The following is a 144,179-nucleotide window of genomic DNA, read 5'->3' as shown; positions in this document are numbered from 1 at the left end:
TTTTCTAATGGCTCCTGTCATAAGAGCAGTTTGAGACGATGGTGGGAAACGTCTACCAATGATTACTTAGTGAAGGAATTTAGAGCCAGAGAGGTTAAACGACTTGCCCCATAGCTACACAGCTATTAGCAGAGGCAGACTCTAGCGCAGGACCAGAAAACAGACTTTCTCCTATCCATCACCCAGAAGTGCAGGCCCACATTCTCCAAGCAGATCCTAAGCAACACGTGGTGGGAGAGAAGGAGGCACACTGTGGGAAGAAACCCTGGGTCTCCAGTGATTACCTGGGGGAGCAGTATGTGCAGTTGTTCTTTGTGGTGGCTAAAAATTATTACTATTTTTGCAGTATTGAGGTTTGAACTCAGAAACTCACACTTGCTAAACAGGCATTCTGCCATTTGAGCCAATGCCCCCAGCCCTTTTACTACTTTAGTTCATTTTTAGACAGAGGCTTATATTTGTACCCAGGGCCAGCCTAAGACTGCAGGTTTTTTTTCTACCTATGCCATCTACATTGTTGGTATTATAGTGCATACCACGATGACTAGTTTGTCGGTTGAGATGGGATCTTGTAAACTAAGCCTGACCTGACCTTGAACTCTGCTATTCTCCCCACCTCTGCCTTCTGAGTATCTGATACTATAAGCATAAATGGCTGCGCCTGCTCTCCACTGGTAATGTTTTGGTGAGGACAACCTGGGAGAAAATTCAGAAATAAATGAAACAAATAAAACCCAATGTTTTTGTTTGTCCAAAGCTGAGAGGGAGCAGAGGGAGAGCAGGCAGGGTTGTGGAAGGCATGTGTCCCTTCCAGATGGCCTTGTGGCCAAGGGGGAGGGTCTTTTTGCAGTGTTGAGAACTGTGACTGGCTCCCCAGTTCCCATCTCCAGGATGTCCCATCACCTGTGGTCATAGGAGGATTAGATTCGGTCCTCTTACCTTCCTGGACGTGAGGCCTTCTCTACCCTATACAGAAGAGCCTCTGCATGGTCAGTTCGCTGACCATTCCCTCCCTCCTGACACTCCCCTGGCCACCCCTTCCCCTCAGTGCATTCCATATACCTCCTGTCCCCCAAATCCATGTGTCCCTCTCTCCTGGGCTCCTCAGTGCACTCTGGGGCAAGGTGTGAGCTGGGCTACCCAAAAGGCAGAACAGCATTACCTAATTTCTATCTGATTTTTTTTTTGTCATTTCATTTTTTTTCCAAGCTGCCTGGCTCTGACAGTCTTCCTCTCAGACAGACAAATGAGGCTCCAGCCTTGCTCTTCCCAAACTCTGCAAAAGGCAGAGATCAGAGGCTTTCGCCTCAATACAGCAAGCAGCAAGAGCAGCAGCAGCAACAGCAGCCAGGATCCAAGACACAAAGAGCTGGGGGCAATGGATGACTTTAGCAGGCAACAAAGCTCAGGCCGCTGGCCTACTTACAGCCATGACTTTTCTTACTGGGCTGTGCTTTCTATCGAGGGGTGCCTGGGGTCAGCCTAGGGCTGGGATATGAGCTTCATCAGTAGTCTCCTGGGAGGACGAGCCCTTGTTAGAGATCCCCCACACCGCCCTCTGCTCAGACAGATGCTTCTGGGATGGGGAAGAAAAGCTAATCAGGAGACCACATGCCGCTGCCTGGCCTCATACAAGCCTGGGTGCCTAGGGCTGGGAACAGACTTCTAGGCAAGAAAGCAAAATGCAAGGCTTGTAATAAGCTGGCAGGCTTAGCTGCCAAATTCTGTTTTTGTTTTTGTAAAAATGCTTAACCTGCAGGACCACCTGCATGTGGTTCCATCCTCGTGGTTATTTTCCCTGGGCATCACCTTTAAAAGCTCAGTCCCACTGATGTTCTGGGCTGCTCTCTATCAGCCCAAAGGTGGAGAGTAGTCACCTAGCTACTAGCTCGGTTCACTGAGTGCTGGTGACTCTATTACTGGGGAGAGGGGTTAGGTCCCCCCACAATGATTGGGATATTACAAGCTGAGTCCTCTGGGCTCCAGTCCCAGGGTGGTGGGGGTCTGCTTAGGAAGGCTGAGAGCCAGCCTGACCCTGTTCAGACTGGTGGGTCATGTGGGCAGAGCAGCACCTGCTGGCCTGCTAACAGCTGAAGGGTAGCAACCATGCCCCAGGGACTTGGCATCTAGCACGGGATGGCATTTAAGGGGTGAAGAACCATGTATACTTGAAGCACGTTTACCCATTTCATCTCATTTCATCTCATCTCAGCTCCACGAGCTGCAACACACCCATTTCTCAGATGGAGAAAAGACATGCAGGGAGTTAGGGTGGTGAAGCTCTAAGTGGGAGGTCAACCTTTTGAATTGAGAGGGTTGGGCTCCAAGATCAAGCATCTTAACCACCATATTAATTTTTTAAGTGGGTAAAATTGTTGAAAGAAATCAATGGTTTGCAGAGAACACAACCCCAAAACCCTCTGTTCAAAATTATTTCCTCCAGTAAGGTCTGTTGTTGTTGTTAGGAGTTTGAGTCTCTTACGTGAGCCTAAACTCATGATTCTCCTGAGTTGCTGGGATTACAGGCATGTGCCCTCAGGCCTGGCTTCCATGATCACTTTTATAGAAAATGTGAATGTGCACTTGAAATACATCCTTTGAAAAAGAAAGAGGGTGAATAATCTTGAAATACATTGCAACTAGATATGAAAACGGCATAAAGAACTTCGTGAAAGCTGTTGATCAGAGGGGTGGGAGTGTTACTAGCCAAGAGGCTAACGAGGACCATGAAAGAAGAAGGTAGTTTAAAGTAAGTTGTTTACATGTGTGGAAGTAGAACAATGAAACCTGTTGAAATTGTTTTAGGAAGGGGAGAGGGGGAAGGGAGAGTGATTGTGGGTGTGAGAGTGATTGGAACACAATGGAATATAGGATTCTTCGCAGAGATGACCTAGCAAGCCATTGGGCTTGCTTTGTGTCCTGGGACAGCTGTTGTCTGCCTGTCTGTTGAAGGGGGACAAAAATCCCTGATTCTGAGCACACAAGAGGGAGATGTAGCTGACACTTACTGAAGATGATTCTACAGGTTCTTTCTGGTAATTGTTCAATCTGTGAGGACTACACATACTAACTGACATTTGTTGGGGGACACTCACCTGTGATGTGGGTTACTGATGAGATAAAGGCTATGTATACCTGGGGCCAAGTGCTTGATTGTTTCCCAACAATATTGTTTCCCAATAATTGTTAGGGGACTTCATTTACCAGTCCCCAAGTGCTTGTATGTGGTTGAAAATTCAGTACTTTTGCCCCTCAGGAGGCAAGAGACAACATAGCTACAGCCTGCCCCTCTTCACTTAGTTGTCCCCAAGAGTGTATATATTGTGTGTGACACAAGTGTCAAGATGGAGCTGAACCCAAGTCCATGGCCACACTGTGTCCTTAGCCTGTGGGCTAGAGGGGAGGTGGGCTTCTCTCCACAGAAGAAATTAGAAGAGGTGCTTTAAGCCCAGTGATGCCATGGAGTGTGGGCAGGCATTATATCACATTTGTCTGTTTGAGATTGATACTTTGCAGAAAGGAGCTGGTGCCTAGATCGCTCTCCTTGTGCTGGCCTGGGCTGTGTGCAGAGACAGGGTTCTGTGTGTCACTCAGACTGAGAAGAGCCAGGGGAGTCTAAGAGAACAGAGGCTTATGCAAATGAGGTAGACACATGAGACATGCTATGGAAGCAGCATGGTAAGGGGACAGATCACTAAAGACAAATGTCCTACCTTAGGAGGATGCTTCTGAAAGTTTTGAGTAAGCTTAGGGTGCGGGGGTGGGGGGGCGGCAGGAGAAATGATCTAGAATGGAACTGTCCCCATGGAAAATTACAGAACAAACTAGATAAGAGTCTTGTAACATTCCCAGGCTTTCTCTCCTTGCAAAGTTAGGCAGGAAATGTCAGTGATTTCTCCAAGTGATAGCAGCCACTATCAGTAAGAGCAGGGAGCAGTAATTGCATGCCAAGTTCTGTGTTAGCCATCTTGACATGCCTATGATGGTTCGTTTTGTGTGCCAACCTGGCTATGCTCAGACAGCTGTTTGAACATTCTAGGTGGGTTTGTTTCTGGGTATTTGAAGTCGACTGACTTCTGTGGACTGTGCTCTCTAAATGTGTGAGCCTCATCCTATCAGCTGAAGGCCTGGCATAGAACAAAACGTCAAATGAGAAAGAATTCATTGTGCTTGACTGCCTTGAAGTGGGGCATTGTCTTTTTCCAACCTTTGAACTAGAGCTTCAAGTCAAGACTCTCCTGGTTTGTAGATCTGCAGTCTGCCTCTGCAACTATGCTATCAGCTCCTTGGGGTCTCTTGAGACTTAGCAGCTTCCATCACAACACAAGGCAATTCCTTATCTGCTTGTCGGTTGGTCTACCTAGTGGTTCTGCTTCCTCTTCTTGGGGGGAAAATCTTAATATAATGCCCAATCCCACTCAGTTCTCACTAATACCAAAGTAAGGAAGTCAGGTCTGGCTGGCACCATCTTGGCCACATGGTTAAGGCAGGGTCTGGCATCTTATGGTAGAGGGAAGGTAACACCCCACTGCCTCTCAGGTGAGGGGCATGCCTGAATCCTGGGAGAGAGGGGTGGGCACTTGGCTGATAGGTTACTACACCTGTCACTCCAGTGCCTGGGACTGGGAATTTCATGTGACCCTGCCCCGGACCTGACCCTATTTAGGCCTAGAACAGCTTAGGCGCCATGACACCATACCACATAGTTCCGTGTTCTTGTCCTGTCTCCTGGCTGTGCTCCAGTCACCATGGCGTCCCAAGTCAGCTCTCCACTGGGGACCTGGATTGGCTTGTTGGTATGGTTGTGGTTCCTTCTTTTCTCTTTAGCCTGTCTCCTGTGTTAAGTGTATTTTCTGCCTGCTGGTCTTTGAGATAGGAGTCTACCATGCAGTTACTGGCCTTCTAATAAAGACTCCAAGATTCCACCTCTCAAAATGTGGCTTCTCTATATTCTCACCTTACAACAATGCACCATGAAATGTCCATCTTCTGGATGGAGAAAAAGCAGCCTGCAGTGGCAAAGCCAGGAAACAACTATTGGACCTGAGCACCTGATGCGCAAGAATGCCTACCTCTTTTGTTCAAGGACTACTTTCTAAGAGGCTACCCTGGGTCCAGCCTCAGGCAGAGCATCTCTGCCAGGGCTGTTCATGGTGATTGGAGGGGAACATTCTAGAAATACCTTTTACCACTGGCCCCTCCCAGACCCAAGGAATCCAAATCCTCCTGGGAGGTGGATGAAGGCATTCAAATGTCTCACAAGATTCAAGGATTGCTTTGGAAGTCAAGAAGGCACTGGAAGCTACATGGGGGAGGGGCAGGCCCCCTTCCTCTCTAGCCCCTCCACCCAGAGGCCTGGCAGAACGCAGAAACACAGACTCCCTGGTGCTTTCCTAACCTCACAGTGCATCCACTGCATTCCAGATGGGTAAACTAGCACAACCTCTGAGTCCAAGAGTGAATAATAATAATATAAACCAGGTTAAGACAAAAAACAATGATAGAAAATGCAAGTCGCATACTAAATCCACTAGCACAATGATGTTCATTGCAGCACTATTTACCATAGCGAAAATGTGGAACCAAGCCAGATGCTCCTCAGTTGATGACTGGATCAACAAGATGTGGTATTTAGACACAATGGAATTCTATGCTGCTGTCAGAAAGAATGATATCACCCCATTTGTAAGGAAATGGAAAGATTTAGAAAAAATCATATTAAGTGAAGTAAGCCAGACTCAAAGGAACATAGGCTCAATTGTTTCCCTCATTTGTCATAATCAGTAGAAATCTTGGGCTCTACCAGCAGGGATTTACAATAGAGCAGAACCTAGCTACATAAGGCCACATAGGATGATGCTAAATGGAAGGACCTCCAGGATATAGAAACAAAAGCCATATAATGAGTGCTTGTTTTCCTTAATGAACTATGTTATCTCTCATCTCTTTGGGCTGTCCCTTGGTTATCCTTTATTTTTTCAGTATTTTACCTTGTTATCTGATATACTATATATATCTTTGTTTATTTGAAATAGGATAGGGAGGGGGAAAACAAGATGAGGGGAGGGGTGGAGAGAGGGAAATGGGGACCATGACATGAGAAAGGGTATCAATGTATGTGAAGTAATGCACCTTCTACCTGGTGAATATAATGTAACCCTTCTATTAATTACAATAAAAATATATTAAAGAAAAAAAAAGAAAATGCAAGTCACAGTTAGACCATTGGTCATGGTTGGGAAGCAGCCTTCCTGCCTGAGCGGGGCTGGGGGCTGCAGAGAGAGCAGCAGCAATGGTACCCAGGCTCTGCCATGGCTGTGGACAGGGTCTCAGCCTTGCCTGCGGGCCACCCTGGTCCTGCTCAAGTGGAAGTGTCCCAAAGAGGGCTGCCTTCACCATGGCAGGGGCCCCTCTCAGAAATGTGAGGTGAGATGGGGGCCCAGTTTTCTGGGTCACCGCTGTGTAAGGGGTCACTGACCCTTTGGGGGCCTGGAAGGGAACAAGTGAATTTTCTGGGGATCCACTGTGGACTGGCCTGGCCAGAGTGCAGCTTCTCCTCCCTGTGGAGGTCCTCAAGGTATCCAGCCTGTCCCTCTACAGAGGGACATCCTGCAGGGTGGGAACGGAGGCCACTGAAGCAGCGGACCCAGCTCCAGAATCTCACCTGGCACTGCAGATGTCACTTTGCTCTGGAGTTGGACAGTACTCCTTTGATTCACCTCACAGCTGCAGTAGAGAGGTAGGAAAATGTCCAGAGCCTTGTCCCCACATAGTGCTGAAGGGGGAGGGGGAGTAGCCAGTGGGAGGACAAAACCTGACCTCTGAGCACAAAAGCAAGTTTCACCTCTTCCCAGGAGCTCTACTAGACCCCATTCTCACCAGGCTGCACCTAACACGGTTGTTCATTTAATTCTTCAGTTCTGTCTTGATGGCTCACTTGGGGTTTGTGGGTAGTTTGGGCTGTTTTTTTTTGGGGGGGGGTCAGGGTTATCGGGGCTTCTCTTTTAACTTTAGCTTTAAAGTTCCTGGGAGATTGAGCTCTTCCCTCCCTCCTACCCCTCCCCATCCTCTCCCTCCTTCTTTCCCTCCCTCCCTCACTTCCTTCCTTCTTCTCCCTCCCCTTTTATCTTTCTTCCTTTTTTCTCCCCCTGATCTCCTCCACATGCACTCTTTTTGTCTTGGTCCCGGGGCTTGAGAGCCAGGACACTCTCCTTTAGCTTTTTCCACTCAAGGTTGATGCCTTACCACTTGAACCATATCTCCACTTCCAGCTTTTAGCTGATTAATTGAAGATCAGAGTCTCCTGGACTTTTTCTTCCTTGGCTGGATATGATCCAAGATCTTTAGATCTCAGCCTCCTGAATAGCTAGGATTACAGGCATGAGGTGCTGGTGCAGCTGGTTTTGGGGGGATTTCTCATACCCTCACCCTCTCCCCACCCCCAGCTGCCAGTGTTGAACATGGCGGAAGGCTGGTTAAATGGCACGGAGATAAGTGGTGGGCAGGTAATTGATGGAAAAATTTGGAACTCTGAGTTTAACAGCTGGCTCTGAGCAAAGTGTGAGGAGTCTAATGAAGACATAATTGGAAGGAACTGAGTTGCTGCCATTGCTCCTTTTCATCAGAAGGAGGACGAAGGGAAGGACAGGTGGCCAACATCTGCATTCATCACCATCTGTCTTTTCACAATAGAATTGATGACCTGCCATCACCCTCACCCAGCTTGTCAGGGCCCCTCTGATTTTTAGGTCTTTCTCACTACTACTACAATATGACTATAACATTAATTTCATAGTCAAATATAGGATTGGGGATTTTGTGCCATTTGGGGTTATTAAAACTCCTGCTCTGTTCTATAATAAAGAAGAACAAGGTGTCACACAGAACATTCTGTTCAAAGAGCAAAGAGCCCCAAGGAGATATCATTTCCCTCTCTAGGTTCCAGTTCTATAAGGAAAAGAAAAAAAGCGAGACGAGTAAGTAATGTTGAAATTACCTTTTTAATATTAATTTGATCAGGGTAATAGATGTTTAAACATCAAGAAGGTATGATCAGTTTTATGGTGAAATGCAGAAATCTCTTACCCCAGCCAACTGCTTCCCACTTTCCAGAGACATTTTTCTAGTACTTTCCTCTGTAGTTGGATTTGTTGTTGTTGTTGTTGTTTTTATTTGTTTGTTTTTGTTTTTGTTTTGGCCAGGCTTGGGGCTTGAGCTCAGGGCATTTTGCTCAAGGCTAGTGCTCTGCCATTGAAGCCACAGCACCCCTTTTGACTTTTTCCTTGCGTATGTGGTACCAAGGTCTCAAATCCAGACCTTCATACATGCTAGGCAAGCACTCTACCACTAGGCTATGCTCCCTCTATAGTTTTTTTTTGTTTTGTTTTGTTTTTTTAGTCAGTCCTGGGCTTGAGCTCAGGGCCTGAGCACTGTCCTTGGACTTTCTCAAGGCTAGAGCTCTACCACTTGAGCCTCAGCACCACTTCCAGCTTTTTTTTTTTTCTATGTATGTGGTATAGGAAACCGAACCCAGGTCTTCATGCATGCTAGGCAAGCACTGTACCACTAGGCCAAACTCCTGGCCCCCCTCCTTGATAGTTTTGAGAAATGCAATTCTTGATTCTTTTAAGCATGCATTAACTTCCTCTTATGGAAGAAGAAAAGTTGGCTTCCATTTGTTTATTAATTTGTTTTTTATTGTTTCGTTTTTGCTGGTACCAGAACTTGAATTCAGTGCCTTGCATTCCTTTGGCTATCTTGTTCACGCCTCCAGCCCAGCTTTTTGCTGGTTACTTGAAAATGGAGTATCACAGACTTTCTTCCCTGACTGGCTTCAAACCTTAATCCTCCAGACCTCAGCCTTCTGAGTAATGAGGACTACAGGCATGAGCCACCAGCACTTGGTAGTTCATCTCTTTTGATCAATTAATATTCAGAAGTAGGTTAATATGCCTGTGAGTATTGTTAAATCTTGTTTAGTGGGAAGCCTCAGAGCTTACTAATTTATATTTACTTTCTTGAACAACATTTTGTTATACTTAGATATAACAATCTTTGTGTTTTTTTTTTTTGCCAGTCCTGGGCTTGGGCTCAGGGCCTGAGCACTGTCCTTGGACTTTCTCAAGGCTAGAGCTCTACCACTTGAGCCTCAGCACCACTTCCGGCTTTTTTCTATGTATGTGGTACCGAGGAATCAAACCCGGGTCTTCGTGCATGCTAGGCAAGCACTCTACCACTAGGCCAAACTCCCGGCCCCATAACAATCTTATTTATCACGTTTACTTGGATTTCTAGGTATCTCTAATTCTTTCAAATTCTCCTAAAATGAGTCTTAACAAAAATAAACACTGTGGTGCTTAAGTAACTCAGCATTACCTCTCAATGGTCACCTCATTCATAGACCATTTCATCATCTCGCATTATCATAAGAAGGGTAGAAAGCAGTACAGTATTTTGGGAGAGAAAGCACATTCACATGACATTGATTATGGCACATTGTTATAATTGTTCTACTTTGCTATTGCTGTTAATATCTTTAGGTGCCTTATTAAAATTAAAGTTACGGTGATTAAAATTAATCTTAATTTTTAATAAAATTATTCTTATAAATAAAAACAATCTTTCACTGAGGCCTTGGAATGAATCCTGCACCTATAAAAGGGGATCATTATATTCATTTCTGCTATGAACATTTTTTAAAGACTATTAGGAATTGAACTTAGGACCTTGAGCTTGTTGGTCAGATGCTCTACCACTTGGTCCATGCCCCCATTCTTTTGGCTTTCATTAATTTTTCACCTAGAATCTCAAGCTATCAGCCCAAGGCCAGCCCTCAAACTAATATTCCCTGCTTCTGCCTCCTAAGTAGCTTGTATTATGGATTTAATCTCTAACACATGTTTTCTTGTTGTTTGAGTTCTCATTTTTAGCTTTGTCCTGTACTTGAGTCATGGATGCAATGATTGTCTTGCTCTTCAGGGTTTTGGGGTTTAGTTTATTCAAAGCATTCTTCTTTTGGTCTTATTTCCACTTTGGTATATTCTGGGAGGTTCTGTTTGCCTTTTTTTTTAATCCCTGGCATTAGAGGCTTTCCATAATCAGTGACAAGCCTGCAAAGCTGGTTGGGTATTCTGGCTAGGTATTTACCATCATTCTTAGGAATCTGTTGATTCTTCTGTGGCCCTTTGGACATGTGGCCTGCCCTCTGGAAATCTGGCAGGACAGAGGTGGTGCTAACAGCATAGGCAGGGCCAAGACACGGAAAGCAGGCACTCAGGTGCCAAGACTGCACTAGGGCGACCCAAAAGATGCTGTCTCCTTAGATGTTGCACCCCAGGTGTGCTTCCCTTAGTTCCAGCTCCCTAACAACTCCACATGACAATTCTGAGTCCACCAGGACACTAGTACATGGCCCCAAACTGGCATATGATCATTACTCTACAAACAGAAAGCAGACATATATTTGATGCTGGGACTATACAATAAAATGGTTACAAAAGGGAGAACATACAGAAAGGAAAGGAAAGATAAGATAGAGGAAATACAAGGAAGAGCCACCAGAATCTAACAAAGAACAGCAAACCTGAGAGACAGGAAACTGGCCGCTGTGGCCTGAAGGGTTTTGCTGGAGGAACACCGTCATCAAAATGATAAGACAGGCCTGGAAGCCCTCTCTCCCAGGCAAAACAGCCATGATTGATTCTTGAAGGCCTGTCTGCAGGGAGAGAAGCAACCTTATGCCAAAAGTGAATGATTTTTCATTATTTTTGTCCTCTTTCATTTAATCCATTCTGGCCATGGCTGCTGCTGCTCTGAATTTTAATCTTGTGTTCTGAGTTCGTGCCTCAAGGTGACTGGAACCAGGAGTGGGACAAGGTTATAGGCTTGAGACACAGGTAAACAAATCCTAGAGATGCCTGCCATCCTTCAGTTGATAGGAGATAAAGTCATAATGAGGAAGAAAAGACAGTCCCTCAGCCCAGAATGATGTGAAAAGCTAGGAGTTGAGAACAATAGAAAAGGCTCGTCCTTGTCCTTCTCAGTGGAAGAGCTCTGAGTGGCTGGGCTTGCTTTACTTTATGAGCACAAAACGATATTCAGCATGCTATCAGGTTGTCCCATCCTCATTTTCCCTTTGGGCCTAAGGGTTTTACCTTCCTGAAACAGCAGCAGGGAGCTGAAAGCCAGCCAGGCTGAGGCCCAGAGGGGGAGAGGAGGGGGGAAGGGAAGTCATGTGCCACCCCTGCCCAGCCTCACAGAGAGCCCAGGAGAAGTCACCTGCTCAGAATAATTGCGGCCCAAATGTGGAGCTAACCCTTGTTCAACGAACCTCTTACCTTCCAGGATCCCGTTATGTCTCTCTGTATTTTGGTGACATTTATGGAAGTAATTGAAAAATCAAGCTGTTTGAAAGTACAAGGAAGGCTGTTCAAGAAGTGGGACCTGGTACTGGAATCCTGACTGCAAACCTCGGGCATGCTAGAGACCCTGTGGCCTCAGGGGTTGGATGCTGAATGAGGTATGCCCTTTCTGGAGTAGCAGATGACCTCCTGCGGTACCACAAACAGTGGCATAAACTTGTGATTTTGGCCTGAGCATCTTGCCTTCTTGAGGTTATGACAAGAACCAAGACTGTGGACAAGACTGCTTCTGTGTCCAGGGCTGGAAGGGAGGTTGCTCTTGTGTGGGTTTTTGTTGTTGTTTTGTTGTTTGCTTGTACTGGACTTTGTTAAAATGAGGTCAGATCCTGGATTTTAGGTCACAATCCAGTGACACAATAGTGGGAGCTGGAAGGAGTGAGCAGAGCTGAAGAGTGAGGAGGAGGAGTGAGGCAGTGAGGAAGGTTTTTCAGTTCTTGGAGGGTGTGGGCTGGGGAGGGGGAGAAAAAGAGGCGATGGCAGGGATGAGAGACCAGGTGTTAAGAGGACCATCTCCACGGGCACTGACACAGTCAGGACAGCAGGGATGGTGGCAGGGAGGCAGGCACTCAGTCCTGAAGAATTAGAAGAGTGAGGCTGCCCCCACGGGGTCTCAGGCCCAGACCACCCAGCTCCCCCCTCCAGCACCACAATCCCAGGATGGTGTGCTGCCAGCCTGCCTCAGAGGGCGGACGGGGAGGCAAAAGCAGGCTCCTGCTGCAAAAACGCATGCAGCAGTCTATTCGCACCCACTGTGCCTGCCTAGATTCTCTGCTTTAAATTATACTTTTTGGCTTTCAGTAATACACACTATTTAACACAATAAAGACATACTTTTTTTCCCTCCGTGTGGTAGGGTTTTGATTGTGTGAATGCATCATACTTTTCACTCGTGCATCATACTTTTCACTCAAGCATCCAACAAAAGATACATTTGACTGGAAAAAAACCAACACCTGTCAGCATGCTGACAAGTTATAGCCATGAGTCAAACAGATGAGAAGGCCTCCTCCACCCTCCTCTCTCCTTCCTCCTCCCTCTTCCTTCCTCCCTCTCTCCCTCTTCCCTCTTCCTCTCCCCCTTTCTGGCCCATAGAGTTGGGTCTATGCTCATCACACGCGCGCGCGCACACACACACACACACACACACACCTCCCCTCAACTAGATTTGGAGCCTCGGTCTGACTTTGCACAAATCTCACACTCATCCTAGCTGCAAGCCTGGAAGTGAAGAACAATACAGCAATGTGATTGAGCATCAGAGGTGGCAGGTCCTGCAAGCCAAGGAAACCTCACCTGATCACATGGCCTATGTTCCCAGGTCAGTGGTCAGCCATTATCAAATGATTTTCCTAATTCCCAAGCTTCCGAGGCCCTTCTACTGGGTGCTGACCTCAGATGTAGCCAGCGTTATCAGTGACAGGAGGAGAATGCTTATCATCATGGTGTTGGAACAGTGTCTGATAATCGTTACCACAGTAGCACCATTCTGTGTAGACTTGTTGCAGCAAGATGCCTCTGGAGAGATCCCGAAGGAAGTGACTGTTTGGAAGACAGTAGCTCCCATAGATCAAGGGAAGTCCGGGCCACTTCTGGCCTAACCATGAAAATAAAACATTTTGCAATGATGGGTTGTAAAACAAGATATTAAAAACCCAAACGAGCATGGTGGAGCACATCTACCACCTCTGTGCTTGGGAGGCGGAGGCAGGAGAAAAGAGTCTGAGGCCAATCTGGGCTACATAGGAGCAGAAAGATCAAGCCAGGCTGGTGCCTGGATCACATCTATAATCCTAGCTACTCAGAGGGCTGAGATCTGAGGATTGTGATTCAAAGCCAGCCAAGAGTAGGGAAGTGTGAGACTCCAATTAAGCAGCCAAAAACCAGATGTGGAGCTGTAGCTCAAGTGGTAGAGTGCTAGCCTTGAGGGAAAACAGGGACAACATCCAGGCCCTGAGTTCAAGCCCCAAGACCAGCACAAAGAGGGGGAGAGACAGACAGACAAGACAGACCGACAGAAAGGCAGAGAGATCCACAGGCAGAAGAAAGATCCCAAGATCCCAGTGGTTTTTGAGATTTTTTTAAAATAGAAATGTTGATTTATGAGAAAACCTTTTTAACAGATACTCACCAAAGACCTACTATATGCTCAACATTCATTTAAGGGCTATGGGAGAAGTAGAGAATTTATATTCAGAAACACAGATAAACTCAGCAGCCAATGAGCAGATGGCTTCTAAACAAGCAATTTGGACAACTTAACTCTCTGTGTAGACCCATGTGACCTTGTTATTTGGTCACTTTCTAGTAAAAAATACTTCTTGTGTATAGCAGTCGTCAATTTAAGCGGAAAACCCCAGTGTTCACCGATTCCTGAAGACAAGAGTAATGAATGAATGGAAGGCAAAAATGTCTCTCCTTTGTGCAGAGTTGTATCAGTCAGCTTTGTATCACTATAACATATGTGATATGAAAAAGTTATAAAGTGCAAAGGTTCCTTTAGGCTCACGGTTCTGAAGGTTCTAGTCTATGATCACTTGGTCCTGTGGCATTAGGCAGCATCACAGTGTGAGCACGTGGTAGAGCTGAGCTGCTCACCTCATGAGCCAGGGCCAGAAGGCAAGGAAAGGGAAGGGTCCCCACAATCCCCTTTTAGGGCCTGATCTCAAGACACGAGGATGTTCATGAGAACCTTCCCTCTCCCTCAGCACCACCCTGGGGGCCCAGCTCTAACACCAACGTGGCATCTGGACAGGTGCACAACTCAGGTACCTACAAGAGACCTGGCCATGATGACAGTCTCCAGGTGCCTCACTAAGAACTGCTGCAGCTGTCACACAGAATCCATGCTGTCTCCCCCGGGTGGCCCAGCCAAGGGCAGAGCCCAGTGTTGGTGGTGGGGATACACTGAAGCAGGACTGGGTCTGCCTGACGCAAAGCTCCCATAGCAGGCACTCGGTTCCGCAGCTATTTCTCATGCATGCACCGTGGTCTCTACCCAGAGTTCTCTCCCTCCTCTCTCTTGCCCCCTGTCCCTTTAACCCACAGTGGTTTTTCTCCCCATTAAGCCTTTGGTATTCCTAATTCTACCCTGGAGTCTGCTTCCTGGAGGATACAAGGTGACACACAAGGAAACACACACATGCATTCACACACACACGCTGTATTTACACAGATGGCATGTACACTGTGCATGTGGTTCTGAATTTTGCTTTAAAAATTGACATATCGGGGGCCGGGAGTCTGGCCTAGTGGTAGAGTGCTTGCCTAGCATGCACGAAGACCCAGGTTCGATTCCTCGGTACCCCACATACATAGCAAAAAGCCGGAAGTGGTGCTGAGGCTCAAGTGGTAGAGTGCTAGCCTTGAGAAAGTCCAAGGACAGTGCTCAAGCCCTGAGCCCAAGCCCAGGACTGGCAAAAAAAAAAAAATTGACATATCACAAAGACCCATCCCCACCAGTGCATAGAGGACCTTTTCAATAGCTACGGGTATGCAGCAACACATTCTGTAGACAGCCATGTTTTCCTTATCTAAACCTTTGTTGATATTGTGTTTAATCCTTTATGATATTTGGGTATTTATCAGTCTTTTGTAATGATAAACAATGCTACTTTGTATAAAATGATTTTTTGGGAGGGGGGGTCATGGGGCTTGAACTTGGCCTGGGCGCTGTCCCTGAGCTCTTCAGCTCAAGGCTACCACCCTACCCTTGAGCCAAGCCCCACTTCCCGTTTCTCAGAGGTTAACTGGAGATAAAAGTCTCAGGTCCTTTTGTGCCCTGCCTGGTTTTGAACCTTGATCCTCAGATCTCAGCCTCCTGAGTAGCTAGGATTACAGATGTGAGCCACCACACCCGACTTTTATAAAATGATTTTGAAATCTATAGGATAAACTTATGGAAGAAAAAACTGGAACAAAGGGTCTGCGTATTTTTTTATTCTGATAAATATTGTCACATTTTATTGTAATTTCCGTCTTCACCAAAATACTAATCTTCTATTTTCCACACCTTTGCTAACACCATATGTTTTCAAGGTAACCTTGGCCCTGGGAAAGTGGGAAGTAAATAATTGTTGTATGTATGTTGTGTTTTTTTTATTTTTTTATTTTTTAATATGTTTTATTTTATTTATTTATTTATTTATTGCCAGTCCTGGGCTTGAGCTCAGGGCCTGAGCACTGTCCTTGGACTTTCTCAAGGCTAGAGCTCTACCACTTGAGCCTCAGCACCACTTCTGGCTTTTTTCTATGTATGTGGTACCAAGGAATCGAACCCGGGTCTTCATGCATGCTAGGCAAGCACTTTAACCACTAGGCCAAGTTCCTGGCCCCCGTATGTTGTGTTTTTAAAATATATTTTTATTGATAAGGACTCCAGCTCAGCTATGTTCATCTCTGCACTATTCACAATAGCCAGGTGATGGAAACAATCCAGATGCCCTACTGCAGATGAATAGATACAGAGAATATGAGATATATATGTATATATACACATACATACAATGGAATTCTACATAGCCAACAGACAAGATAACAGAATGGCATTTGTAGGGAAGTGGATGAATCTAGAGTGAATCATGTTGAGTGAGACATGTCAAGAAAAAGGAACAAAAGGCACATGGTATCCTTAATATGTTGGCTATTAGATCCAAACAGTACAAGAGCGAGGACTCAATATTTGTGTACCCAATGCTATGGACATGGTACTGGAAATATAAACGCAACTACATAGACATAAAAATCTATGACTCTATAGGCATAATGTTTGTTACATAGATTAATATGTATATATGACATACAAACCCTCAGCCTAATTTTAATTATGTTCTAAAATCTAAGTGCCAGTGATTGTATATAGAGATTCCCTTCTTGAATACTTGTTTGTTAAATACATCATTTAAAATGATATAAAAATCAATGTTAATATATTCTTTAATAAAATATATATATTATTATCTTTAAGTAGTTGTACAAAGGATTTGCCAATCAACAATACAGTGCCTCTTGATCAATGCCACCCTTTCTTTTGTTTTGTATTTCAGTACTGAGGCTTGAACTCAGGACTTCATACTACTCTCGTAGCTTTTTTCCATTCAAGTCTGGTAGCCCTCTATCACTTGAATCACAGCTCCACTTCTGGCTTCTTTCTGGTTAATTATAGATATGTGTCTCTTGGATTTATCTGACTGGGATAGCTATGAGCCAAGATCTTCAGATCTCAGCCTCCTGAGTAGCTAAGATTATAGGCCATCAGTCCTTACAGTGAATGATTGTGGATTTTCTTTTTTCTTTTTTTTTTTTTTGCCAGTCCTGGGCTTGAGCTCAGGGCCTGAGCCCTGTCCTTGGGATTTCTCAAGGCTAGAGCTCTACCACTTGAGCCTCAGCACCACTTTCAGCTTTTTTCTATGTATGTGGTACCGAGGAATCGAACCCCGGTCTTTGTGCATGCTAGGCAGGCACTCTACCAGTAGGCCAACTCCCGGCCCCTTTTTTTTTGTTTGTTTTAAATCAAATCATATCACTCTCTTTCCTTCTTAAGACTCATTAGTAGCTTTTCAGCAGAAATACCTTGTGTTTGTCTACTGTACCCTAAACCAGGCCCTCCTGCCTCTTCCACTGAACACTTATTCTTCTACCTTAAACAAACCAAGGCCACTCCCATTGCCCAGAGTCTTTGAACCAACTATTCCTGCCACTTGTTTGAACCCTTTGGGTCTCAGTTTCAAAGCTACCCCATTAGAGAGGGCTACATAACTCCATTTACTGCTGATACCTTCATGGATCCCTATGATTGATTACAGACTGTTGTTTACATTCAGGTCATTGGCCTGTCAGAAATTGCTCGCATTTTTTGACTTTGAATCCTATTAGATTTTAAGTTTCCCAGTGCCTGGCTCCTCTTGGGTACTTAGTAAGAACTTTCTCAAGGAATGTGAGAAAAAAATGACTGATACTTCTCCCCACACTTCTAATGACGTCGACTTTTCCCATATTCTCTCAGATCCATAAATACCATGGGGCTCTAAAGCTGGAAAGCACCCCATTCCCCAAGTAGCTGCATTCTCATGGTTTTGGTTAGCCAATATATTTTGGGCTACTCTAAAGGCAAAAAGTGACTCATAAGTAGGTCACACCTGACACAGGTGTGTGCATGGAAGCAGACTAGAGGCTGGTCAAATATATTCCATAGTTGCCAAAGCAGATATCAGGCTGGGGCATGCTGTGTCAGAGAAACTCACAGGTCCTCTGGCTCATCCAGACTGATTAGAGTTTTCAAGAGAATTCATTGCACTGCATTCTCCTCCTCCTCCTCCTCCTCTTCCTCCTTCTTCCTCCTCCTCCTCCTCCTCCTCCTCCTCCTCCTCCTCCTCCTCCTCCTCCTCCTCCTCCTCCTCCTCTTCTTCTTCTTCTTCTTCTTCTTCTTCTTCTTCTTCTTCTTCTTCTTCTTCTTCTTCTTCTTCTTCTTCTGTCTTGCCAGTGTTGGGGCTTGAACTCAGGGCCTTGTATTTTGACTTAGCTTTTTCTCTCAAGGTTGGTGCTCTACTACTTGATTTTTTTTGGTGATTAATTGGAAATAATCATCTCATAGACTTTTCTGCCTGTGATGGCTTCAAACCATAATTCTCAGATCATAGCTTCCTGAATAGATAGGATTACGGGCATGAGTCAGTCCCTGCTCCAAGACTTTTGTGATTTTCTTAGTCTTTGTTCTCCTATTGTCCTTTGTTTTACTTTCAGGGTCATTTCTTTATCTTCTAACACTGCCACAAATTGATGAAATTTTATCCATGTTTTTTTAAACTTATAAGCACTCTTTCTTGCTCTGCTTCTTCCTTTTTTTGGTCACATCCCATGAATGCATTATCTCAGAATCCTCTAAAAATATGAGATTGTATTGTTTGCCTTCACAAATCCTCTTGTTTTCCCAGTGATTTTTGTTGTTTGCCACGTTGGACATTTTCCACTGTGAAAATCTTTGCCTCTCTAACTTGAGAATAAGACCTTGAAGCCAGGCCTGGGCATTGATCTCCGGGATCTCAGCAGTCAGGAGTCAGGGGCAGGAAGATTCTAACTTTAGCTCATAACCAGTCTGAACTACAAAGTAAGAGTTTGTCTCAAAAATTGAAAAACCCAAACTAGAAAAAAGAAAGAAAGAAAGAGGAAGGAGGGGAGGAGAGAAAGATAGATAGTTTTTATTTTCCTGGAATGTATCAGATTCTGTAGAAAAGAATCCACAGTCCCATGCTTCTTGTTGTTCTGAGGCCAACCTAGGGAAGGAACAGGAGAGAAGATTCTACTGTGTACAAACTGTCACCCTTCCAAACCTCCCTCTGCATCTGGTCTCATTAACACCAAGTCTCTGTGGTCGTTTCTCAAGAAAAAAAAATACATCCTCTTCTGAAGGAGGGGAGTAAGGTTTCGGGGACCCTGCAAGTCTCTCTGCCTGTTGTAAATCCTTTGGAATAACCTTACTGTTTTCAGGGCCCCCTTGGCTGCCTTTGATAGCAGGAGTGCCCCACCCTCAAGACTTACCCAGATTCTTTAGCCCTTAACAGTTTGACTGGTACAGGCCCTCAGTTTTGACCTTTCTCCTCCTTTGGAATTCCTTTATCTTTTCACTATCTCCATAGATCGGGCCTTGGAGTTACAACATATGTGTGATTGAGACTCCACACCAGGATGAAAGCCATTCTGTCTACCATCTTGAAGTCCACAGTCAGCTGAGGAAACTGTCTGGTGCATGATCCCACATTAGCAAACACTTGTGGGACATCTCAAAGGACCCAGAACTCTAACAATAGCCACAAAACACATTTCTTAGCACCTGCTGTGTGCCAAACAGTCATATAAAGTATCTTTAATCCTCACCATACTCTGTAAAATAGTTTTCTTGTCCTTGTGTTCAGATGAGGGAAACTGAAGCTCGGCAAGGATAGTTATGTGATGGGTCCTGCTCCATCCCTTTAATAATAGAGGCAGAATTTGAGTCTAGATCTATAGGCCTCACGCTGCCTGTGATATAACCAAACCCTTGCAAAATCACCCATTGATTGTCCTTTACTGAATGTGGGTGAATCAGTCACATTTTGCACACTGTTATGATTGGGGCTTAGAAATGGGGTACATCCTCTGGTGGTGTGAACCAGCCCCTCTTGGCATGCATGCTATACTGATTAGTGACCCTTGTCTTGTTTGGTAAAGGTGAGCTCTCAGGGGAGGGGCAAGGCCTGGACCCTGCAGTGTGTAGCCAGGAGCTGATTTTCAAAGAACCTCGTGCAAGAGGAAAACTAATGAGACCAGCCTCCCTCCCACTCCTCTGACTCCTGCTGATTGTGGAGCCTAAGCAAGAGCAAGCTGTAGCCATGGTGATGGTGGCAGTCTGCTGACAGCCAGAGAGGAAGAGGGAGAGAGAAGGAGGGAGGTGGGGAGAGGGAGAGCAAGCCAGTACAGGCAGAGACCTGCTGCAGGGGATGGGCAAAGGGATCTCTGGGGACAAGTTGGTGGGAAGGAGTGGGGGGGGGGGAACAGAAGGGCCGTTCCCCGCACCAAGAAGCTAGGTGCCTAGTTGTGCTACCCAACGCCTGCCCAGCCCCCTCTCCTGACTCACACACAGGAAGGTGACTCACTACACCTGGGGTATAGCAGGGCAGAAGCCTCTTGCTGGGGTACTCTGCCTTGGTGGGCCTAGAGGGGATGTGGAGTCTTGGGGAAGACAGGTGACAAGGATGGTGGATATTGGGGGACTTGTCCCTCCTGCCTCTGTCCCTGACTCTCATCCCCAACCCTACTCGATGGCTGAGCTGGGGACCTGTTTATGGACACTAGTTGGCTTGAAGGTCTTGATGTCCATCTTGTGGCCCTGAAGGTCACTTCAACTCATATCTCTCCATGTGTTGCCTGCCATTCACAGCACAGAGTCATGGCAGCACGGTGGGTCCATGAGTCACGCCTGTGCAGAATTCTTCCCTCTGCTAAGAGGCCTCACTCCCTGCCTCACTTCTGCCCCTGCAGGAATCAGTGGAAGCATCATTTATTCAAAGAAGCCTGGCTTGGCCTTCCAGGCCACCACGTCACCCCCCACCCCATGACCCCAGTGACCTCTGCTAGGTAGTCTTCCTCACAGCAGCCCTGTCTGGGCAGAGTGCCTCTTTCTGTCACTGCACGTAGATTCCCCATTCTTTGCACAATGCCAGGAGATTCTCATCCAATAGTAAGGGAGGAAGGGACAGAGGTAGGGAGGGAAGAAGGGAGGGAGGAAGGGAGGAAAGGAGGGAGGGAAAGACAGAGGGAGAGAAAGCGGGAGAGTCTCTGCTTTCACAAGGAGACAGAAACCAATGCACCTTTCCCCTTGGTTTCCGCTCTTCTGTCTGACTGAGGCCAGGATGATGGTGCAAATATTATGACGATGAAGGACTTTGGGTTCCTCAAATCAAATGGAATTTATCCTAGGCTCACAAGTGTGTTTCTTAAAGATGGAATCGGGCAATATTCCTAAGATAAAAGAACTATTCTTGAATCCCCTGCCTCAGCATGGATGATCTGTCATCTGACTTATATTAAATCAGAATAGTTGCTCATTCCTGGAAATACCAGCCCCTTTCTGCCCCCCAGCTATCTGACTTCCTTGGAGCGATGTGCCCCGAAAAGTCACCTGTAAGGGTGGAGCCTTGGATCTGAGTTCTCCTTAAGGCCAATGGCTGAGCTTCTAACTGAGGAGAGCTGGGTAAAATTATAGTAAGTCTAACTGTCCACAAGGGGTGAGAGACCAGTCCTGCTCATCCCTGCAGCCCTGGCCCTGCTCTTGCAAAGGCCTATGGGAATAAGTTCCCCCGGGTAAGGCAGCCAGGATAAGATAGAAGAAAGGTTGTGTACATACTGGCCCTTCTATACCAGCTAGAGATTCTGTTGTGGAGCTCAAAGAACATCCTTAGAAAGGAAGTCCTTTGAGAAACCAGAGGAAAGGCAGAGTGCCCCATCTGTTTCCAGCTTACATTTCCCTGAGCTGATCTTGAAAGAGCTCTGAACCAGTCCTCTGAGCCAGCTGAGTGAATGGGCCAAAGGTGTCTACATGCATAGTGCAAACCAAATGCTTTCTCTAGCTGCAGACCTGAGTAAATCATTTCAGTGCTTTTGCTTGATAAAGCACCTGAAAGCCAATTCTGATGATTGATTGAGGTCCGTTTAACTCTTACAGTTGTTTGTAGAATTAATATATAATGTATTGTTTCTCGTGAACTTGGGTCAAAAAGTTGAGTCCTTGTGTGTGTGTGTGTGTGTGTGTGTGTGTGTGTGTGTGTGTGTGTGTACGCGCGCGCTAATACTGGAGTTTGAACTCAGGGCCTCTTGCCCTCTTGCATTTGCTTGGCTTTTTTGCTCTAAGCTTGTTTCTCTACCACTTGAGCCACATCTCTACTTCGGCCTTTTGTTAGTTGTTTGGAGATAAGAGTCTCATAGATTTGCTAGCCTGCACTGGCTTGGAACCACACTCCTCAGATCTCAACCTCTTGAGTAGCTAGGATTACAGGTGTGAGCCACTGATTCTTGACTCTAGCCTTTTCCTGACTTCCCATCTGTGAAGTGAAGCGGACACATAGGGTCATGAAGTGGGGCCTGATTCCTGGAAGGGGAGCTGGGAGGAAGGCAGTTTCTCACCGCTTCTTCCCCCTCTGCCAATGGGGGATGGAACAACTGTCTGCAGTGCTTAGAGACCAGTGTGCCATGCTTCTGGAAGGGACTTTAGGAAGCCAGAAGAGCCCCTGTGCTCTGGGAGCACTGTCTCAGGCTTCCATTCACGGAGCACTTCCATTGACACCTCTTCAGATAAATCAGTCCCAGTCAAGAAGATGGATGGAGACATGTGGATGTGGAAAGAGGAAAAGGAAAGAAAATGGGGGTGTGCCTAACTCTGTGGCTAGCTCTAAAACAATGTCTAAGTCTTGGCAACTTCAAGAGTTGAAGTTAGAAGGGATTCTGGGGAGCCCTGATCCAGTCCCCTGCTTTAACTAACATGCACACCACACCCCCCTGGCCAGGTGAACCTCCCAAGATCCTCTAGTCAGTGGGCAGTGTGTGTGAGGGCTGGGACCAGAGTCCAGCCCTCCCTATGCCAGCAGGAAAGGCGTGTCATTGAACTTGACTCACCTATTGTAAGTCCCATCTATGCCTTAGGTCACTGCTCCTTCCTGCCAAGGGTTAACAGAGAACTGAAGGGCAAAGGACATTCTGTTAAGGTTCTGTTTAATTAGTGTGTTTCTTTGTTTTTCATTTTCATCTATCGACTTCTAGAGACAGCCAGCGTGTCCAAGGTCCAGATCTGAGATTGCCAGTAGGTGATGTGTGCTGGGAAGGAAGGCCAAACCCCCTTGTATGGATCAGAAAGCAATCCTTGTGTGTGCCCCACCCTTCACCCCTTGAAAAGATCCAAGGAGAGACTATCACACAAGATCAAAGAGCCGTGAGGCAAGTTTCGGTCTCCCAGGCATGCCCTGAAACCAGCCACTTCCAATGAGGTTGTGCAGGAAGGAGGGGAAAGCTGGGTAGCCTTTCTACTTCCTTATCAAAAAACTAGGGAAGAACCTCAGGTTTCTCCATTGAAAATATTTGGTCTGGTGTGATGCACACATCTATAACCCCAGATTCTCAGAAGAAAGAGACACGAGGGTCAAGGTTAGAGGCTATCCCAGGAAAAAAGTTAGCAGAACCCCATCCTCAAAACAAGTAGAGCATGATGGTCCATGCCTATGGGAGGAGGAAGGGGTAGTGGGATCACAGTCTGAGACTACCTGAGTGAAAAACACAGAACCCTGTCTGAAAAGTAAACAGCCAAACAGGACCGGCAGTGCAGCTCAAATGGCGGGAGACCTTGTGTTTAAGCATCAATACTACTAGAAAAAAAATACTTGGGAAACTGTCATACATATGAAATACTTACCATAGTGTCTGCCATATTAGGTTAAGTGCTTGTATTAGTTATCTATTGCTGTGTAATAAGTTATCCCCCATTATTAAAACAATTATTATCCCATAGTTTCTGTCCGTCAAAAAAGTGGGCATAGCCTAGCTGGATGCTTCAGTATCTCTCACGAGAGGGGGGAGGGCAGAGAAGGGGGAGCAGGGGGGAAGGAGGGATGGAGAGGGAAGGAGGGAGGGAAGAAATGCAGCCTATGGGTAAGGAGAGCAAGAGGCAGAGATTATTGGAGGCCATTTTACAGAATGTGTAAAACAGTGTTTAATCGTCATCCACGATTATGATGATTATTACTATTTTGTATTTTATTCCCTGAACTAGTCTTCATTTGTGCCCCTCTCAGTTTGCCCTCGGTTTCATGACTGCTGCTCCTCTGCCAGGAACACTTCCTCAGATATTTACATGTCCCCCCTCCTACCCATGCTTTAGGGCCAGATTCAACTGAAGCCTTTGCATGTCATCCCCTACAGGAAGTGTTCATTTCCTTCTCCCGTGTCCAAGAAGGACGAGTGGACAAAGAGGCATCCCAGATCACCAAGACAGCAGCTCTGTTAGTGCAGGAACGCAGTCATGTCTGCTTGTGTTGGGCTGGTAAGGACTTAGCCTGGAAGGGCCATGTGATCTGAGCCCTGCAGAAAGGATGGGCTATTCCAGAGGCACAAAAGGACACACTAGGTAAATACAGCTGCAGGAGCAAAACTCAACCAGAAAACCCCAGAGATCCCTCCGAATCACGGAAAACATCATGTCAATCACTGGAGCCTGCATTTGTGACTCTGACATCTCTGTAAAGGCCACTTCCTGCCTTTCCTCATCTGGTTCCATTCTCTGTGCCTGTCTCTTCCTGCCTCTTGTTATCTCTCCCTCTCTCTCTCTCTCTCTCTCTTCCCTCCCTCCTCTCTCTCTCTTTCTTACACGCACGCACACACACACACACACACACACACACACACACACCCCTTTTTAAATGAAGTCCCTGACACAGGTTTGCTTTCAGGCCAGAAGCTACCTTCTTGGAGGTCCAGCCCAGGAGACTCACACCTTTATTAACACACCTTGTTTTCCTCTTCTTTTTTCTCCTTGGAAACAGCAGCTTAAGAAGAAATTACCTCATCCCCCTCAGCAGGTGGGTTCCAACTGTAAAAACAGGCCTTTGACAGATACTTCCCTGCCAGCTCTCCTGCTTCACATAGCTTTATAACTCAGCCTGGGACCCAGGAAGAAAGGGAAGATATTCCCATTTCTATCTAATTTGTGGACAGAATCAAAAGTGGGGACCCTTCAGAGGACATCTTCATGTTTAGCAGGATTATTACAGGCAGAATATATTATTCTCCATGTTTATCCTGGAGACTCAAGGCAAGGCTCCTGTTTTTTTCCTGCTGTGAATGGTGTCCAGGTGTGGGGAAAGCATCTGAGTCAGGCACCTGTGATTCATACCTGTGATACAAACTACTCAGGAGACTGAGAAAGGTGGGTCATGGTTCAAAGACAGTCCAAGTAGAAAAGTCCCTGAGACTTTATATCCAAAATAACTAGCAAAATGCTGGTCTAAATGGTAAAGAATCAGCCAAGAACAAGCAACTGAGAGCATGAGGCTCTGAGTTCAAGCTCTGGTGCAGGCAAAAGAAGGGGAGAGAGAGAGAGAGAGAGAGAGAGACAGAGAGAGAGAGAGACAGAGAGAGAGAGAGAGAGACAGAGACAGAGACAGAGACACAGAGAGAGACAGAGAGAGACAGAGAGGGAGGGAGGGAGGGAGGGAGGGAGGGAGGGAGGAGGGAGAGGAAGAGGGAGAGGGAGAGGAAGGGGGAAGGAAGGAAATGGGGAGAAAGAAAGGAAGAAGATGATGAAGAAGAAGGAAGGAAAGACATTTGAGGCTATAAAACAAAGTACTCCAAGCCAGGGGCCTCTGCCCTCCTGTTGGGTGTTCCCCCACAGCCCACAGAGAGCCAAGAGGATGGGCAGGGATTCCCGACACTGGGCTGCACTCACAGAGCTCATTGTGGTTCCGAGTGCAGAGACATGTCACAGGAATGCCCGGGATGTGCTGTCAGAGCAAACTGAACAACAGAACGCACGAATCCTCCACTTTCATTCGTCAGATCTCTAACCAGCAAAGTCCCTGTGTTGCCTATTCTCCCTTTATTTTCCGTGAGGACTAGAGCCCTGTTGGAGATGAATTGTGCCAAATCTCAATGTAGCATGAGGAGCATCGTCACAGGCTCAGTCTCTCTCCATCAACTGTCTCCATGTCCCCCTTTTCTTGACCACTCAGCTCAGTCCAAGCCAGCTCCCAAATTATGGCACTGAGGGCTGAGTACTGTGTGAATCAGGGCGCCTGTCTGCGCCTTCACTGGGAGACGGATCACCTGGGACTTGGAGAAATAAAATCTAATTTGATTGAAAAGTGTATTCATGGAATCTCAGCATGGAGAACCTCAGATGGCATCATGGTTGGGCCCAGCATCCTCCATGAGCGCCCCAAAATCCTCAGCTGATGCTTCCCTTCACATAGCAACATAACCCTTCCGTGAATGAAACCTAGAAAAGTCTCTCTACTGGGCATCTTGGCTCCATAATCTCAGCTACTCAGGAGGTGTAGGTAAAAGGATTGTGGTTCAAGGTCCTCTCGACTGGGGGTGGGAGCGGGACTGTAAGAGTCAATCTGCAAAATAAAGTCTGGCTCCAGTGGTGGAGCACTTGACTAGCAAGCACAAAACCTTGAGTACAAACCTTTGTAAAACGGGGGGTGAGGGGGGAGAGAACAAGGGAATTCTTTTTAAAGATATTCTTATTTCCTTTGAGTAGTTGTACAAAGGAGTTGCCATTAATAAAGCAGTTTATGGATACAGTGCATCTTGATCAATATGACCCCTCACAACATTCTCACCTATCCCCCAACCCACCCTTCCTTTGTTTTTTTAATTTTGTAAAGTATGTATCTTTTTCCTTTTTTTGGCCATTTAACAAAGCAGTTATGTACATAGTGCATCTTGATCTGCGTCGCCTCTTTCAACATTTTCACCTCCTCCTTCCACCCACTAATCACCAGGAAGTGGGTAACTGGAGCGCGGGATGGAGCCAAAGAGAAAGGGTTAGATGAAGGGAGTGAGGAAGGAGAGAGAATTCATTGTACATATCATAAGATTAAGCAAATGCTTTTGTAGACAAAATGGCCATGTGCTTTCGTAACAGTGTCCACTCATAGATACCAAAGCAGGGCGTATGTGGCTTTCAGGTGAATGTCTACTACCACCTGGTTGCCTGGGAGAACGAAGGATTAAGTAGAGTCAATTGGGAAAAGAGAAAATGGAGGGAGAGGAAGGAATGCAGTGGGCTGCTGGGAGGAATGCTTGGAATGCTTGCAGGATGTTTGCCTTGCATTTGGGGGAATGGGCCGCGGGCCTGATTGCTCCAGCAAACATGTTCATTTCTAGCACTGCATATGCAAATCAGCAAGCAACAGCAAAAAGCCAACCATCTAGTTTTGAAGTAAATTAGATTTGACAAATAAAGGCATTTGTGAGATTCATCAAATGATTTTTAATTAGTAGCGAGGCTGCTGAAGGTAAGTATCACCTGTTCTCTCTCTTAGTCACACACACACACACACACACGCACGCGCACACACACACGCACACACACATGCACAAACTCGCACACGCACACACACGCGCGCGCACACACACGCACACACACACGCACGCACACACACACATGCACGCACACACGCACACACACACGCACACACCAGTGCCTATAAACCATTGTTTCCAAATCCCTCCGAGTGAGTAAACAAGCTGAAGCAGCCTAAGACTAGGTGTGCTCTCACCTAAGCACCTTTGTACTCTGCCTCTCACTCCAGACCAGTCACCTCCCAGCCAACTATGAAGCCAACCAGCCCTGCCTGCATCTGTCTGTCCCTGTCCATGCCCACACACCCCTCCGTGGCTCCACATTGGCAGGGCTGCTTGGCAAGCGAGTACAGGCACCCCCTCCTGGATAGCAGACAGTCAGACAAACAGGCTGTGGGAGGGCGAGGGACAATTCCCAGGGTGAAGCTGCAAGCACTCCCTTACATCTCAGTGTAAGGATGGAGATGTGAGAATCGTGATATCAAAGGGGCCACGCTAGTGTTCTACACATTGTCTCTGTAAGCAGATGTTTCCTTTCCCTCTATCTTTCCTACCCCCTCACATACCCTAGGAAGCGCTCCCTGCCGGGAGGCAGCGCTGCACCCTCCCTCCCCATCTGTCTTCTGAGTGGAAGCTCATCCCCCACGTGGCCCTATTCCTGTCTCAGGTGGAACACCAGCAAAGGTTCTCCATCCCCATCAACGGGTGTCTCCCCTGGGCCCCTAATTTCCCCTCCGTCTCTATTGTCTTGGGCAGATATGCTGTGGCTACCAGCTGAGGCAGATTTTGGAAACAATACCCTGCTCTTAGGCAGCAAGGACTGGCAACCAGGTCCTGCCAGGCTTCACTGAGCATGGGCTTTTCTTGGCTTTTTGCCCTCCATGTTGCAGATGGCTGTAGCGATCCCTGATAAAGCATCCACCCCCTTTTCTTGCTATTTCCATATCTAGACCCGATGTTCTTAAGATAGAAAGGAGCCTGGATGCAACTCGGGGTTTGTGGGATTCCTCCCGTAGACCTGACCTTCTTCTAGAAGCCTTGCCTCCATTTATCAAACCCCCAAGGCCTTTGCCATCCCCATGAATCTGAACTTATCATTTTTCACCTGCCCTCCCTCAGCTCTTAGCTGGATCGAATATACTGGGGCCTTTATTATGGTTCTTGTTTCTGTGCTTATTGGAGGGTCTGTGTGCTCCTCGGTGAGGGCAAATCACAGTCCTCTTGAGGCCCTCCCTGACCTTAACATAGACCCTTACAGCGGAGAGATGCTTCACCAAGAAGCACAGTAGTGAGGGTGCTGAGGATGAGAATGTCCCCCTCCATCCCCCACTGCATTAGGAAGGAACAATTCATTCTTATCAGAAGTGGCCCGGCCTTGCCTTGGCCGGGTTTCCTGTGCAGGTAGGTTTTACTCAAGTCAAATAAGACACAGAGATGAGAATTAGGCATATTTCATAGACCTGTGTGGCTCCAAAGCCAGTGCTCCGTTTCTTGGAGTCAGTTCCAGTAATGCTGAACTGAGCTAGAACCAGTAATGAGCTAGAGCTGGCGCTTAGCAGTGAGAGCCCAAGAATATCCAGGAATTTTGCAAGCCAACTGACGTTACATCATTTGCATCACGTAGGCCGTGTCGGCAGAATTTACACCATAGAAACTGGTGGATAATTTGAAATCAGGGCTTTTTTTTGTTTTCCATGCAGAGAGACAGTTGATACATGAGCATGTTTTTGACATTCATTTCAGAGTTCAAAGTTCACCATAGAGTTCCAAGAGGATGGTTGAGATGACAAGAGATTCATAGAGCTACTAGGGGCGGGGGGCGGCGGGGAGCGAACCCTCTGCCTTTGCTCTTACCTGGGTCAGCCCTGCTCAAGCCCAACTGATTCACCAAGGAAAAGAAAGAAAGGCTTTAAGAGGAACACATATGCATAATGCCTATGTGTCTCTGATCATATAAACTAATCTATATCAAAATGAACTCCAAGAAATGGAAACAAGAGGGCTTTTCTTTGTTGTTGTTTTTGGTTTATTTTCTTTTTGTCTCGTTTGTTTGCTTATCTATCTTCGAGAAGATGAGGGGGACACAGAAAGAATGGGACAAATGCAGCAGCGGTACTCACTCGACACAATGTAAAAAGAAGAAATGTACTCATTACCTCACTTATGTGACATAACCCTTCTGCCTACACCTGTATAATAACAATAAAAAATAAAAACAAAAGAAGGGCTTTAGGGAGCTCAAACTATCACGCTCCATTTTTTGGGAGGGTGGAGTCTATTCCCCTAGGATGGGTAATAAGCCAAGGGAATGCACATGAGCACCCATTCTGCATGTGTCCTCAGGTCTCTAGGACAAAGGCAGCTATTTCCTTCTTCCTTCCCTGCCTTCCTTCCTTCTCTCCCTCATTTTCCTTTTTTTCCCCTCTTTCCCTTTATTTGTTAGCAGTGCTGGGGATTGAACCGAGGGCCTCATATAGGTGCTTCATGCACTGAGCAATCTCCCTGGCTAAGAGCATGATCAAAACAAACATACTCACTTATTCAAAGCAGCATAGAAGCATGGAAATGTAACTCCTACACTTGTGGTTTTGTTTGTTGTTTTTTTTTCCAGAAGTTGAAGAGTGTTTTGGAAAAGCAAAACTGGAGACTCTTTTGGGCTTCAACTAGAAATGAAGACAAAATCAGGTCAAAGGGTCACTGAGGTCCCCAAGCCAAGCGCCCAGGCCCTGAATTGACCTCCCCAGACCATGGGGTTCGTGTAGAAGGAGCAGTTTCCAAAACCAGCAATGTTCCCCAAGCGCCTGCCTCATAGCATGGCCCAATTCCAACTCAAAATTGCATCTGAAAATTTGAAGACAACTTGTTTTACCTCAAACTGAAAATGAGTGGCCTTGCACTAACATCTTTAGCCCATAGGGATGATTGAAATGCATGCGTTATTATTGACGTTCAATCTTCTACAAGGGCCCAAGAGACCAAAATAACTCCTTTCAACTTTCCTTAGCCTCTTGCCCTGCTAGAACCTTCCAGAACTGAGTATTTGAGACTAAAAATGATAGTTAACCCCTGCTCATTATCCCCCATAAAGTGCCACCTACCAAAGCCAAACCCTGCCTCCAATCCTCTGTCCTGTCCTCTGTACATCATATTAAGGTAGCAGAGGCTGTGAGCCCCTCACATGATTAAAAATTAGAATAATAGTCAAGTGTTACTCTACCTTTGACTCAGTTAGTGCTCTCTGAATTCTGCAAACACCTCCAAGTATGTCCTGTGTGTGAAAAGCCCTTTCCAAAGTGGGCTGAGTGGCAGCTCTGGGTCCCACTTTGACTACAGCTTTCCAGCTTGGAAACAGCACGTTGGAGACTTAATTTTCCCTCTCTATCCACAAACCAGACACTTGTGGAGATTCCATTCAGGGTCTCACACTTGCTAAGCAAGCACCACTTGAGCTAAGCCCCCAGTCTTTTTGCTTTTTCATTTGTTTTTCAGATAGAACTTGTCTATTTGCTAGGCCATCCTCAAAAATCAGCCTGCCTCTGCTTCCACCTCCAAAATAACTGGGATTATAGGCATGAATCACCACATTGAGCTACATTTTTTGAGGAATGTTATTGAAAACTCTTGGGCTTTTGAAATAAAAACCTCTTACCAAGATAATTCTTTTTTTCCTGTGGAAAACTATTATTTTTTCCTTCTCATCAATTTGAAAATGCAACACTCTAGTTTTACTATAAACTTGTACTTCTGTGCAATATATATGTATTTACTGTAATATAAGTTTCTGTCTCTGTTGGATCTTTAAAAACTCAAATCAAGCAGTTTACTATTTACAGTATGTTTACGCTGTATAGTAGAAGATATATCAAAGAAAAAATAATTCATGTTCTGGAATGCTAATCATGTGAAAGAATGTAAACTCTTATTAAGAGAATTTTTACAAAATAATGTTGAATGCACACTAGATCGATGCAATACATACACCATCATCCCAACTATGGGTTTGTAACCCCAGAATCTCAGGACAAATTCCCACCACAGAGCTAGCCTGACTTCCAGAATGGGTGGCAGCCAGATTTTTCAACCTGCAACTATTTCGTAAGCAGAACTGGAATGACTTCCAGCAAGACAAGTAAAAAACCACCTATAAAGATCCTTGAGGAAGACATTAACTGATCCTTCTACCAGACTCCACTCTGAGAGGTCCTGTTTTGGCCTCTGAATTTCTAGAATAAGGTGGAGAATACCAACTCATCTGGCTCATGGGAAAATGTGAGGGTTTCACTCATCTGTGTCCCCTGCCCCACAGCAGTAAGGCTCTGGACAGCTCTCACTAGGTCAGAGGAATTCGCATGACCAAAGCTTGCATGAGTCATAAGAAGGTGTCAACTCCTACTCCCATCTCAACACCATTACAATCCACATCTCCCAATAGCCAACACCTACCTCATCAGGGGAAAGGGAAAAGCAGACTTAGCCTCTGGTTTAACCTTGGAGGTTGTTTTCCTAAGAAGATTCAACATTTTTGGTCACAAAGATGTTGGCCCAGAGCCTCAGAGATGTAAAAATGGACCTGGGTTGACTTGATATGGCATTTTGGCTGCATGGATCAATTGTTTTACAGATTCACTTGGTATTGTTCTGTAATCATATCTAATCAATTAAATCCCAATTTTGTACCTTCAATTTGTATAAGCCAGGGGGAAAAAATTAAAGCTTTTATGATGAAAGTGAAGGCATGTCATCATCGTACAGTATAGACAATAAAATTTAGGGTATCTGGTATGAGGGAGTAAAGTAATTTTGAGTTATTTCAAAACTTCATTTCTGAGTGAAAGGTCCAGAGGAAGTTCAATTTCCACTGGAGAGTGGAAAGGGGGTATGAACCAGCAGGAGAAGAGAAAAAGGGAAGGAAAGGGCAATAAATATGATCAGACTTTTTTACATCCATAAGAAACCAACTAAAGTGTTTTAAGGGGGGTAAGAAGAGTAATCGAAGGGGTCAATTTGATCATAATACATTATATGCATGTGTAGCAATGTCACAATAATACTCTTTTTAAATTATTGTATGCTCATAAAAATGGCTACCAAGCAATTTCTTGGGACAGTATTCCCAGCCTGCAGGAAATCAAAGCATAAGGGTCATAAGTTCTAGGTAGCCTGACCTATGTAACAATACTCTGTCTCAAAACAAGCTAAAAAACACAGATGTGCATCAGCATCACAGGATTATCATTAAAAGCAATAACGAAATTTTGTATTAAACCTCTCAGTTGTTAGGGTAAGAACTTGTCTACTTGGAACAGGAGAAAACACACAAGCAATACATTTGATGTTGAAAACCGTGACCAAAAACTGTTTCCATTGGAAGCCAACTTCAACTGATTGAGTCATTCACTGACTCGATCAACTGTCTACTGAGCCATCCAGCAGTAGTACCAGAGCCTGAACAATTTGGGCCATATTGTGTTTTGGTATTGTTTCCTTCATCATTACAATGGAGCTATGGGTATTAGATTCTCTTGCCTTTAAAATAGGAAGTTCTGGCCAGGCACGGTGTCTCAGGCCTGTAATCCTAGCTACTCAGGAGGCTGAGATCTGAGGATCAAGGTTCAAAGCCCAGGCACTAAAGTCCATGAGATTCTTATTTCTAATTAACCATCAGAAAACGGAAGTGGCGCTGTGGCTCAAGCGGTAGGGTGGTAGCCTTGAGCTGAAGAGTCAGGAACAATGCTCAGGCCCATAGTTCAAGTCCCACGACTGACAAATAATAATAATAATTAATCAATAAAATAAAAACAAATCTAAAGCTCTCAGAAACTATGCAGTAGAGGTAGCCTTGCTCTTAAATGTTCGTTAATTGGGAAATGATTTCTGCAAGTATTGGTTTTTAGCATCCTGAGAAATGTAGTCACACATCACTGGATGCATCAGAACCCTCCTAATGGCCAAGGTGACATGCTCCCTCCAGTGTCTAGTCATCGCTGACAAAGGGGATCTTTGTAGCAATGAATACCTCTGAAACAAGCGAGATGGAAACCACAGGACTTTCAGATTTAGTCAAATGGGATTTGAAGAAACAAAGCCTGCATGACAAGTGATACTAAACTCACATACTGTCTGCTCATTCTTCTGGCTATGATGAAGTACCTGGACTTCAGTTGTTCTCTAAAGCTATGGAAGAGGTGGTTGGAGGATCAGTCAGGAGAGAGTGAAGTAAGCCTCAAGCCAGAGCCACCCCTGCGCTTCTTGGAGCCCCTGAAGGCAGCATTGTTTGTGTAACTGCTGACCAGAGCTTCTCCTGAGTACTATGTACAGTAAGGGCTTCACACACCCTGCCTGCTGGGCCTTGGGGTGTGTTGGATGTGTTGAAACAACTCTAAGCTCCAGAAGATAGCTCATCCCTAACAGAAAACTACGCCCAGGCACTGCCCTGAGCTTCCAGCACCTCAAAAGTCCTGCTGTGGCAGGAACCCAGAGCTGCAGTCTTTCTGTCCTCCAAATTAGAGGTGGCAAGCAGGCTGGTACTCCTTAGGAGACATGTGGCATTGCCTTTGCCTGTATCCCTGGCAACTCGGTGGGCTCTGTTTTAATCATCTGGCACCACTAGGACAATCATGATTTGCTCTCTGTGCATTTTCTCACTCAGAAAGCAAAGGAAAAGAGACTCGATTCATCACGAACATGGCTTACTTTGACTGGGAGTCTCTGGCCTATCCGTGTAATGAAGGACAATGTCACCTATAGGATCCCATTCGCACAAATGCTTCCACTCTGGCTGGCCAGTCTCCCACTTGAGACGATGGATCCTCAGTCACCTGCGTGACAAAGCAGTCTGCTCTCCTCCACCGGCAGCAGTGGGTGTAACCAGATAGACTGACTGCAGGACTCAAGTGTTTGGCACGAAAGTTGCCGCTGGTGGATGGCCATGAGAATGCAGCCCCCGCCTCCTGAGGATGGCATTGTTCCCACAGGTTCTCTGGACCCATGCATGTGCTTAATGACTCCCCACCTGACACACCCCTGCAGGGGCGTGAACAGCAGGTCTGGTCTGGGCTGCAGTCAGCCCTCACAGTAGGCATATTGGGTAGGGTGCCTCCCCCAGTCTCGCCAAAGAGCACCTGCTCTGAGAAATGACTCAGCCAGTGCCTCTCAGCCCTGACTTTGGGCACGCCTGCTGGCGGGGGCTCAGAGCAGTTGCAGGGGGTGGCTCTTGAGTGAGTCATCAGCGGAGAGGCTGAGTATTTGCACTCCTCAGGGGTGCAAGCCTTTCTCAGAAAAAAAAAAAAAGGAGTGGGGGAGCCAAGTTCTATTCATTCTCCTTCCTCTGGCCAGTGGTGATCATGGGAAGGGCTGATAGGCTGTCTCCCTGCTTCTAAAACTCTACTGGAAAGTTTCTGGTGTACATAAGTGTAATTCAGGGCCTGGACATGCTAGAGAAGTGTTCTGCCACTTGGGCCAAGACACTAGTCTAACTTCTGGACTTTCTAATGGATCAGCATCGGAAGGTTACAAACTTTATCACTAGTAAATAATCAGACCATAAGTTCACATCATCCAGTATGGTAGACACTAACTATATGTTCCATTAAAATGTGTTCTTTAATTTAGTTCCCCAATTGTTCTAGTCCCACCTTAACTGGCCAGGCACCATTTGTGCCTAGCGGTCGCAGTGTTAGATGGCTGCAGCGTTGAGCAACACACCTCTAGACTTCCGCATCATCACAGAAATTTCCAATGGACAGAAATGATCTGAAACTTTCATGAGAAGCTGGGTGCTGGTGGCTCAAGCCTGCTATCCTAACTTCTCAGGAGGCTCAGATCTACTGATTGTTGTTCAAAGACAGCCTAGGCAAGAAAGTCCAGAAGACTCTGACCTCTCATTAACTAACAAAAAGCCAGAAATGAAACTGTGGCTGTAGCAGTAGAGCACTAGCTTGGAGTGGAAAAAGCTAAAGGACAATGCCCTGGCTGGTACACAATAAACAAACTAATTAAATTCCACATAGTATTAAGGATCTACTCATTCATTCATTCATTCATTCATTCAGTAGATAAAGGATCAGCTATGCATTGGTGATGATAGCATGAACATTAATGGTAAAGAACGAGGACGCATGCAATGCAGGGTGCAAACCTTTTTCTTCCTGGAAATAAAGTGTCCCATAACCACGTGAACAGAACTCTAACAAAAGATGAGTGTTAGGAAAAAGAGTAGAAAGAGCAAGTCCATCTTGTTGGACTTAAGCTTATCGATTAACTTGTCAATCTCTATCCACATGTGTCTTCATGCAGATGAAGTGTAGGTATGGAAGCTTGCATGAGTGTGGATGCTACCAACAGAGCAATGAGGCCAAAAGGGAATCTCAAATCCAAGACCTTTTAGGAGGATTTCGTTTGTTTGTTTGTCATCATTTTAATGACAACTTCTTCACCTGTACCAACCCCCCCACACACACCTTTTAGGAGGATTTCTGACCATGTCTGCGAAAGAGCACAACATGTGAAGACAGCTGGAAGTGGGGAGAACCATTACCCCAAGCACTCATATCCCACCCAAGGGGCTTACGGAGGTAAATGCTACCATTCGCCTCCTGGATCTCCCCAACGCTCTCTTCCCACCATGCTTCAGAGGCCATGGTAAGCAGTGGGCAGGCTTTCTCTCCAGCATAGCTGATCCTTGGTAGAATTGTCACCAAGTAATTTAAAATGCTTTTATAAGGTGTTCAATTAACTGAACAGGTGCTTGCTCCTGGGCATGAAGTGCAGAGTCTGGGAAAGTGATCTGAAAGAATGACTGAGTGGTGGGAGTTTGGTCTAGTGGTAGAGCGCTTGTCTAGCATGCATGAAGACCTAGGTTCGATTCCTTGGTACCACATACACAGAAAAAAAAAAGCCAGAAGTGGTGCTATGGCTCAAGTAGTGGAGCTCTATCTAGCCTTGAGAAAACCCAAGGACAATGCTCAGGCCCTGAGCCCAAGCCCAGGACTGGAAGAGAAAAAAAAAAAAGACTGGATTTTAGAAAAAGTACTTCTTAGCCAGATCATCTTAGGAAGTAAATCCCAAGGGAGAGAAGACAGACACTGGCTTTCATCAGTAGAGACACCATCCGAAAAGCGATTTCCTTGGAAAGCTGCACGTGGGAAAATTTGAGAACCATAGTGCTAGATGAAGTGTTTTCATTCAGCCCGCTGGGAGTTGTGATGTAAGCTGCCTTCCCAAAAGTTTGAGGTGATTTTGCTGTTGTTTTGTGTGTGCCAATCCTGGGACTTGAACTCAGGGCCCTGGACATTTTTGCTCAAAGCTAGTGCTCTACTACATGAACTACAGTTCCAATTCCAGCTTTTTTCTAATAGTTCATTGGAGATAAGAGTCTCATGGGCTTTTCTTCCTGGATTGGCTTTGAACCATGATCTTTAGATCTCAGCTTTCCGAGTAGCTAGGATTATAGGTATGACCTACCAGTGCCTAACATGATGTAAAATGTCTATTTTTTTTAACACTTTAAGATCACTAGAGATGGTTTGTAAGTCATAGAACCAGTAGCTGAGCTCCATTGGATAGACAGGCTATGGAAGGACTATTCTGAAAAAGACTGAGAACATGGTTTTTGTTGTTGTTTTTTTCTAATCAGTTGTGGGACTTGAACTCTGGACCTGGATGTTGTCTCTAAGCTCTTCAGCTCAAGGTTACCCCTCATTTCCGGTTCTCTGGTGATTAATTGGAGATAGGAGTCTCACAGAACTTTTAATGCAGGGGCTGGCTTTGAACTACGATCCTCAGATCTCAGCCTCCTGAGTAGCTAAGATTACATATGTGAGCCATTGTGCTCAGCAAGATATCTCTGTTTTCAGTGAATTTTTGTTTCTTCTTTTTTGTTTGTTTGGGCCAGTCCCGGGGCTTGAACTCAGGACCTGGGTACTGTCCCTGAGCCTCTCTGTGCTCAAGGTTAACACTTTCCCACTTGAACCACAGCACCACTTCTGGTCTTTCTGTTTATGTGGTACTGAGGAGTCAAACCAAGTGCATGCTAAGCACTCTACCACTAAGCCATCTTCTCAGCTCTAATGAAATGTTTTAATAGGATAACATATTCTCATGATTCAACATCTAATGAAATAAGCCAGGCATAGTGGTACACACATGTGATCTCAGTCGAAGTAGAAAGATTTCAAGTTTGAGGCAAGTCCGGGCTACATCAAGAGATGTTGTGTCAAAACAAAAACAAAATAAAACCAAGGACACATGAAGAGGTTCACAGTAGAAAGTGTTCTTCCCACTCACTCATGCCTGATTGCTGCAAACACTCAAGCTCCTTCATACCCAGGCTAAGTTCCTTTCAAGTTTCACAAGAAAATGCATATTCTCTGTTCTCCATCTTGTTTTATACAAACAAAAGCAGACAGTATCTCCTACTCGGCATGCTTAATGACGACTCACAGATATCTCAGAATTCTTGATACAGAATGTATAACTTCATTCTCTTTCACAGTTGCATGATACTCCACTGGATAGTCCCAACACATCTAGTTAATAGTATTCTACAGATGATGTTTACCATTAAAACAATCATGATTAACATGTACATTCTTTCACATGGGCACTTCTGTCTGTGCAAAAGTAAAACAGTAGAATTTTTTACCAGAAGGTATGAACCTTTACAAGTTGAACTTTTCAATTTGGCAATATTCTTTCCATTGGAATTGTGCTAATTTACACCCCTAATGTAACCTACAACGGTGCCAGCAAACATGCTATCAAATTCTTGCAACTTTGCCAATATAACAGCTGCAAGGGATGGGTCATTAGAAAGTTAATTAGCAATTCTCTTATTGAGTGAGGTCAAACATTTCAGATAGATTTGTCAGTTGTATTTCCTTTCCTGTGATCTTCTGATCATCTCTTTTGCTCATTTTTCTACAGGGCTATCAGCTACTTAAGAAATCAATCTTAATTTTTTCAGCTTTCTTATAAATTAGTCCTTGGTGATCTGTGAAACAATTAATATAAACACTCTCTTGTCTCCTTTTAGTGATTAGCCATACGTTCTTCTCAAAGCAAAGCTTTCCATTCTCCATGCCCCTGCCCTGTTCTGTGACCTTAGTTCGTACCAGGTTTTAGGTGCTTTTTAATTTTTTTTCTTCCTTGGGATCTTTGTACCCGCTGCTTCCTCCTCTTGGAAGAAGGCTTTCCCTTTGTCTTCCTGGAAAAATTCCTACTCACTGTCTAAAGACCGGTGACATCTTATCCTTGGAAAGATCACATAGGGAAAGAGCAAAGTGACTGTTGAAACTATGAGCCCAATTCCTAGCCACCGTGCACAGAAGAACCCCAGGCTGGGCACTTAGCTGAGAAGCATTGCAAGGTAGTTCCGGTGGGTGGTGCTGAGCTTTCTCAGGCAGAGATCCTGATCTGAAGTCCAGGTGAGGGTGTGACTCAGCTTGGAGCCCTCTACAGGCTGAGGACTGAGGAGGGTGGAAGAGGCTGTGAGGCCTGAACACTGGATAGACTGCTCATTGGGCACAACCTCCAGAAGAGAGGATGGAGAACAAGAGGGCACAGCATAAATATGAGTGACGAGACAGGACCTTATAAAATGAGGAGTTTGAAACTGGGACTCTAAAGCCCTGACTGAAAAGTGCCCTGATCTTGGGAGTGGAGGAGGGGGGAGAAAAACCAACAACAAAGATCAGGGTAAAGATGATGGAGGAGGAGGAAGAGGAGGGAGTGGGGGAGAAAACAAAGCCCAGGAAGCTAGCTTTAGAGCAACCAGAGATGGTGAGAGCAATAGACAAACCAAGAAGAGACACCTGAAATGACTTCGCCTTATAACACACGCTAGAACTCAAAGTGGACTGTGTGCCCACCACTCGCTTCAAAGGACTTTGTAGCCAGATTCATCACACTACAAGGAAGAATTTTATGTCTTTGAAACTGGCCTCCTGCCTATGTTATGCTCCAGGGCAGACTAATAGGGAGATTGGTGGGCAATCACTTGGAAAGGGATGGAAGGGAATAGAGTGGCGAAGGAGGGGAAGAATGAAAACAAAAGGAAAGGAAGAGAAGGGAAAGGAGAGGTCAAGGGTTTCACCTTCCTTTGCAAAAGTAGCACCCTACCTAATCTCCTGGGCAGTGCCAGCAGTTAGCCTGGAGAAAAAGAATGAAAACTCGGAGGAGGCTTGAGGGTACAGTTCAGTGGCCACACGAATCTCTATATGCCATCCCTGGGGTGGGGCGGGGTGAGGGTGGAGAAGAATGCAGAGGAATCTTCTAGGTAGAAGGCTTCTCCTGGAGCCTGCTCTACCTGACCCACTCGGAGAATCCCAGCACATTCCTCCCTGCATTCATTCAGTCCGTGTTGGGTAAGCGCTCACCACATGCTGGGCATTGTGTAAGGAATGAAGGTGCAGTTAAGTAAGGACGGGAGCCTGATCAGCCACTCAGGACCCGAGGACCAGAGGTGAAAATATATCCAACCACTGTTGTATATCCTTCTATGGGAGTGAATGTTGGGCTTGTGGGGGTACAGAGAGAGGGTCTTAACCTAGGTTGTAGATATTGGGGAAGGCTTCCTAGTCAATAGAAATGACTTCTATGCCCACCAAGGTCTTTCAGAAGATGATTACTTATCCATGAAAGGCCCCTGAGAACATTTGTTGCAGGAACAAAGCACAGGACTCTGCTGCAGTATGGATAGCTAGAAAAGACTCAGAGGCTCAAGTCAATATCCTGTGTTCGTAAACTTCAGGAAACCAAAACAAGAGATGAGTGCTTTGATCTTGCTAGTTATTCCAACCCAGATAGTCAGTTCCCAATATATACATATATATATATATATTAGGTTTTTATTATTTTATCATCAGTGTAATGTATAGAGGGTTACAGTTACATTTGTAAGGTAGCGAGTATATTACTTCTTGAACATTGTTACCCCTTCCCACCTTCCCATGTTTGTCTCCCACTTTTCCTCCTCCCCTCCCCCTCCTACGTTGTAGAGTACATTTCCAGCATATTTTTCCTGTGAATATCGCTGTTACACTGGTTCATCCTTTGTCCTTTGTCTCATCACCTTGTTTTTCCCCTTCCCTTTCCTGATTCAAATAGACAAAGAAATGTACAAAATACACCAGGTACCAAAGGCAGATACAGCAACAATACTGGGTAGACCTTAAGAGAAAGAGGTGAAAAAAAGAAAAACATTTAAAATACAAAAAAAGAGTAAAGAAATAACTTCACATAATACATTAAAAACAACAACCACAAGAATAAATCTTGTTTTCCTGTTCTGGAGTTCATTTCGCTTAGTCTCATCTTATATGGCCATAGGCACATAGCTCTTGAGCTATTGTGATCCTCTGCTAGGAAAATCCTAGATGCACACTAATCATTACATATGAGGAAAACCATGGAGCCTATGTTCCTTTGGGTCTGGCTTACTTCACTTAATATGATTTTTTTTCTCAGTTTTTCCATTTACTTACAAATGGGGCAATGCCATTCTTTCTGATAGCTGCATAGAATTCCATTGCGTATAAATAGCACATCTTCATAATCTACTCATCCACTGAGGGGCATCTGGGTTTGCTACATATCTGAGCTACAATATATGTTTTGTTTTGTTTTTTTACAATATATGGGGTTTTTTTTTGTTTTTTTTTTTTGTTTTTGCCAGTCCTGGGCTTGAGCTCAGGGCCTGAGCACTGTCCTTGGACTTTCTCAAGGCTAGAGCTCTACCACTTGAGCCTCAGCACCACTTCTGGCTTTTTTCTATGTATGTGGTACCGAGGAATCGAACCCGGGTCTTCATGCATGCTAGGCAAGCACTTTAATCACTAGGCCAAACTCCCGGCCCTACAATATATGTTTTTAAGGCAATGTTTGTACAAACTCCAAGACACTCTTGGGAGGAATCGTTGTCATCCTTTGCTTGCTGATTTCCACTTTCGCTCTTAGGTAAGACGCAGCATTTTCTGATATCTTCTTCTGCATGCAGCTCCTCCTCCTCTCCTCAATTCCTTTAAGAGTTTCTAATCTTCCCAGCAGTCTTATTCAATATTTATGTGATCTGGACACAGCAAGCCTGCTTTGATCTGCAGTAAGGACTGGAGATCTTCAGAAGTTGGCTTCTGCCAACTTTGTCTTGACTGCTGTTTCCTAAGGGTGCTGTGGAGTTAGTTCTAAAGAGTAATGGCCTTTTTTTGCAGAGGCATTGATAAAGACTGTCAGAAATCCCCTTCACATCCCACCACACCCTCAAGCAGCAGAAAGGTCTGCAACATGCTTCTGCAAATTCTCTTTTAAACCCCACAGATTCTGCCTTGCTTTTTCTCTTGTGACCAGCTAGCAGGAGCAAGACATTACCAAGCCATCAATGGACAGCCTGCCTCCGCAAGCCTGGCCTAAGCCACGGGAAAGGGGATATGCATTGGGACTGTTCTTTTATCCACTGCAATTTAAAATTCCCAAGGTCAGGCTACCTGTCTCCTTTCATCAGAGAGGCGATGAGATGGCGGGACCCATGTGGCTCATTCTCTTGTACAAGTGCACGCCTCAATCAGGATGCTAAATAATGAAAGGAACCTTAGACTTGCTGCTAAGACTTTCAATGAGAAGTGAAGGCCAGTTCAGACACCTGCATTGATTTGCCTCCAGCACTGAGGGCCTGCAGAAGTATTGAGCCAACTCTTTTGCTGCAATCTATCTCTTCTCAGCCCTAGCTACAAGGTGAGTGCCCCCACCATGGCTCCATCCATAGCAGTGGCCAGCAAGGTAGAAACTGAGCCTCCTGGAAGGATGGGAAGACTTTCAGCCACACAAAGTGTGTTTGCCTAGCATCTTGGAGAAGTAATATGGTTATACCAAAGGCACAGGTGAAGGTTGCTAAATATACAGGGCTCTACTTACTTTTAGGTTCTCCATTCATCGTTTAAAGAAGATCACTAATAAATGGTAATCTTTTTCTATTTTCCTCATGAAAATATGTGCCACTCTGGGAGCCACAGTTGTTGACAAAGGTCTCTGGGCTGCTGAGGAAGTAGAGAAGAATAATTGAGCTCCTTTGTGAAAAGGACCAATCCTCTGGTTGTCAGAATTTGAGAATCCTTTATTGGCATTTTCATAGTTAGGCATCTATGCTGAATTCATTTCTCCTCATGGTAGAAGAAGCACAAGAAGCTGCTGGGTTAGTGGGCGAATAATTATTGGCCAGAGCATGGTGGGCCCGGAAGGGGACAGTTTCACAATCCAAGAAGGGCCTACATGACTGCAATTGAGCAACATCAGAGGTGGGAATGCAGTTGGCCTGTCATTATCCCAGAGCTGACGTCAATCTCCAGGACCTCAGCAACTAAAAACCCAAAGAACAGGAAGAGCATGCCCTGAGGTCTTTTGGGTGACTTTTGGTACTCAGAAAGAATGGCGTAAACAGTGGTCCTCTGTTTACCTCTTACAAGTCATTCCATGTGTTTATTCACCAGTTAACCAATATTTTGACAGAAACCCATCTTGGGCTAGGTGCTAGCACTTAAATGTAGAAGAATAAATGAGGATTCCCACTCATGAATTTCACCAGCTTTCCTCCTGCTTCTCAGGCATTTGTTGCTACAAGAAGATAAAGAGCAGTGAAATGCAGACAAAATGTTCTTAAGATTCATCAGTCAGGTTGGGCTTCTTGATCGTTAGGTCAAAAGTAAAGATGACTTCTTGGGGTTATGGATCTAAAACTTTGGTGCTTTATTGTGTGAGCATTATTACCTTTGAGGAAAATAAACATAACATGAAGTGGAAAAGTGACAGATAACTAGGTATAGTATGATGCTATTATGCAAATGGTTGTCACAATAGATTAAATTCTTTTAAGTACTTAAACAAGTTATAATAGAACAAGGGTCTTTAGGAGACAGATGGGCACAATCTTATATATAAGTCATTATTTCCAGGGAGCAGAGGCAAGTGGGGGTATTTGGCACTATCTACAGTAATTAATTTTATTTTTTAAAACAGAATGATCTAAGGCAAATATGAGTATATGTTAATATGTTTGATCTCAATGATAAATACAAAGGTATCATTTTCTTGTTTTTCTGTATTAGAATAGTTTATCATTTTAAGCTAGGCACAGCTGTCTTTTATAAAATCTACAGCTAGTCTGGGCTCCATAGTGAGACTGTCTGTCTGTCTACCTGTCTATCTCTTCAAATGGCTGTGTGTTTTATATGTTCATTTACATATACAATACGTCTTGTCAGTCACCCCATCATTCTTCTCTCTTACCTGCTCTTTCCTTCACCAGTTTTCTACTTCCATTTTCATATTTGTACATTAAGTGTTACAACACTACTTGTCCATTATTCTTTTTTTCACTCATCCCACTCTTTAGTTTCCATCCCATTCAAGACATGCTTTGGCTTCCTGTTAAACTGTCTATTATCTGTTCAAAGGGGTTAGTTACATCATGGGATTGCCTTCCTGTGCATGCCATACTTTTAGTCAGTGTGACCCTGTATATACATAGGTAGGTGCCCCTGTGTGCGTTTACATACACGTTTATAAGCTGGGTCTAAGATGCACATGTGAAAAAGTTTGCTCCTTGTCTTCCTGGGCCTAGCTTACTTCACTCACTATGACTTCTTTTTCTTTCAGAACAATCCATTTTCCTGCAAATGATATAACTGAATACTTCCTGATGGATGAATAAAATGAATGGTGTATATAAACTACATTTTTCCTTTCCTTCTGTCCTTCCTTTTTTGGTGCAGCACCCTTTTCTCCATGACAGCCGCATCTCCAGGCCCTCCCTGAGTCCTAGCTTTCACTGAGCTGCCATCCCTCCTTCCCCTCTCCCGACAGGGGGGGGGGTACCCCCCTCCCCGGTGAGGTGCCCCTCCCTTAGAGCAGCACCACCCTGCCAAGAGAACTGAGTTGGCCCAAAGCTGCACAAGGAGGAGGACAGGAGACCGGAGCCCCTCCTCCACAAACACAGCCTGTATTCAGTAGTAGCAGCTTGAGCTGGACAGCTTTATTTGCCCACAGGATTTAGAGTTAAGGGACCCACAGACTAGATTGTGCTGCAGGAAGTGACATATGCAAATGAGTCACATGACTGCCTGCTGAGACCAGACTGACAGCTTTATTGCTCAGCACCCTGCCTCTCTCAGGACCTGTTTATGAAGAGGTCTGGAATCTTCTCTTGTCTTTTGGCAACTCTCCGGCCTGCCCAGGCATGACAGCACAGAAATTGGCTTTGCCTTTTAAAAGGGTCATTGTGACCGTAACTCTGCAGCCAAGGCAGATTCTGCTGAATGATTGAATGGTGCCGGATGTTTGCCTTTCTCCATCAGAGCCTTTCTTCTCATTGGCAAATCATTTTAAATATGCAGCAGCGCCAGGCTCCGTGCTCACCCAGCAAACGCTGAGCCAGATTCCAGGCATGCTTGAACAGCTGCCAAGGCATCTGAGCATCAGGCCTGGCTCCAAGCTCTTGGGGACCGTGGCTTCTGAGTCCATGGATAGCTTGATGACCTCGCAGTTATTGTTCTGAAGGCAGCCAATCTTAAGGCACCTAAACCCCAAATCATCAATTAACCCCCAGCCAGCTTGGTCCTTTTATTTATTTATTGCTAATGATACTACCATCTTAGCTTAACAGAGACCCTGTCTTGGCCACACCCTAATCTCTCCACCGACCAATGGTCTCCCAGGTTTGTGCTTTGTGTTTTTTCACTCTCAAGATCTCAAAGACATTCATTGCTCCCTCTTCTCACCACCCCTGACTTACTTGTTGGATCTGTTATCATCTAGGGTTTTGCTGTTGCTGCTGATCATTTAATTACTTACTTGCTTTTCTAACTACAAACCTAGGACTTTGTGTGCTCTAAGCAAATGTTCTACCACTGAGCTCTACCCACCCTCGCCCCCCAGCCCCCAGCCCCATCCTCTCCTTTAGATTCTCATAGAGATCTTTCAGGTAGGCTACTTTCTTTAGTCCTTTGGCTACAACAATCTCATCATATTATTGTTCAGCATTCATTTCTTCTTACTAATTATGATGAAGCTCACATGTTAATTAGAGGCTAACTGGCTAAAGTCAATGAGTCTCCAAGTGAGTCTTCTATCCCAATAGCATTATCTGCATTTAACAGGCACCCAACACTGGTAGGGGCAAGGAATGAGGAGCTGAGTGAAGGCTTTAAAACCTAGGTTTGTCAATACGATGTGGTTCTGCAAGTAATCACATCACCAAAAAAAAAAGCCATACTTTGAGACTGGAAACAACCATCTCAGCTGGCTCTGGTGGGTATATAAACATTTCCAAGCATGTTGATTCCAGTCTTTTTAGATGGCTGCTTTGCATGGCCATTTCCCTCCAATGTTTAAACACACACAAATAACATTAATCATATCACAATATTAACCACAGTACCTGACAATATCACCAACTCCTTTCCTATGAATGGCATAAAAATAATCACAATGTCAAACTCACATCCAAACCTGAGAAGCTTGTTTTGCAGTGTCTGGTAGAGTCAATATCTGATTAAGCTGTAAAAGCAACCAAACTGCCTCTTGAATCAAGTAGGAATCCAAAATCTAATAAGACACATCTTACTTTTTTCTTAACAGTGCAGGCCACAATGAATCTAGAGCTTTGAACATGGAAGCTAATGAACAGAATGAATACCTAGCCCTAATTCTCCATTCTGCACCTTCCTTTGGTAAACAAAGGCTATAAGAAATCAAGATTGCTTTCAGATGGATAATTGATTCACTTGACCTCTTATTTCTTTCTCTTTCCCTCTTTAGCAGGAACTAACACATGTCTTGAGCTTTAATTAAACAAATTACCCAGAGGGTATTAACTCCCTCCTCTCCTGCTGAGAATACAGGGATGCTGATGCTAGATGGAATTTGTTTTGTGCTGTTGGAGAACTGAGGAAGAGGAATAATGATGAGAAAAGGAAAAGAAGGGAAAACCAAGCAGACAACAGCTCTTCTGATAACAGGAGGGTTCCCACAGGGCTCCTTCCTAAGCTATAATGACAAAGCCAGGCAGAAAGGTACCAGCTCTTTTCTCCTTCTGATTTGTCTTTTTCTGTGCTCAGTCTGGCAAAAATTGCCCTGAATTCTCTCCTGTGTTCTTTGTGACAATATAACATCTCTCCAAAGTCCCCTAAGCCTGACCCTGGGGTTGTTTGTACAAAGGAAGCCTGAGGAGTGTAGTCAGGCTAAACAGAAGCATTTCTTCTATGAGAGAAACACTGCAACACACACTCACTCATACATGTACCACACACACGCGTGCGTGTGCACACGCACGCGCGCGCACACACACACACACACACACACACACACACTGTAGGGTTATTCAGCTATACTCCCTCCCTTGACTCCCACATGGCAGAGCTGACATGAAGATGATTTTCAGCACTGGAGACTCATGGTAGCAGGCTTTTCTGCTAAACAGAAGCCAGCTGTCTCTCTTCCCATCTCCTTTCTGGACCTGTCTGATCCCCTCGTCATTCACACTGCCCTCCAGGTATCTCCTCTTCCTTTTTCTTAGGAACCACAGTGTCATCACATCCTAGGGGCCCACCTATGGCAGAGGCAGAAAGGAAACAAGAACATCTCTGGAAGGAGGGACTGGAATGGCAGCTGGTAACAGAGCAGGGGTGAGGTTGACAGATGTTGAATACGGATAGAAAAGCTTATTCTTTCCCCACTTCTCCACACTGTCTTTCCCCTGGCTTCTCTGTTCTTCCATTCCTCCAAACTAGGGATCTAAAAAGACTGCTGTAACTTGGCTAAGTCTCAGAATGATTGCATGGCCCACATATCTGATAAGTGTAAGACTTGCTATGGCAGAAGGACCACAGTCAAGTTGAAGTCTGAAGAGCTCTGTTAGATCTGATGTTGATTAGAAATATGGATACCAAAATTCTCCAACTGCCTGATCTTCTTGGGCTGAATTTGAGGATGATGGGAGCTACTACACTAACTGAAATTCTTATGCTGGGAGCCGGGAGTTCATGTCTATAATCCTAGCTATTGTGGAGGGTGAAATCTAAGGCTCATGATTCAAAGCCAACCTGAGCAGGAAAGCCCATGAGACTCTTATCTCCAATTAACTAGCAAAAAGATGAAAGTGGAGCTGTGGCTCAAGTGGTAGAACACCTGCCTTGAGCAAAAAGGCTAAAGGACACCTCCCTGGTCTGGAGTGTAAGCCCCAGTACCAGATCCTCTTGCTCCCACAGAAAGTTACTCTGACATCTATCTGTTAAGCTCTTTTGTAAATTATTTCATGCAACCATACAATGACTCTGGGTCTATCATGCTCCATAACTAAGTACAAGACTCAGAGTTTAGAGAATCTATCCATCGAAGTAACATATGAATCCCTGACAGAGGCAAGATTTGAACACAGGCCCATCTAGCTTCCAGCTGGATGCCAGATATCTTACAGGAAGAAGAAAGTGATTTCATTTGCATTTGCTTTCAAGAGAGGGTACAAACTATTCAGTTGCTGCATGTTAGAACTTGATCATTGTTAGAACCTGGTCCTTTTCCCGCATGCTACCTTTTCTCTTATAGTCCCATTTTGCTTGTTATAGAGATAGCCATCCCCATAGAAAACCCAGGTGACCCACTAAAATGCTCTTATGAAAATTGCCTCTGGCCAGACCAATAGGAACCAAGTTGAGGAAGCAGGCCTCAGCCTCTGGCGGCTGGCTTCACAGCCTGGTGGTGTTGGGACAGGTACAGATGTTATTAGGCGAAGCCACAGAAATAACAAACCAAATTAAGCTTTAATTTCTAAACCATTGTGAAGATAATGAGTATGTTTTATAATAATTGCCAGAAGTAAGAGCAAGGAAGAAAACATTGGAAAAGGCCAGGCTTCAGTATCTTCATTTGCAAACCAGAGATTATGAAGCTAGCCAAGCCCTTAGAGGCTAGAAGAACAATGCTTCACAATTAGTGAGCTGTGAACAGATTTAGAGCCAGGACTGCTTCGCAGTGGACTGCCAGCCTTCCACTCATTACTGGCAGTGAGCAAAATGACTAGTAGAGAGCCAAGTCCTGCCTTAGGCAGGTACTTAGAACAATTTGCCTGAGGCTGGAAGCCCATTGCCCAGAGGCCTCTCCTCTGTGGGTAAGTCTGAGTCCACATTTTCAGCACCCCTCAGTGGAAAGTCACTGCTTCAGCAAGCAGAAGCCCAACAAAGATCTATTCAGCAAGCTGAGATCCAAGAAGTCAGTCAGAAAAGACACTGAGACTCTTAAGCAAAAATAAATAAATAAATAAATCCAGAAGTGGAGAAATGGCACAAGTGGTAGAGCAACAGCCTAGAGTCACTCAGATAGAGTATAGTTCTGGTGGGGCAGGTTGTTGTTGGCGGAGGAAGTGATCTGGTAATTCCAGAATGATGTAAGGCAAAATGCTTTACACTGCTAGTGTTACTGTAGTCATTTCATAAAGCACACCCGTCCTTAAAAATCTCTTTCCTGAGTAGTCTCACGGTGTTCACTGCCCAATTCTCTGGGGGTACTTTTTACAGGTTCTTTTTCCAAGGGAGAACCACTGTGTACACTGGAGGAAGGGGGAGGCATCTCCAGGCACGTCAGTCTTCCCAGTGTTCAGGGGAAAATGTTTCTACTTGTCTGCAAGGTTTGGTCCTATTCTGTGTATACATCAAGCCTCTTCTGTATAATCTCTTTTTTTTTTTTTTTTTTTTTGCCAGTCCTGGGCTTGAGCTCAGGGCCTGAGCACTGTCCTTGGGCTTTCTCAAGGCTAATGCTCTACCACTTGAACCACAGCACCACTTCCAGCTTTTTTCTATGTATGTGGTACCAAGGAATTGAACCCGGGTCTTCATGCATGCTAGGCAAGCACTCTACCACTAGGCCAAACTCCCAGCCCCTCTTTTGTATAATCTTAATAGAGGTTCCTGTATTTGTTTGCTGCAGAAGAGTTTAGATAAGATGATCCTTTTCAAGAGTGGTTGAGCTCAAAACCTAATTTTTTTGTTTCTAGTTTTCTTATTAAAGTATTAACCTTGATTTTTACATCATATTTCAAATGTCATGTTTAACAAACAAGTATTCAAGAAGGAAATATCTATATATAATCACTGGCACATAGATTTCAGAACATAATTAAAATTGAGGGTTTCTATGTTAATATGATACATATTAATATATGTAATAAAACATTATGTCTGTAGAGTGTATATCCTATCATAGATTTCTATGTCTATATAGTTATGTTTATATCTCCAAGACCATGTCCATAATCTTGGCTACCCAAATATTGAGTCCCTGCTCTTGTACTGTTTGGATCTAATATCCACATATTAAGGATACCACGTGCCTTTTGATCCTTAGGTCTTGACTTATCTCACTCAACATGATTCTCTCTAATTTCATCCACTTCCCTGCAAATACCATTATTTTATCTTGTCTGTTGGCTATGTAGAATTCCATTGTGTATATATACCACATTTTCTGTATCCATTCATTGCAGTAGGATATCTGGATTGTTTCCATTGCCTGGCTATTGTGAATAGTGCAGAGATGAACATGGCTGAGCAGCCGTCTTTATCATATCTTGTGTTATGATGCTCAGCATAGATGCCCAGGTTTGGTATGGTGGGATCGTAGGGAAGGTCTATTTTCAGTTTCAAAAGGTAATTTTTGAAAAAAATAAAAATCAGGATTGGGACTGTGGCTTAGTGGCAGAGGGCTCGCCTAGCATGCAAGAGGCCCTGGCTTCAATTCCCTGGTACCACATAAACAAAAAATTTAAAAATTTAACAATAAGATAAAAATCATTACTTTTATAGAGATATAAGATGATCCATGTCCAAGGCTTACTTAAGTCAGGAATTCCAAAGAGAACTCACAATTACATACATTTATTCATTATGTGGGTACTGAGGCTTGAATTCAAGGCCTCATACACTTGCTTAGCTCTTTTGCTAAAAGCCAGCACTCCACCACTTGAATCACATTTCCATTTCTCTTTTTGTTGTTGTTTTGGTTTGGTTTGGGTTTTTTGCTGGATAACTGGAGATAAAAGTCTCTTGGATTTGTCACCGTGGGCCAGCTTCCTTTGAATAAGCTTCCCTGAATAGCTAAGATTACAAATGAGAGCCACTGGTGCCCAGAAAAATTGCATACACTTATTATCTGATTAAGAATTCAGTAAACTGACATACTGATGCTGGCAAATCTACTCAGTGCCCACAGGATGGTGGTCAGTTATAGCCCACAGAGCAAAGCGTCTGTTTCTTGGGACATTTTTCTCTGTCTCTGGCTCTCTCTGTCTCTGGCTCTCTCTGTCTCTGGCTCTGTCTGCCTGTCTTTCTGTCTCTCTCCCTCCCTCCACCCCCTTTTCTGATGGTACTGGGCATGCTTGCCAGGCAGATGTTCTACTACTGGGATACCTCCACCAATCCTGTTGTATTGATTATTTTTTTAGATAGGTTTCACTTTGTACCTGAGTGGTGCTGCACTGTGATTCTCCTATTTGTGCCTCCTCCAGAGGAGACAGCTTCAGAACCCTCCCTCTTTCCTCCACTTAGCTGAGGCTGTCCTCCAGCTGTGATCCTCTGATCTCCTATGAAGTACTAAGGATTACAATCGTGAACCAGGACAGGGATTGTTACCCTATGTTTCCTACAAGCAACCATCTTTCTCATCTTGTAAAATGGCCTAATCAAAGATAAAGACAGATGGGCAAGCCAACCAAAACACTCACGAATTTCAAAATTGGTCATAAGTTTCTGCTGCATTTCTAAAGTCCAGGTGCATTCTGTCAGGCATGAGCATGCTTGGTGTTGAGACCCCTTTCAGGATCATAGAGGAGAGAACCACAGATCACTGTCGGCTAGAGAGATGGTTCTTTCATTTTCCTAGATTGAGCTCTCAGAGGTCTTACTTTTCAGCAGTTGATGTACAGGGTTGCTATCAGTAACTGCTGCTATATAAAACTTACAAGAACCCATTGGTGGGCCGGGAGTTTGGCCTAGTGGTTAAAGTGCTTGCCTAGCATGCATGAAGACCTGGGTTCGATTCCTTGGTACCACATACATAGAAAAAAGCCGGAAGTGGTGCTGAGGCTCAAGTGGTAGAGCTCTAGCCTTGAGAAAGTCCAAGGACATTGCTCAGGTCCTGAGCTCAAGCCCAGGACTGGCAAAAAAGAAAAAAAAAAAAAAAAGAACCCGTTGGTTTGGGCTGAGTTCCTAAACTAGGCCCAACTGCCCAGACTGAAATGGAGTCATTTAGGCTAACGTCCATGTCACCAAGCTAAACCCAAATTGTTTAACCATCTATATAATCAAGAGGGAGGAAAAAAACAGGTACATTTCCCAACACGCCAATTCCAGCTGGCCTGATAGGCAAGTTTTAATCACTACAAAAAGTACTGTAACTCTGAAGATCCAGTTTTCTTTGGTTCTCTATTTGTGCTTTCTTCCCTCGTCTGTTTCCTATCTGTGGAATCAGCCTCCTTAGCCCACCCAACAGGCTCTTCCTATTTTACAGAATAGCTGTTGCCTGGTTAGATTGCAAATCCATTATGATTTTTGTTGTATTTTTGTCTTGACACTTTGCTTTGTCAATCAAGTTTGTCAGGCCCACTCCTCCTATCTTAGGAAATAGTTAGGAAAGCGTTTTCTGCATTTCTTTGCCTGTTTTCTTCACTATCAAATGGATACAGGGTTACTCAGTTTCAATAGAGTTGCTTAGTGTCTTCTTTTCAGCCAGGGCTCAATAAAGACAAGTGCTTTTCTTACTTGTTCTTTCTTCCTCCGGAAGCTAGGGAATTTCTGGTCTAACTTGGGATCTCTAGAATGAGCCAGGAAGAGAATGAACCAAGAAAGGCTTCTTGGAGAGCATTTGAGTACAAATGACCAGTGGATAGAACGGTAGGGAAAGCAAGTAGGTAGAGAAGGCACCAGAAAGGAAAGAAGCTCCTGGTCTGGCTAGAGAGTGGGCCTTCCTAGATTTTAAGGCAAAGAAATGGTGACAGCAGGGAGGGAGTTGGGATCCGTCCCTCTGTCCCTCCTCCCCAGCCCCCTGCTGAGAAACAGTTTCTTATACACTGTGGTTGAGCTATGGGAATTAGCCATGTACATTATGATAACCTTTTCCTGTGGCCCCTGCTTCCTCCTACATATTGGAGGACAATGAGAACTGGACTTTTAGATGCTCCTACTTCTCCCTTTCCTAAGTCCAGAGTTTTAGCTCATTAAAAGTAATTCTTGAAGCTGGGTGCTGGTGGCTCACTCCTGTAATCCTAGCTATTCAGAAGGATGAATTCTGAGGATGCTGGCTTGAAGCCAGTCCAGGCAGGAAACGTCCATGGAACTCTGATTTCCAATAAACTACGCAGAAAAGGCCAGAAGTGGTTCCGTGGCGCAAGTGGTAGAATGCTAGCCTTGAACACAGAGAGGCTCAGGAACAGGGTGCAGACCCTGAACTTAAGTCCAGAAGGGCAAGGAAAAAAGAAGTGATACTTTATACTCAAGTGTGTGTGTGTGTGTGTGTGTGTGTGTGTGTGTGTGTGTGTGTGTGTTCATAGCAGCATTATTCGCTATAGCCAAAAAAGAGACAAGTATCCATCAACTCATGGTTGCTTGTACTACTACCAATGAAAGAATCGAGAGTCTGAAAAATGTCAATTTTACCCTTTCTTCCCCAAGTCTAGTTCTAAGGTTTTTGCTTATTGCCGGGGGTGAGGGGGCAGGTGGGCATGGGTGGGGAAGCTGAAAATTGGAGCCAGTAGAAGGAGTTGTCCTTTAGTGAGGATTATTCATCATTTCATAGAAGGATTCCTTCTTTCGTGAGGATTACTTTGAAAAGAGTCAACCAAAGAGCCAGGTCAGGTGATCTGCAAAAGCTGTATTTAATTTCCAAAGCAATTTTGTTCTAACTTATCTTTCTTGCATTCAATTAAAGCTTCCATTCCAGAAATATTAGTGCTTTTAATACCTCCTCCACACCAACTGTACAAGCTCACGGCAGCTTTCTGGATTTGCAACAAGCTCCTGATTCCTTCAGAATTTGGTTGGCCCAAATCTTGATTGTCCCATCCTGACATATGGAGAGAAAACCTCTCTTCCCACTGCTGTACCCATTCTCTAAAAGGTCTTCCCAAATGATACTCCTAATAGCAATTATGCAAATATGTGGGGAAGGTGAGGTTACATTGCAGGATCTATTTCTACTTCAAATGGAACAAATGTCATACTCTCCAATTCAATCATTTGCCTAGGAGTAAACAGTTATTTAACTTCCTCTTCACCCAGGAAGATTATCCTTATCCACAAACTTCAAGGTGGCTCCAAACCACACCCACACTCAGATCTACAGGAGAAAGAAAGGAGAAGTGGCCAAGGAAAAAGCCACTTCCCTTAAACAAGTGAATGTGCAAGTTTCACACATCACTTTTACTTATCTTCCATTAACCAGAATCTAGTTATACTGTTATCTAGCTGCAAGGGAGGCTGGCAGCATGCCCAACTCCAGCTTCGATGTCTTTATAAACTGGTGAGAATGGGTATTAGAAAATAAAACTGAGACTCATAGCCCCATTAATATTACTTCTCTTGCCATGAGCCTCCACTTGCCCTCTTCCCTAACATAGAATGTCCCAGCTGCGTGCACATCCACACAGCCATTACTAACCTCTCATGTTTTTCCTCAATGTCCCCCCCACAAACCCACTCACAAAGCCTTCCCATCACATTTCTTAATACTGATGTTTTTGTTCTATTCTTCTATGTAGCTACATCTGTTTTTTTTTAAATTTCAGTACTGGAGTTTCAACTTAGGACCTTGTGTTTCCTGGGCTCATTACTCTGTAGACCACTCTTCCAGACCTGTTTTGTGTTAGTTATTTTAGGAGAGGGTCTTTCTTTTCTCTTTCTCACACATGCATGAGTCATGATCTACCCGTTTCATGCTTTTTGTAGCTGCTGGGATTACAGGTATCCACTACTGTATCCAACTTCCATACCTGGAGATGGGTCTCAGGGAAATATCTACTCAGGCTGATCTGAAACTCCTGTCCTCTCAATCTCAGTCTCTAATGTAGCTTGAGAGAGCATGTACATACCAGTGCATTCTCAGGCTCCCAAGGAACTAGAATTATAGGCATGGGTTACTTGTACCCTGCTAATTCTTGATTTCAAAACTGCACAGCAGGCTTCTAATATCCCCATGACCTCTGACCCGCTGCTGAGCACACATTCAACTTTCAAGTGAACTGAATTTGATTGGAATAGTATGCTGAGGATAGAGAATAATATTCTTATTCCCCTTTAATTATGGTATTTTTCACCAAAATTATCTTATTCTTTCCTATCTCACTTACACACACATTTCACATATCAAGAAATGGATTTTGTCCTTTTTTATTATTCAGTTATTGACTGGACAACTTAACATCACTATTGTGTGCACTGTTTTTAAAGTTCAATAAAAGAGTCACAACCTAAGCATTTAATGTAGGACCTGGCACACAGCCATTACTATATAAATGTTAAGAGAAAAAAGGCAAGGGCAAAGTAGAAGTGCAAGGTGAGTTAAAATGTTTAACAACTCACTGCAGTGGGAAGAGTAAAGATTCTGGGTATTAGATTTTCTGGTTTGAACTATGTTTCTTCTGCCTACAATTCACACCATTGCAGAATGTGAACTGAGTTGACTAGTATGTGCTCGAAGTTATATATTGCCTCTCAGCTCTGTGCACAGTATTCTGTACTTGTATTCTGTATTCTGTATTTGTAATGTTGGGGGCTTAGAGTCTGCAAACTATATCCCCCACATTCCCTTGAAAGTCAGTTTGGAGTAAGGGCTTGTAATTTGGAAGGCTGACTGGGAGATTGGAAAGTAGACAGAAAGGACTCTCTCCCATCTTCTACTTTCTTTTATATAGTTCTAAGTCTAGCATCTTTTGGTATTTTTAGCTTCACATTCAAGCCACACAGTACTGTCTTGGTGGTCCCAGTACTGAATTCTGATGGCCTTATTGCAGCCCAGCTTCTAAGATAGGGTACCTTCCTCTACATTCTTGGGTTCTGATTACCTATCCTCTTACCTTTTGTCTTCCTGCCCAAAGGATTTCTTTCCTAATCTCACTGTTTCTTTTGAATATCTCAATGCCTGTGGCTTCCACATATTATGTTAAATCTCCCTAGATGATATATCTACTATAATTTGTTTTTCTGTCTAGATGTTGCATGACACGATGTGCACGATGCTAAATATATTTAGCTGCCTAACAAATATGAATTCTTCCCCCAGGGGATAGCATTTTGTTGTATCAAAAAAGAATATTCTAGCTATTGATATGGGTTCTCTGGTGGGCAGACCTGGAGTGAGGCTCTGCCTCAGCTGTGTCACCTTGAGCAGATCAATGTACTGAATTTATCAGTTCACTGGAGATAAAAATAATACTTACTGTGTCAGGGAGTCATGCTTCCCTAATAGGAAAATAGATACCAAGTGCTTAGCATGCCTTTGGTAGAAAGCAAATGTTCAATAAATAATGACTATAAGAAATAGAACTATTATCACCAGCAAGCATAGTCAGAAAGAAACTTTGATTTCCTTATCATGATGGCATAAACTGTCCCTGTTAGTGGGCCTTTATTTCTATTTGCTAAATAAGGTTGACAGAAAGCCTTCTTTATTGTTTCTACCAGAATCTGGCCTCTTAGATAAGAGAATCTAAACCACAGGAGAACTTGAAATGTCCTGCCAAAAACCAAGCTAACCATTTTCATGAAGGTCCAGTTTTTTGTTTTTTTTTTTTTTGTTTTACTATAGCCTAAATGGCTACTATTGGGGTCCTTCATCCCCAGTTCCTCTTGAGGAGGGATGGGAAAAACACACCCCAACCAGTCCAAGCCACGAGAGGAGAGGGCCCACTGTCCTCCCGCACTCAGCCTTGCTTCCCCGGAGCACAAACAGAAACGCCACGCAGCTTCATCAAGGCAGGAATCTTTTTCTCTCTAAAACTCCCCTCCTTATATTGGGTGCGGGAGCCTATCAGCACAACAGGTGGGCAGGATAGAGGTCCACTTGTTTACCCCTACTACAGGTCTCAGCAGAAAGTTATTAAACATGGCGTTACTCGGCCCCCAACAGGCTACCCCTGAGCAGCCATATCAGCACATCTATAAGACATACTGGCATATACCAAGAGCAAGAATGGATTTCAGGGATCTGCCTCTCTCAGATGTCTCTGAAAGCCTTAACTAGTTATTTATGGACTGTAAAAACCAGAAGTCCCCAGAGCCCTCTCATCTGGGACCATTGATGGCACTAAATAGACATGTGCTAAAGGAGTGGATTGCATGAGCACACAAAAGCCTGCACAGTTCTCCAAGAGGCTATTTTCTATCTGAGTATCCTGTAGGGGGTTAATTAACATCCTCAGTGGTGCACTATTCTGATTGTGTCACCTCTAGGGGATACAATTTAAGGTCACTCTGAAGTTAAATGAACACAACAACAACAGCTGCAGCCTCTGTTGCTTACGGATTGGAAGCTCTGGAGCCAGCCCAGCCCAGCACTTCATTAAGTGCAAGCACCATTAATAAACCAGCAATGGGCCCTTGAATCAGTGGACATGCAAATGGTTTCACGGAGCATGTACTACTGCTGGAGCTTTTGTATCAACTTCATGGCTCACACATGCTTGCCTCCAGAATGGCATTCCCAAGTCCCAAGAGAGAGTGCTAGATTGGGAATGTGACGGTTTTTGTTAATATCTCCAGGCCGGTTGTTTCTGCACCAAATCTATATTCCCTATTTCCAATCAGAAACTGCAACTCATTTTATATGGCACTGGTGTTTTAAAAGGCTACGCAACTTTGGACTTATATCTATTCTTTATTACTACATAACAAAACACAAGGATTAACACAGTACTAAGTATTTCTTCTCTTCCCAGTGTTCGTAGATCAGGAATCGGAAATGCCATACATGGATATAGACGTCAGTTAGGGATTATGATCATCTGGAGAACTGCTTCCAAAGTGGCTCCTTTGGATGAGGGGCGAGGTAGCCTTCCCACGTGGACTACAACCAAGTGAGCAAATAGTCCAGGACAGAGTGACTAGAAGAAAGTTGTGTTGATGGATCTTTCATGACTCAGCCTCTTAAGTCACCTAGGATTGTTTCCACCATGTTCTATTCATTCAAGAAAATTATTCAGTTATACTCACGTTAGTGAGAGGGAATTTGTGTGTGTGTGTGTGTGTGTGTGTGTGTGTGTGTGTGTGTGTGTGTGTGTGTGTGTGTGTTACTGAAAATTGAGCTCAGGGATTCATGCATGCCAGATAAGTGCTCTTATACCTAACTACATTCCTAGCCCAGATCGACTTTTAAAGAAAGCAATGTCAGTACCTGTGAACACATTTTACAACCATCACAGACATTTATCCATTGAATACTTCTTGGACACCTACTCTGCCAGGTTGTTCTAGGTATTTAGAATAGACATACTGTGAATAACAAAAACAAAAGTTCCTGCTTGCTCTTGTGGAGCTAAATTCTAGCAGACAGAGATAGATAATAAACATCATGCATAATTAGACACTTCACTTGTTGCAGAGTTAAGCTGAGGGAGGCTCCTGGGTGGAGGACTCAGGAGTCCTAGAGTCAGGTTATGCCTGTTTTTTTTTTGTTGGTCATGAGACTTGAACTCTGGGCCTGGGCATTGTCCCTGAGCCCTAACCCTTGAGCCACAATGTCACTTCAGTTTTCTGGTGGTTAATTGAAGATGAGACTCTCACGGACTTTCGTGCCCCGGCTGGCTTTGAATCTGGCTTTGCAGATCTCAGCCTCCTGAGTAGCTAGGATTACAGGCATGAGCCACCAGCACTCGACAGATTATGCCTTAAGTAGAGGGAATAGGCAAACGTATCCCCTGAAGAAGGTAGGACAATAGCAGAAGATGGTTTGGGCAGTGATGGGGTCATGTTGTATTCTTCCTGGCTTTGTAGTCTACAGAATGGCTTCCAACTATGCAAAGAGTACTGTGGAGCTGAGGGGTTCCCTCTGGACCTCGTTGCTCTTCACCGAGAAATCATGTTTAGAGGAAGAGCTTTTGTTTTCAACACTGGCTGTATAATTTAGTATTGAAAGTCAAACACGGAGTTTCATGTTCAGGTCTAGGGAATGGTGGGATGTAAAGATCTCTGAATTGTGAAAGGGAGGGAGGTTGAAGACAGCCCAGGACTGGATATGTCCTAAGGAATCAGCTCACTGCTGCACATGTAGAGTCTTTCAAGAACCCCTTGCTGAAGCTGATTGAAGTCTTGGGGAGCCAGGATGAAGCAGTGCAGTATAGAATGGGTTCCCGGGTTAGAGTTAGAGGCGGCGCCTAATTCAGATTCAGCAGCTACTCAAGAAGCTTAGGGTAGATGCTTGTGTGAACCTTACGAAAGAAGCAGAAATAGCCTAGAGAAAGAGGTGACTGTGACTCCTGGGGCACCTGGGACTCTTCTCCATATAGTGTATCGGATGGAGATGGGCCCCATCACAAGGCGAGAGGAAGTAGAGGTGCCCGGAGACCTAGGCAGTGGCTGAGGGCCTCGAGGAAGTCTGTGAATCAAGCAAGAGGTACGGTCCTGCTGTGGTCATGCTGGTTTAGGCAAAGATGGCAGCAATGAAAGAATAAATGGGAAGGCTTTATCCTTGAAGGTGAACAGAGGCTGCCCAACAGCCACCAGGAAGACTGGCAAGGCCAGAAGGAGCCCCCTGAGCGTCAGGGCAAGGACCCTGGGTGTGTGAAGACGCTAGAGTGGGAAGGTAGGTGGTACACACTCAGGAGCTTGGCTTCTTCCTCACAGGAATGCACTACCTGAGTATCTAGGGTCAGAGGCCAGGTTGCTCGGCCATATTCAGGTTGGTATCCCAGCGATATCACCGAGAGTAATTTCTTATGTCTTACAGAAGCCTTTGCCCTCTCTCCTGAGGCTCAGTTTCCTCATCTGTGCTGGTAAGAAGGTCACTGAGAAAAAAATATTTAACACAGTTCCTGGCCTCTAGGAAATAGAAAACAGTTGCTATTTTTATTGTTACTATTTTAATAAAAATTATAACAGCTGCTGCCAGGCTTTGTTTGGTTCTGTTGCCCAGCATTCTTTCCTTGGAGAAAATGCACCCCTACCCCCCAGCCACATGGTCCCTGGTGTTCTGCTAATCCAAGGACAGGGACAGCTGCTGACAGGGAACAGGCAAGGGACAGAGCCACCTTCTCTCCCAGGATTGGAGTGGTGAACACAGAGGCACCGGAAGTTGCCTGGTGCTGAGTCATCCTGGGACAGGGAATTCCATGCTGATTTCCCAGGCTCTTCCTGCTGTCATCTCTCCCAGGGTCTGGGAGACACCTCAGGGACAGAGTCAGGTCAGAAGCCCCTGAATGATCCCTCCAAGAGCTTCAGTGAGTCAGAGTTGCGTTATTGCCTGCAGCCAAGTATCCTTGCCTGACAAAAACAGCCGTGGCTGTAACACTGCTACAAGGCAAGACTATGTGGCCCTCAAGGGGACACAGAGGCTGGGGAAGAGGATATGGCCTTCTCACCTCCCCCTTTCTCCCATCACCACCTCAGCCCATCAGAAAGCCTTTTCCGGAGCATTGTTTTTCACTTGATTTCTTTTAAAAATCATGATAATGTATGTATTGTGACTGTCAAATGGTGAATAAATAAAGTTGAGACAACTGGGTAGCCATCTGGAAAAAGATGAAAGTAGGCCAATATGGGAGGATATATTCTAAATTGATAAAGCATTTAAATAGAGAAAATGAGGATTGGGGAATTATAGCTCCATGGTAGAGCATTTGCCTAAGAGCTACCAGGCCAGGGCTAGGAGTTTGGCCTAGTGGTAGAGTGCTTGCCCAGCATGCACAAAAAACCTGGGTTCAATTCCTCAGTACCACATACATAGAAAAAAGCCGGGAGTGGCTCAAGTGGTAGAGCTCTAGCCTTGAGAAAGTCTAAGGAGAGTGTTCAGGCCCTGAGCCCAAGCCCAGGACTGGCAAAAAAAAAAAGAAGTACCAGGCCTTGGGTTCAATATCCACCACTACAAAAATGAACAAATAAAACAAGTTCTTAAATTCAACAAAAGAAATTATCAATGAATTAGTTTATAACTTTTGAGTAAGAAGGATCTTTCTAATCATAACCCAGAATTTATAAAAGAAAATATTATGAGTATGATTCCAAAAAGCTGAGCAGAAAATAATAGCAAAAACAAAGGACACACACACAATTGCAACACAAAGGACTAATTTCCTCAAAATAGAAAGTACTCTTTAAGTATCAACAAAAAATAATTTTAAAAATCAGTAGGACTGTGTAAAGTTATTTCTTTTTTTCCACTTATGATTATTCTCATGTGGCTACTGTATCTGACTTTGTTACCTAGTATACTGTAGATACACTTATTTATTTGAAATAGTGAAGGGAAGGGAGAAAACAAGATGATTAGGAGGGGATGAGGGAGGGAAAGGGGGAAAAAAAACATGAGGAGTATCAAGGTTTGAGAAGTAATGTACTCATTACTTGACGAATATAACTGTAACCCCTCTATATATTATCCCAACAATAAAATACAATAAAAAATCAGTAGGAATATGGGGAAAGGATATAGCATGCCAAGGAAAAGAAATTAGTGATTGTTAAGAATGTGAGGGATTCTTTATCTCCCTTGTCATGAGGTCAGAAGAAGCCCTTTCCTTACCTCCACATTCACAATACTCAAGATTTGACAATACATACTTCTGATAGGCTGTGGGAAAATATAATCACTGTCACACAACTCTGGTGGTAGAATAGTATATGAGCCCTTCAGAAAACAAGTAAGCAATATCTATCAAAAGTACAAATATATTTGCCCTCTGGAAATTTACTCTTACTACTATATTCATGCACAAATGAAACAATCTGTATATGTACAAAGTTATGTTTCAGAATTGTTGGTATTAGTCAAAACTCTAGAACACCTATTAGAGATTCTTTTAATTTTTAACTATCAAAAGACTTGTTAAAAATATTTAAAAATATATGCCTTACTTCACCCTTCCCTGATTCTCGCTACTTGATTTAAGCATTCTTCATTGAATTTCTACTCCAAACAAGAAGTACTTCGTCGTGTTATGTATCTACTGTTTGTGCATTCAAGAGATGTCCACGCTCATCACATTTTGTTAAATTGTACCCAATATGTTGAGTGTATTGACTGTTCTACTAGTGTTTACAATTGAGTCATAATAAAACTCAGATGAAATTTCTTCCTTAAAGAATTTTGGTTTTTTATGTAGTTAATAATTGGGTTGGTTTTTGCTTGACAATTTAAGATGTTTTTATTAATGATGATGCACTCTGTAGTTCATGCATGTCACTTTATCTATCAATTGTTTTTCCCTAAAGAGAACATTGTAATAACCCCTCATGCTCTTGATCTACTGTGCATTAGCTTTTTTCTAAACTTGTTGCCTAGCTGCTGCCTTACAAAAGTACACTATCATTCTGAAAATTTTCTGTGCCCACTCCATCTCATATGTTGAATTCACTATTATCTAAATCCCTAGGGCTTTTTTTTTATTTATTCATTCATTTAAAAAAATACCCCCTGGTAGCTTCTAAAGAAATAAAAATTCCAAAAAAATTGAGATTCTGAATGTCTGAAAACATTTTCATCATGTCCTTACATGGGATGTTAATTTAGTTTGACTATGTATATGTATACCAGTCTGAAAATACAGTTTCCAAATGTTCCATTTCCTTCCAACATCCAGTGTTTTTCTTGAGTAGTCTGATGTCATTTTATTTCCATTCTTTCATTGTGGCTTATTTGTTCTTGCAGGAATCAGCTCTCAATTGCTGGAGTTCAAAACTTTCACTATGATGTGCCTTTATTTTATTATAAGTTATTGTGTTTGAGAAATATACTGGATTTTGTTCATGTTGACTTTCTGTCCTTTATTTGTAGAACTGGTTCTTGAATTATTTCTTTTATAATTTCTTCCCTTTGGTTTCCTGCCTTTTTAAATACACTATAAACTAGCTGGGCACAGGTGCTTACGCCTATAATCTTAGCTACTCAGGAGACTGAGATCTGAGGATTGTGGTTCAAAGCCAGCCTGGACACTAAAATCCAGAAGACTCTTATCTTCAATTGACCACTAGAAAACAGTAAGTGGCACTATTGCTTAATGGGTAGGGCAGTAGCCTTGAGCTCAGGGACAACACCCAGGCCCAGAGTTCAAGCCCTACGACTGACAAATAAATAAATAAATAAATGCTGTCTTTTATTTGCTAGTTCCTATGAGATTTTATCCTCTTTTGAATGTTATTATTTATGTTAGTGTACTTTTACTATAAGATTTCTTTCTTGCTCCCTGATTTTATAATATCATGTTCATACTTCATAAATTGATTATCTTCAACTTTTCCTGCCTATTCCAAGTACCTTCTTGAAAAAATATTCTAAATCCAGTCTTTGTTGGAATTTCAAATTGTTGATTTTTTAAAATAATTACAAAAGTGATACATAAATGTGTTCTTATTGCCAGAGTCAAACAATAGAAAAGCATACTGAAAAAATGTAAAAGTCCCCACTCCCATTCCTGTTCTCAAAAGTCACCACTGACCTCAGTGTGGTGTGTGCTCAAATAACTTTGTGCCACACAGACCAATTCCTTCTAAGTTAATGCAGAGATAGTAAATTGCCTGTCACATGTGAGTTTTAATTTGCTCATTTGGCCCAAAGAAATAAATACCTGAACTGAATACCCAATATTTGAACATTAGGAAATTACATTCAAATCCAAATATCCAAATTGCCATTAAATACTTTGGAAGTCTGGCAATCTGGGACCCATATACCCACATCATAAAGGGCATATTGCTAAATTTCTGCTGCTCACTTTGCTTGTGCTCTCTCCTGTAAGAATTGGAGAGGATCCTACCTAGGTTGCTCATATGTTCTGGAGATTATAACTTATTCATACACTAATTCAGGTGGTAAGAATGTCTTCTAGACAGGAACACAAAAAGAAGAAACATGGAAAACAGTGGGCTTGAGTAGACTGGATTCTGAGTCCGTGAGAGGGCTAGACATAGGAGATAGGATGACCTCATTGATTACAGATCGAAAACTCACTGAGGAATGTTTCTTCCACTGATTTTCCCCAACATAGAGTTCACAGCATCAGAACGTATTTCCTGCTTTTCAAGATGAACAAGTAGAAGGATATACCAGGATGCTAGCCTGCTACAGGGAAAAGACACTCAGTGTGAACTGTTGCCATCTAAACTACTATCCCTTGCATAGCTGGTTACCAAGGTCAACTCCATTCTCCACAGCCAGAAACAGGATCCAGTGTGGCTATTTGTGCCTAAGCAGTGTCCCTTGATCATCAAATGCATGTGGAGCTTGCATCACTCAGCTTGCTATACATAAGTTCTATCTTATTTAACTGGGCAAATGAGCACAACCTACTTTCCCAAGGCACATTATCACTTAATCACAGACAAATGCTCAAAAACACAGATTTGATAAACTTCAATACTGAATAATGAATATCTGATAAAAAAATCTATTCACATGGACAGATCCTCAGTTGTAAGTAAAGATCTGGTTAGGCCCAGTGGCTCGCACCTCTAATCCTAGCTATTCCAGAGGCAGAGTTTAGGGGACAGGAATTTGAACACAGCCCAGATAAAAAGTTATAAACTTCTATTCAACAAACATTGCAGGCATGTTGGCTTGTGATCCCCCAACTATGTGAGAGCATAGGTAGAAGAATTTCAGTCAAAACTAGTTCCAGGCAAAATCATGGCATTCTATCTAGAAAAATAAAATCTGAAAAAGTCTGGAGGTATGGCTCAAGTAGTAGAGCACCTACCCATGAAGCATGAAGCCTTCCATTTGAACCCCAGTAGTGCCAACTGATGATGATGTGTTTGTTACAGAGAGAGAATATTTCTGACTCATTTTAATTTGTGATCATACTGATATTTTAGTGTTCTTAAATAATATTCTTCCTTTTTACGCAGGGAGTGATTTTGGAAGAAAGTGGTCTGTCTGTGTTCAACGTTTGTTCAGGTTCCTGGAGAGCACTGAGCAAAGGGCCTAAATCCCTGCCAGTGTCCATTCTCATAAAGTTCTTCTGAGGCATTTTTCCCACAAGAGTCATGTGCCTCCGGTTGGGGTCACCATCTTCTCCTTACTCTGCCTCCAACCTTTTCCCGCTACCTCAGTCCCAAGGGCGCTATAGCTACTCCCCAGTTGGTCCTCAGCTCTGAAACCTGTACAGAGATCATAGAGACAATATTGTGGCTACAGTTAGTGCTTATTTCACTCCTGAGACATCAGCCTTTCCTCTGCTAAAATGCTTCAGTAAATTGTACTTGATTACCTTTGGTCAGACTTTTATCCTGTGCAGAAAGGAAATGGGCATTTAGTGGAGGATGCAGGAGGGAAGGATCTAGACCCTTTCTATAGATGTTATCTGGAGATGTAGGCAAGGAGAAATGGAGGAGGGGAGTGCTGAGAGAAATTGTGATATTGTGTGATGTTCCTTTCTTCAACTCAGATTTGTTCCCCTCTTTACATGTGTGTGTGTGGGGGTATGTGTGTACATGCTGGTACTAGGGCATGAATTCAAGGCCTGGGCACTGTCCCTGAGCTGTTTTGCTTCAGGCTAGCACTCTACTTGTTGAGCCCTAGTTCCACATCTGGCTTTTTGGTGGTTAATTGAAGATAAGAGTCTCATAGACTTTCCTGCTCTGGCTGGTAGGATCCAACTGTGATCTTCAGATCTCAGTGTCCTGTGTAGTTAAGATTGAAGGCACAAGTCACCAGCGCCCAGGTTTTGCCTTTTTTATTTAGTGTTGCCATTATAGTTCCACTTGTTAACTTCTAAATGTTGTGTAGAAAAAATAAAATTCTGCACTATTACTGAGTCTAAATCATAAAAATCATTTCAGATATACTGGGACATCTAGCAAAAAGTAATACGTTTCTCCAAATATGACCTAATTATAACTGCCCTTTTAAGTTGTATTTCCCACAGGGACCAAATGTCTGCAGTTAAAAATAATTCTTGAAACGGGTCCATGCTGCCACAAAACTTTTCGGAGTCATTTAAATATTATCCATCTTCTCAATGTATTTTTCCTTCTTTTCCTGGGTGATAAAAACCAGACAGCCAGGAGAGACAGAAAGCCAAAGCCACACTGCTGCAGGAACAGGCTGGCCACGCCACACCCCCCACCTGACGTGGCCAGGAGCCAGACACTTGCTTCATGGTGCTCAGTACTAGTGATCTCTATCACTCTCTCAGCCCCCTCTTAAACTTTGGGGAGTTCCAGGGCCATTACTGTGCCCTGCTCTCCTACACCCCCACGAACACCAGGCCAATGGGGAGGGCTGGGCGCTAGGAAAACCTTGGTACTGCCCCAAGATGCAGAGACATCATTCCCTTCTATCTCTGTGGCTCAGAATATTCACTCCCTCTTCTAATGTGCCTTGCTGGAAATCTCCTTTTAAAGGCAACCCTAGTTTTCTGAACAGAAAAAGCCCACTCATTGTCAGGCCAGCATCCCTTGCTTAATTTTCACTGACTTAGCCAGGCCTTGCTCCTAACTATGTGGTTCTCTAAGGACACCTTCAGACACTTCTTCATTTAACCATTACTTTAAAAGAGCAAAAGACAGAGGTTCTGCTGATCAAAGACCACGTGCCCCGAAGGTCGTGTTCAGAATGGCTTCGTGTGTTCTGAGGTCAGATGAATGCTGGCTCTACCAGGCTTGATTTCCTTATCTGTAAAATGGGGACTATAAAGAAGTAACTTTATAAGGTTGCCCTGAGGATTAAAATGGAGATAAAGAATGCCAAGCACTTAGGACAGAATCTGGCACGTGGAAAGCACTCAGTAAGTCATGGGCTATTATTACTAAAGCATTTGAATAAATGACTCCTTCAGCCATTAGTACAGATAGAAGATGCTATTTCTGCTGATCTGAGGATGCCAGAAGGATTCAAGCCAAAGATGGCCAGAAACTAACCTGCCTTACTCCTCTGGATGTTCTTCCCTTCTGGTTCCAACCCATAAGAGAAGCAAACAGCTAAGAAAAGAGGGAATCTCTAGTCAGGATCTGAGAGGCCCTGCTGGGACTCTAGGAGCAAAATCATGCCATTTCCAGGGCTTTCTCCAGCCTGAAGAGATGAATTTTTAAAAGAGTAGACACATTTTAAACTTAATTTTAGATATGTACACTTATTTTGTGCCTAAGAAGGATACTGATGAACCCTCCCTGGGAATGGGGGTGAATCGGTTCACTCATGTTCCAAGTTGGACTTGAGATGCCCAGACAGATGCTGAGAGCTTTACAGAATGATCTAGATAGTACCAGAGAGCTCCCTACCCAGCCATGCCAAAAAGCACTGCAGGCTTCCACCCAGAGAGATAGAAGAAAAGAGACGAGAAAAGAACATTGCTGGCTGGGAGCAACAGAGAACAGACTTATAGAAATGAAAGGGGATATTGCTTGGCAATGACTGTGATGGAGACCACGAGGCTGGGAGGAGAAGCCAGGAAGGGGAGAGATGAACTGAACAGCACATTTTTATTGTGATCCTGCTTTTTTCTTATCCTGTGCTAGAGTTGGAGGCAAGCCAGTTTCCACACAGAGCATCTGCCAGCATTTCCAGCATAGTCTACGGGAAGATGGTTGATTTCATGAATCATTATAGAGCTTATGTGTAAGACGAATATAATAGGAATGTGAGAAACTCCCACTAACGTTAATAAACAGAAAGGCACCAAATACCTTTGCAAAGGACCCCTAGGAAAATATATTACAGCAAATAATATTCTAAAGAAAGAAGGTTAATATTGTCCTAAGTGCACACAGAAGGAGCCACCCATCACACTCTTTCAAAGTGTAGACATGAGTTGATCAAATCTTGAAGTCCATAATCAAATCTAATGCACTGATCTAGTTATTTGTTTTGGACATCAAAACAGATTAGTCTCTAGCATCATTTCCCTTCCTATACCTGTGTATATATGAGGGCTTTTTAGCTAATTATCATAAAGCCCAGGGAAAGGGAAAGATGTGCTGTCCAGTTTGACTCCAGAGCTTTGACCCAGGGAAGAGTTCTGCAGCCTGCACTGGGACAGGAATCTTGGCTATCCACAGCACAAAATAACTCCCAAGCAGTGAGGATGGAATTGGAGAACACCCAGTTTCCTTTCCTCTTCTGACAGCTTCTCAGAAGTTCCTAGGGCAGATGTGGCACTCTTTACTTTTGTTTCTGCTTTCTCTTTCTGCATCTCACTTGCTCCCCCACATCACTTCCTGGCCTTACCAGCTGCATTCTTTCCTAGGGCTGAACAATGAACAATTGGACAGCTTAAAACAATAAAATTTATCTTCTCCCAGTTCTACAGAGCAGAAGACTACAACCAAGACGTGAGCAGGGCTGGGCTCATGCAGCCGTATCCAGGGAACTACCCTTCTTCCTCTCCTCTTCTAATTTCTGCAGTTCCAGGCTTCCTTGCATTGTGGTGGCCTCTTTCCAGTCTCTCATTCCATCTCCATACCCCTCTTCCTCTTCCCATGTGTCTTCCTGGATTCGGGGCCCACCTGATAATTCTTGAAAATGTCACCTTGAGATCTTTAACTTAATTACATCTGAGAAGACTCTTTCTGAGTAATGTTACATTCATGAGTTGTGAGGGTTAGAACACAAACGTTTTTGGGAGGGCCACCGTTTAACTTACTATACCTGCCAAATAAACAATGTCCTCCAAATTCTGGTCCAAGAGTTTGCTTTTAGTAAAATTAATCAAAGTAGCAGCAAAAGAAATGCAGTTGAGGCCCGAAGTATGGCCTGTTGGTGGAGCGCTTGCCTCGTATACATGAAGCCCTGGGTTCAATTCCTTGGTACCATATACACAGAAAAAAAGAAAAGAAAAAACAAAACAAAACAGAAATGCAGTTTATCCAGGGTATCCTCCTACTACCTTACACAGAAAACAACATACACATACACATACACTTACACACACACACACTCATTTCAAAACTCATGTCTCCTCTTTGGGTTGGAGAAAGCTCTGGAAATAACATGTTTTTGCTCATAGATTCCTATCAGGGCCTCCCAGATCCTGGGTGTCACACCCAAGTACCTGTGTGATTCAGTACTCTCTTCCCAAGGGCAAGCACACAGTGACTGGGTCAGAATAAGGGCTCAAAAAATAAGATTGGTGGGCTGGGAGTTTGGCCTAGTGGTAGAGTGCTTGCCTAGCATGCACAAAGACCTGGGTTCAATTCCTCAGTACCACATATATAGAAAAAAGCTGAAAGTGGTGCTGAGGCTCAAGTGGTAGAGCCTCCTTGAGAAAGTCCAAGGACAGTGCTCAGGCGCTGAGCTCAAGCCCAGGACTGGCAAAAAAAAAAAATTGGTTAAATGAAATCTGACCATCAGATTCCTAGGAGGGGGAATCAACCTTGATATTGCTTCCTACCCGCTGCCTACCATCCCACCATGTGAACTGGACCTCATGTATACCAGGCAAGCTCTCCTCCACTGGGGCCAATTTTGTTTCATATTTTGCTTTTAAGAGAATCTTGCTTAACTTTGCCCAGACTGGCCTCAATTTTGATATCCTCCAGCCTATGCCTCCTGAGAATCTGGTATTTCAGGGATTAAAAAAATAGATTTATTAGCTCGGTACCAGTGGCTCACACCTGTAATCCTAGCTACTCCAGAGGCTGATATCTGAGGACCAAGGTTTGAAGCCAGCCCGAGCAGCAAAGTCTGAGAGACTCTTTATTTCCAATTAACCCCCAGAAAACTGGAAGTGGCAGAGTGCTAGCCTTGAGTACAAACACCCAAGCCCTAAGTTTAAGTCCTATGACCTACAAAGAGAGAGAAAGAGAGAGAGAGAGAGAGAGAGAGAGAGAGAGAGAGAGAGAGAGAGAGAGAGAGAGAGAGGAAACTTATTGAGGCATCCCTTGCATGCAATAAAATTTACCCATGTTGAGTGTCAAATACAATGATTTTTAGTATATTTGTAGAGCTATATCATTTTAGAACATTTCCAGCATCCCCCAAATTCCTTCATGTGTCCTTGCAAATCCATTTCACATTTCTGTACTTTCTGTCTTTCTAAATTAAGCCTCATTGGTTCCCCATTTCTTTCATGACTATGTCTCACACAGTCATTCCTTTTTGCTGAGTTATAGTTCTTGAATGAATGAGCGGTGTTTTGTTTATCCATTCACAATTGATGGGACATTTGGATGGGTTCCAGTCTGGAATGATTGGTTATAATGTTGCAATAAACATCCACATAGAAGCTTATGTGTTTGTCATATGGTCTTACTTCTTTTGAATAGGTACCTAAGAGCACAATCCAACTTTTTAATCATAAAAAGTCATAAAAAGTTTTAAACAATAGAAAAACTAAAGGGATTGATACATTGTAAATCTTTAAACTCTGTTTCTCAATTGGTAACATACTGCCATATTTGTTTTACTGTGCTGGCTCTAAAAAATATCTGTGAACTATTTAAAAGCAAGTTTCTGAATATGACATATCAAAATTTTCAAAACTACAGAAAAGTGGAAAGCATAATCCACTAAGTGAAACCCTGGCCTCCCTGTGATTTTTCCATACTACTGCTGTTTGCTTTCTTTCTCAAATCCTTTCACTATTACTACTTTTTTTTTGGGGGGGGGGCTTGAACTCAGCTTGGGCTCTATCCCTGAACTCTTCAGCTCGAGGCTAGCACTCTACCACTTGAGCCACAGCACCACTTCCCATTTTCTGGTGGTTAATGGGAGATAAGAGTCTCATGGGTGTTGTAGTGCGCAGGCTGGTTTTGAACTGCAATCCTCAGATTTCAGCCTCCTGAGTAGCTAGGATTACAGGTGTGAGCCACTGCTCCCTGCTTGTCACTACTTTTAGAATATTCCTGTTAGACCTTTGTTGGCAACAGCCATAGGATGCTCCTGATTCGGCTTTCCATCCTTCTCTCTGGTGCATTACTCTGGCATTTTCAGCACTGGTCTTGCAAGATTCCAAAAAGCCTCTAGTGTCTTGTCCTGAGGAATATTTCAAAATTCTCAAAATTAGCCGGGCATGGTGGCTCATACCTGTAATCCTGGCTACTCAGAAGGCTGAGATCTGAGGATCAAGGTTCGAAGTCAGCCCGAACACAAAAGGACCTGAGACTCTTATCTCCAGTTAACCTCTAGAAAACGGGAAGTGGGACTTGGCTCAAGGGCAGGGTGGTAGCTTTGAGCTGAAGAGCTAAAGCCCCATGACCCTCAAATTTTCCCTCCCTTCCATCAACTTCTCAGTGACACTTGCCCTTCCCACAGGATTAAATATTTCTACTTACCCTGAAAATATTTTTTTTTTTTTGCCAGTCCTGGGCTTGAGCTCAGGGCCTGAGCACTGTCCTTGGACTTTCTCAAAGCTAGAGCTCTACCACTTGAGCCTCAGCACCACTTCCGGCTTTTTTCTATGTATGTGGTACCGAGGAATCGAACCCAGGTCTTTGTGCATGCTAGGCAAGCACTTTAACCACTAGGCCAAACTCCCGGCCCTTACCCTGAAAATATTACAGAAAGGAACAGCAAACACTAGGGCTCCTTGACACAGGTCAAAACTTAATAAAGACCCAGAAACACAACAAATCAAAGAAAGGTTGGATAAATGGTATTGCATCACACTGCAGAGCTCCTGAATGACAAAGGACATAGCTGGCAAGGTAAATAAAAAGCCACAGAGTGGGAGAAGCTCTTCATTAGCCATATAACAAACAGGGGGCTCAAGTGGCAAAACACTAGCCTTGAGCAAAAGTGTCCAAGGACCAGTGCCCAGGCCCTGAGTTCAAGCCCCAGGACTGGCAAAAGTGAATAAATAAATAAATAAAAATTACCTTACTTACATGACTGTAACATCCTGCTAATCCCCTTTTAAATAAAGATAAAAATAAATAAATTAACTAATTAAAATTAATCTTTAAAAATAAGCTGGGATGCAAATCAGTGGCAAAGCACTTGCCACTGCAAGTGCAATATCCTGGGTTTGATTCTCCAGTACCAAGAAAAAAAAATGTAAAAATAAATAAAACAATTTAAAATAAAAATTTCTGCCACTGGGTGCTGGTAGCTCCCACTCATAGTCTAGCTATTTGGGAGCTTAGAATCTGAGGATATCGGAAAGACAGATCTATAAAAATCTCATCTCCAATTAACCATCAAAAGCCAGACGTGGGGGTGTGTCTTAAGTGGTCACACTCTAGTCTTCAGCAAAAAAAAAACTAAGCAAGAGTATGATACCATAAATTCAAGTCCCAGGGTCAGCACGCTAAATTAATTAATTAATCCTGCTATCTCCTTCCCCTCACCTGTATTTTCTACCCCTTATTTTGCTTACCAACATCTGACATATTGTATGATTCACATATGTGTGGTGTTTACTAATTATTTTCCCTGTTTACATTAGCTCTCTGAAGGTGGGTAGAAATGGCTCACAGCTGTATCCCCAGGCCCAAGAATTATATTGACATGTAAAAGGTTCAATATAGCTAGTAGATGACTAGTAGAAAAGATAAATAAATAATGTATCCATGGGTGTGGGGGCGTTGTACAGTCCTTCAGGAGAATTTTATAGATAGGCTGACCATAAGATGACCCTGGAGGAACATCAAGGATTTAGTTTTAGGCTCCTTCATGCCAGTAACACAGACTAGAAATTTCCAAATAGAAACTCTCTCCCAGTACTTTTTGGAAAAAAGATACTTTTTTTTTCCTCAAGTAACTCTCCAAGGACCACAAAAGCCTGGATCTCAGCCAACCCTGGATTTTCTGGAAGAGGCAGGAACCATACTGCCCAGATTCCTAAAAGGTCCCTCTCAGAAGGGAGACCTGCTCTTTTGGTGGTCGCCTTATGCCATGTAGTCCATCCTGCACTGCGGGCTCCTGGGGTCTGGAAAGATGGGGCTACTCCTGCCAGTCTACAGGGTCACCTCACTCAATACAGGCAAATATTAAGAACAAATCTTAAGGGGTTTCATGACCACCGCCTCCACCCTTCAGCTAGTGGTTGCACACCTAGCATCCTATCTCCTTTCAACTCCTGGATTCCATTCTCCACATGAGAAATTCCATGTATCCAAGCTAAAATTGCTGAAGGACAGAGTCCAGAGTCTGAGTCCAAGCCCAGTACACAATACACCCACCCTATCTGCCTGTAAAATTCAGACTTCTTAATAGCTCTTCCTTTGTCTATACCATTCAGATGTCTCTCATTAGATGTTGTTTGCAATGGTACTGTCAATGCCTGTCTTGTTTTCAGAGGTTCATCCTGTTTGGGTCAAATCCCATTGAGTAAATCCAAGGATTAAGAGAATCTATTCCCCTGCCCTGCTCTTTACAGCAGAAGATGATCTCTAATGAGCATTTTAACTGCATTCTTCCAGCATGCCATCATCCTCGAGAACTGTGCTTTCAGGTTACAGCTTGTTTTCATCTCAAACACCAGAGACAGAAAGGGGGAAAAAATCAAGAGATGAAACATCAAGATGAAACATCGCTAGCTGGACTACAGCTTGCGATTGTTTCAGGTTCCAAAAACCATATGTCCTTAAGTGTCTACCATGTGGGTCAGTTGCTAGTACCATCAAGTTTAGTCACACTGCATGCACGCATGCACACACACTGCATTGACAAGGCAGCCTGGAGGTCCTCAAAGAGATCTGGAACAAGAGGGAGCCTTTTATTGGCCTCCCTCTGAAATTTTCTTCCTATCCCTTTTCCCTCCTCCTCACACTTTTGTGCCTTTTCTTCAATGTTCCTCCCAGTGGCACATCTTAAGCTCTAACCATGGGAATACATGGTATTGAGTGTCCTGGAGATCAAACCATGAAGGAGACATATACACAGTCACATAAAACAGACACAGGACACAGTTCAGGGGCTTTATGTCCTAGTAAGCAAGACTGCTAAGTGAAGCATCAGTGAGTCCCTTCCATTATAATTGTGATGTAGGCGTTAATCAAGATGTATTGTACTTATAAACTGGTTTGTTGAATTGTAACCACTTTGTACAATGCTTAGAGGTCATTAAAAATATTAAAATTAAATTAAATTTTAACAACAATATTCACAAGACAATACCTTGGAGATGAACTTTACAACTTGGGATGGGGAAGGGGGAGAGGTAACAGTGTTAGAGAAGTAAGGTACTCACTACCTTACGAATGTAACTGTAACCCGCTCTATACATCACCTTGACAGTAAAATTTAAAAAAAAATAGAAATGACTATAAACAACATAAAAAAAGACAAGAGAAAGCAAAATAGGAATTTCCTTGACAAAATCATGTCAAGGCCCAAAGGAGGAGTAAGGCAGAGAATGGCAAAGAGAGGAATGTTTTCTTGCTCCTTGCCTGTACTACCAGCCCAGTTCACAGTTTGCACACAGAGTGCCCCTGCTCCAACTTAGCACCTCCCATGCTGACACCATACTGACCTTGAGTGATGCCTGTGCTGACAACTCCGCAGCCCAAGCTGGGAGATGTACCTCTGCTCTTGTTTCTGGTTGAACCATACCAGGGTCACATTGTGACCCACTTTTCCCCTGCTGGTGTTGATAGCCACCCCCACATCCCCCACACACACATACCCAGGACATGTAGCCATGTGGATTTCCTTTTTACTAGAAAGTATTTTCTTTCCCAGTAGAATTATGTTTGCTCGGAGGACCAGGACAATTACTCAGGCTCCATGCAGGGGGTTATGCTTAGGGTGTGGTCAGTGCTTCTGCAAGAGACCATTTCATGCCCAACAGAATTCTATCTTCCCTATTGCCCAGGACCTGCTAGGTCCTGATGATGAGGCCAGCAGAACCATGCTTCCCTGGTCAGGGCAGGTTATATCTTGCTGGTGCCCTTACCACAGCCAGAGTGAGGAGCCGGAGTGAGGGCTGTTTCCCACAGCCTTCCATCCAGGTTAATTCCTCTCTCATTCCAAATAAAGCCAGCGGCTTCGTTAGCTGGACTACAGCTTTCTTTCTTCAGAACATCTCAAGGGTATTTTGGGATTTCTGCTGTGAACAGGTGCTGCAGGAAGCATGATTCATCTGTTTATTAGGATGTTAGCTTATGTTTTGAGAAACACTTTGAAAAGGAAAAATGGCCTGAGCAAAGCCTCTTGCATTTCCCATCAGGCCCTGTGCTATGAACAACTGCTCTTACCTTTAGTTTACAGACTCCCCATCTGGTTAGGTACTTTGATTTATGTTGGCTCTAATCCAGAATGGCTGATTTGGTTTATTTTAAGGAGTTTTATTTTAAGAAACTTTTGACATTTAAGAATTTAATTGGAACAATCTGTACCCAGAAAAATTTTTAATGCAGTCTAGGATTAAAAGATGTTCTTCAGAGTATATAAGGCTTTAGAAAAAGACAATAAAAGTCAGAAAAGCAGGGCTTTCCACTCCCGAGCCAGTCTTTTTGTTTTGTGTGTTCATTCAAGATATAGTACAAAAAACCTAGGGCCGACCACCCAACCATTATGAGAATGGACAGAAGGGCTGTTGTTATAAAGTGGACTCTTCTAGCCCTCAGACCCACTCCTCATATTTTGTTGGGTGCACTGCTTACTCCAGGCTAGCCACGGGGCTTGAAGGTACATCATTATATTATTCAGCCATAGATGGTAGCAACTGGCCTCATACCTTCACCAAAGGCAAAATGGACCCTAAAGTCAGGCAGACTGAAAGAAACAGAAGAGGCTCATGCCTACTGAGGCCTGGGTACTGATTTACGACTTTCCAAAGTTCCACATTCATGTCCACAAATTTCTCCATGTGTTATACACCAGTGTTCAGCCTGGAATACTTCTATCGTCCATCTCTGCAAGTAGCTCTGCCATCCTCCTGAGAATAATGATCATTATTCACCTCATTTTACAGCCATAAACAATAATTTCATTTGTTGTTTCTTAATGTCTCTAATCCTGTCATCTACCATCTTCTTTCTTTCTTTCCTTCCCTCCTTCCTTCCTTCCTTCCTTTTATTTTATTTAATTTTTTGAGATGACAGGATATTGCTATGTAGTTCTGGCTCAAAATCATGGTTTCCTCATCTCAGACTCCTGAATCCTGGCCTTACAGGCAGGCACTAGTACATATGACTCATCAGATTTTCTTTCTTTCTTCTTCTTCTTTTTTTTTTTAAAATCTACTTTGGGCCAGGAGTTTGGCCTAGTGGTAGAATGCTTGCCTAGCATGCATGAATACCCCGGTTTGATTCCTCGACACCACATATACATAGAAAAAGCTCAAGCCTTGAGAAAGTCCAAGGACAGTTCTCAGGCTCTGAGCTCAACCGAGGACTGGCAAAAAAAAAAAATAATAATAAATAATCTACTTCATAGAGCTTTGTAGAGAACCCTTGATGGAAAGGATTTAGAGAAGTGGATTGATGGAAAAGGTATTAACTTTAAATTCACATTGAAGACTTAGATTTAACAACCCCTCCCTCAGCTTTGCAATTGTAATTATTATTCTCCTTCTTATATCTTACTACAAACTAGACTATGTGCTCTTACTTGAACAAGCCTGAACCTTCTCAACTCCTTGTCTTTGCTCACATCCATCATTCTACCCAGTGTATCTCATTCCCAGCCTCTCTACATATCTGGTAAGGTCCACTGGTGTTATCTGGAAATAGCAAAGCACAATTCTCTATCAGAAATGATTATGATTTTTGGTGTCTCACAATATTCATTGTATAATTATTCCTACTATAATCAATTTCAAGCTAACAAATTGACATCAACTGGCTTGGGAAATTTCCTAAAATTTAGTTATTATTTTTCAGAGACCAGCATGAGGTGGCTGTAGCATCCCATTGAGGTTCAAGTGTCCCCGCTTTACAACTCCCAATGGATAGCATGCCTCTGTCCTTTGAACTCTGTTGGTAATCTGCACTCTCTCCCACAAGTATTCCACATTGTATTGCAGGTATAATGAATCTTAGTTATCATCTCATCTTAGATGATTAGCGTGTCAAGGGCATGACCTGCCTTACTCACCTGGATAGTCAAGTGGTGTCTAGAACAATGTTCATGTGTAATTAATATATGCTGCCATAAACTGATGGTGAAGATTATCACCAGGGCTTGACATCAGTGGTGGTAAGGATCCAGTGACATCATATAGGTAAAGAGAGCTAGTACCCAATTAGTGAGAGCTAATTGTACCATCCTCAGTGGCTTTGGGAACCAAGGAAACACACATTTAACATTGTAACAGGAATTCTCAAACAATTCCATCCACCTCAGTTGACATTTTTCACCTGGAAATTTGTAAAAATCCCAATGCCCAGCAAAATATTTGTTTTTTCAATCTCTCTAATTGATTCTATTGTGTAGCAAGACTGAGTACTACTATAAATTCCATAATGTTTCCTATCCTCTCTTTGACTGAAGAGTCAAGAGTGTCAAAAAAGGAAATGATATCCAAATAAAACCAGCTACTTCTTTTAAGATCCCGGTTCATAAACAATTCCAGTAAACTGGAGAAGGTTCCCTTTCAGGATTGCCTTATTTGGTGATCATATTGGGTGGAGTCACCTGGGAGGAGAAGGCTAGGGATGAGTAATTCAGTCTTCTGCAAGGGCAGGAGAAAAATACCTTGTCAGCAAACTCTTGTATGTAAAGTTATTCACGCTGGTAGAATTTCTACCTCACATTCACATCTCATGTAAAAGAGTCTTGGCCCTTGTGGTGATTTGATACAGATCAATTGTAAGTAAGTTTTCTCTCCGGGAGTATCATCATGTTTGTTTCCATTCTTTGGTTCCACCAGAGTTTTGGTATAGTAAAAAAAAAAAAAAATTGAGCTGCCAGGTCTCATTTACCTTCATAAAACATTCCCAGGCATGAGAATATGTTGCCTCTCAATCAAGATGGTAACGAATTGGTATATTTGAGAATCAAGTGTTGCTTTCCATCAGGTGTTGTGAAACTACAGCAATATGAGATCGGACTTGCCCAAAGTGACACAGAGTGGTACCAAATACAAAGCAAAAGTTTCTTGTCCTTATAACCCCGTGGTGTACTTCTTCTTTTGTGACTTAAGACACGTGTACCTTCTATTAAAGGCATTCACTGGAAAGAAATCCTCCTAAAAGAATTAGATCCAAAAACTAAATTAATCACTTAATAGTCTGTTTTTCTTGAATTGTAAACTGGTAGTTCCTTTTAATGGAGAGAAAGGAAGGTCTGGACATGTCCTTCAGTGACAGAGAATGTGCCTAGCATGCATGGGCAGCAGAGGAGGGGAAGGGAAGGTGAGAAGAGGGAGGGGAGGGAAGGAAGAAGAGGGGAAGGGAAGGAAAGAAGGACGGGAGAGAAGGAAGGAAGAAGGGAGTAAAAGTAAGCGTGCGAGAGAGACACAGAGCCAAAGAGAAACAGGGAGGAAGGTGCATGCCTATTTTCTAGCATTCAAGGAGTTGAGACAAAAGGATCATGAATTAAAGGCCAGCCTTGGAGAGGAAAGAGAGGAAGAGAGGGGAGAGGAGAAAGGAGAGAGAAGAGAGGAGGGGAGAGAGGAGATGGGAGACAGAAGATTGCCAAAGCCATGACAGGCAAGTCAAGTACCTGCCTAGCAAGCTTGGATCTTCAGTTCAAACCCAAGTACCACCAAAAAGAATAACATGCTACAATCAAATTTAGAGATTCAGGGGTCTGATGGCAGGAAAGCCTGCATAAACTTTCTGGCTTCGTGTGAGTTTGCAGACATCTGATGAGTGTCTGAAAGGACCTAAAGAGACATAGCACCTCTGCCCTCTGCTTTGCTGCCTTCACCTTGCAGCCACAGTGCAGTCCACCCCCGGGTGCACACATGATGAAAGTGGAGCTGCTCTTCTGCCTCCATTCTTTCAGCTGTGGTAGCAGCTTAAGCATCTGACATCTTTCTGCTTCTTTTCCACTCTCAGGCTTTTAAGCACCCGAAGTCCTTCAGGATGAGGATGACCATCTTTAGCCCATGTCAACAAGTCAGGAAAAGCCTGCTCTCCCTTTTGCTTGGGGGAGCAGCCTGCCTGGTCTGTCTGTTTGGCTCCATTCCATTCATAAGCTGCAGCCCTGGAACGGCCCTGCCTGCAGTCTCAGTTAGCTCTATCTCTTTCCTATTATTTTGTGACTAAGATCTCCAAGTCTCTGGTAAGAGACTAACTTCCCTTATGCAGGTTTGATATACTTGACTATTGAAATAAACTGACAATAGACAGATTAAGGAGAAAGGACATCCAAATGTATTATACCTGCAAGGCCACCACTAGAGTAGAGTACTCAATAGCAAAGCAAGATTTAAAAGCTTATACACACTCTTCATTGGGGCGGGGGGGGGGGGGGAGGGAGCAAGCAGAGAATGGAAGGCATTCTTAGGAATGGATAAATGATTTTTAGGGGAGATGAACAAACCTTAAGATCAGATAGCAGCCTGTCTGGGACAAAGTTCATTTGGCATCTAGGTGTAGAGTCAACACACTGGTCTTCTCTCCTGTTTAACTAGATTATAGGGAGAGGCCTCATGACAATTGCAGTTTCTCTGAAAGAACTTCCCTTGTTTAGATAAGGGAACTTCAGAGAGAACCCTTTCCTGTGTTTTGGAGAGACAGAAGGCTGGTGGGATGAAGGTCGGAGAGATCTGAGCCTGTTTTGACAAAGTGCTTTAGAGTTTTATTTTCTGAATCCCAACATTAGTCTATGCTAACCTTTTTTAATATCTTGTTATAAAAAAAGTCTTTAATAGGGGCCATGAGCTTGGCCTAGTGGTAGAGTGCTTGCCTAGCATACACGAAGACCTGGGTTCGATTCCTCAGTCCCACATACATAGAAAAAAGCCAGAAGTGGTGCTGAGGCTCAAGTGGTAGAGCTCTAGGCTTGAGAAAGTCGAAGGACAGTGTTCAGGCCCTGAGCTCAAGCCCCAGTACTGGCAAAAACAAAAAAGTCTTTAATAAATTATGTTAGTGTGTGTGTGTGTGTGTGTGTGTGTGTGTGTGTGTGTGTGTGTTGCAGTGTTAAAGAAAATGTGACTGGAGGTGAGATATAGCTTATGACATTCAGTAGCTCTCCTGCTTCTGCATGGACATATTTATTCAACAGGGAATTCTCTTCTAGAGACTGTAATGTCTTTGACATAAATTTTTTTTAGCTTTGGATGCCTTTTCTTCTATGGTATATGTGTGGCATATCACTAAAATACATGGATTTTTAAAAATGCCAAATTGGTATAAATTTTAAAGAAAGTTCTTGGCAGGACCCTGGATTCTAGATCAAGGCTCTCTAATGCCATGAATCTTCTAGCTATATGTTACCATCAGAACTCTCATTCCTACGTGGCTCACAGCCTCAAAGCCATGATTCAACTTTTTCATATCTTTCCTTGGGTTTTGTTTTACAAATTTATAGAAGACATACCTATGTGGTAGCAACTGGAAATATATCCAGTTTATTCCCAGTGATTATTATCAAGAGGGCTCAATGGCTACCACTGTATGTAGAGCCCACAGATAGCTGTCAAAATGTCTCTGTCTCAGTCAGGGGATACAACTCGATGGCAGAGCTCTTGTCTAGCACAGACTTCAGGCTTTTGTATTTGTTTCCATTTGTTGGCAGTACAGGGACTTGAACTTAGGGCTCTGCACTTGCTAAGCAAGCATTCTCCTACTTGAGCCATGCCTCCAGCCCTTTCTGCTCTACTTATTTTTCAGTGTCTTGATTTTTGTTCAAGCTAAACCAGCTTATGATATTCCTGTTTCCCACCGTGGATGGGATAACAGGTGTGTGCAACCACATCTAAGTTCTTCTGTTAGGGTGAGAACTTACAAACATTCTTTTTTTTTTTTTTTGCCAATCCTGGGCTTGGGCTCAGGGCTTGAGCACTGTCCTTGGACTTTCTCAAGGATAGCACTCTACCACTTGAGCCTTAGCACCATTTCCAGCTTTTTGCTATGTATGTGGTACCGAGGAATCGAACCCGGGTCTTCGTGCATGCTAGGCAAGCACTCTACCACTAGGCCAAACTCCCGGCCCCACAAACATTTTTTTGCCTGGAATGTGATCCTCGATATCTCAGCCTCCTATATGGCTGATATGACAAGTATATACCACCACACCCACTCATTAGTAAGTTAGAGTCTCAAAAAGCTGCAGTTGGGCTTGTCACCTGGTGACTCCTTCTAAGTAGCTAAAATTATAGGCATGAGCCTTTGGCACCCAGTAAAGCTCTAGATTTGATTTCCAGTATCACACACACACGCAGCTATAATCTATTATCTTCAAACATTATAGTGTTTTTTTAGTCACCAGAGAGAGACTGGCCATAGAATCAAAAAACTAGCCAGACCAGATCTAGCAGATTCCACTTGTTATTGCATATCTAAAGAGACAGTAGCAGTAGAAACAAAATTCCATCTTTGTGTCTTATGCCTCAATCTTGGCTCTTTACACAAGGACTCTGAAATAATCTTTCAGTCAGATAGATGGATTATATGAAGACACTTAGAGCAACTCAGGCTCCCTTGTTTTGAGAAAAGAAAGAAAGATTTTACAAGTTCCTGAGTTCTCTGAAATCCTGGCTTTGCCCAGAATCATGACCATCTAAAGCCTTGTTATGTTGTACTAAGTACATAATGAAGGAAAAACCAAAGTTCAGTGTAACTTTAGTAGAGTGAATTGAGGCTAAAGAAGAGAGAATAATTACTGAAACTGCTGAAGTTGTCTATAAGAGAAAAGAGCTACAGATGAATCCATTTCTACCAAAGCCTGAATCATTTTCTACCCCTCTTCTGAACTGTATCTTACTAAGGAAAAAGGCACAGAATACACAAAAAGGACAAATACCATATGTTAACCCTGGTAAAAGCTACGCAAGTACTAAACCAAGTGGGGGTATTCATCTATTATGAATGATGTTAAAATGCAAACATTTTAACTTCACAGGAGCTGGTATCCTGTCAGTATTAGAGAAAATAAAATGCCTATGAGAGAAAGACCAGACTTACTGAGATTGGCGCTAGGCTCAATGGCTTATACTTAAAATCTCAGTAATGTAAACAGTAGAGATTTGGAGGATCAAACCTGGAACAAAATTAAAAAATTACCTGGGACAAAAATAAAAAATAGTGAGACCCCCTCTCATATCAACAAAACAAGCCAAACATAGTGGCTTACATCTATAATCTGGCTATATAGGAAGTGTAGGTAGATGATTGTGGCTCAAGGCTTGCCCTGGACAAAAACCATAAAACAAGAAAGATTGAGTTCAACTATATACAATAAATAATATTGACTTACATGAGGCAGCAAATTTTCTCTCTGAATATGGCTTCAGACTCACATCCTTGGCACATGGTTTCCATTTCATAGCTCAAAGTAGCTGTCTTAACTTCACCTAAGAGAAAAGATGAAGGGACCAAAAGAAGTAGAGAAGCTTGGCTATTGTTTTGTTTTCCAGAAACTCATTTCCACTCATACTGTATTGGACATAATTGAATCCAACTAATCATATATATATATGATATATATATATATATGGAAAGGAGCTTAGAAAATATACTTATAGAAGCTGGTGGTTGACCCAGGGGAAGTTCAGCAACTCTCTTATAAGCAAGGAGAAAACAATATTGAGGTAGAGATCCACAGGTGTGTACCACAGCCTGCTGGTCATCAATGGCGAGGCTCAGGGTTGAGACACCAGCAGAGCTGTGTCAAAGTCAGGGGGCTTGATCCTAGTCTTATTTCTACCCAAGTGACCTTGGTCATCTCATGGGTGAAACAGGTGTCCTATCTAAAAATTAAATGTTGTGACCTGCAACTATTATAATAGCCCGAAATTAGTGAGCTGAATTGTGAATTTCCCAGTCACAGGTGGATTATATTCCAATCACCTGTTGATTCTATTATCTGCTAAGTTAATTACCTGATCTAACTTATGAAATCTAAACACACCCACAGGAAAAAGAGAATAGCTAAGGGACATAGAAGGATGTCTACTCCAACCTGTTTCCTAATATAGGAATTTCTGCCTCAGTAACCCCAACAGATGGTCTCCTGCCTTGTGCTTAAGCACTCCTACAGTGTGCTATTTTGCCTTCCTCTTGATGGACAGCTCCAATTGTCAGATAATTCATCTGGATAGATTTCTAAAAACTCCCGCCCTCGGACCCCCCACCCCCACCCCATCTCCTGAAACAACAGAGAACACAGTCATTCTCTCCTCTTCATGACAGTCCTTCAACTAATGGAAGGGAACTCATGTGTCATCTCCAAGTTCTGCCTTCAAGCTAAATGTTTCTGGAGTTGTAATTGTCACCATCTGGGTATCTTTCTCTACATTAGTTGAGACTTGGCTGGCTAGGATCCAAAGAAAGAATTTGGTTTTGTATATGATCTGTATTCATGTGACTACAAGACATTCATGCAACTATAAGTTTCACAGAAACATAATTGAACTCCTCACTGTTATAAAATCATGTGTCTTTCCATTTAACTCTGTTCTGTACTGTGGTCTTTTCCTACTCCTGCCCTTAATCATTTGGTTTAATGCTGGTTGGTCTTATGAGATTTTTACACTCATTCATGAATGGCAATCCATAGTTCAAAAATCACTTTTCTAGATGCATTCTAGCCTGTACAAGTTCTTAAAAGAAGGTCCCTAGATGCTTCAGGCTGAGCTGAGTAAGCAAAAAGTGTTTCTAATTCCTGAGGACAGTACTTCATTTTTTAAAAATTAGTCTCCATGCATAACATTTTAAAGCCACACCATAATACTGAATACTGTTGACTGAGTATTTGAGTCAAGTCAGTCTACATTACTGTTTCCATCTGAGCAGTCTCTCTGCCTGTTTTTCCTTACCCTATGGGTATGCAACTGATTTTTATTTTTATTTTTGCCAGCCTTGGGGCTTAAACTCAGGGGCTGGGTACTATCCCTGAAATTCTTTTTGCTCAAGGCTAGTGCTCTACCATTGAGCTACAGCATCACTTCTGGCTTTTTTCTATGTATGTGGTACTGAGGAACAGAATCCAGGGCTTTGTACATGCTAGGAAAGCACTCTACCAAACTCCTGGTCCTGCAGTTGATTTTTAAATCCAATTTAAAGCTTCATTTTACTCCTGATAAACATTGTCTCCATTAGTTTCAACTTTTTCAATGTTTCAAATGCTTTTTTTCGGGGGGGGGGGGGGGGGGGATAATTATTTTTGTCATTGATCTTTCTGACTTCATTGCATATACATGTTTTATAAGTATTACTTTCACTAAGTACTTTTTATGGTATGGTTCTCAAAATATGGTTGTTTAGCTGAGAGTATAGCTCCATTAGTGATAAAGAACTTACATGTGATCCCAACACTGAAAAAAAGACTACCTAAAACCCTTGTTCGTGTGTGTGTGTGTGTGTGTGTGTGTGTGTGTGTGTGTGTGTATAGGAACAGAGGAACAGAGCTTGGCCAGAAAATAAACATTTTAGAAGATAGATTTAAGTTTATTTTTTCATAAAAGGTTTTTCTCAAACTCCATCAAGTTGATGCCCGTGGCATATTTGTTGACCATTCTACTAGGGCCCAAGGAAACTTTGTCCCCTAAAAGCTTGAAAAGGCAGGACCCTGGTTGTTGTACAACCTCTTCCAGCTAAGAAGTAAGGTAGGGCAAGTAGACAAGATTTGCTTATTCTTCTATTCAAGATTTTCTTCACTTACTTTTCTATTCATTCTACAAGCATTTGTTGTATCTAACACTAAACATCTAACATGCTGTGGAGATATAAGAACATAGGAAATGCAAAGCAGGGAGGGCTTCCTCTATCTTTTACTCTCAAAGACTCTCCTGCTCCAGGAGGAAGTGGCCAGTTTTGTCCATCACTGAGACTCCAGAGTTGGTAAGAATTAGCAGAATAAGTGGAAATCCATGTACTAGAGGCCCAGAGGTGAGAAAAACACAGGTACTTTGTGAGGAATACACTATAGAGCTTTAAGAAGTATACCCATTGATGAAATATTATTTCCTTCTTTATGTTCAGGATAAGGCTGTGAGGAGCAAACCCAGGGAGGTGACCTCTGTACATGCAATGTAAATGAATCCCAGCGTCTACTGAGGATCTTTCAGGGTTTAGAGGCAGCTTGAGAGTGCTCGGTAACCTTGTACTTAAAATATTATGCAAGGCTGGGAGTTTGGCCTAGCGGTAGAGTGCTTGCCTAGCATGCACAAAGACCCAGGTTCGATTCCTCAGTACCACATACATAGAAAAAGCCAGAAGTGGTGCCATGGCGCAAGTGGTAGGATTCTAGCCTTGAGAAAACCCAAGGATAGTGCTCAAGCCCTGAGCTCAAGCCCAGGACTGGTAGGAAAAAAAATTATGCAAGCTTGGAACTCCAGAAAACTACACATAACTCTGAATGCAACCTTCAGAAATATTAACAATCTGTACTGACAACAGGGCCATCTAATTCTCTCTTTTATGCTACCAGATTGATGTGGAAACTCAGGAAGGCATGTTCAAGCTAAAATGAATAGAAGGAACATTATAAATGAGTAAAAGGGTAATTAAAGTATGAAACAGCCTTCCACAGCTCAAGATAATGGTATAGTGTTAGCTAATTAATTGGCTGAGAACAATGTGCCTCGGTGACTCTCTTACATTTGAATATGTAATACTCCTTGCTTTGCCAGAAATTGAGAATGGAATTATCATGGAGCTTATAAAAACAAATAGCTTTTGGCCACCAGAAATGTAATTACAAATCAGGAAACCAAAAATGAATTAGCCCTGCAGAGACAATTTCTCACTCCATGCTATAGATTTGTTGAGAGTCTCAGAGAGTAAATCTTCCACTGGAACATTTCCTCATCAAAACAATTTTACTGCATGAGAAAAATGTTGCATTACATTTTGGACCTAACATGCTCTCAACTAAAAAATAATGTCACCCAGGTTGAGCGATCATTCTCCTCATTCAGCCAATCTGACCCCTGATGACTTTTGGCAATTTGTAATTCTCAAATTTGCTCTCAAAGCAGAGAACTTGTCAATCTGACAATGCACAAAAACAAAAAAGCTAGAAGCTCAGGAAGTAATTCTCCCAGAGGAATTCCAGGAACATTGTGAGCGAAGAGCTATTATAGGGAAATAAATGGTGGGCACCCGTGGCTCACACCCATAATCCTAACCACTCAGGAAGCTGAGATCTAAGGCTCATGGTTCAAAACCAGCCTGTGCATGAAAGTCCGTGAGACTCTTATCTCCAATTAACAACCAGAAAACCAGAAATGGCACTGTGGCTCAAGGGATGGAGCCCTCGCCTTGAGCTAAAGAGCACAGGGACAGCAGCCAAGCCCAGAGTTCAAGCCCCATGACTGACTAAATAAATAAAATAATAATAATTTCTAGAAACAAATATGGAAGGAAATATTTGGATGGATTGAACCACAGGGGGATTTATCTTCTAAGTCCTTTAAAGTTTATTTTCTGTTTTCCATTGTGGTTGTATAATAGGCTGTTAATCTAGAGCAAAGTTTAAAACTGAGAACATTGTTTTCCTGTGTGGATATATGTTTCTCTCATGAGGTTGCATATCATCCTTGGTAATTTTGAACTGATCCAAGTTCTAATTTATTGTTGTCAAGAATACTTTCTTAAAAGGACTAAAATCCCCAGTGAAAAATAGAACTTAAAATACAAAACACCTTTTGAAATGAATTCAATCTTTGTTTAGTCAAAAGGACCCCAACAAGGCCGGGAGTTTGGCCTAGTGGTAGAGTGCTTGCCTAGCATGCACAAAGACCCGGGTTCAATTCCTCGGTATCACATACATAGAAAAAAGCCGGAAGTGGTGCTGAGGCTCAAGTGGTAGAGCTCTAGCTTTGAGAAAACCCAAGAACAGTGCTCAGGCCCTGAGCTCAAGCCCAGGACTGGCAAAAAAAAAAAAAGGCCCCCAACAGTTTTCTGTTTCTCTGTAGGAGTTGGGCTCCTCTGTCTCTTCCCCAGTCTCCTCTCCCTGACCCTCACCCAAGTTTGGTCTTTCCCTTTTAGATCTCAAAATGGCCAGGCTCAGTGGCTCACACCTGTAATCATACCTAATCAAGAGGCTGAGAACTGAGGACCAAGGTTCAAAGCCAGCCCGGGCACAAAAGGACCTGAGACTCTTATTAACCTCTAGAAAATGGAAAGTAGGGTTTGGCTCTAGGGTAGGGTGATTATCTTGAGCTGAAAAGCTCAGGGATAGCTCTCAAGCTGAGTTCAAGTCCCACAATCCCCTCCCCCAAACACACACACACACACACACACACACACACACACACACACACACACACATCTCAAAATATCCTCCTGCCTTTACCCAGGAAAATAATTTAACCAATCCTGCCAGCTAGTCAAGCCTTCATAGAATTTAGCAGAGTTCTTCCTTTCCTTTTGGAGACTGTTTCATGGGAGATTGAGGAAACTCCTTCCAGAGGTCATCTTTATTGGTGGGTTCGACACCAGCCAGGATGATACTTAGCTCCTCAACAGTCCTGGAAGAGGAGGAAAAGATTCCACAACCAGGTAAAAATGTATCTGGTTTTCTATCTATGTGCATCCCCACCTACTGTGTGTAAAAGAATCTCCTGGCTCCCATTACCCTTCCCCAAATCTAGACACTCAGCATAGTGATGTGACCTTAAGACCCAGTGATCATGAGAAATGTATGTTCCAATTCTTTTTTTTGCCAGTCGTGAGGCTTAAACGCAGAGCCTGAGTATTGTCATTGGACTTTTCTCAAGGCTAGAGCTCTACCACTTGAACCACAGCACCACTTCCAGCTTTTTTTCTATGTTTGTGGTACCAAGGAATCAAACCTGGGTCTTCGTACATGCTAGGCAAGCACTCTACCACTAGGCCAAACTCCCAGCCCCACTGTGTTCCAATGGGAAAGGACTTTTAAGTGCATAGTCCTCAAGTTATCAAAAAGGCTATGATTCCAACCTGTCCTAGTATCCTTCAGTGGGTATGAGTTCTCATGGGAGCTTCATTAGTTTAAAAAAAAAAAAAAGAATTGTTCATTTCCAGGTCTATTGTGGTTTTTATCTGAGGATTGTGAACTGTGGAAGAATTCACCTGTCTTTTGCAATGAAGCTTAGCAGCAATTTGTGGCCTCCCTCTAGCAATTCTTCAGGGCTTTCTCTGACATTTCTCTACAACCGAACTTGCCTTTGTCTTTTTTTTTTTTTTTTTTTTTTTTTTTTGTATTTCTCTTCCTTGTTCCATCTTGCCCTCTTGAAGCTTCTTGACATCTTTTGGAGAACAAAAAGAAACACAAATAAAGTCAAATCGATTTTCAAAATACATAATTAGCAATGTTCGGTTGTCTTGTCTTTTTTTTTTTTTTAACAGCTTTCCCTGAAACACAAATGTAGATTCCAAGCTTCACCATTCTAATTATGCAATACCTTCAACTACACAAATCTAGTCTAATTAAATGCTACATTTCAAGAAAGAGAGAGAGAGAATAAAGGCTGGTACAAGCTAATGAAGCTATGTAGGTGGGAAGAGACCTGGGCCTAGGAACTTCTTTCCAGAGCCACGCAGTGTGACCTTGGATAGGGCCCTTCTCTCTGGAGCTCAGCTTGTTTATAAAATGAAGGGGTTGGATCAGGTCACTTCTGAAATCCATTGACTCTGAGACACATAGTGAGTGCCTAATAAATAACCAGTGTACTTCTGCAGAAACTCAGGAATGGCTTGAATTTGGACACTTCAATGAGTAATATTTACTTGGTTTTCACCTGGAATGTGGCAATGACAGAGAGACAACCAAGCCCCTCTGGGTCCTGTAGGGACCCAGTGTCTCCATTGCAGAAGAGTGTCAAGTTTTTACAAATCACTAGGAGCTAAAACTTCTGACTACATAAAAGGAGCCAAAGCACAAAAAAAAGGGAGTTAATCTTGCCTTAACGGAAATAAATTTCCTAAAGGAAGGAATCCAAAAATACTAAAGCTAGTGTTAAAATTTAACACTCTGCAAATAAAAAGTAACCTGTTTAAGAATATAGATGAGGCTGGGGGCTGGTGATTCATCCCTGTAATCCTAGCTACTCAGGAGGCTGAGACCTGAGGATTGAGGTTCAAAGTCAGCCTGGCCACAAAAGTCCATAAGACTCATCTCCAATTAACCACCAGAAAACTGGAAATGGCGCTGTGGTTCAAGTGATAGAGCACTAGCCTTGAGTTGAAAAGCTCAGGGAGAACACCCTGGCACAGAGTTCAAGCCCCGTGACAGTCAAAAACAAAAAAGAAAATAAATGAGGCTGAGCACCAGTGGCTCAGGACTGTAATCTTAGCTACTCAGGAGGCAGACATCTGAGGATTGTGGTTTGAAACCAACCTGGGCAAAAAATCTGAGAGATTCTTATCTCCAATTAACCAGAAAAAAAATAAAGCTGGAAGTTGAGTGCTGGAGCGTAGAATGCCAGCTTTGAGTGACAAAGCTAAATGAGAGCACAAGGCCCTGAGTTCAAGCCCCAGTACTGGCATTAAAAAAAAAAAAAAAAAGGATGAGGGACTGGAATATATTAAGTAGTGGATTCTGTGCAAGGTCTAGAATTCAATCTCTGGCACCAAACAACACTCATACATACACATACACAAAACACACACCCCAACACACACAGACACACACACAGATGCTGTGTGTAATTTCATTTCACCATCAAATTATAGGGTCTGAGCTTAGTGTATTTCCTTTTATTCATTGGGATAGCTCAGTCGTAGATCACTTACTTGCCTAGCATTCAAGAGGCATTGAGTTCAGTTCCTAGAACCACAAAAAGAAAAAACAATAAAATCAAACTTCTTTAGTAACAAGATTGCTAATTAATTTTCTTCTGGATTGTTTGCATGTTTTCACACAAATGGTATTCTATGTTGCCGATAGCATCCTTCAGAGTTTGCTAATTTATAAAGAATGGAGCCAAGTCAGTAATAAGCTAACAGTACTATTAATAGTCAAAATATGCAAGATGCTCAAAAGACTAAACCACAAAGGAACTAACCACACAGATAATAATGGGCAAATGAATTGAAAAGTATAAATGGCCAATAAATACATAAAGAAATGAGCAACATCCCTGCCCAGACAGGAAATTCAAGTCAAGATGACACCAAGACTTCATCTTACCCCAGTCAGAATGACCAGCATCAAACACAGAAAAACAAATGCTAGGGAGGATGGTGATAGGATTCCTTATATGCTGTTTGTGGACATGTAAACAGTATAGCCACTATAGAAATCTGTATGAATGTTCCTGATTTAACTAAAACTAGAACTTAACCACTTTGGGGCCTGTACCTGAAAGAATGTAAGTCAGGACACAGTGGAGACACTTGCAGCACTATTCACAGTAACCAAGCTATGGAATAAGTACAGATGCCCTATAAAAACAATGAAATTATGTTATTGGCAGAAAAAAATGGATGAAACTGGAGGTTATCATGTTAAAGGAAATGAGCCAAGATTAGGATTAAGGTCACGTTTTATATAGAGAATCTTAAAAAAAATACACACACACAGAGGTAAAAAATGATTGTAATTGTGGGACTACTTAGAGGGGTGAAGAAGGAAATTAAAGGGAAAAGACTAATGGGCATAAATAATATCAAAATATCTGGTAGCTATGTATTATTTTTAAAATTTATTTTATTTTAATGTATAGAGAAGTTATAGTTATATTCGCCAGATAGAATGTGCATTATTTCTCACACATTAAGAAATAATGTTTTTGTCCCCATTTCCCTTTCCCCAACCCCTCCCCTAAACTTTTTCCCCTCTTATTTCAAATAAACAAATAAACATATACATAATATATCAGGTAACAAAGTTAGATACTGTACCAATATGAGATTAACCAAAGGGCAGCACAAGAGAAGAGAAAAAGAAACATAGTACATTAAGAACAACAGTCACTCATAATTAAGCTCTTGTTTCCGTGTCCTTGAGGGTAGCAATGTATTATGATGGCATAACAAAACACATTGAAATCTGTTGAAAAATAATGAAGAAAGTAGTGTCCAGAATATCCAAGTGTAAAACAACAGTGAAAACTGTCATGTACAATGAATGTACACTAATAAAAATGTGTGTTTTCCTTAAGCATCTCAAAGGTACAAGAAGTACAGACTCATTCTCAGAAGCAGACAGGAAGGAGGAAGGGAAGGAGGGAGGGAAGGAAGGAAGGAGGAAAGGCAAAGGGGCCTTCTTAAATACAATTTTTCTCTTAACTTTTTCACATCCCTTATTTATCTGAACTACTCAAGGAAGAATCTGTCTACCAGTCACTTCATTTCAGTCATCTCAGAGAACCTTGAACATTGCTCTTGGGACATGTAACTACCTTTTCAGGACTAAATGGTTTGTCCTTCCTCATAGCGTGGACAGAGGTTGGCTCCTGGGTGTACTTTACACTGAAAGTGAAGGTGTCAGAGGCTGAGCTGTGCCACGTCATCTGCCCAAACTTCTACTTTATATCTCCTACATCAGTGGTCAAATGTGGTTTGTGATTCCAATCAACTCAGGACACCACCATAATTTCTTTCTTTTGGTCGTGGTGCTTGAACTATGGGCCTTGTACTGTCCCCGAGCTCTTCAGCTCAAGGCTAGGACTCTACCACTTGAGCCACAGCGACATTTCTGGTTTTCCGGTGATTAATTGGAGATAAGAATCTTAAGACTTTTGTGCCGGGGCTGACTTTGAACCTCAAATCTCAGCCTCCTGAGTAGCTAGGATTACAGGTGTGCACTACCAGTGCCCGGCTGTTATTGCTTTTGAATCTTAGAGTTTGTACCACTGTGACAAAAACTTGTTTTTGTTATTTGGGACTTTTTTTGTGGGGGGGAGGGAGGAGATGTTTTACTTTGAATTTGAGATATGTAGCCCAGGCTGGTTTCAAACATCTGACCCTCTTGCCTCTGACTCCCAAGTGCTGAGATTACAGATGGGCACTAGAAAGCCTGGCTTTTCTGCTTCTTAATAAGCATTTTGATTTGCTTCCTTCCCTCCCTGCCAAGTGAAAATGAAGTCTAAAAATAAAATTTTATTCATTAAGGTCATTATGTGAGAGATGGCTGGCAAGGGGCACTTGAACTTTTCGACTGAATCATCAAGAGGTTACAGGAGGAGAGAGTTCTTTCCAACAGATAAAATGGAAGAGCTCTACTTTTTAAATAATAACCCAAATGGGTAGACTTCTAAATTTTGTTGTTAAATGCATATTTTTAACCAGTCAAAAATTTTAATGTTTATATATTCATTGTTATGATGCAGTATAATGAGGTTTGGTGATTGTGGAAAAGTTTAGTCAATAACACAATTCTTGGTCCTCAGCAAAATGCCTATGGGTATGGATCAGGTGATAGAGGGCTTGCCTAGCAAATCCAAAGCCCTAATTCAATCCAAAGTAGCCAAAACAAGAAAGGAGGGCGGGAGAGAAAGAGGGAGGGAGGGCGGGAGGGAGGGAGGGAGGGAGGGATGTTGTCTGTAAGTGGTCCCAGAGATTTCAAAACTAGTTTCATGCCATCAGCTAAAGGGAGGTGTGGCAGTGACTGGAGCCTCTAGTCTATATTTAAGAGCTTCACCTTTAACTTCAGATGAAACTAAACATAAAATGGGATTCAAATAACAAAACCTTCATACAACTTTGATTTACCAAAAAAAAAAAAAAAAACCTCACAAGAGACAGGTTTGTGTCACCATGTCTGGTCTTCACAGTTTATTTTTTCTTTTTTGCCAGTCCTAGAGTTTGAACTCAGGGCCTAGGCACTCTCCTTGGGCTTTCTCAAGGCTGCCGCTCAACCACTTGAGTCACAGCCACTTGAGCCACAGCACCAGTTTTGGCTTTTTCTGTGTATGTGGTACTGAGGAATGGACCCCAGGGCTTCTTGCAAACACTCTATTACTAGGCTACACTTCCAGCCCCCTCACAGTTTTCTTTCTTTCTTTCTTTCTTTCCTCCCTCCCTCCCTCCCTCCCTTCCCTCCCTCCTTTCTTCCTTTCTTTGCCAGTCCTGGGCTTGAGCTCAGGGCCTGACCACCATCCTTGGACTTTTTCAAGGCTAGAGCTCTACCACTTGAGCCTCAGCACCACTTTCGGCTTTTTTCTATGTATGTGGTACCGAGGAATCGAACCCGGGTCTTCTGCATGCTAGGCAAGCACTTTAACCACTAGGCCAAACTCCCGGCCCCCTCACAGTTTCTTAATAAGACTGTATTTGTCAACTCATCATAACAAATACCTTTCAGAGTTTTCAGTTCAAGATCTCCAGCATCCGGTGTTTGGGGCTTGAAGCAAGACAGAATATTATTGCCAGGAAGGCAGGGTGGGGAAGGGGGTCTACCTAGTTTCTTCCTTCAGCTTTTGTTCTGTCCAGGGTCCCAGCCCCTTGGACATTGCTATCCACATTCATGGGACTGTCCTCCTTTGTTACTATCCTATATGTCAATCACCTCTGGAAACGTCCTCACAGAAAAATCCAGAAATGTAATTTACTAATCTAACCATCCAATCAGACTGACAATCAAGATTAAGGATCACAGACTTCTTGGTATTTCTTTTAAAGAAAGCTATACAGAAAAAAAAGAAAGAAAGCCATACAGAGAGGATCCTACCTTCATTCTAAATTTACTAGGGTTTTAAGTGACATCACTTGATCTGGTCTCCTGTGAAGAATTTTTATATTCTTTGTTCCAATTTTGGACCTGTGAAGCTCCAGAGAGCAACTACCTTGAATGTTGGTGGAGAAAGCTGAGAAAGGCATCTCAGTGGCAGCAATCAAGCTCTCATCCTAATGGTTTCCCTTGCTGGATCCCTGTTTCCTGCATGGTCAGCAAAGCCCATGAATCTCTCCTGTCTTTCATGGGCTTTCCACACAGATGACTGATATCTTCTCCACAAAACAGCTAACTAAAACCTCACTAGATGTTTGTGTGGCATAAACCACGACCCCTCTGTTGATTCATCCATGAGTGTTTTGAAAAGTAAGGGACTGGTAAATTGTTCTTGGAGCAGATTCCCTTCCAGTCCTACTCTGGCTATAGAAAAGGCTTTCTCAGTCTGTCTGGAGGGTAAATGCTATGCTGATCTTAATAATTAAAATGCTTCCTGCCAGAATGCATTTTCAGTTAGCTTTAAGTGTTCCAGAAAATGTAGATTGTTTTACTCACAACCCCTCCCATCTTCTGGAGGTAGGGAGAGTTTCTATTTCATAGCTTTGAAAATTTGATTTCTGTGGCTAGTGATTAAATGTTCCTTGCAATGATGATATTTTTTAAAGTAACCAGCAACAGGAATTCTGAATCAAGTACATATGGAAAAAAAATATTTGGACCACCGCAAGAATCTTATAATCACATTAAAATTTCGTGTAGTTAGAGATGTAGTGGAAATGCTTTGTAAATTTCTTCCTTTCTTTATTCCATGGTGCCAGTACTGGGGTCTCTTGCACTTGCTTTGCTTTTTAAACTTGCCTGGTGCTCTACCCTTGAACCACAGCTCCACTTCCAGCTTTTTGCTGGTTAATTGGAGATAAGAGTCTCACAGACTTTTCTTCCCCTGCTGACTTAGTAACAGTGATCCTCAGATTTCAGATTCCTGCATAGCTAGGATTACAGGCATGAGGCTCTGGCCTTTTGATATTTTTGGAAAAAATATCTTATGGAAATATATTCCTTGGGAATCTACTAAAATTTCACATTATTTGTTTCTGCTTTCCACTAATAATTTTCACTAAAAGGGACTTGTGTTGGCTTTGCTTCAAGCCCCTGACCATGGATACTTTCTGGCTCCATCCATAGCTTAAAAGATTTAGCTCACAAGTAAGATAGTACATCTCTGTAATCCCAGTGTTTGGGAGGTTGGGGAAAGAGGTTCAGAATTTCAAGGTCAGCCAACTTGAGCAACCAACATAGAGACAACTGTCTCTAAGAATAAAAGCTATGGATATAGCTCCGTTTAACGTGCTTGCCTAACATGCATAAGGCCCTTAAAATCTCAACAACAACAACAAAAAGTGGGCTTGTTTTTTTTTTTAATCATGGAACTTAAACTCTGGGACTGGGCGTTGTCCCTAAGCTCTTCAGCTCAAGGCTACTGCCCTATCCTTTGAGCCACAGAGTCACTTCAGGTTTTCTGGTGGTTAATTGAAGATAAGATTTCTCATGGAGTTTAGTGCCTGGGCTGGCTTTGAACCAAGATCCTTAGATCTCAGCCTCCTGAGTAGCTAGGATTACATGCATGAACCACCAAGCCCAGCTTGATTGTGTGTGGGGGGGGGAGGGGAGACTGGTTATGGAGCTTGAACTCTGGCCCGGGCACTGTCCTTGAGCTCTTTGAGCAATAGTACCACTTCCAGTTTTCTGGTAGTTAATTGGAGATAAAAGTCTCATGGACTTTCCTGCTAGGGCTGGCTTTGAACATGATCCTTAGATCTTAGCCTCCTGAGTAGCAAGGGCTATAGATATGATCCATCAGCACCCAGATTTTTTTTTCTGTGGGTTATGGGGCTTGAACTCTAGGCTTGGGCACTGCCCCTGAGCTCTTCTGCTCAAAACTACCACCCTACCCCTGGGCCTGGGCATTGTCCCTGAGCACTTCAGCTCCAAGCTATTGCCCTACCCCTGAGCCACAGGGCCACTTCCTGTTTTCTAGTGATTAATTGGAGGTAAGGGTCTCATGATCTTTGGTGCACAGGCTGGCTTGGAACCTCTATCCTCAGATCTCAGCCTCCTGAGTAGCTAGGATTACAGACGTGAGACACTGTGCCTGGCAAGCAGCCAAGAACATGAAGATTCGTTAGGGTAGATGTGCTAGTGGGAGACTTGCAGCATTTGTTACAGTTTGTTGAAAATTGAATCCCTTGAGGTGGATTCATTTGTGCTCCTTCCTCTCCACCATCCTCCCTCCAGTTCTTGGTGCCTCTTTAGACTTTAAGCCCTGTGAGGTTCTCTTGCCTTTGGCATTTTCTGTCAACTCATTCTCTTTACATTTGACCCTTGCTATTTCTTCCTGCTTTCCTTCCATTGCTTCTTATCTCCTTTTCTGACATGAACATTATTTCCCCCCTTTAATTTCCCATTTCTTATTTCTTCTCTTCCATTAAAGGAATAAGTCTCATCACTGCTGACTGAGTCTGTCTATCTTTTGTTCTCCGGGCTCATGCTCATGCTGAAAACTTGCCTGGGGAATACTGGGCCCTGATAATGCTATACAAAGCAAAGAACTCACCCCCAAAATAAACAGCCACTTCCTCTTGGAAGGGCCATTAGTAATACAAAGAACAACTTCTTTTGTCAGAAGCTTGGAAAAGCAAATGAATTCTACAACCATGAGCTCAAGGAAACTGGTGTATGTTCAATCAGTAAATACATTTTGGACCCAGTGTGAAAGGTGACAAGTTTCAGAAACTATGACTGGCTTAGTGGCTGTCCTGGAGAAGACAAAGCAAATAAAAGATCCCTCTGTGCCACCCCTCCTCCTCCTTCCTCACCTTCTTGTTCTCCCTGTCACTCACTACTCTCTGGACTCCATTAATATTTTACCCTCTATTCCAACATGGTCTTGTCCCAGAGAGGGTACAAGCTCCACGGGGAGGAGGGGACTTCTGTCTTAATAGCAGCTGAATTCCTGGGAACTGAGCATTGCCAGACACATAGAGGCCAAGCAGGAGTGACACTGCACCTCATGAATGCCTACAGAATGGGGACCAAGTGTTAAGGAATTATAGGAATCCATAAGGGTGTGTGTGTGTGTGTGTGTGTGTGTGTGTGAATTCAATTCAAAGAAATGTTTAACACTTTTGGACTGAAGATAAAATAGTTACCTGATACTGTGGGGGGCAGGTTTGCAGCAGAAGGGAAATCTTATTTCAACCTTTATCACAGTTTACAACATTGCTTGTTCCTTCAGGGAGCTGTAGCTGTAATGTTGCTTTTCATTCAAAAGGGAGGAAACAGGGAGTATTCCCAACATCTCCTTAGAATCTGAAAGAAGCCTGGGTAAAGCGGCTAGAGGCAGATAGGTACAACTTACCAATGAACCTAATGTGGGTTTCTTTTCTGGCTCTGCTGGGTGAGCTTCAGCATATAACCTTACATCTCTTGAGTTCTGATTCCTCAAAGGATAACAGATCTGAAGGGTGCCCCAATGCATGAAGTGACAAAATGAATGCAGAGTATTTGATACAGCATCTGCCTACCGAGCCTGAAATTTAAAAGGCTATTCTGTCCCTCTCTCTCTATCTCTCTGTCTCTGTTTCTCTCTGTCTCTCGCTTGTGCTCACGCTCACTTTTGCTTTTTTTGTCTGCTGAACTCGGATTTGAGCTCAGGGCCTGGTGTTCTTTCTTTCTTGGCTTTTTCCATTCAAGGCTAGTATTCTATTACCCTCACCTTCCAGGTTTTTGCTGATTAACTATAGATAAGTCTCTTGGATTTATCTACCTGGGCTGGCTTTGAATCTTATTTCTCATATCTTAGCCTACTAAATAGTAGCTAGAATTACAGGCATAAGCTATGAGTACAGCACTAAGACAGCTATTCTTATAGAAAGTCACAAAGGTACCAATCAGAGCTGTCACCTTGTGCTGCTAGATAGCTGAGGATGAAACCCCATATACTATCAAGGGTACATTTGTAGTTTTTCCCCAAAGCAGCACTGAATTTAACACACATGCCAATTGAAAGCAGTATGGCAATTCCTCAGAAGACTACACATAGAGCTCCCCATGACCCAGCAGTTCTACTCTTGGACATTTGCCCAAATGTCCAGAAACAAGGACATAACAAGGATATACTAAAGCTACTAGCACAATGATATTCATTGCAGCACTATTTACCATAGCGAAGATATGGAACCAACCCAGATGCCCCTCAGTAGATGATTGGTACTTAAACATAATGGAATTCTATGCTGCCATCAGAAAGAATGACATCACCCCATTTGTAAGGAAATGGAAAGACAGAAAAAAATCATACTAGTGAAGTAAAGCCAGACCCATAGGAACACAAGCTCAATGGTTTCCCTCATTTGTAATAATTAGTACACATCTAGGACTCTCCTAGCAGAGGATCACAATAGCTCGAAACCTAGGTACATAAGGTCATATAGGATGAGACTAAATGAAAGGATCTCTAGGATATGGAAACAAGAGCTTTATCATGTATGATTACTGTTCTTAATGCACTATGTTAGTTCTCTTCTCTTTTGTTGCTCTTTGGTTAATCTCATATTGTTACTGTATCTGACTTTGTTGCCTGGTATATTGTATATACGTTTATTTGTTTATTTCAAATAGGAAAGGGAAGGGGAGAAAACAAGATGATTGGGAGAGGGTGGGAGGAGGGAAATGGGGACAAAAACACGAGAAGGGGTATCATGTGTGAGAAGTAATACACCTACTACCTGGCAAATGTAACTGTAACCCCTCTATACATTACCCCAGCAATAAAAAATTTTTTTGAAAGAAAGACAAGTGCAATAATTAATACTCCCCCCTTGCATTTCAGCTTTTCCACAGCTCCTCAAGAATGCAGAGGCAGGAGAGCCCGTGTCCTTCCCCCTGCTATGAGGAGCCCTGACGATTTCCTCCCTTGGAACATGGTTACCTGGGTGACTAAGCCATTATCTGTTCTGCACTTCTTTCCCACACCCCCATTATTTTGCCTGAAAAAAAAAAAAGCTTTTAGCAGAAAAAAATACTTCATCTACAAGCTGCTCCATCTACTTGTTTTTCTTTCCTGAATACATACAAACATATCTTGAAGACATGGGAGGAAACTAGTTTTTGTCCAGGGTGCAGAAAGGGGGAACAAAAAGGCGTGTATCTACTAAAGAAAAAAAAAAGTATCTAGAATCAGTGAAGTCTGGAGCTGTATTCCTTCCTGGGGCTGGTGACCACAGTAGGAAACCGTTTCCTACAGCCATACTTGCCTCTGAGTTAGGACTTGCCTGACTTGGCTAAATGAACACTATAATGAAATGTGGAACAGTAGTGATAAACCTGGGGGGTCTTTCTGTATCTGTTTACTTGGGTTCTTGATGTTTTCCTAGATAAACCTGGAGCTGACCTTGCCGTTTCTAGTAAAAATTAGGTATGTAACTTACCACTTGGCTTTGGGAATTTAGATCTATGGAGATAGCCAATACCAACCCAGATCAAGGAAGGGAGCAATTTTTTTTCCCCTTGCAGTGCTGGGGATCCAATCCAGGGCTTTGAGCATGCTAGGTTAGCACCAATCCAAGATAATCAACATTACTCTGTGTCAGTACTGGAGCGTGAACTCAAGGCCATGAACTACCCTTTACCATTTTCACTCAGAGCTGCCACTCTACCACACCTCTATTTCTGACATCTTTTTATTCTAGTTAATTAGAAATAAGAGTCTTGGGGACGTTAGTGCTCCAACTGGCTTTGAATCAGTATTCCCAGACCTCAGGTTCCTGAGTAATTAGGATTACAAGTGTGAGCTACCACTTCCCAGTTATATTGGACTTTTTACTTTCTCCATATTATGTCTGGGAGATCCATGTAAGTTGCTGTATGTAGAAGTAGCATGTTCTCTTTCATTACTGTGTAGAATTTCATGGTATAATATATCCTATTTTATCTATTCTTAATTGTTGACTTTTGGGAGGATTCCAGCCCAGGACTATTATAAACAAAGCTGCTTTGACCAGTTGTCTAATTATCTTTAGGTAGACTTATGAATGTATATCTCTTGTCATTGGGGGAATTCCTACATTCACAAAGGAAACACACATAGTTCCTTCATTTACAAAGGAATCACACATAATCATCTTTTAGTAGTTACTGCTGAACAAATTTCTGAGCTGTTTGGAGTAGCTTATAGTCCTATCATTATATTAGCTCCTGCCTTAAAATGGTGTGTGGGGGGGAACTTGTAGTTATGAAACAAAACATATCCTTTGAGTGGCGCTATATTTTTAGCCCCCATTTGAAAAATCAAAGTTCCTCCAGTTACTACTATCAATAATTTCTACCTGTTTTTCTCTTTGCCTAGAACACTGGGGCACGAGCTATTCCCATAGCCAGTTCCTTCTTAACATTCAGGTCTCAGCCATATCTCTCCTAAGCATCTATATTAGCAGCTTTCCCCAGTTCTCACTCACTTTTGCATCACCTTTCTTTGTGGGGGTTTTTTTGGTTTATTTATTTTAATATTTTTTATTGTAATTAATAAAAGGGTTACATGATATTTGCCAGATAGAAGGTGCATTAATTCACATATATTGATACCCTTTCACATGTCTTGGTCCCCATCACCCTCCCCTTGTGGGTTTTTTTTTTTCTGCCACTTACCAGTTCATTCATCAGTTTAGCTATTATCTCCCACTAGGAGGGAACTGCATAGAACTGGGTCTTTACCTATCATTGAGTTCACTACTGCATCTATCATCAATATCTAGAATAGTGTCTGTACACAGTGCATGGTAGCCCCTGGAAAATGGCCTCTACTTCTAATTTTTGACTTTGATATTCATATTCTTGCAAAAAGTCCTATACTATAAAACTAGTAAAATATTGCAGGAATGGCTGTGTGACACCTGAGATTAGATAATAAAAATGTATGGCTCTGACCTTCTGAGTGTGGATCAGCTACTATGAAGAAAGGCCAAGGGTAAGGACATCTGAGCAGCTTTAGAAAGTGGCATGTGGCAAGGAATGAACCACCTGCAGTATAAGGAGTCTCCTGGCAAAGTACACTATACTTACAACAATCCTTTCTTATAGGCAAATGGCCAGATTAACAACCATTGCTATGGGAAGAAAGACCACATCATACCAACCTAAGGTTAGCCTTTGGGTTTAAATAAAATGTGGAGAACATTCTCTCTCCTATGACTCTTTCTTTGGAAAAAGAACAGAAGCTACTCTGACAATGAAGCATCCAAGAATGAGTCTGCCTAGAACGCAGTTGTTTCCTGTTCCTTCACCCAAAAGCTTTCCCAGGAGATCCATATGGCTTGTTTTCTTACTTTGTTAAGGTATCTCCTTAAATATCTCCTCATCAGGGAGGCTTCCCAAGATCAACCTTTAAAAATAGCACTTTTGCCAGGTGGTGGCTCCCACCTATAATCCTAGCTACGCAAGAGGCTGAGATCCGAGGTTCAGGGTTCAAAGCCAGTCCAGGCACTAAAAACTGTGAGTCTCTTATCTCCAATTAACCTCTGGAAAACTGGAAGTGATGCTTAGACTCAAGGGGTAGGGCTGTAGCCTTTAGCTAAAGAGCTCGGGGACACTGCCCAGGCCCAGAGTCTAAGTTCCACAACTGATTTAAAAAAAAAAAAGCACCCTTGGGGCCGGGAGTTTGGCCTAGTGGTTAAAGTGCTTGCCTAGCATGCATGAAGACCCGGGTTCGATTCCTTGGTACCACATACATAGGAAAAAGCCGGAAGTGGTGCTGAGGCTCAAGTGGTAGAGCTCTAGCCTTGAGAAAGTCCAAGGACAGTGCTCAGGCCCTGAGCTCAAGCCCAGGACTGGAAAAAAAAAAAAAAAAAAAAAAAAAAAAGCACCCTTGTCAGGAACTAGTGACTACACCTGTAATCCTTGATATTGGGATGATATCGGTTCAAAGTCAGCCTGAACAAAAAGTTTAAGAAAGTCCACTTCAACCAGTAGCTGGACATGGTGGTATATACCTACTGTCTTAAAGGATGGTAACGCCAGGCCTGAACAAAAAGTTTAAGAAAGTCCACTTCAACCAGTAGCTGGACATGGTGGTATATACCTACTGTCTTAAAGGATGGTAACGCCAGGCCAACTTGGCAGAAAAGTCCAAGACTTCATTTCAGTCAAAGCTGTGTATGGTGGCATGTTCCTGTCTTCCCAGTTATGGCAGGAAGTAAAAAATAGGAGGGTCTTAATTCAGGAAACTCTGGGTATGGCTACTGGTGACCTCTCATCATGCTTGGTTCTGTAGAAAACTATCAAATTGTCTTAGAGATGAGTATAATATTCTTACCAGCATTGGATGAAAGTTCTTGGCTTAGTCAAGATGTGAGCTCTCTTTCTGCGCGTGTGTGTGTGTATGTTGGTCAGTGCTGGTCAGGCAGATGCTCTACCACTGAGCTACACTTCCAGCCCTATGGGGCGTCTTTTCATATGTCTACTTGCCATCTGTATACTATCTTTGAAGAAATATATGTTGATGTCTTTGACCCATTTTCAAATCAGTTTGTTTTCTCCTGGTCTATTTTAAGAACTTTTCTATACATTTTAGCTAACAGGCCTTTAGCTCATGTTTTTGCATATTTGTTCTCAATCTGTGGCTTATTTTTTCATTGTATTATATTGTAGCTCAGACCTATAATCCTAGCTACTCAGTCTTTCATGCTGACACCTGGAAGATTGGAGTTCAAAGTCATCCCAGGCAGAAAAGCCTGAGAGATTCCATTTACAATTAACTAGCAAAATGTTTCCATTTACAATTAACAAATAAAATGTTAATTAATTAGCAAAATGTTGAGCTGGAAGTATGGCTTAAGTGCCAGGTAAAGCTGATTGAGAGCTTGAGGCCTTCATATATACATAAAAAGAATACTTTTTATTTTAATGACACCCAAGTTATTCTTTTGTGCTTTTGACACTGTGTTTAAAAGGTCATTGCCAAATGTAAGATCATCTGTATTGTCTCCTATGTTCTCTTCTAAGAGGTCTGTAGTTTTATTTTATATTTAGGGTTATGGTCCCTTTTGAGTGAAATTTTGTAAAACATACAAGGTCTGTGTGTTTAGATTCAGGTTTCTTACATGTGGTTATATGATTTTTCAAGTGCTCTGCTTTGTTGATAAGATACTTTCTTTCCATTCCAATGCCTCTTTTCTTTGTAAAAAGTCATTGACTGTTTTTATGTGGGCTACTTCTATTTTACTGTATGTTGTATTATACCTTTTGAGTTTTGAGTCATATGAAAATAATAGCTAAATAAAACTAATTAAAAACTAATTAAAAAGTGACAGTTTTGGCCAATCTCCTTCCCTAGAGTCAAGAAACACCCGCTTCACTATCTCAATGTGACTGTACACGACGATCATAGTCAAAGGTATTTTCACTATGTTTCATTTATCTTGAGTGTCAAGTGAACTTTCACTGTTAATATTGTGTGACACAAAATGACAGAGGCTTTGGATCCTCCTCCCTCATTTTCAGAGTTACTTGGCCTTCAGTTTTTAAAAGTATTGGGAGATATATGCAGTAGAGCCACAGAGCCATCCCATCTGCAGTTTCACTTTCCCACATTTCTGTTACTTTCTGTCAACAATATTCTGAGGGAGGAAAGGGGAACAGTAGCCAGTTTCTTCAGGATCCAACCTGAGTTCATGCTTCAACCTCTCTTAAGAGTGTGTCTTCCAAAAAGACTAAGAGTTGTTTTGTTCCTATTCAAAAGAGGATAGTTTCACAGGAAGGCACTTCTAGCTCACATATGGGGGTGTCTGCCCCTTCACCACCTCATTGGTTGCCACTGAGGGTGGATGGTCACTGAACATAGAGGGCACAGGTCATGACAACATGTACAAAAGCTAATGAAGTTGCTTTCCATAAAAGGCAGTAGAGGCAGGGTGGGAAGAGGTAACCCTCAGTGCAGCCACATTGGTAATGGCACTATTCTCCTAGTTACAGGGCTTATCTTGACCTTCCCTTTGGTACATCTGTCCAATACCAAGACGTGTTAAGACTTCTCTAAAATCTCTCAGCTTCCTCCCTTTTTCCCCCTTGGGGAAAACAGTCATGCATTGCTCAGAGCCTCTTCAAGAAACAACCTGCTGCCCCACTGCAGGAATGCTGCTGCCAACAGCTTGGAGCTGGCAGTGTCCCCAGGCTCCACCGCAACTCTCAAGCCAAGGTCACTGTCTTAGTCAATTCCCTGCTGTTACAACTTAATTCCACAGACTGGGTAATTTTATAAAGAATAAAAGTTTCTTCTACTCATCATTCCAGAGTCTGGATGGTCCAGGACAAAGGACCACATCTGGTGAGGGGATTCTTGCTGGTAGGGGCTCTCCCCAGAGTCCTGGTGCCAGCACAGGATATTACAATGGCGTCAGGATGCCTATAAGACAGACCCAAATTGCCTTTTCTATTGGAGATTGTCCATTAATTTATAACCCATAACCTTTATAACCTCCTTACCTCTTAAAGGCCCCACTCAATCCTTTCTCGTACTTAAACATGGGCTTTAGTAGGGACATTCAAACCATAGCAGATAGGCCTTCCTGATCACGGCAGCTTTCCACTCCCACTTAGCTCATGACTTCCTTAGGATCTTGGGGCGGATTTTGTTTCAACATCAGAATGTTTCTCTTTTAATTCTGTCCTTAAAAAAAAAAATAGGGCGAATTCAATAGTAGAAATATTTACAAAGATAATACTCAAACTTTAGCCTTGGAGAGGGTAGGGCTAAAGAGAATAAAAAATAATGTGCTCAGAATCAAAATAACCATCACAGGAGAAAATGAAGATGACAAACCTCCAGATTCTGTTCCAACCTCAGAATGTTTCTCTTTTGTTTCTCTTTTTAAAAGTGAACAATTGGAAGAGTTCAACAGAAATAGTAGTTACTGCTTAAGTTAGAGAACTCTATCAGCTGAAAACCTGATTTCACTGAATGAGCATTTATGAAGTTGCAGGTTCTATGATTCTTTTGAGAATTTTTCCTTTTTTTAAATTTTGCCAGTCCTGGGCTTGGGCTCAGGGTCTGAGCACTCTTTTGGGGTTTTCTCAAGGCTATAGCTCTCCCACTTGAACCACAGCACCACTTCTGGCTTTTTTTCTATGTATGTGGTACGGAGGAATTGAACCTGGGTCTTCCTGCATGCTAGGCAAGCACTCTACCACTAGGCCAAATTCCCAGCCCCAAGAATTTTTCCCTTCTTTAATTGATGCACTGTTACAAAGAAAAAAAATTGTCTTTGAGTCAAATAGAATAATAGAATAAAAGAATAATAGAATTAGCAAGACTCCATTTCAAGCAGAACTTACTGAAAGTACAATAAAACCTTAAAATGCAATCTCAATACTTTATCAAGATCAAATCCATCTTGACACATGAAGCTTTCCAATATATGTAAAAACTAGAATTAAATAAATATATATGGACACAAGTCAGAATACAAAAGCTTTTGTTCCTACCACCCACTCTCTCTGATATCAACTTAGAATAGCTAGAAATCTTAGACCCTCATGGATTAAAAATCATTTTTCTTTCAGATTTTATTCAGGTAGAAGCGAGATTAAGACAGGCTAGTAAGTGTGTTGCAAGAAATTTTAATTTTTGAAATAGTCATGAAAAGTTTCATTGTAAAATTTAAACTTTAAAAGGTTCAAGGTAAAGAAGAAAAGTTACAAAGATGATAGTCAGACTTACTCACTGCTTCTCATTATTTTAATTAAAAATAAGAGTTTAGGGTTTGGCCTAGTGGTAGAGTGATTTTCAGGCATGAACAAAGACCAGGGTTTGATTCCTTGATACCACATACATAGAAAAAGCCAGAAGTGGTGCTGTGGCTCAAGTGCTAGAGCTCTAGCCTTGAGAAAATCCAAGGTGCTCAGGCCCTGAGTTTAAGCCCCAGGACTGGCCAAAAAACAAAAACAAAACAAAACAAAACAAAAATAAGAGTTTATTAACAAATACCAACATTCATTTTTATGCTAATAATTAGGAAATTTTTGGAATTTTTAACTAAATGGAATCTTATAGATGAAGTCAGCTCCTTAGATTTTGGAACCTGTATGGGGAGAAAATTTAGATACAAAAATAGATTATATATTGTTCAAGTTTATGCTGTTCAATGCTTTAGATTAGCAATATCTGCAAACACAGCTGAAGGTAAGTGAGGTTAAATCTAAGTAAGGTAAAGGCTAGAATGTGAAGGTGGAGGTATTATAAAACGTAATAGCAGAGCCAGGCACAGTGGCTCATGCCTGTAATCCTAGCTACTCAGGAGGCTGAGATCTGAGGATCAAGATTCAAAGCCAGCCCGGGCACAAAATGACCTGAGACTCTTTTTTTTTTTCTTTTTTTTGCTAGTCCTGGGCTTGAGCTCAGGGACTGAGCACTGTCCTTGGACTTTCTCAAGGCTAGAGGTCTACCATTGGAACCTTAGCACCACTTGAGGCTTTTTTCTATGTATGTGGTACCGAGGAATCGAACCCAGGTCTTCGTGCATGCTAGGCAAGCACACTACCACTAGGCCAAACTCCCAGCCCAGGACCTGAAACTCTTATCTCCAACTATTCCCTAGAAAATGGGAGGTGAGGCTTGGCTCAAGAGTAGGGTGGTAGCCTTGAGCTGAAAAGCTCAGGGACAGTGCCCAGGCTGAGTTCAAGCCCGGTAACCCACAAAAAAAAAAAAAAAAAAAAAAAAAAGAACATAATGGCAAAGTCTGGCTGTGGCTTGAACTACTGCTTTGATACTTACAAACTCAAGAAAATTGAGTAAATTATTTCACCTTTGTGTGAGTGTATGTGTGTGTTTTCTCTCAAATAAGGTGAAGGAAAACCACCTTAGTGATTTTATATGTACAACATTTGACACATAGCCTGGAAAATAATGTCTGCTTATTGTGTTAATCTATAACACAATATCATACCAAAATAAAATTCGCAGCACAATTGGCACATTTCTGATTTTAAGTGGTTAAGTTGTAGACTAGGAAAACTGAAAGCTGAGAATAGTAATTATTATTCACAGACCTTATGGTGAACCAAACATATTGCCAGCTGTGTCATTACTAACTTCCACATTGTATCTGGTGTCATTAGCTCTCTTCTACAGATAAAGAAATAAAGGCTCAGAGGTCAGAGAGGTGCCAATGACTCAATAGCCTTGTGTCCATTCATCCTGCCACGTTGCTTCTAAGGGTTGTGATGTGGCCTAGCTCAACTGTAAATAAAACTAAAATGTTTTAAACCATGTCACTAACTTCCTCACTTCTGTACCATTGCTGTCAGAGGTCCTGAAACTCCTGTTTGAATCTGCTCCCAGATGGGCATCTCCCTCTCTGCAGCAGCACATGTTACTGCCAACCTGCTGAAGGCTGCTACAGCTCTCCTTCACTTACATAAAATGTGTTTTCATGTTGAGGACAGCAATAAAAAAGGAATCACTTTTTGTTGTTTCAGTAAGATTTGTTTCACAATGGAATTAACTTAATTTCCTTACATCTCAGGTCTTAAGAGAAACTTAGGAACCCTGATCTGAAAGTATCCACTGGATTGAATGAAATCAAGGCAGAAGACACCACCACTCCCCATGCCCTGTGATATCACAGATATCCCAGAGGACCACACAGAGACGGTACAGAAGGGCAATTATAAAGTGGTTTATTGGATGGGCTGGGAATTTGGCCTAGTGGTTAAAGTGCTTGCCTAGCATGCATGAAGACCCGGGTTCGATTCCTTGGTACCACATACATAGACAAAAGCTGGAAGTGGTGCTGAGGCTCAAGTGGTAGAGCTCTAGCCTTGAGAAAGTCCAAGGACAGTGCTCAGGCCCTGAGCTCAAGCCCAGGACTGGCTAAAAAAAAAAAAAAAAAGTGGTTTATTGGTGAGGCCATGTTCCCCACTGGAGAGGGAGAAACATGGCCTCGGTTCCCATCCAGGTGGATCCTAGTGGTGGGAGGTACTCTGCTAGGTGTGGGTGGAGAGTAGGAGTGCCCACCTATATTGAAGGGAGTAGACAGAGTGGAGTTCAGGTCTGGGTGGGAGCCTGGGCTGATGCAGGTAGGGACTTCAGGCTGTCCTAGGAAACGTTGTGGGAGGGGCTGAGAACCTGAGGTGGGAGAATGCTAACAATCACAACCTTTCTAGTTTAGAGGTACTGCAATTCCTCAATAAGTGTGTCACAAGATATAGAGGAGCATTTTGGCATTAGAGGAATGGATGAAGACTTCAGAGAAAGGTCAGGAAAATTAAGAAGAGTTACTCACTAAAATGATAATATCGTAGTTTGAAGAAGTTACTTGGCTTATTTTGGATAAAGCAATATAAATAACCAAAATATCATGCTCACTTTAAGTCACCAAAGTATGCTTTAAAAAAAACTAATGCTATATACATGAACATCCATATATATGTGTATATATGTATGTATATATACATATATAAATAGCCAGGACTCTCTCTCACACACACATATGCATATACACACTTACACATATACACAGAGTATGTTAACTTTGTTAAATAACAAAGATCCTTTGAGTCCAGGAAGAATTGTGTCAGGGTTCTTTTCTAAGTAATGTACCTCACAGCATTGGTTTAATGTTTTTAAAACACAACTACAATAAAACAAAACCAAAAAAGTTCAATTAAAAATACCATTCATGGCCAGGAGTTTGACCTAGTGGTAAGTGCTTGCCTTGCATGCATGAAGACCTGGGTTCGATTCCTCTGTACCACATACATAGAAAAAAGCTGGAAATGATGCTGAGGCTCAAGTGGTAGAGCTCTAGCCTTGAGAAAGTCCAAGGACAGTGCTCAGGCCCTGAGTTCAAGGCCCAGGACTGGCAAAAAAAAATACCATTCATTAGGGAAATACATTTTAAAAACAGAATATCACTGCATACCCATTATGGTGGATATAATTTTTAAAATATAGGTAATACTAAATATTGATAATGATACAGAACTGATCCTTCATATATTGTTGATAAGAATGCAAAATATAGCATCACTCTGGGAAATAATTTGTAACTTCCTTATAAAGTTCAACATATAATTACATGACCCTTCTTCACTATCACTTTCTTAACCAAGAAAAATGAAAGTACATGTTCATATAAAAATGAGTAGATGTTAGAGACAATATTTTCATACCAGCCCCAAACTAGAAATGACCAAATGTTCAACAATGAGTAGATACATTGTAGTTTTTCCATACAAGGGAATACTACTCAGTAAATGTGTGTGTGTGTGTGTGTGTGTGTGCATGCACGTGTACACATGCATGTTAAAGGAATGAACTGAATAGCTTCACACACATAGGCACCAGTGATGTTAACAAAGGTAAATAAGCAATTGTCTGAAGTGAAAGAGATTGGTTTTCTTCACAAATAGTGCTGAAACAATTAGAAATCTACAAGAGTGACAAGAATTAGGAGAGGGAGGGGAGGAGAAGGGGCTGGGAAGAGAAAAGAGAGGGGGAGGAGAAGGGGAGAAGAGAGGGGAGGAGTAGAGGAGAAGAGAAGGGAGGAGAGAGAAGGGGAGGAAACTTCAAGTGAGGAAGTCTGGGGAAGGAATTAAAGGATGGGAAAGGGAGGGAAAGGGTGTGGAGGGGAGGGAACTTCAAACAAAGCATAGTACCACATGCCAGCACTAGGGAGACTGACGTCAGAGGAACAAGAGTTTGAGGTCAGCCTGTGCTACACAGTGAAGTTAAGGACAGGATACATGAGACCCTATTTCAAACACACACACACACACACACACACACACACACACACACACACACGAAAATAAAAACAATGAAACTCACATAGACTTAAACAGAAACTACACAAGTTTAAAATACAAAACACATAGGAGGATCACGACACAGGCCAGTTAAGCCAAAAGCATGATACCCTACTTAAAAAATAACAAAATCAATGACTAGAGTAATGTTTGGAGTAGGAGTGCTTGCCCTGGGATTCAAATCCAAGTACAAAAAGCAAAAGAAGAAAAAAGACAGAGCTAGAATGGTTGGGAGTAGAGGAAGAAGGAAAAAGAGGAAGAAAGAGAGGAAGGCGGGGGGGGGGGGGGGGGGGGGGGGGGGGGGGGGGAGAAAGCCGGAAGAAGAAGGAGGAGGAGGAGGAGGAGGAGGAGGAGGAGGAGGAGAGAGAACTCACATTTCTGTGGCCATCTCTTACCTGGTATACCTAGCTGGACAGAAAGCTGGGAAGTGTGCTTATACCAAAAAGACATGTGTGCTAGGCTGAATATCTTGCTTTCTGTAGATACTTAAAAATATATTCAAAACCCTTCCAAATTCATTCAAAGGCCATACATTTGTTTCATCAAAGACTCTCAATCTCTATCTTCTGAACAAGAACTTTGACTCATCTACAAAAAAATCTAAAACATAACACACATGAATTGATTTGCATTCATTCAATAATCATAATGGCTATATTTTTACAGAAAATTGTGGTAAGTTTTAAATGATTAAGACAAAGGGGAAACCCATATTATTAATAACACATAATAAGCCTACACGTTTTTCTGTAAAAGTGATCTGCTCAGTAAACATTTACATTTTGGCTTATAAAAATATTAGATTGTTGGCCAGGAGTTTGGCCTAGTAGTAGAGGGCTAGATGCATGAAGACTTGGGTTCGATTCCTTAGTACCACATATATAGAAAAAAGCCAGAAGTGGTGCTGAGGCTCAAGTGGTAGAGCTTTAGCTTTGAGAAAGCTCAGGACTAGCAGAAAAAAAATTAGATTGTTAACTTATAAACCCTTTATATGGACACATTTCAGAGTTGAAGATATTTGAATTTTAATTGCCTCTTTCAAATTGATATGTCTGTACCTTGAATTGAGTAAATATTTAACAAGACACAATGCCTCATTGTTAGTATTTATCCATAATTGGATTAACCAAGTTTTGTTTCTCCTCTTCCTTTAAACCTACTCTCATTTCATCCCTAACCAAATAAAATTTACTCTTTTTCCTAATAAAAAGTATTTCCTACAGTTTCTGGGCTCAGGATGTGTTTGTCAGTGAATTTCATGTATCCCTACTACCCATATGTAGTAGGATTAGTAATTGCGCAAATGTTATTTTTTTAATCCACTTAATCCACTTTATTATTTTTCCATCAAATCAATGTTTATCAATGATCTGCAATTCTATTTGTTTCCCTTCCCAAATGTGACCCTACTGTACCTCAGCAGTGTCTCTTTCCTTCTCATCCTTCCAGGACAAGCACTTGCTATATGTTATTTAAATCACTTCAAGAATAAAAGAATGAATTTGACCTTTCCCAAGCCTAAATCCATTGGCATTGTGTTTTTCTAAAGACAAGGACTACAATGGATGGTAGCATTGAAAATTTTCCTGACATTCTAGACTCCCGATCCTGATGTTATTTACTTACCCTTCAGGAAAGGCCCTGGAGATGTTTCCTCAAACAGTAGAATGTCCTAACCCAGGCCCCAACCTGGAAGGGGTAGTCTATCGTCTGTGCAACCAGAAGGATTTGATGTCCTTTATTCTCAGGCCAAATCTGACAATCCCTTTTCCTCCCAGCCCTCTGACCCTCAATTTACTCAGCATAATAATCTTCTTTGTCAGCAGCTAAGAGTTAATTTTTCTTTCCAAAGCTTAACCTTCACTCTGTTGTCAGCCCTTAGTCTTTCCTCTGCTTAACTTTATTTAACTCGTTTCTGCCACTTGTGTGCATAAGCTACAGATTCTCAGGAGTGAAAAGTCACAAAAGCAAGGGAACCTCTTCTTATAAATTGTTTAGCTAGATCCTTTGACAAGTCATGGTTTAGCATCTTTTCTGCTGATCACTTATCAATGAATATGTTCCTGCTGTTTTTTTTTTAATTCTTTAAGCCTGAAGCTCACCAACAGTATCAGCCTGACTGAAAACAACATTTAATAAATGAGCAAGGCACCAACTATGTGAAAGTGAATCTTGTCAAAAACACATGTGATGTGCCCAGAACCCAGAAAATAATGAGTTTTGTTTATATTTTCTATCAAGCCACTGAAATATCAAAATATTTAAGGAATGTCTGAGGATTTCATGGCTAAGAGTGGAACTCTTTCCAAAAAATATTTTCCTGTTCCCAAAGAACACTTGAATGCTGAAATTCTGCTCTGAGGTGAAGGAAATTTTTTTTTAACATGGTCTTAGGGAAACTACCAGACATTGTGCTTGATTCCTACCCTTTCCACATGACTGTTTTTCTAGAAAGAGGGAAAATGAAATGTTTTCTTTTATATTTGTGTGTGTGTTCAAGTGGAACCGTGCTTTCCCAGTAAATACAAGACCCCGAGTTCCACCATCATCATCAATACACACACACACACACACACACACACACAATCTAGTGAAAAATATCATTGTCTAAGGACTTAAAGATTATGATGTTAAAATTATGCCACTAGGTTCATTGTTCCTTTGCTTTTTCTTTTTGAATATCATATGGGTTTCTGAAAAATTAAGAGCCAATCATTTGCAAGACCTTGGGATGCATCTCCATGGATTAAATTATTAGAGCAGGGCAAATCAAGAAATTTTATCATGGATAGTTTGTACTTAGAAAAATAAGAGCAATGTTGAACTTTCAAGTCCCAGACACTTGAGGGTGAGAAGAAATTATTACTTAAGCCCAAGAGATAGAGACGAGCCTAAGTAACATTGTGAGACCCCATTTAAAAGAAAATAAAGTTTGTTTTCAAACTACTACTCAATTGAAAATTTTAAATCTCAGAAGTCACAATATAAGTAATAAGGCCTGGAAGACAACCAGTTATAAAATGTGATGGATAGTTCTTACTATCAAGAGCTGCAGATAAGATTGCATTCAGACACATGCTGACAGCCAACACTGTTGGAAGTTGTGGATTTTCCATTTATCAAAGCTGATTAAAACCACCAGAGATAGCCTCTGATTCTTCACAACATAAATTCCTTCCTACACACAAGAGGACAATTGGGTCAGAGGGAAGATCTTATCCTGTTGGCCACTTAGTAGGTGATGAATGGAATCTCAGAATATGGGCAAGGGAGTATGTATTTGCTAACTCTTACAACTGTAGATTGATGCAACCTTCAAGGGGAGAGTAAAGAGGCAGAGGAAATGTCATTATTTCAGGGACTCCTCATTGACAATATAGTAGGCAAACAATTACCCATAGCTGAGAGCTATCAAAAGTTCTATAGTACAGCAAGCAGAATACATAAGTTTAAAAACTCCAAGCATAAGCATATATGACAAACACATTTACTATGGGAAAAGAAAATCTTAAAAACCTCTATGTCCTTAAGAGGAATGAGAAGAGTGTAAAAAACAAAAAAACAATTAACTGTAAAGTGTTATATTGGAGGCAGGAAAGCAAAAGTGACTCCAGTGATAAACGAAATCAGTAATTTATAAGATGAATATTATGGTTTGGGGTTTTTTTTTAGGGAGACTTCTTCACTTTTCCATGAAGATTTAGGACTCAGAGTAGAGATTTCTGAAAACAATTCACTTTTATTAGCTCTTCACTATCCTGTATTATTAATTGTAATTATTGTCTGGCATTGCCCCTAGACTTACTCATTACTGTAGTCTGGATCTAAAATGCCCCCCCCCCCAAAGGCCCATGTATGAAGGCTTTGTCTCCAAAGCATGGCACTATTCAGTGGTAACAGAACCTTTCCTACATGGGGCCTGCTGAAAGGTGGTCATGGAGGAGGTATCAGGGACCACAACCCTGCCTTCTTTTTCTCCTTGGATTATAATATGAAACCTCTTAAACTTTGAGCTAAAGTAAACCTTCCTTCCTTTTAAGCTTATCATCTCAGGTATTTTTTATAGCAATGAAAAACTGATGAACATAACCATTTTTTTCCCAGTCCTGGGGCTTGAACTCAGGGCCTGAATACTGTTCTTGGGCTTTCTAAAGTCTAGAGCTCTACCACTTTAGCCACAGCACCTCTTTTGGCTTTTCTATGTATATGGCACCAAAGAATCAAACCCGGGTCTTTGTGCAGGCTAGGCAAGCACTCTACCACTAGGCCAAATTCCCGGCTGGAATATAACTATTCTTATCCTTAGTTCTATTCATAGTCTCTGATTAGTAAGCACTTTCCTATTTTTCACTAGTTTGGATTTGTCACTTATAGGATGGCATGCTAGTACTATTTGTTATGAGAGAAACCTTAAATTCCAGTGGCTTTGTAACAGAAGTTACACAACAAACTGGATGAGATTGAAGATCCTCTTAAACTTTCAAGGTTACCCAGGCTGTTTTCCTGTTAGGACCCACCCACCTCTAATGCCTGAGACTGCTTTCCATTCAGCTGGCAAAATGGATTGAATAGAAACTGGAACAGCAAGGACTTATGGAACAGACCCATAAGCAGAGCAGGTTAGTCAATCTCAGAGCCACAGCTATGTGGGAGAGTAAGCAGTGGAGTCCAACTATGGCAATTATAGAATATCTAGCCTGTGTCAATAATTCTAGCAATGGATAACCAGGATCTACAGCATTATATGTAGTCCTCTCCTTTTCACTTTACTTTTGCTCTAATCTGATGGCATTAAGATTCACTATCCCATTTAGTAACCTAAAGTCACATATTTCTCAATGACAAGTCAAGATCGGGCTCATGGAATGCAAAGTCCTCTACACCATGCTATAGTCTTCAACTAAAATTACGCTGAAGTGAAATGATAGCCTGATTGAATTGTGATTTCACGTAATCACATGATTGTATATCATCAATGGAGAGAACTTTTCACTTTTGTGTGGGCTGGTCCTGAGGCTTAAACTCAGGGCTTGGACAGTGTCCCTGACCTTTTTTGTTGAGGTGTTCTACCATGTGAGCCACAGCTCCACTTCTGGCCTTTGGGTGGTTAACTGGACATTGTTGCAGACTTTCCTGCCTGGGCTGGCTTTGAACTGCCATCCTCAGGTCTCAGTCTCCTGAGTAGCTAGGATTACAGCGGTAAGCCACCAGCACCTGGCAAAGCTTTCAGTTTTAAAAGATATTTTTAAAAGTTTCATTATTTTTATTATTCTTTAGGCAGTGGGGACATCCATCAGATATATCCACTTATGAAAAAGATCCCTACATGTTTATGCAAAGAACAGTGCTAAGAAATATACCCATATACACACCAGCAGGCAATTGCCCTTGCTAGAGCTAAGTGTTCTGATGATCAATATTTTATTGCTGTGGGTATCAAGTCAGAGAGGTCAGTCAATTGGATGAGGTAAGAGTTGAGCAGTGAAAAAAATAAAACAAGTGAGGCTGCTAGTCGAAGTTTCCAGTAGTTTTCCCAGAGTTCAAGTCCATAGGTTCTACTCATTGCTTTGTTTTTGCCAAGGGTAATTCCTTATTCCTCAAAAACACTCTTTTACTTGGGGATTTTGTGTTAAACCTTATTGTAGCTTTCTTGCAGCTTCTTTACACCTTATCCTGATATAAGTGTGAAAAACTTACCAATGCTTAGTTTCAATTGGTTTTTAAATGCTTTACTATGTAAAGCGAAAAATTCCTAGTCTGTTTCCCAAAGCAAACTTGTGATTTATGCAGTGAAATTCCTTAACTTCCTCTAAAACAGAAGGCATCTATATAGATATCTAGGCATTAGAGAAACACCAATTTCTGTGGTTTTTTTTTTAATCAAGAAAATTTCACCTGGTATCTTCTATCAAACTTCTAGTGCCTACTACAAAACTTAAAAAAAAAAAGTAGCTTTTGTTATACTAGTCATTTTAAGTGAGTCACCCCCTTAAAGAATTTACTTGGAAGTCAAAGCAAGTTGACTTTAACATGTCAGAAATAAAACCTCGGTCCATTTATTCATCCATTTGGCCTAATGTGAATCAGTGCTGAGATGGAACCAGGGGGGAGGGGGACAAATGCTGAAAATGGAAGTTCTGGGCCTACAGTATGTAGCCAGTTGTCATTATAGGCCAAAAATAAGGGGTGGGGGGGAGACTTGTCAGAATAGTCTTGAGGTTCGCACAGTGCGTCCATCATGTGCTACCGCGACACTGGATCTTGTGGGGAACCGAGGCTGACTTTCTGGGGCTCTTTTTGTCGCCCCCCGTCCCCAGCAGGTGCACAGTGAAGACGTGTTGGGAAGAAGATCCGGGGGTTTACACAACACAGGCACTGAGAGCTGCCAGTGGGTTTTGCAGGTCGCCCGAGCACATCGGAAAGGGCAGGTGCTCCTCACTGAGTGCCCCTCCCCCTCCTCCTCCCGGTCCTGGCCGCCGCCCCCAGCCCCGCTGGGCCCTGGGGTGTGTGTGGGGGGGGGGGGGGTCGACGAGATCCCTCGAACCTGGCTCCGGGAGACCAAACGCTCCTGGTTTTGGTGTGTCAGGTCGCGGCAGTGTGAGGTCAACGGGGAACGCTCCGAGTCCCGGCCCGTCCCTCCGCCTCCCCGCCCGCTACGGCTCACACCGCCCAGCTCGCCCCACGGGAGCCACTTTCTTTCCGCGAGCCGCCTCCTCTCCTTCCGGGCCACACCTCACCTCCCGCCGGCTCCGCCCGGCCCGCGTCGCCCCCGCCGCGGCGCCCACCCATTGCCCCCTCGCGGCTGTCACCCAGCGCGCGGATCGCGAGCTCCTGATTGGACAGCCTCCGTGTCACTCAGCCGCGCTCGGAGGGAGGGGGGCGGGCGCCTCGTTCGCGGCTCCGAACCTTAAAAGGTCTAAGGCCGTTCCCCCTCCCCTCCCCCGAGCCCGCAGGTAAAGTCGGACGGAGGGAGGGCGGGGGTGGAGGACACGCGCCAAGGTCGCCCCGCCCGGTGTGGGGTGCGGCCGACGGGCTGCAGCCCGGGGAGGCGCCGCGCCGTGGTCCCCACCCCAGGCCTGCTCATAATGCCCAGGCGGCGGAGCCGCTAGTCACCCGGCCCGGGCCGCCCAGGGGCGCAGTTGCCACCGCGGAGGGCGGGGCGGCCAGGCGGCGGGGACGGGGTGGGGTGATGTGAAAGGTCCCGGATGTGGCGGACCCAGAGCCCCTTCCAGAGGGAGTGACTGGCGCCGGCGCAGAACTGAACGAAAGTGAAGGTGGGGGTAGGGAAGGGCTTCGTCCCCTCTGTCCGAAAAGAAGCGAGAGCCTGGCGAGGTTGCCGGGGATGGGGGCGTTGAGGGGAGAGGGCGTGGAGGATACGAGGGGAAAGCGGAGGACTGGGGTCGTGGCGGGGAGGAACACAAAGCAGCCTCCTGCGCTGGCGCACCAGGGACCCGAGAAGTTGGGAGGTTAGCGGGGCGGGGCGTCGGTGGCGAGCGGGGACGCGCGCTCCTCCGCTCGCCCTCTAGCGCGGGCGGGCGGGCGGGCCGGCGGGCCGGGCGCGCGCGCTGGGGAGCGGCGGTTGCACTGGGCCCCGAGAGCTGTGGGCACCAATCAACGGTTGCCATAGCAGCGCTTGACGTCATCGTGCGTGTGGTGCCCCTGCTGCCGGAGCTGGTGATTGGAGGAAACCCCGTGTCTGCGGAGCCGCTGTAGCCTGTGAGCTGCGAGATCCAGGGACAGAGTCTCAGCCTCGCCGCCGCTGCCGCCGCCGCCGCCCAGAGACCGCTGAACCCCCGTCCGTCCTCCGCCACCCACTCGGGACGCAGGTATGGAACCCGGCCGCCGCCGCCGCCGCCGCCTCACCCCGCTCCCTCCTGCCCCAAGCCAGCCTTCCGAGGACCCCGCTCCGCGTTCCGCCTCAGCCCGGTCGTCCGCCGCAGCGGTGCGGAGCCGAGGCGGAGTCTCCTCAGGCGGACACGGGCGGCGGCTCCTCTTCCGCTGGGCTCGGGCGGGCGCCCGTGGCCGCCTCCGGCTGTAAGCTTCCGGACCTCCGACGCCCCGGCCCGAATCGGCGCCGGGTGCCGAGTCCCTCTCCTTAGGGATGGAGACGGCGCCCACGCGCGAGGGTCCCGAGGGTGGACGGGGCTCGGCCGGCCGCGATCGTCGCCCTCCCCCCCCCCCACGCGCTCGCCCCCCGCTTCCGCCCGAGATAATGGCTGGTCGGCGGCGGGCGCTGCGGTGGCGCAGGTGAGGCCGCCCCCTCCTCGCGGCGCCCCGGCTCGCTCGCCTCCCCTCCCCCCTCCGCGGCGCGGCCTCCGCGCCCGCGCTGCGGCGGGGCCGCCCTCCCCCACCCGGGGCGCCGCGGGGCCCCGGCGCGGGCCCGGCCGGCGGCGCGGCCAGGTAGAGGCGTGGGGTGGGGCTCGTCGGGGACTTGGGGAGCCGTGCTTCTGGGTCCGTCGCGCGAGGGGAGACTTGAGTGTCCCCGGCGGGGCGGGGGCCGCGGTCGGGAAGGGAGAGTAGTACCGCGGCGGGCGCCGCGCCCTCCGGGTGCTCGGCTCGGAGACGCCCATCCCGGGGTTCGCGGAGGTGAGCGAGACCCGCGCGGCCGCGGGAGGCCCCGCCGGGCTGGGTGTGGCCCGCCCCTCCCCCGCTGGCTGCAGTTGTCGCGGCCCGGTTCGGATGGACACCCCGCGGTGGGAGAACGGGTGTGCGCCGCGGGCCTGGCGGCGGCGGGGCTTGTGCGGGAGGTGCTGGCGTCTCTGCCCCTGGGCGGGCGCCCCCCCCCTTCGGACTAGGGCGGGGGCGCGGGCGGCTCCTCCCTCCTCCCGCGAGGCGGTGGGGGGGGCGTTTAACACTCAGCTGTAGGTTGGGCTCCTTGACACAGTTCCGCCATGACAAAGGGAGTTGGGGACTGGTGCGGAGGCACAAGTCTGGGCGGAGCCTACGAAGGGAGGTGGTTGCGGAGTGTGCGGACCCAGGGGTTTGCGCTTGAAAGTCACAGTCGGTGGGTGTTCGGTTCATCCCCACAAAGGCCTTCAGTCAGTTAAGGGTTAAGTGGGTGCGGTGAGAGTCTTCCTGCAAAGTGGAGGGAGACTGGGAAGCTCTAATTCTGTGAGAAACCGAATCCACTTCCCCTTTCTACCCTAGAGGTTGGCGAGGGAAACCTTTGTACTGGTTTATAATGCTTAACATCATTTTTCAGCAGAAGCGACATTAACTAGAGAGCGTTCTTTAGTTCCTGGAGAGAAAAATTTGTAATTTCCAGACCCAGAATGACCTACTCCATCATTCAATTTAAGTTTATGCACTCATTTGCTTTTCTGGGAAGATAAAAGGGATGCTTACAGCCGAGAAATCAGTTCCCACGGTGGGTCGCTGTGGCTCTCACCTTTTAATTTAAGTAGTGCCCTGTAGGATACATATTTCAATATCTTCTATGTGTCATCATTATGGTTTAGGAACTATTTGCACTTTTCAGAAGGTAAAATCTAGGGAACTTTTAGATAAGGAAAAGTGAATTAAGTGTGAAAACAGGAAAGGAGAACTTGTGTTGTCCTCAAATAAGTTGTGACTGTTTAAGAGACAAAGTGATTTATGTTTAAACTGGAATGACATAATAAATACTGGTGGGTGCTTCCAGTGTGACATATATTTTAATATACATAGTTAAGAGTTGAAGTTCTAGGATACATTTAAGCAAGTATGCATGTAACAAAAGACATAAACGTAGATCCTGGTGCTTGGTGATTTTATATTCAAAATTCTAAGCAATTTGATTGTTTTGTCAAGAAAATTATGCTATGCCTAGCTGGCAAAACTGGCCAGAGCTCTGGTAGATTTAGGATGGGTGTGGAGGGCAATACCATTTGTAATTTAGTGACCCCTGACGAGAAGTTGATGAATGTTAAAAGACATGAAATCCACCAAACTGACAAGTCTTAAAATCCTGGAAGTGTGGTAAGGATTTGAATATTCTTTACAGGCGTTGTTTTTGCTGAAGGAAGGAAGGATGCTTAAGTTTGGGTCACTTGGTGATACTGGAAACAGGTAGTTCATTTGTCCAAAAGCGATTTGAACAGTTAGGGTCTTTTAAACAAATGAGGTAATGCAGTTTTAGATTTGCTAAACAAAGTTAATGGTTATACATATACCTCTGTATGCTATTTCGGTTTTTTTATTTTGATATCCTTTTGGGAGGCTGCATTTTCTTCAAGTGACTGCTTCACAGGTAACTTACCAAGTCAATATTGACATAGCTAATTTACAACAAGTATGATTTTAAGTACATGTGTTTTTATGAGAAAATTTTTCTAAATATTCCTCTTTTTTTTTTTTTTTTTTTTTTTGCTCCTTGCAGAACATCCAGTCATGGATAAAAATGAGCTGGTGCAGAAGGCCAAACTGGCCGAGCAGGCTGAGCGATACGATGACATGGCAGCTTGCATGAAGTCTGTAACTGAGCAAGGAGGTGAATTATCTAATGAGGAAAGAAATCTTCTCTCAGTTGCTTACAAAAATGTTGTAGGAGCCCGTAGGTCATCTTGGAGGGTCGTTTCAAGTATTGAGCAAAAGACGGAAGGTGCTGAGAAAAAGCAGCAGATGGCCCGAGAATACAGAGAGAAAATTGAGACCGAGCTAAGAGATATCTGCAATGATGTACTGGTGAGAATCATTTGGTCTTGCATCATTATAACATAGGGTTCCTATAATGACTATCAGTTACATCACTCACTTTCTGGCTTTTTCTTCTAAAACAGGTATTACTTGAAGTTATTGAAATAATTGTAGGTAATTTCCTCAAAATAAGTGAAGTAATGATTATCAAACAATTTGGTTTTGTTAAAAAAGAATACAGTAGACATTAGAATATAAATAGTGTGAATCAAAAAGATAAACCTGAATATATTCCCATTGCAGTCATTAGAATTATCTGTAGTACTGAGCTAAGGTGTAAGGATCTCTAGTAGGAAGCTCGTAAACTCCTTCTCCAGTTAGCCATTATAGGGTTAATGCAGTGAGTCAGTAAACCTTTTGTGGTAAACCTTGGTTTCATAGTTCTTTCTCTTTTTGCATTTGGCAGTTAACATTGTCAACCAGAGTGAAAGGTTGATTATGAATAATTCAAACTTGATTTTTCCAGGTTCAGCAGGAATTTTAAGTATTTACCTATTGTTGAGGTATTATGCTTTCCCCCAAAGCTTAAAAGAATTATGTTTGGTTAGCATTTATCTCTTCTTACAAATTAGAGCCTTTTGATGCAGAAAAATTCAAGTATAATCCAGTAGAAAATTTTAACCAATTAATATCTTATCTTTATGAACATGAATATTCCCCCTTTTTAATGAACCAGGAGTTGGTAGATTAATGAGATTTTGCTGAGTGATTACATTTACTTACTGTAACGCTTTGGGCTGCACATTGGGTCGGTATATTATGGGACTTGTATACAAAACTGGTGCTCATTTTTCTAGATAGCGTTCTGATTCTGGAACTCACTATGCAAGTCAAGGTGCAATATTTAATACTTAAACTTTGTTCATGGAAGACCTAATACAGAACAATTTCTAATGTGATTGTATTTTTTTTGGTGATGGTCTTGGGTCTTGAACTCAAGACAGTGGCATTATCCCTACCCCCAGGTTTAAGCTCTGTTGCTTGATCCAGAGTCTCACAAACTTTTACTGCCCAGGCTGAATTTGAACTGCAGTCCTCAAATCTCAGCCTCCAAAGTAGCTAGGATTGCAGGCATGAGCCACCAGTGCTTGGCTTTGAAGGTGATTTTAAAGTTGGACTCCACACAAAATGTTAGTAAATGGAAAAGTAATGTCTTTTTTTATCCTAATTAAAATGGACTGGAAATTGCAAGATCTTAAATGGCATATTTCATATTTTTCCCTCCTTCAGTTGTGGGGCTTGAACTCTAGGCCTGGGTCTTGTCCCTGAGCTCTTCAGCTCAAGGCTATATGGCTCTACCTCCCTACTCCTTGAGCCACAGCCCCACTTCTGGTTTTCTAGTGGTTAATTGGACATGAGTTTCATGGACTTTAGTGCCCAGGCTGGCTTTGAACAGAGAACCACAGATCTCAGCCTCCTGAGTAGCTAGGATTATAGGTGTTAAGCTACGGTGCCCAGCATGGATGCATTTTGTTATTGTTGTTTGCTTATTTGAAATTTTTATTATAGCTGTTCTTAGGTATTGTGCCTTATTGAAACTAAATGATATACTTATCATGTTAGCTGAAACAGTTAACACTTAAAATTTGAACATTCTTTTAATAAATGCTGGCCTTTTTGTTTCCTTACTAACCAATATCTAAGTATTTAGTTGATGTTCCCCCCCAAATACTGATTATTTTGGTTTCAAAGAGCATATTACAAATTATAATTACCCATAGACAAATCAGTTTTAGAAATAAGGGGCTGTGGTAACATTTACTTACCTTCTACTAACAAGTTTATTTACAATGCCAGGTAGGTATTTGCATGCTCTACCTCACACAGAGTATACAAAAACGGCTGCCTATTTGTTAAAAGTTTTTCTAGAGGAAAGTATTAATTATGCCTCTCCTTGGTTTCCTAATTTAAAAAAAAGCCGTACTGCATAAAAGCAATAAATGAAAAGGATGAGAACTGTTATATGTATCTTTCAATCATTTTAAGATTGTGTCTTTATACTTGTCACTGCCTTGTTTTCTTCACTTTGTCTTTTTGCAAAGTCTGAGTAAAATTTTCATTTCATCTTTTGATATATAAGTGACTTTTAAGAATTCTAAACAAGCTTTTCTTTCCAGCTTATGTTTTTCCAAGAGCAAGTGTAACCTTTGCATGGTTCTAACATTGTGTATGCGAAGTATTTGACTTAATATAATTAGGTCAGTAGTACTACAGGGCTTTCAACTTGAGAATCAACTCAATGTTTATGTAGCTTGATGTTTTACATATGGGCTTCTCTACCATGTTTTGCAGAGATACTGACTCGGAAATATTGTGCATAATATTCCTTTTCCTCTTTCTAGTAATATTCGGTAGAACTAATAATGGTTATATTTTTTAAATTATTGAACCATTGTATTTGATGGCTTTTTTTTTTTTTTTTTTTTTTTTTGCCAGTCCTGGGCTTGAGCTCAGGGCCTGAGCACTGTCCTTGGACTTTCTCAAGGCTAGAGCTCTACCACTTGAGCCTCAGCACCACTTCTGGCTTTTTTCTATGTATGTGGTACCGAGGAATCGAACCCGGGTCTTCATGCATGCTAGGCAAGCACTTTAACCACTAGGCCAAACTCCCGGCCTGATGGCTTTTTTTTTTTAGAGGAAATAGCAGGTAATTCTTTTGTAGACTTAGTTATTGATTGGGAGCATTGATGATGAATCCCAAACACTTAACCATTGCATTATCATAGCTGAGAAAATGTTTATTTTTAAAAAGCAGCATAATTGCCAGAATTCTTTGTTTTCCTGACAAGCTCTTTGGTAACTCATTCTGATTGTTTTTTATCAAATGTTTTATTTTTTCCCCATTTAAGAAGCAGACAAAAGAAGCATTGTTACTTTATAGGTGTTACAGACTATTATTGTGATAATACTGATGGGGGCATACTCTTCCCAGTATGAACTTTTTCCCTATGTGAAAGGACTTGAGGCTCTTGTCTTTATTAATTTGAAATAGTATATGAACTGATGCAGTGTATGTTTCCTGCCGAGTATTTACAGCAAACTTACTAACTGTAGTGATAACTAAAAGTTACACATGATCCAAAATGTGCAGCCAAGAATGGGGTGAGTTTTGTCTTGCAAGTGACAATGAATTGAAAACCAAATAGTAGAACATTGAATAGTAACTTAAAGTTGTTCACTGTAGTGTAAAAAGAACTCAGTATTTTGAGACAAATCACAATTTTATGTTGTTGAAATTACTCATTTCCTCCCAGAAAATGGATCATATTTAAATAAGAATAATGCCCTACCCTTAGAGCTGTTTAAGAAAATGAGAATCAAGTACTGTTTTGGTTTGGTTTGGTTTGGTTTGTTTTTTTGCCAATCCTGGGCTTGAGCTCACTGCCTGAGCACTGTCCTTGGACGTTTTCAAAGCTAGAGCTCTACCCCCTGAGCCTCAGCACCACTTGCGGTTTTTTCTATGTATATGGTATCGAGGAATCGAACCCAGGTCTTCGTGCATGCTGGGCAAGCACTCTACCACTAAGCCACATTCCTTTCAAGTACTGTTTTGAAAGAAGTTGTTAACCCTCCAGGATACTCTTTAGAGTATTGTGCATTTGTGTGTTTCAGTGGTGCAGAGTTCATGCCATCAGATTTTCAAATGTTACAAAATTTGAAAAACATGTCTAATAAAGCAAAGAATGGCTTACTTTCCTTATAGAGGCCTCAGAGACAGGAAGCAGTAAAATTATATATTTAACATTTGTAACAGTTGGTAGCAGCAGTTGTGCAATCAACTACTGTACTGGTGATTCAGTTAACTTAACCAAGTTGTATTTGATTATGCTGTTCTACATTTTATTTGCCTGGAACAGTTTAAGATGTGGTTACTGGGCACTGATTTTATCTCTGGCCCACAGTGCTCCTATTAGGCAGGAACAGGAGCAAGACAAGAACCCAGGCATCTTTTGGGCCTTTCTTGGTTTTGACATTGTTACAAATATGTTCCTTGAGCTCTTAAAAACTGCAGTATAGAGTTAATTTTTTAATCTGTCAATTGCTAGGCAGCTCATTTATTGGAATAGGGCTTCTTAAAAGAATTCTGTGTTGAAAGGAGTGACATGTCAAGATGCATTGCTTTGATAAACAGCTTTGTTAAGTGGCATCTCCTTTGTTGCAATTACCTAAAGTTTTCTTAAATGGCTTTATTTTTTTGCCAGTCCTGGGGCTTGAAGTCAGGGCCTGGGCACTGTCCTTGAGCTTTCTCAAGGCTAGCGCTCTGCCACTTGAGCAACAGCACTACTCCCTGCTTTTTCTGGGATGTGGTACCAAGGAATCGAACCCAGGACTTCTTGCATGCTAGGTGAGCACTGTACAACTAGGCTACACTCCTTTAAAGATTTTTTTTTAATGGTAGAAGGGAAAGTATTCTGCAGTGCCAGATAAATATTTACATGTCTCTTGTCGTTTATGGCTTTTGATATGTCATTAATGCCTAAGAACTTAGTTGGCCTTAGTAGATCGCTACAGTGCCTTCTAGTAATGATTAAGTAGAACATTTTTTTTTGTAACATTTAAGTATTGCCATTCAGTGAGGTATGTTATACAGTGGGGAAGTCTGAAGTATAAGAAGTAAGCTGAATGGGAAGGTAGAAGTTTCTTGTTGGCAGGATGGAGAATAATCACCAGTAACTTGATCAAGAGCAGCAGGTTACCTATCGTTTTTCAGTAAGCAATACTTAAATAAGAACCGAGCGCTAGATAGGACTTAGGTGAGAGATGGTTGACATGAAGATGTTTTGTGATGAGAGGTAAGTTACAAAATTAGAGTGAACTAAGGAAAAATCAAAGAACTTGAGTGTGAAATTAAAGTGAAACATCTACAAAAGTATAGGAAGAATATAAATACTTAGGAAATAATGTTTATTTATCTAAGAGAAGAAAAACTTGATTATACCTTTGAATTAGAAGAGTGAGAAATATATTATCTTGGGGTTATTAATAACTTTTCATCAGTAAGGCTTATTTTCTTTCTTAATTTTTTTTTTTGCCGGACTTGAACACAGGGCCTGAGCACAGTTCCTGAGCCTCTTTGTGCTCAAGGTTAGTGCTCTACCGCTTGAGCCACAGGGCCATTGCTGGTTTTTGAGTGGTTAATTGGAGATGAGAGTCTCATGGGGATCTTTTTGCCCTGGCTGGCTTTGAACCACAATCCTCAGATCTTAGCATCCTGAGTAACTAGGATTATAAGTGTGAGCCACCAGTGCCCTGCTCTTTCTTGACATTTTTAAGGACAGTATATCATTAAAGAAATAATGGGGGGCCGGGAGTTTGGCCTAGTGGTAGAGTGCTTGCCTAGCATGCACGAAGACCCGGGTTCAATTCCTCGGTACTATATACATAGAAAAAAGCCAGAAATGGTGCTAAGGCTCAAGTGGTAGGGCTCTAGCCTTGAGAAAGTCCAAGGACAGTGCTCAGGCCCTGAGCTCAAGCCCACGACTGGCAAAAAAAAAAAAGAAATAATGGTGGCACCTCAAACATGATAAAGTATAGCAGCTTCCTAATGAAAATAGCTAATTGAAAAAGTTACTTAGCTTAAAACATTTATTTTCAAATTAAAATATAGGTGTGAGCCAGATATGCTCTTGTCTCATACCTGAAATCTTAGCTACTTAGGACACTGAGCTCAATATGGTGGTGATTTGAGGCTTGTTTGGGCAGTAAAGTTGAAAAAGACCCTTTCTTAGCCAGTGGTAGTTATGGAAGCACATACCTATCATCCTAGCTGTGTGGAAAGCAAATATTGAGAAGATCATAGTTTAAGGAAGAAAAATCTCAGAGATTCAGCCTCACTGGAAAAAGCTGGATATGGTGGCACAAACCTGTTATTCCAGCTATGACAGTAGCTTGCCTAAAATAGGCAAGTTCCGGTCCCAGGGCAGGGCTTGGGCAGGAAGCAAGACCCTATCTCAAAAACAGTGCAAAAAGTGGTGGAGGCCTGGCTTAATGATAAGAATACCTAATTAACAAGTTGGAAATTCTGGATTCACACTTGTACTGCCAAAACACACATGTATATTCAGTTTACCTTTTTCTTGTGGTGGTTCAGATCTTTGAGTATATGTATACATCTTCAGTTTGGAAATCTTTTCTCCTTATCCTTGCATGACACCCTTCTATATTTATCCTTATTAATGTAGTTTGGAAGTAAGAACTTGAAAGTTTGTTTGGATGTTTTGTCTTTAGTTGTAATTCATTAACATTTCCATAGTTGCATTTCAATAGGTAACTTAACATTTAAGTAATTAAAGCCAGTATCATGGTATAATTGTCATAATTTTGGAAATAAATGGTAGGTTCTGGTAAGCATATAGTAGGTTTAATAAACTGAGCGACAGTTAACTAAGAATTTGGTAAGATTGTGAAATAAAGTGGAGTTTCTGTAATAAATACATTCTTGGTCATTTTGTCAGCATTAGGAATAGGACAATTAAAGGCCTTTCTCTTTTTTTTTTTTTTTTTTGGTCAGTTGTGGGACTTGAACTCTGGGCCTGAGTGCTGTCCCTGAACCGTTTTCTGGTAGTTAATTGGAGATAAGAGTCTCATGGACTTTAGTGCCTGCGATGGCTTTGAACCTCGATCCTCAGATCTCAGCCTCCTGAGTAGCTAGGATTACAGGTGTGAGCCACCATGCCCAGCCTTTTTCAACAATTTTCTAAGAGATGAAACTAAATGAGAGGTCATATAAATGACTCAATTTAAAGATTAGGTTCAAAGTTCATGGAAAAGACTGCAAAGAAAACCCCAAGTATTAGGTCAGAAAGGTGAAAACACTTTTATAAGGAAATACAGAGAGTCTTATTAATCATTAGTGCTTTAGTCATGGTTAATATCCACTGTTGCCTTACAGAATTGGGTTTCATCTTTTAAAGTCTTCTTTTTTTGGCAGATAAAGGAAGGCTAGTATAGAAAATAGCTCTACCCTTAAAGAGTTTTTCTAAAATTTCTGGAATATCCATTGTGGTTTCATTCTGGTCCTATACCCTTTGCTGTACTAACAGCTCTATATTGAAGAAAAGTAATGGTCAAGATTTTAGGGACTGAAGAGTTGCTGTAAGTTTTAATAAGCTCAAAGCTTGCTTTCTTTTAGAATTGAACTGTCCTACTTTTTTCCCTCATTACAAATTGTTACTGTTCCTTACTGTAGTCTTTGTGAAACATTGCTTTCATTCTGAAAGCCCCATTTTTGTCAAAACCTTACATAAAGCCTGTTGCTCATGCATACCACTGTTAATTCTTATCTTTATATGATCTGAAGGTTTTTGCTACATTAGCTGTTAGACATTAACTTCATCTTGATAGCAAAGTCATTCTCAGCTTTAGAAGATTGGTTCTATTATTTCATTCTTGGAAACAGGACCATTGACATTTACATTAACTTAAAAAGTACACTGGAGAAACAAGATTGCACAAATATGGAATTTTCCAGCCTTTCACTTCTTACTAGGTGTATCTGTACAAAGGGGTCATTCTCCACTATTCTTTCTTCACTAATTTCTCCTATCACATTTAATTGTGAGTAAGGACTCAGATTTAGTTTGGTGCTAGTACTGGGACTCAACTTAGGGCTGTGCTTGCACTTGACTTTTTATACTCAAGACTGGAAATTTAACCACTCGTGCCCCACTTTTACTTCTTTTTTTCTAGTTAGAGATAAGAGTTTCAGTACTTTCTGTTCAGGCTGGCTTTGAACTGGAATCTTCAGATTTCAGCCTCCTGAGTAACTTAGATTACAGTTATAAGCCACCAGTGCCTGGCTTTAACCTTTTTTTTTAAGTCTGATAAAATGTTAGTCACAGTAGGGAATTTGTATATAAAATGCATGTTAAGAAACATGGAAGTGCCGGGCCCAGGTGACTCATGGCTGTAATCCTAGCTACTCAGGAGGCTGAGATCTGAGGATCACAGTTCAAAGCCAGGCCAGGCACTGAAGTCCATGAGACTCTTATGTCGCGTTAACCACCAGAGCTGTGGCTCAGGCTCAGAGACAGTGCCCAGGCTCTGACTTCAAGCCCCACGACCCACATAAATAAGAAATGGGCAGAGAGTTTGGCCTAGTGGTAGAGTACTTGCCTAGAATGCACGAAGACCAGGGCTCAATTCCTCAGTGCCACATAGCCAGGCGACAATGGTTCATGCCTCTAATCCTAGCTACTCAGGAGGCTGAGCTCTACGGAGCACCGTTCAGGGCCAGCATGGGCACTAAAGTCAGTGAGACTCTCCAATTAACCACCAGAAAAATGGTAGTGGGGCTGTGGCTCAAGTGGTAGAACATTAGCCTTAAGCTGGAGAGCTGAGGGGACAAGGACAGGCCCAAAGTTCAAATCCCATAACCAACAACAAAAACACAAAAGTGAGATATGCTGAAGACCAAAAAAACACTTAGTAATGGAAATTACGGGAAATTAAAAGTCTTAAACTTTTTTTTCTCCTATTAAACATTTTAAAAATAATTTATTCCTCCTGGAATTATTTACCTATCATTGCTTTTTCATCCAGGCTATCCTGTTTATTTTGCAATAAACTATACAGTTGAGGCGTCCTGTCAGCATTCAATTTTATGAAGATATCTTGCTTTTTTTTCCAGGAAAAATCTTATGGTATTAACATTTCTTAAGTGATAATTATGCTTCAGTCTTGTGATATATCTTGTGGATTTTAAGAAGTTTAATGGAAATCAGTGACTAGTCAAAATTATCGTACCCACTTTATCTTCAGTCTATACTTTTCATGTTCAATCTTCTATCTTCAAAATTATCAGCTCTGACCTCCTCCTACACATCTAAAATTGTACTTTTCAATTATTTCAATCAAACTTTCAAACTGAAAGGTTAGACTTTAAAATCAAATTTTAAAATCAAATAATGATTTTGTTTTTGTTTTTGTTTTTTTTTGCCAGTCCTGGGGCTTGAACCCCAGGGCCTGAGCATTGTCCTTGGGCTTTCTCAAGTATAGAGCTCTACCACTTGAGCCACAGCACCATTTCTGGCTTTTTTTTCTATGTGTGTGGTACCAAGGAATTGAATCTGAGTCTTGATACATGGTAGGCAAGCACTCTACCACTAGGCTAACCTCCCAGCCACTTAATGATTTCTTTATACCTATGTCATTAGCATTTTTGATAGAGCACTTCTAATTAGTTGACTGGAAACAACTCATGTTTCAGTTCAGAAAAGAATGGATGGAATTCTATGCTGCTGTCAGAAAGAATGACATCGCCCCATTTGTTAGGAAATGGAAAGACTTAGAAAAAATCATATTAAGTGAAGTAAGCCAGACTCAAAGGCTCAATGGTTTCCCTCATTCGTCATAATCAGTAGAAACCTTGAGCTCTACTAGCAGAGATTTGCAATAGAGCAAAACCTTGATATATAAGGCCATCTAGTATGAAGCTAATTGAAAGGACCTCCAGGATATTGAAACAAAAGCCATATAACGAATGATTGTTGTCCTTAATGTACTATGTTGTCTCTCATCTCCTTTGCTGTCCCTTGGTTATCTCATATTGTTATAGTATCTCACTTTGTTATCTGATATATTGAATTTATTTGTATTTGGTTATTTGAAATTTGATAGGGAAGGGGGAAAACCAAGACAGGTGGGGGGTGTGGGGGGAGGGTAATGGGTACCAAGACATGTGAAAGGGTATCAATGTATGTGAATTAATGCACCTTCTATCTGGCAAATATCATGTAACCCTTTTACTAATTACAATAAAAAAATAAATACAATAAAATATGATGTAAACATAAGCCATATTAAAAAAAAAAAAAGAATGGAAACAACTGCAGCCACAAGGGGGAGTAAGAGACTAGTTTTAAAATTAATGGATACCTTCAAATAGTTTTATTATTTTTTTTCCAGCATCATCTTTCAAAAAACAAAATACCTTTGGTTATACAAAGGAATTGTAGTTGAACATGTGAATTTATGAGTATAGTGTCACCCCTTTCACAGTTCTCACCCGATTCCACCTATCCTCTTAATGGCTTTTCTTTTTAAAAGTTTTGTTAGATATAGGAATAATGGGTTGACACTGCAGAATAAAGTAGAAGTTCTGAGGAAATTATGCATGAAAGAATTGCACAAGGCTGAAAATTTGAACAGTGCTGTATTTTAAGAATTACAATTCCCTTTGTTATTTTTGTAATGACCTTTGTGTGGAGTATTTTGCGGTTTGTTTTATCTGTCTTGGGGCTGAACTCTGGGCCTGGACACTGTCCCTGAGCTCTTCAACTCAAAGCTACCCTGTCCCTTAAGCCACAGCACCACTTCAGTTTTCTAGTGGTTAATTGCAGGTGAGTCTCACGGACTTTGAACCAAGAATCTCAGATCTCAGCCTCCTGAGTAGCTAGGATGATAGGCATGAGCCACCGCGCCCAGCATATTTTGCGTTTTTAAATCAAATAATGAAATTGATAATAGAATGCTTATCTTTTAGAATTGAGGGGACATCTAGTTTTTTCATCTTTATAGTTGAGATTGAAGCTCAGAGGTTCAGTGACATTTTGGGTCATTTAAACACTACCATCTTTGTGTTTTGTAACATACTCTGTTGGGTATGGTTGTTGGGAAGATGGGGAATTTTTGAGTAACCCCCCCCAAAAGCCACTTCAGTCAAATTGATGGCTCCTGTTTTAGATTGCATTTTAGAGTCTTTTTAATAAAAACCAAATTGAAGGCCCTCTGTTACTATAACCCTTCCTCCCCCCTACCCCCATTAGGGGCTTGGATTTTTCTGCCTAGACTGGCTTTGAATGTGATCCTCAGATCTCAACCTCCTTGGGAGCTAAAATTACAGGCCTGAGCCACTGGTGTCCTGCACCACCACCTTTTTTAACCACTAGTGGGGGAGGGTTCTCTGTACATGTGTGAATATTCGTGCATTGTGTAAAAGTAGGCATGTCTGTCCCGATGTCTCTATTGTTCTCTTTATGGAAATGAGACATGGCAGTTCAATCTAAAATAGAGCTTGGTCTTCACATATTTGGTAAGGTCACACAACAAAATTAGTCCAGCTGTATTCAGATTTCATTTTGTTCATGCTGATGCTCTTTTGTGCATAATTACTTTCATAGAGACTAAACTTAATACTATAACCAGGGTTGCTGAAATAGTCTTAGGAGAAAATGAGAACCTTTTCTCTGCTTTTCGTTCTTCTTTACAAACATATTAATATTTTTCTGTTCTTCCTAAGTATGAAATTAATACCCAGAAACTTAAAGGCATGAGTAAAAAAGAGGATAGAACCTAAGTATACTGTTGAATCCTATGTTCCTGAATAATCATTATTTTAAGGATTTCTTTGTTTTTAGAAAGCTATTGTACTTATTATTTTTTGCATGTATGTATGCTAGTACTGAGACTTGAACTCAGAGCCTGTGCTTTTATTTAGCTTTTCTTTTTTGTTCAAGGATTACATGAACCACTAGTACCTGGTTGAAAATGACTATTTTTTCATGTGATAATCAAGTTGTCTTAAATATTCTATTTTTTCTACTTTACATTTTGAATTTTTGTTTTGAAAAAAATAGCATTATCTTTCACAGGGTTTCTACAAACAGTAATGTATAATTACAGTATAATGATGAAAGCCAAGAATTTAATAAAATAATTGACTGCTATATAAACGATATTTTATTTAAATTTAGCAGATATAATTTATTTTGTGGATGCTTCCAGAATCACTGTTTGTATTCTGCTTACTCTTTTGTAGCACATGATGTTATCCTTTTACTTAACCGTACCATTTAAACATCCAGTGTTGCCAGGTTTGGTAACCCACATTTGTAATTTTAGAATTTAGGAAACTAAAGCAATAGTTTGAGACCTCTTCCCCCATCTCAAGACAGACAAAACCCTGCTCTGCAACAGTAGCCATTGAAACTGTTTTTAAGACAGACATCCTATTATAATTGCCAAAAATTAGAGAATGTATTTTTGCCAAAGTGCTTTCCCACATAGATTATGTCTATCAGTATTGAATGGTTACTTCAAAAGGCCAGCCCTGTTGTGATTTTTCTTTGATATATGTTATTTTTTTAAGTTTAGTCTAGACTATAAATTCTCTGATTCCAATTAAAGAAAGAAAAAGTGACCTCAAATTTAAATCAAACCTTGAATGGATAATGGTAGAGAGTAAGGAGTGTTCACTGCATATGAGCAGCTTCCTGGGATACCAGGAAGAGATTTGAAATTATTTCTTACAGTGAAGAACAAGAAGGTTGAACATCAGTTTGTGAGATTCTTATGGCAGCTCTTGGTGGCAATAAATGCCGTCCTATTTGTTGTAGATCTTTCTTTAGTTTCCTTCAGAATCCTGACCATTGAGAAATTTCAGTTTTCCAAAGGTCTTCTGAACATATTAGAAGGTACTTGCCCCTTTACTGTGGTTTCTACACGTAAGTGTCTAGTTACGTAGACATTCGTGATTCTTTTTTTTTTTTTTTTTTGCCAGTCCTGGGCTTGAGCTCAGGGCCTGAGCACTGTCCTTGGACTTTCTCAATGCTAGAGCTCTACCACTTGAGCCTCAGCACCATCTGGCTTTTTTTTTTTTTTTTTTTCTATGTATGTGGTACCAAGGAATTGAATCCGGGTCTTCGTGCATGCGAGACAAACACTTCACCACTAGGCCAAACTCCCGTCCCCAGCATTTGTAATTCTTAATGAGTAGACATTTAAGTTTGTAGGGAAGCAGAATCCTTTTTTCTTTTGTAGCATTAGATTATCTGATCAGAGTATCAGCCTCAACTTTTTTTTTTTTTTTTGCCTGTCGTGGGCTTTCTCAAGGCTAGAGCGCTACTACTTGAGTCATAGCACCACTTCTGGTGAGGTTTGGTTAATTAAGTAGTAAGCTTTTGATAATGTAGACCATTTTGAGAAATAGTCTTCAGGTGTTAAGCTAATAATTGAACTTTATTCTTCATTTATGTTCTGTACTGCTTATTTAAATGAATCTTAAAGTGATGCATGCATTGTAATTCAGATTTTAATTTTTGAACAAAGTATGCATTTATAAGGATTATAAGTAGCTTAAGAATATAACATTCACTTATTTCTCCCAAAACTCTTTGACATTTGGTCCTTGTTTTATCAGTGAACAGCCTATTACTCCCATGGCTTCTAAGTAGCTTAAAAAGGTTTTATTTTATGGCTAATTCAGTGTTCATCTTGAGGGAAAAGGTACTGAGCTGTTATACCAACAATCTGTTGAGCATGAATTTAGGTTAGTCTAGTATGAAAGATGGTGTTTTTAGGAATACAGAATTTATTCATGAAAGACAGATTCCTAGCTCTCAGCACCTTGTGTAAATACAGAGTTTTCTGGTATAGCTTTCCATTTTTACTCTTGGTGGAAGAAGCTGCTGGTGATGGGTCCCAGAGTCTTGCTTATGTATATAGGTGCTTTACCACTGAGCTACAAACCTCAACCCTGGGTATTTTGAATTAGTGTCTTGTTTTAAACTCGGTGTCTTCCAGCCTCCACCTCCCAAATGCTAGATATGTGCCATATTTACCATCAAATTTGCTATCAAATTTTTACATCTTCAAAGGTAAATGGACTCTTAGCTGGGCTAGGCTAAAAAGTTTGTTCCTTCAACCACCCTTGCCACCATTTTAACATAGTGGATACAGGGTTTTGTTTTTTGTTTAAAGTGTTGTCAAACAGGCTTAAAAAAAGATAAAAATTACAGGATGTCTATCAAGGACTGAAACCAAGAATCAAGTTCCTTTTTTCTTTGCAAAAATTAATTTTTTGGAGAGGGGGGCTCAGCCTAGGTGAAAATGGATAGATACTACCTCTACTTGTCCCACTGCCAGTGCAGCTATCACAGCTTTTGTTTTAATCTGCTGAGTTCTCAGGTACTTAGTATGTTAAGATTCAAATAAGTTTAAGTAGGCACTAAGCCAAACAAGATGACATTTTAATTTTACCTACCATAATCTATAAATGTTGATTTAGGTTTAAAAAAAAGCCTCTCTGTGAGTTTAATCATTGCTCTTCATCTTTTCACTGCCTTAATTTACTTTTGGAAAATTAATTTTGATTTGAAATGCTTTACTTGTCATAAGGTACTACTTCACTTGCGTAGTATTTGTAAATGAAGTTAATCTTGTTCTGTTTCATTCATTTCCCCCTCAGTCCAAAAAGGCTTACCTCTTAGGTTCTGCTTTCTATTCTCATGAGATGGTTACATTTAAATGGAAAGATTGGCAGCCCACGAGAAAATAGTTTTAGCCGGTCATGGGCACTGTCCCTGAGCTCTTCAGCTCAAGGCTACTGCTCTACCAGGTTGAGCCACATTCCAGTTTTCTAGTGGTTGATTGGAGATGAGTTTCATTGACTTTAGTGCATGGGTTGGCTTTTTGAACCATGATCCTCAGATCTCAGCCTCCTGAGAAGCTAGGATTTACAGACATGAGTTACTGCATCTGGCTTATCTGCTAACTTTTAAATCACAAATTATGTCTCTACTATAGTATTGTCATCTATAGTATTGGCAATATCTGGGGAATTATAGTTTTTATGGTTAATGATTTTTTTTGGTTGTTTGTTTGGGGGTTTTTTTGGTTGTTGGTCATAGGGATTGAACTCTGGATCTGGGCCCTGTCCCTGAGCTCTTCAGCTCAAGGCTACTGCCCTACCGCTTGTGCCACAGTGCCACTTCCAGTTAATTGGAGATCAGTCTCAGACATTAGTGCCTGGTTTGGCTTTGAACCTCGATCCTCAGATCTCAGCCTCTCAAGTAGCTAGGATTATAGGTGTGAGCCACCATGCCTGACTTGAGTTTTATAACTGAGACTATAGTGTGAACTTCAGAAATATACTTTGTTTTTGAGTTAAAAAAATGTATTTTTGTTGTCTAATTGTCTAATTGTGTTCTGTTTTTTTTTTCCCCCGCCCCCAAGTCTCTTTTGGAAAAGTTCTTGATCCCTAATGCTTCACAAGCAGAGAGCAAAGTCTTCTATTTGAAAATGAAGGGAGACTACTACCGCTACTTGGCTGAGGTTGCCGCTGGTGATGACAAGAAAGGTATGCTGTTTGTTTTAAACTTCTTGGTTGAACTTGTATAAATGTGATATGGAAAGTTAATGGCTTAGAACACTGAATAGTAAGCCACAGAAGTTTTTGCCTTTGAATCTTAACGTTATATATGGGTAGCGAAGCACCCCTGGCTCACGCCTCTGATCCTAGCTACTCAGGAGGCTATTAACAACCTGAGGATTGCAGTTCTAAGCCAGCCTGGGCAGGGAAATCTGTGAGATCCCAACTCTCATAAACTACTACTGTGGCTTCAGTGGTAGAGTGCTAACTTCTAGCACAAAGAAGCTCAGGGACAGCACCTAGGCCCTGAGTTCAAGTCCTCCAGACCAGCAAAAAGAAAAGGCAAAACGTTTTATATACTCCTTAACATTGATACTGGGCCGCACTCCCATCCCTGAAAAGATGGGGGGACTCTTTCTGAAAAGCCAGTTTTGTATCCAACATTTGTTTACTCCCAGTTATACTAAGCAATAGCCGCTGCATAACTGAGGAGTGTAAATCGCTGAATAAAAATGCAAGCTTGAGATGCTAGGGTTATTTTGTCCCATTTGATATAAACTATGACTTAGGACAAGCTTTTTTTGCTTGGGTCTTCAACTGAGAACCCAGGAGCTGTCCCTGAGCTTCTTTGGTCAAGGCTAGCATACTACCTCTTGAGCCTCAGCTCCCTTTCTTTTATTTTGGTAGTTTAATGGAGATAAAGTCTCACAGACTTTTCTCCCCCATGCTAACTTTGAATCACAATCCTCAGATTGTAGCCTCTAGAGTAAGTTTACAGGTGTGAGGCACTGGACACGGACAAACCTTTTTTCTAAAGTAATTCAATAAAAGTCATTTGAGCTTACCATTTAGAAGGCCAATGGGGTTTGATTTGAGAAATGAAGATGAAATACAAACTTTGTATCTTTTGGTGTGTTTTTAAATTCAGGGATTGTGGATCAGTCACAACAAGCATACCAAGAAGCTTTTGAAATCAGCAAAAAGGAAATGCAGCCAACGCATCCTATCAGATTGGGTCTGGCCCTTAACTTCTCGGTGTTCTATTATGAGATTCTGAACTCCCCAGAGAAAGCTTGCTCGCTTGCAAAGACAGTATGTATTTTACCTGTTGTATGAAAGTTTAGCGCTATGATTATTAGTTGAGCACTAAAATGTGCTTGTTTTAAATCATAGGCTTTTGATGAAGCCATTGCTGAACTTGATACATTAAGTGAAGAGTCGTACAAAGACAGCACGCTAATAATGCAGTTACTGAGAGACAACTTGACAGTAAGTACATAACAGCACCATTCATGATTCATTTTTTTACAAGGAATATATGTGGTTCAATACAGCATTAGAGTGTTGGGAAACGTGTCTTGCATAAATTATTAGGGAATGATGATTGTTCAAATTTTAAATAAGAATCCAGTGCCATTATCATACTATAAAATGTGTAATTTCTAAATATTACATTTAAGTCAGATTTCAACAGTCCCTCACCAGTTTTTAGTTTGAATTGGAATCCACACACAGGCCACACACTGTCTTGGCATATATATGTGTCTTTGGCTCTGTAGGCTTTTTTTCTAGAGATGTGTGCTAAGTTTAAAGTTTTGAGGTTTAGGGGAAAAAACTATCCAGCATCTGCTATGTGTCTGGAAAAGAGTTAGACATTAGAGATGGGAGTCTAGTGTTACTGGGTTTGTGTTATCGTTAAGGCTACTTACCCTTGGAGACTATGTCATCCTTTTGTTTCCAACTTAATTCTAGTCTACTGCCTACTAACTAGCTAAAAAGACAAGTAAAATCAGAGTTACCTACAAACTTGTTGTTTTAGTCAAGAAGTATAACAAAGAATTTAAAAACTTTGTTTTGTCGTGCTGAAGATTGAGTCCAGGAACTGAGGCATGCTAAGCAGATGCTGTACTGCTGAACTACATCTCATTCCAAGTGAAAGAATTCTGTATTACAAATAAGGCGCTCAATTCATTAATTTTATTATTAAGAATATTTTTGGGAGTATAGCCTAGTCGTAGAGTGCTCTCTTAGTATGCGCAAAGCCCTGGGTTCAATTTCTTGGTACCACATACTCAGAAAAAGCCATAAGTAGTGCTATAGCTTAAAGTGGTAAGGCTCTATAGCCTTGAGCAAAAAGTGTCCAAGGACAGTGTGTAAGCCCTGAGTTGAAGCCCTAGGACTAGCCAAAAAAAATACTCCTGGCAGGTACCAATGGCTTACTCCTAATTACTCAGTAGGCTGAGATGTGAAGATCATAATTCAAAGCCAGTCTGGGCAAGAAAGTCCATGAATGAGACTCAGCTCTAATCACCAAAAAGCTACAAGTGTCACTGTAGTAGCTTTGAGCAAAAATGCTCAGAGACAACAGTGACCAGGCCCTGAGTTCAAGCCCCCTACTGGCACCAAAAAAAAAAAAAATTTATGTATCTATTTTGGGCTTGGGAGTACATGTTTTTAAATCCATATAGAACAGGCTGAGGCAGGGTGATTACAACTTTGAAGACCAGGCTATCAATATGGAAAGATTCTGCCAGCCCCTTAACCCTCCTAAAAAAACCTTTGTTCTAGTTTAAAGTGATAAGGTATAGCTTTCAAAAAGTGGAACCTGAGATGCAGTTACTATACTGTATTACCACTTTTTGAGAGTCTAATCTAATTTATACATACAGATAAATTTTGATGTTAATGTAACAATGAAGACAGTACACAATTTAAAACTAGGGTTTCCATTCTAATTGTTACCCCTTATTATATGTCTAGGGCTCTGTAGAAAACAGACTTAAGGAGGGGGAAAAATTCCAAAACTTTAAACAGTTGGACTAATTTTGGAATTGCCAGTACCTCACACCTGTAAACCTAGCTACTCAGGAGGCTAAGATCTGAGGATCGAGGTTCAAAATTAGCCTGAGCAGGAAAGTCTGTGAGACTCTTTAATCACACTCACACCCACACGTGTGCACGCTCTGGCTTTGAGCAAAAAGGAGCTGAGAGACAGCACTCAAGGCCCAGAACTCAAGGCCCAAGACCAACTAAATAATTTTGGGATTACTTTATAACCCATTGGAAAAGTGAACATTAAAACCAGCAAGAGAGAATTCATAATCCCTACATTATGAGACAATGTTTGTTTTTACGTCTTAGTACTTGGCTGTGGCCATATTTATCCATCATTCATTTTGAGTCATGTAACAAATGGTTATGGTTTGTTTCATTTTGCTTAGAGAGGTGCTGGTCGCTCCTTTCCATACCATGGAGAATTTTCTTTGGAGTAGAAATTGCCCAGCCTTTATCAGGAGAGTAGTCAGGCTTATTGGTTGTTTAGCATGGGCCAAATTAAGTCATTTTGAAGAATTCTTTCCAGTAAACACATGGCATACATACAAAAGTAGAGGTTTTTTTTCCTCATTCAGTCTGAAACATGCACTGAAAAAGTATTGCTTTCCTTTGCCAGTTGTGGACATCGGACACCCAAGGAGACGAAGCGGAAGCAGGAGAAGGAGGGGAAAATTAACCGGCCTTCCAACTTTTGTCTGCCTCATTCTAAAATTTACACAGTAGACCATTTGTCATCCATGCTGTCCCACAAATAGTTTTTTGTTTACGATTTATGACAGGTTTATGTTACTTCTATTTGAATTTCTATATTTCCCATGTGGTTTTTATGTTTAATATTTAGGGGAGTAGAGCCAGTTAACATTTAGGGAGTTATCTGTTTTCATCTTGAGGTGGCCAATATGGGGATGTGGAATTTTTATACAAGTTATAAATGTTTGGCATAGTACTTTTGGTACATTGTGGCTTCACAAGGGCCAGTGTTAAAACTGCTTCCATGTCTAAGTGAAGAAAACTGCCTACATATTGGTTTGTACTGGTGGGGAATAAAAGGGAAAATTGGTTCCAGTCATAGGTGTAGTTATTGTGGGTACTTTAAAGGTTTGGAGCACTTGTAAGGCTGTGGTACAAACATATTCCATGGATATGACATGTGGGAATCGTGTATTTCTGTGGAAGAATCTATCTCAGTGTGCACACCTTTGACTGCAGCACCAGAAGTGTTCTTTGAGACAAAGTTGTGACCCAATTAACTCCAGATAAGGGCAGAAACGGTTCACATTCCATTATTTGTAAAGTTATCTGCTGTTTGCTCTCATTATTTTTGCTACACATTTTATTTGTATTTAAATGTTTTAGGCAACCTAAGAACAAATGTAAAAGTAAAGATGCAGTAAAAATGAACTGCTTGGTATCCATCATTCATGTATATCAAGCACAGCAGTAAACAAAAACCCCACGTATTTAACTTTTTTAGATTTTTTTTTTTTGCTTTTGTGATTTTTTTTTTCTTTTTTGATACTTGCCTAACATGCATGTGCTGTAAAAATAGTTAACAGGGAAATAACTTGAGATGATGGCTAGCTTTGTTTAATGTCTTATGAAATTTTCATGAACAATCCAAGCATAATTGTTAAGAACACATGTATTAAGTTCATGTAAGTGGAATAAAAGTTTTATGAATGGACTTTCAACTACTTTCTCTACAACTTTTAATGTAAATTAGTCTTTTGGTTTTGAAAAACTCTTAAAAAATTGTACATTATTAGAAATTTATTCCTTACTCCCTTTTGGCAGCTAATGGGCTTTTACCAAGTTTAAGTGCAAAGTTTATCATAACAAAAATATTAACCTAACTACCAACCACGTCCCAAATTCCCTATTCTCCCCCTACTCCCAAAACAAAAGATTTTTCCTTGGGGAGGGGAAAATTGATTGGGAAAGTAATATGTTCCAGTTAAAATTTTGGTATATGGCATTTTCTAACTTAGGAAGCCACAATGTTCTTGGCCCATCATGACATTGGGTAGCATTATCTGTCAATTCTGTGCTTCCAAATCACTTTTGGTTTTTGAGAATTTCTTGATACAGCCTGCCATCGATGTTGGTCATTCTATTTGTCAGGTGCACAGGATTACCTTCCTTTTTTTTAGCCTTCTGTCTCGTCACCAACCATTCCTCCTCGGTGGCCGTGTACTTGGAAAAAGGCCGCATGATCTTTCTGGCTCCACTCAATGTCTAAGATCCCTTGCTTCCTTTGCTTGCATCCCACAAAGTATTTCCCTCATCCTTTACTGCAGCACATCTCTCCTTAGTTGATGAGATTGTGTATCTCCTATAAACTCTACCCCGAATGGTCTGTCATTGTTTGCCTTTTAAATCTTTCTTCTCTAAATAATGATGGGGCTAAGTTAAACCCAAAGCTCACCCTACAGAATATTTCCTCAGTACTTTACAGAAAACACCAAACAAAAATGCCATTTTAAAAGAGGTGTATTTTTTTTTCTTTTAGAATGTAAGCTCCTCCAGAGCAGGGACAATGTTTTCTGTATGTTCTATTGTGCCTAGTACACTGTAAATGCTCAATAAATATTGATGATGGGAGGCAGTGAGTCTTGATGATAAGGGTGAAAAACTCAAATCCAGAATGCTGTTTCGTTGCTTGTTTTATTACAATCTGATTGCATTGAGAAGTATCTGTCCTTTGGGACAGTTGTCCTAAGTACTACATTAAAGTAAAAGTGCAGTGGAGGCCTTGGAGTGGGGGTGGGGAGGTCTTTATTTCTAGGAGAAAAAGAAACCTCAAGCATTTGGGACAACATAATGCATCTTTATTCACAGCTCTTCCATTTCTCCCGATCCCCAGGCCCAAGAATATGAAATTTTTATTGAGTTAGTATCTCATTTAAGTAAATTATAAATCTGAAATCTGTCACATTTGGCCTATTAGGCATTACTAGTTTGGTTCTGAAATAAATGGTGATACTTCACTAGTACTAACTATTGAATATTTTCTGCCAGTAGTGCCCCAGTACATGAAGATTTCGATGAAATTTCTTCCCCTTGGAATTTGAATAATAAATTTATTTGTAATTCCTTTACCTAGTTGTCCCAAATTAAGGCTTCATGTCTTTTATGAGCATAACATGGTACCTGTAAGTCGGAGAAGGCGGTGATGTTGGTTTTGTGTGTGAAGTGTACGTTCAGTTGCCTATTTGTACTTGGGTAAGCACAGCAGCCTGGTGACTAGGGGAAGGCCCTGGTGACTTACCAGCATGCTGTAAAGATTATAGGGTGGGGAGGAGGTGGGGGGACAATATACCACTTAGTTTTTGGGGCCCAATCTTCCTCACAAAGTTTTGGTCACCAGACCCACCGTAGTCAAACCTAGCCAAGGCCAACAAGGAAGCTGCCATCTTAAGATCATACCTACCATTGACTTCTATGACTGGATGTTTAAAAAGTCTTCCATTACAGAATGCAGGCTCAAGAGTTTTGGAACCAGTTGTAGCTGCAACATTAAATACTACTGGAGGGAAAGCAATGAGTGTGAACAGAAGTGTTGCTGTCATCACTGCATGAGCACACTGTCGAGACACATGTGCCCCTAGTAGGTCAACAGTATGGACAAACCTTTACCCCAACTACAGTTTTACAACAGGATGTCTACCACTGCTCTGTTGCAGAAATGAATACAAACATTTAGTCCTAGGTAAGACCTGCAGAAATGAATACAAACATTTAGCCGCAGGTAAGACCCAAATACTTGAGATCATAGCTGATTTGATAACACTAAAGCCCATATTGAAATACATAGAAGGTTTTGTATCAGCTTCCCAAATCCAGGACTTAAGTCCCAGTCCTAATCAATGCTTAGTTGGTATTAATAATTGCTAGCCTGATTGGGTGTTGGCTTGAGTTAGTCCCTCAAGGATTAGCAGAGATTTGTTCAGTTAATATTTGCAAAATAAATGAGAACCAGATAGAAATTACTGGGGCAAATTTTAAAATTTGGGTGGGATCACATAAAGATTAAGGCTGGCAGTTGTCAAAATAGGCCTGGTCCTAATTAAAGCCAGTGTTTGGAAGCAAATACTATTTAGAATTTGTTGGAGATGAGAGGGTGGAGGGTTGACTAGGACTTGAGAAAAATTTTAAATTGCTGTTTTTGTATTTTTAATCTTGAAAATACAAATCTAATCACAGAAATTGAGGCATCTGAAGTGACAACCCTAAAGACAAAACCTGACAAAAGAGCAGCACCATGAAACCAGGTCAAGCAACAAGCGGAGACTGAAGCGGCCCTGGGCTGCACAGCAATTTGGCTAAGCTGGCCTGTATGACTGGACCTTGTATCAAACTTGAAAAAAGGGGAGCATGTGTCTATCTCAAACACAGGGCTGGGAATTTGGCCTACTGGTAGAGTGCTTGCTTAGCATGCACTAAGACCCGGGTTTGATTCCTTGGTACCACATACATTGAAAAAACCGGAAGTGGTTCTATGGCTCAAGTGGTAGAGCTTTAGCCTTGAGAAAGCCCAACGACAGGGCTCAGGCCCTGAGTACAAACCCGAGGGCTGGCAAAAAAAAAAGTTTGAGGTTCAAAAAAAATCATAAGGCATGGTAGCACATGCCTGTTAATCCATCATTCAGAATGCTGAGGAAGGAAGATGGAGACTGTCACAAAAGAATAAATTGGGTTTCAAAATAATACAAGTTGGCGTTATCTGGTGACGCTGAACAACCCAGCAATTCTAAGAATCTTGGATGTATGCATTAGGATATCGTAAAACTATCATAGCTACACTGAATCAGAAGAAAAAAATGTGAAATAATCCAAATGGTTGTTGAGCATGGGTAATGTGTGACATCTCCAGTAGTGAAAATATCTAGACACAAATAACTGGTTTGTGAAAAAAATCTCAGTTGGCTAAACATTGTATGTTCCTTGGAAAACTCAAACATGAACCAATACTTATACTGTCATCAAGAGATGAAATGCAAGTGCAAAATTTAGATGATACCCACAAAGCAGCAAGGGACAGCCAAAGGCATTAGGACATGTAAATTGTCAGTGATATTTTCAACTTGGGACTGAACTAGGGTATCACACAAGTGCATAAAGAACAGAGATGGTACAAGAATCATGACAATTCAGTCGGGCATCAAACATCAAAGGAAAAGTCATGAAAAGTACGGAGACTAAAACATTAGTCAAAGACTCACTTAAATGGTAAAAATAACAGCAAAGAACGTCACCAAGTTTGATTAAATGACAGTAAATAGAACAGTCTACAGAGGCTGTAAAAATGTTACTCTATTCACTGCATCCTAAAATGGTCCTTTATTTTCGGTTCACTCTGCAAGAGCAGACAGTCAAGAACTGGTGATTTACTAACAGGAAGGATTGTGAAATGCTGAGCCTCCAGAGAGGAAAGCAACTATCTCTGAAAAGGAGAGTCTTTAAGGATCTTCAATAGGACATAATAAGGTTCTTTGTTGTTTTGTTGTTTTCTGATGAGGTTTGAGGACTTCATATACTAAACCAGGGCTGAGGACCTTTTCTGCCAAATGGCCATTTGGATATAATATTCTAGGGCCATACAAAGTTGTCTGCTATCCTTGGTCATACATTTAACTCCTAATGTGATAGCTGGACTGCTGCTCTTTGGTGAGGCGTGTAATGGAAGCTGGTATTGACAAAGTTACTGAAACTGCTTTTCTTAGTTTGTGATGGCAAGCCGGGAACTCCGTGGACTCTGCATTGGCAAGTTTTGAAAAGAACTGTTTGCAGCAGTCTTTCTGAGTACGGGTGCATATTTCAGTGCATGTCTCCTCACAGTTGGAAATTTATCCTCGCTTATGTCGTTTTTTTTGTGCCAGTCCTGGAACTTGAGATCAGGTTTTGGGCACTGTCCCTGAGCTTTTTTGTTCGACAGGCACTCTACCACTTGAACCATGCCTCTAATTCTAGGGGGGTTTTTTGTTGGCTAATATAAGAATCTCCTGGACTTTTCTGTGTGGGCTAGTTTCAAACCATGATCCTCAGATCTCAGCCTCCTGAGTAGCTAGGCTACTCATAGTTGAGCAGAATGATTTCTTGTTGTAAGCGATCCAACACATCGATTAAACAGTGCTCGATTCCATTGTTTACTTTTCCTGATCTTCAGTCTTTGGTTAGACAACTCAATTCATTGCATCCTAAAATTGTCCTTTATTTTCAGTTCACACTACCAGCATATCTCATGTGGTAGAAGGCTTTAGAATACTTCCAGAGTGGGAAAATACACTATATTATGAGTTGCACTTTCCACAAGCTTAATTGAGCTTCAAATGATTTCACAGTTGAAAGCTGGGAGCTGGGGCTCTGAGCTTGACGTTCAGCGTGGAGCGGCACTTGGTAATGTTAATTAGGAATGCTAGAGCTCACAGCCAGTTGCTACCATCCACTTCCGTGACGGATTTTTCCCTTCATCTCCATCTACTCCTTAATTTCATCTCCACTTGTGAAATCATTTCCATCCTAAATTATTGGAGTGTACCTGGAATATTTACCTAACATATGGTATTGGTTTCCAGTATAGATACACATAAGTTTGGGGGTTTCACTTACAATTCTTCGGTAACATCTCCCATGATTCCCAGAGAGCATATTGATGAAAGAGTAACATTTTGCTGACCCATCACGCCACGTGTTACTGGTTCGGGAGAAAACGTAGCTGAGTAGGGAAGCGCTGTTGCTCCCTCTTGAGCCTATGTCTTTCAGCATCAGTGGTAACTGATGCCAGGTTGAATAGGAGTCACTTGGAGAAGTGTAATGAGGTGGGATGCACGAGGAATCTTGGTAACTGAGGAACTACAGAGCTCTGCCTATTTTGGCTTTCCAAGGGTTGCAGACTCCAGTAGTTTTACGGATACAAAGCTTTGTGCTTTTGGTGCTGACCT

General features: G+C 42.4%; 1 protein-coding gene and 2 long non-coding RNA genes across 5 annotated transcripts; 1 reads left to right on the top strand and 2 right to left on the bottom strand.

Annotated features, from left to right (window-relative positions):
- Nucleotides 1-39,973: 39,973 nt before the first annotated feature.
- Nucleotides 39,974-87,160, bottom strand: LOC150059082 (uncharacterized). The gene is made up of 5 exons (XR_016536680.1): nt 87,110-87,160; nt 86,484-86,658; nt 81,441-81,537; nt 41,928-42,049; nt 39,974-40,190 (listed from the first exon to the last, which is right to left on the bottom strand). It is a non-coding gene; the product is annotated as an uncharacterized LOC150059082 (long non-coding RNA).
- Nucleotides 87,161-87,346: 186 nt separating this feature from the next.
- Nucleotides 87,347-109,211, bottom strand: LOC150059081 (uncharacterized). Its single transcript, XR_016536679.1, has 5 exons — nt 109,037-109,211; nt 103,320-103,498; nt 89,472-89,554; nt 88,904-88,937; nt 87,347-87,417 (listed from the first exon to the last, which is right to left on the bottom strand). It is a non-coding gene; the product is annotated as an uncharacterized LOC150059081 (long non-coding RNA).
- Nucleotides 109,212-115,802: 6,591 nt separating this feature from the next.
- On the top strand, nt 115,803-139,839 carry Ywhaz (tyrosine 3-monooxygenase/tryptophan 5-monooxygenase activation protein zeta). 3 transcript variants are annotated; one of them, XM_090339152.1, is made up of 7 exons: nt 115,803-115,915; nt 116,272-116,467; nt 118,999-119,303; nt 134,268-134,391; nt 135,332-135,495; nt 135,577-135,672; nt 137,855-139,839. In XM_090339152.1, the coding sequence occupies exons 3-7, from the start codon at nt 119,010-119,012 to the stop codon at nt 137,912-137,914; spliced, it is 738 nt and encodes a 245-aa protein (XP_090195278.1). In that variant the 5' UTR covers nt 115,803-115,915; nt 116,272-116,467; nt 118,999-119,009; the 3' UTR covers nt 137,915-139,839. The 3 variants fall into 3 exon arrangements, with proteins under 3 accessions (XP_090195278.1, XP_090195279.1, XP_090195280.1); XM_090339153.1 differs by having other exon boundaries at nt 116,269-116,467; XM_090339154.1 differs by lacking the exons at nt 115,803-115,915; nt 116,272-116,467 and adding an exon at nt 117,892-118,008.
- Nucleotides 139,840-144,179: the final 4,340 nt, after the last annotated feature.

This window comes from Megascapheus bottae, chromosome 9 (genome assembly GCF_031878675.1).
Source record: "Megascapheus bottae isolate mThoBot1 chromosome 9, mThoBot2.hap1, whole genome shotgun sequence".
NCBI lineage: Eukaryota > Metazoa > Chordata > Mammalia > Rodentia > Geomyidae > Megascapheus > Megascapheus bottae.
Note: the sequence above shows the minus strand (reverse complement) of the source record. Positions and strands in the feature narration are given on the sequence as shown.

What these genes read in the sequence shown, in the direction of transcription:
- Ywhaz (XM_090339152.1), top strand. Translation starts at nt 119,010, where the DNA reads ATGGATAAAAATGAGCTGGTGCAGAAGGCCAAACTGGCCGAGCAGGCT. An exon ending in ATATCTGCAATGATGTACTG is followed by an intron (nt 119,304 to 134,267) that starts GTGAGAATCATT and finishes CCCGCCCCCAAG; the next exon opens with TCTCTTTTGGAAAAGTTCTT. An exon ending in CGCTGGTGATGACAAGAAAG is followed by an intron (nt 134,392 to 135,331) that starts GTATGCTGTTTG and finishes TTTTAAATTCAG; the next exon opens with GGATTGTGGATCAGTCACAA.